The sequence below is a fragment of the Pomacea canaliculata genome, linkage group LG9, assembly GCF_003073045.1.
Source record: "Pomacea canaliculata isolate SZHN2017 linkage group LG9, ASM307304v1, whole genome shotgun sequence".
Lineage (NCBI taxonomy): Eukaryota > Metazoa > Mollusca > Gastropoda > Architaenioglossa > Ampullariidae > Pomacea > Pomacea canaliculata.
Window position 1 is genome coordinate 13,690,034 of NC_037598.1, and position 144,179 is coordinate 13,834,212.

At 39.4% G+C, this 144,179-nt stretch overlaps 8 protein-coding genes and 2 long non-coding RNA genes across 18 annotated transcripts in view; 4 read left to right on the forward strand and 6 right to left on the reverse strand.

The window, feature by feature from the left end:
- The first annotated feature begins 5,084 nt into the window (after positions 1 to 5,084).
- Positions 5,085 to 18,820, forward strand: LOC112572912 (histidine ammonia-lyase-like). Its single transcript, XM_025252902.1, is given in 25 exon segments — positions 5,085 to 7,593; positions 8,233 to 8,300; positions 8,701 to 8,731; positions 9,153 to 9,227; positions 9,842 to 9,914; positions 10,306 to 10,372; positions 10,815 to 10,839; positions 10,841 to 10,853; positions 11,200 to 11,325; positions 11,545 to 11,684; positions 12,001 to 12,048; positions 12,274 to 12,325; positions 13,753 to 13,848; positions 14,086 to 14,147; positions 14,149 to 14,182; positions 14,976 to 15,034; positions 15,410 to 15,490; positions 15,964 to 16,029; positions 16,404 to 16,482; positions 16,775 to 16,861; positions 17,221 to 17,355; positions 17,534 to 17,642; positions 18,075 to 18,144; positions 18,322 to 18,366; positions 18,368 to 18,820. Coding segments are annotated over 25 exon segments (1,815 nt in total). The 5' UTR covers positions 5,085 to 7,545; the 3' UTR covers positions 18,494 to 18,820.
- Positions 9,939 to 13,831, reverse strand: LOC112572914. The gene is made up of 3 exons (XR_003101102.1): positions 13,733 to 13,831; positions 12,242 to 12,362; positions 9,939 to 10,350 (listed from the first exon to the last, which is right to left on the reverse strand). It is a non-coding gene; the product is annotated as an uncharacterized LOC112572914 (long non-coding RNA).
- Positions 18,821 to 19,483: 663 nt separating the features above from the next.
- LOC112572911 (E3 ubiquitin-protein ligase HUWE1-like) lies at positions 19,484 to 28,542 on the reverse strand. Its single transcript, XM_025252901.1, is given in 15 exon segments — positions 19,484 to 20,617; positions 21,435 to 21,625; positions 21,987 to 22,286; positions 22,431 to 22,536; positions 22,852 to 23,122; positions 23,383 to 23,658; positions 23,791 to 23,997; positions 24,292 to 24,483; positions 24,882 to 25,193; positions 25,310 to 25,503; positions 26,371 to 26,449; positions 26,452 to 26,480; positions 26,785 to 26,942; positions 27,381 to 27,480; positions 28,524 to 28,542. Coding segments are annotated over 14 exon segments (2,430 nt in total). The 5' UTR covers positions 27,393 to 27,480; positions 28,524 to 28,542; the 3' UTR covers positions 19,484 to 20,514.
- A 2,084-nt stretch (positions 28,543 to 30,626) lies between these two features.
- LOC112572910 (E3 ubiquitin-protein ligase HUWE1-like) lies at positions 30,627 to 76,355 on the reverse strand. The gene is given in 68 exon segments (XM_025252900.1): positions 30,627 to 30,768; positions 30,958 to 31,161; positions 31,372 to 31,520; positions 31,872 to 31,962; positions 32,868 to 33,253; positions 33,868 to 34,330; positions 34,635 to 34,716; positions 35,349 to 35,521; positions 35,652 to 35,775; positions 40,511 to 40,664; positions 40,958 to 41,162; positions 41,338 to 41,436; positions 41,652 to 41,760; positions 42,019 to 42,140; positions 42,991 to 43,155; positions 43,410 to 43,509; positions 43,803 to 43,933; positions 44,434 to 44,725; positions 44,890 to 45,174; positions 45,306 to 45,506; positions 45,875 to 46,023; positions 47,205 to 47,363; positions 47,751 to 47,943; positions 48,208 to 48,448; positions 48,610 to 48,724; positions 48,891 to 48,996; positions 49,318 to 49,369; positions 49,606 to 49,721; positions 51,226 to 51,313; positions 51,613 to 51,731; positions 52,288 to 52,425; positions 52,632 to 52,756; positions 53,043 to 53,157; positions 53,343 to 53,438; positions 53,746 to 53,877; positions 54,176 to 54,301; positions 54,476 to 54,598; positions 56,119 to 56,279; positions 57,604 to 57,677; positions 57,987 to 58,109; positions 58,262 to 59,034; positions 59,798 to 60,043; positions 60,833 to 61,009; positions 61,896 to 61,953; positions 63,348 to 63,540; positions 63,543 to 63,573; positions 63,763 to 63,854; positions 64,298 to 64,475; positions 64,709 to 64,815; positions 65,995 to 66,075; positions 66,335 to 66,436; positions 66,974 to 67,193; positions 67,362 to 67,463; positions 67,999 to 68,084; positions 68,352 to 68,432; positions 68,689 to 68,777; positions 69,119 to 69,180; positions 69,758 to 69,858; positions 70,469 to 70,568; positions 70,783 to 70,899; positions 71,282 to 71,356; positions 71,480 to 71,542; positions 71,695 to 71,773; positions 72,214 to 72,374; positions 72,820 to 72,939; positions 73,590 to 73,688; positions 74,953 to 75,013; positions 76,227 to 76,355. Coding segments are annotated over 66 exon segments (9,687 nt in total). The 5' UTR covers positions 74,998 to 75,013; positions 76,227 to 76,355; the 3' UTR covers positions 30,627 to 30,768; positions 30,958 to 30,994.
- A 10-nt stretch (positions 76,356 to 76,365) lies between these two features.
- LOC112572913 (zinc finger protein 668-like) lies at positions 76,366 to 80,604 on the forward strand. The gene is made up of 2 exons (XM_025252903.1): positions 76,366 to 76,495; positions 77,828 to 80,604. The coding sequence occupies exon 2, from the start codon at positions 77,849 to 77,851 to the stop codon at positions 79,196 to 79,198; it is 1,350 nt and encodes a 449-aa protein (XP_025108688.1). The 5' UTR covers positions 76,366 to 76,495; positions 77,828 to 77,848; the 3' UTR covers positions 79,199 to 80,604.
- A 118-nt stretch (positions 80,605 to 80,722) lies between these two features.
- On the reverse strand, positions 80,723 to 82,752 carry LOC112572915. Its single transcript, XR_003101103.1, has 3 exons — positions 82,111 to 82,752; positions 81,516 to 81,614; positions 80,723 to 81,222 (listed from the first exon to the last, which is right to left on the reverse strand). It is a non-coding gene; the product is annotated as an uncharacterized LOC112572915 (long non-coding RNA).
- A 1,787-nt stretch (positions 82,753 to 84,539) lies between these two features.
- LOC112571915 (protein lin-37 homolog) lies at positions 84,540 to 89,150 on the forward strand. Its single transcript, XM_025251313.1, has 8 exons — positions 84,540 to 84,683; positions 85,066 to 85,135; positions 85,606 to 85,656; positions 85,911 to 86,008; positions 86,415 to 86,593; positions 87,097 to 87,225; positions 87,591 to 87,664; positions 87,915 to 89,150. The coding sequence occupies exons 1-8, from the start codon at positions 84,662 to 84,664 to the stop codon at positions 88,006 to 88,008; spliced, it is 717 nt and encodes a 238-aa protein (XP_025107098.1). The 5' UTR covers positions 84,540 to 84,661; the 3' UTR covers positions 88,009 to 89,150.
- A 569-nt stretch (positions 89,151 to 89,719) lies between these two features.
- LOC112572176 (pre-rRNA-processing protein TSR1 homolog) lies at positions 89,720 to 99,372 on the reverse strand. The gene is made up of 20 exons (XM_025251746.1): positions 98,480 to 99,372; positions 97,552 to 97,622; positions 97,307 to 97,393; positions 96,508 to 96,632; positions 96,049 to 96,283; positions 95,716 to 95,786; positions 95,395 to 95,551; positions 95,088 to 95,246; positions 94,752 to 94,899; positions 94,423 to 94,499; positions 94,138 to 94,251; positions 93,520 to 93,590; positions 93,218 to 93,310; positions 92,639 to 92,783; positions 92,187 to 92,238; positions 91,727 to 91,932; positions 91,427 to 91,529; positions 91,007 to 91,147; positions 90,757 to 90,831; positions 89,720 to 90,495 (listed from the first exon to the last, which is right to left on the reverse strand). The coding sequence occupies exons 1-20, from the start codon at positions 98,589 to 98,591 to the stop codon at positions 90,314 to 90,316; spliced, it is 2,424 nt and encodes an 807-aa protein (XP_025107531.1). The 5' UTR covers positions 98,592 to 99,372; the 3' UTR covers positions 89,720 to 90,313.
- A 376-nt stretch (positions 99,373 to 99,748) lies between these two features.
- On the forward strand, positions 99,749 to 116,506 carry LOC112571916. 6 transcript variants are annotated; one of them, XM_025251314.1, is made up of 5 exons: positions 99,749 to 99,930; positions 111,503 to 111,581; positions 112,954 to 113,011; positions 113,270 to 113,509; positions 113,807 to 116,506. In XM_025251314.1, exons 1-5 carry the CDS (start codon positions 99,806 to 99,808, stop codon positions 113,869 to 113,871), a joined length of 567 nt encoding a protein of 188 aa, XP_025107099.1. In that variant the 5' UTR covers positions 99,749 to 99,805; the 3' UTR covers positions 113,872 to 116,506. The 6 variants fall into 6 exon arrangements, with proteins under 6 accessions (XP_025107099.1, XP_025107100.1, XP_025107102.1 ...); XM_025251315.1 differs by lacking the exon at positions 99,749 to 99,930 and adding an exon at positions 102,657 to 102,931; XM_025251317.1 differs by lacking the exon at positions 99,749 to 99,930 and adding an exon at positions 102,903 to 102,983.
- A 17,033-nt stretch (positions 116,507 to 133,539) lies between these two features.
- The window catches only part of LOC112572287 (protein rolling stone-like), a 20,659-nt gene continuing 10,019 nt past the window's right edge, over positions 133,540 to 144,179 (reverse strand). For all 4 annotated transcript variants that reach the window (XM_025251894.1, XM_025251893.1, XM_025251892.1 and 1 more), the window contains 3 exons: positions 140,644 to 140,875; positions 140,102 to 140,212; positions 133,540 to 138,391 (listed from right to left, as the gene is read on the reverse strand). In XM_025251894.1, the coding sequence (XP_025107679.1) occupies positions 137,931 to 138,391; positions 140,102 to 140,212; positions 140,644 to 140,875 (804 nt within the window). In that variant the 3' untranslated portion in view covers positions 133,540 to 137,930. The remainder of the gene's footprint in view (positions 138,392 to 140,101; positions 140,213 to 140,643; positions 140,876 to 144,179) is intronic.

Here is a 144,179-nt window from a genome sequence, read left to right on the forward strand (position 1 = left end):
AAGTGCAGTGACCAATGGTAGTGACCGGTGTAGTATGTTGCCGTAGTTGGGACGGAAGAAAAATTACTTAGGCGTATGAGCCCACCGATTGTGTGTTCACTTATTGTTGATAGCGCAGCACCTACTCTATCATTCCTTCTTTTTAGGTGAAGGTATTGTCAGTTTATTCTATAATAATTATGTCTTGAGTAGACATGCTGAGGAATCATTAGCTGAATTCTCCCATCCTCGTTGCTGGTCAGTGTTAATGGCGAGTATTCGCAAGAGACCCTGGATAGTTCTGGTGGCGTAGGAGAAGAGTCGAGCTGAGTATCTTTTTCTTTGCTCTCTGAAGATAGGCGGCAAGGAAGGATGAAGTCTTGGACAAGCATCACGGTTAGCCAGTCTTTTTTATGGGGCTTCAGGCTTCAGTTTCAGCTAAGCTGCATGTTGATGTAGCAAAGTGAGGCAAAGATCTACCCAGCATAGAAGAAGAAAGTCAGGTTAAACGGATGCTATGCAGAAAGGCACATTGTTGAGGAAAATTTTCAGCTTTATCACAGTTGGTGGAAGCCAAACAGAACAGGAAGAGACTGAGAACTTAGTGTTTGCTATTCAGTGACCAGCCAGCCTAATCCACTGGAGAATTTTGCACAGATTTGCATGCCATAATATAGCTACAGTGTCTGACTCATTTAATGTGGTGATTACAGAAGATAAAGAACAGTCGTTCTGTGTTCTTGGGTTGGTGAGGAGTAGTCTACATTCCTTCCCCTTCTTTGCATGTGTGTTTTATGGCGGAATATTAAATAAAAGAAAAGCACCTTATTATTTTTAATGGGCTGCAATGAGTTGTTGTAGAAAAGAGGAGAAATATTGCTACACTTTATGAAATTAAATGTTTTATCAACCATTGATTAGAAGAATTACCTTTGAGTGCAGTTTTCAATTCTTCTTTCTTTTGACCTGCTGCAATAACATTTTGCTGAATATCATGTCTGCTTTATTGGTGTTGTCGACATTTAAATACCTTTAATGATGGAAGTCATAGTGGTGGTACATACAAATACTAAATTACTAAAGAGCTATCACGTACCAAGCTAGCCTAATAGGGTCTACTTAGGGCTAGATCTTAATATGAGAAATTGCCTTGCATTTGCTACCGGAGATCAATGACTGAATTAAGTGTGTTATAGCACATACAAAGACAAAGATTAATACTCCTCGTGTGCTATGTTTGCAAGGACCAGAGCAATACAATGAGCATTATTGGGGTTTTTTAACACCTCTTGGCGAAGCTGATGTCATGTTCCTGTGTAGTTTGAGATCCTATCAGAACATGAGCGACAGCCAATACATACACATGTATTCCAGTTTCTGGTGTGCTAGCAATGCGAGCATCTATAAATATCGAACGAATAGCACCAGACGGCAAAAATTGTTTCCAACAGTGGAGTTAATCTCTTACCTGCGCCAAAAATAGCTTGGTCACTCGTTCAGACCAAAGTCAGCTTTGGCAGTCTCATTTGACAAACTGATGTGAAAGATTAACGTGCTAAAAGGTCTTACTTTCCACCAGCATATCGAATACTTCAAAGCCTTTCAACCCTTTTATTGTGATAGAACACAGAGGTCGTTGGTGGTTCATTGATGTGATTATCCCTCTCGTTCATGGTAAGATGCTGAAGCAGCAGCTATGGATGCCATCAACAAGAAAGAATCCCTTAGCATCTTTTCTTTGCTGCTGGCAAGTTGGAGATTTGTAACAAATGGTGATGGTTTATTATTACCCAACCCCCACTACCTGGCGTAGCTTTGTTTCAGCAGTGTTAAATACAATGTGTATAGTTGATACAGAGGAGGCATTATAGATATCTTTTTTAAAAAAATGCTCTGTTCCATTTAGCTGTTTTTACAATACAATGGCCACATTGGTAACAGCATTTTTTGGGTGTTGTGAAGCGGGGGGTGTAGGTGTCCTGGATTGGGACTATTGGTTTGTCTTTTCCAGGATACGTACATATGAATATCGAGCCAGAACTTCCGATAAAGGACCAAATTTTGTGTGAACATTGCATTAGCTAAATAAGACATTGCACATCATCTTTTATCAGGTTTGGAGAAACATCAGAAGACGTATTAGGTCAAAATTCCACTTTCCTTACTTGGTGACTATCAAGATGGGATGTGGAAACGATCTCTTACATCAGCGAGACTATCATTCTCCTAATCAGTACCATAGTGCACATTAGTAGCTAAGAAATAGAAAGAAGGGCTGACGATTACTGGCAGGGTAGTAGTAATATAATCCAGGGGGAATTGTTTGAAAGTAAGATGTATAGCTTTTTTGTGGATGCGTATAAATTTTTCAACAAATATTAATTATGTAGTCCTAGCGTTGGGGCCATTTTCAAGCCTGCACTGCAATTTTCCATTATCTTGGCTGCAGATGGACAGTAGTGCACCTAGGTGGTCAAAGTCCTGACCTAAATGGTAGTCTCTTCTAAAGGGCTTAGATTTGCTTGTTTTTGTCTGTCAGATTTATTTGAACGTGTTTTAAAGCTGAATGTACTCCAAAGAAGAAGTGGGTTTGGACTGTGCCTAAAGAAACAAAAAAATGGTAGTTGAAGAAAGTAGTAAACTCAAGGTTGTCAGGTTTCGTGTATCGCAGACTACATACCACACTAAAAGCGGCACTCTGCCATGTCATCGCTCATGTCTTCATATAGGCAATATAGCATTGCTTTTTCTGTTTTGTGTTGCTTTTAGTTCATGTATCACTTTTGCGACAGATTGTGCTGGTGGTATAAAGAGCGAGTGTATGTGTGTTTAGAGGGTGGGCTGAGTGGATGCAACGTTTTGACTGCCCAGCTCTGAGCAAACAGGGATCTCTTATTCTCCTGAAATCTTCACAAAAAACAGCATCGTCACATGCACACCCGGCTACTCATACCTCTACTGTTCATGTTAAAAGGTCCCACGAGAATGTGATCTCAAAATGAATGTGAAATTTTGGCTTTTCTGCGCTGCTGTAATTTAGGATGTGTTTGAGTGCATCACTTTTTGCACTAGTCACAAAGCATCAGCAGATTTTGTTACCTAACTGGTAACCAAAACTCAGCTATCGGGGAAGTTTTTAACGTGCCATTTGTAAAAAAAATACATTGTGAGTCATTAAACCTTTGTAGGTCTTAGCGTTACTTTTCGTGTTGTGGGGAATAACTGTCTAAAATGCTTTGTATGTAAGCCGCGAGACACAACGGAGAAAAGTCTTTGAAACAGAAAATATGAGAGGCTGGGAGAGGCTTCTGTTGACAACAATGTTAATGTTATCGATTGAAATAGGTCAACTCTTTAAACAAAGATCGTTCTCAGATTTCATTTAATTATATCAAACTGGTACAATGCATTGTTATAGCATGATGAAATGGAGTACAAGATTTAAAATGAATATGGTCCATTTCATCTATAATCCTCTGCGACACTTGTCAGGAGTATACTTTGTAACCTCAGTAAATCCGTTTCTGTATTATGGACCAGTCCCATTGCATGGTTGAGAGAAATCAGTAGTGTGGGGCCAGTAATTATTCCATTATTTCTGAGCAAACATGCTAGGAATGAATTACCATTTGTTTACAGATGTTTATTCAATATTTTTTACAGGCTTTTAAAAGTGTTCTGAGTGTGAAAATGTGGAAATGGTCTTGACTGAAGTGATGCAAGTACAACAGTAGTTCTGTTTTATAAATTCTGTGCCAGCATATTTATAGTCATTATTTACCTGTGTTCCCACAGCATTGTCTTCCTCACTTCCTCACTCATCGTTTTTTTTCTTCAAAATCACCAACATGTTCAGATGCAAACTTTATAATTTTCTGTATTTAACAGCAGTACAACCCGATAGATACTTACAGATAGATGGAGCATTTTTATAGCATTTGAACATTTCTCCATTGTTTTTACGTGTGTGCATGCACGAGTGTGTGTTCACATCCATGGGTGATTTCTGCATGCTGCACTGCAGCTTAGCAATCAGTTTTATTGTGATTTTCCTCAAGTTTGGTTAAATATTTTAAAGCCTAGATATTAATGCCTAATGTAAAAGGGCTAATAAATGCTCTGTTCTAGAAGCGCTTTAGTCGATTTTGCCCTCTTGTGTTGAACGCTGTTCATGATTTTCAGCATAATTTTGTCTTTTGGTCACTTGTTTTATCGTAGAATCTTCTGCTGCATGTGTAGTCTCTTTTTTACAGGCTGCCTTTATAATATGGCTTTAAAGAATTTGTTCATTTCAGTACTACAGCATATTCATGTTGTCAGTACTGACATTGTTTTGTCTGGATCGTAGCCTTTACTAGGTTTCTTTAGCGGATCTCTTGTGAAATATGCAGCAAATTTTAGTTTTAGTCTATAGCATGCAGTAGTATTGCTATGTGTTTGGAAGGGTCTGGTAAGAAAAAGCCAGATAACCTATACATGCATTCTTTGTGCTTTCACAGGTTTGCAGTGATTTGTAACATTTCCAGACTGGCATGGAAACAAGGCAATATTTGTCTTAATGACAGCTTCAGACATTTCCTATACAAGTATGGTTTCAATATACAAATATTCGAAGAATGAGAGTATATACGGTATACATCTGAAAGTAAGCATGAATTTATCATGAGTGTTGTGAATGTAAATGGATAGGACATTATGTCTGTCCACGTCTTATTGTGGGAATTAATAAAAAGAAAATGTTTAAGATGTTCATCTCTACTTGTGTCTTCATATGCTTCGTATGGTTGCTAAAAATATTGGACAGTTTTGTTTTTATGTAACATCATTTTCCTTAATAGCTCTGTGAGGATTTTGAATTGGCTGTTTAGGTTTAATTTTGTCAGCTATCCAAGACAAACACTCTCCCCACACCTTACAGTTACAGGTTTTGGCACACCTTTAAACACCTTTAAGGCATGGTAATCTGCCAGTACTTGGGTTTCAAGCATTAAAGACAAGAAGCAGTTTTCTGAAAATGACGACAGTAAACTAGCACTTGCATAATCACACATTCAAAGACATATAAACTTCTTGTACACCCTGGCCTTCAGCGCAGTTATTGGCTGATAGCTGTGTACAGATGTGGAACTATTAGGGTAAAAAGAACTCAGTAATGATTGAGGACAGGGTTTGGGAGGTTGTCAAGATACAAAAAATAACTAAAATCTGATTTGCCATAGGAGCACCTCTTTCAATTGACCTGAGAGGGTTTCTACATCAGAGCTCGGCAGTTTGTGGGTCTTGCAACCCGTCGAGGTCAAAGCGAATGACTGAAGCAAGGACTGGATGTGCGACGCTGCATCTTCAGTTTCAAGTGAAGGCCTGCTACATTCATGCCATCATCTTCTGGAACATCGCCATAAACTCACTTTTTGTTTCGGGCTAGGTCTTATTTTCATGGAAGGACGGTAGCATAGACCACTATTAAGACGTGAAAAACTTCTAGCTTGGAAATTCCATCTACATTAAGAAATGGCAAAGAATAAGAAACATGAATTTCTGTTTAACACACAGCTGATGTGGTTTCAGATAAGATTGTTATATCGAATTCTTATTAATGTCTTTTTCAGTGTAAACTCTCCCTATCTCCATTTTGTGGTTTCTCTAGCAGGAAGATGCGTCTATTGAACATTGTTTTGTTGTTGTTGTTTACACGTCCAAGAATCTGGAATAAACTCGGCATAATTAAAATTATTGTAATCATCTCTAACTGTAAGCTAAAAGCTGCCCCACCTACCGCTCTTATTTTCTCTGGTGAGAATATCCACAGATTCAATAAAGGAGTGTGAAAACAGAGAAGGCAGCTATCTAGGCAAATCTTAGGCATAAACATGTTATCTACCCAAAAGTACTCGAAAACACTAAAATGTGTCAGATCACCTGTGTATATTCCAGAGTCCACGGAGATCAGAACAACCGATATTTGTGGCACGTGATACGTCATCGAGCCCTCGTGATATTTATTTGGTGACCCAGTTCTGACAGAACAGCTTCAGGTAATTTGCATACCCCGTATAGAAGATGCCAAGTTTCATCAGAAATTAAGGGTAGATTCCAATGCACTAATATTAGTAAAATTTCTTATATTTTACATTGATTTGTCAAAATGTCTAGAGCTGAATCTGATAAAGCGAGTGGCACCTGTCTGTATAAATGTCATCTGACGTTTCTGTGCCATAAATGTTGATTCCTCTTATTTATATGCGATAACGCTTTCTTCTATAATAGATGTCTATAGAGACTACATACTAGTTACATGTAGCCCATCAGAAAGGTAGTCTGACATATTTGTGTCTAATGTCGGTGTTTCCTTCAGAGTGTCTTCACGTATCACACGCGTGACTGAACCAAGTGAGCCTGGCGTTCGTCGTACGTCTTCACGTCTTCCGGAACCGATTAGCTCTGCGTTCATTTTCTTCACGTAGTACTGAACTCCTAACCCTGACATTGGTTGTCTTCACTTAGCCTAGTGATTGTCATCTTCACGTGTTGCTAACCCAGTCAGCTGCAAAGACAACACATTGCGATGACCAAATGTGGAACAGTATAGAGCTAGCCTCCCCCTCCCCTAAAAGAGAGCACCGGCCGGTCATGTGTACAAACAGCTGTCGATATATTTTTTTTCTGTTCACGAGACACTCCTGTAGTATAGAAAGGCGCCGAACTGTGTCTGATCGCAGGTGCAGTAGATGTTTGTCAGGTTGTTCTGCCAGAGGTAGCAGCGATTAAATAAACTATGAATAAACAATATTTTCTCTCATTAGGTTAAGCAGCACCTGTTGACAACCGTAAAGAAGCCGTCTGGTTGGCTGAAAACGGGGCATTTCTTACGACTGTTAATTACCCATGCTCTTGCCATTAACTTAACTAGATAAACTTCGGTACCGGACGGCGAGAAAGTAGTAAAGCGGCGAAAGAGAAATACTGGAGACAATTCAAGCTCTAAAGGAAAGGTTACTGACCTCGTAAGCTCCAAAATTGTATGAATCAGGTAAAAAGTCCGCTCAGGGGTTCCTTATCGTAGTTTATCATGACCATATGTTGTAGCCTGATGTCGTCTGGTTGTCCCATGTGACAGGCTCTCTTCCCCCCGCATTTGCGCAGAAAGTGTTTTATCCCTTAACATAAAAACTCCCGTCTTTTGTCGTTGATAACAACTTCTGTCACCCGGTGGACACCATTCTTGTACCCGTCTCTCGCATGTCTCAGTAAGGAGTGTACTGTCTTGTTTGTTGTCGAGGAACAACAATAGTTGAAGAATAAAACGAAGGGATCGGACTGTCGATGTTAGTTGGTCGTAAAGAAGTATATTTGCAGTTTTCAACAAGCTAATTGTCAAGAGAATGAAGCTGTCGGTTCGTGTGCGAGGGGATTGGTTCGCCGTGCCGTGCAAAGGCAACGAGCGGCTGCAGTGGTTGGGGGAGGAGACCTTGCGCAGGTACTACAAGTCCCGGGGAGGGTCCGGCTGCGCGGAAGAGAAAGTGTACGAGGTTCGTAAAGCCAAGGGTGGCGCCATTTTGGATCCTGATGACCTCATCAAAGACGTGCTGGACGACGATGATTTCGTCACCGTTGGTAAGGTTTGGTTTCATCTGTAAGAAATTTCATAACTTTGTTTGTTTGTTTGGTTGGTTGGTTTTTTTTTTGGTTTTTTTTTTACATGACATTCAAATAAAACTTTTAACAATGTTGGTCAAACGTTGGTCCCTGTTTGTCTTGTTGAGAAGAGCAAGAGTCCAGGCTTATAAACTATACGAGAATCGGTTGATGTTCGGGACAATGACCTGGATTGTATATAAGAGGTTGAAGGGTTGAATGTAATTCCAAGGTGGTTGGGTTGTAAACCATTTTTGTAATTTGACAAAAAAGGCGTTGTTTTTATCCACGCGTGCATCAGTTCTAGTCAATGGTATTTTATTTTTATCGTATTTTATTTCATTCCGTGGTGATGATCTATTTGACTATTTAACTATTATTAAAAAGTAGCCTAAAATCTGACAACAACCACACACTCGCAGACCTGTAGAGAGAGTTATTTATACTGCTTCGCGCATGCAGTCTGTAAACATTGGTTTATAAGGTGTAAACAGACGGTCTTCAGGCCGTGCAAAATGTTACTCATTTGGTTCGTGAAAATTTCGTGAAGTTCCATTCCTTGCTGTGAATGCAGCAAATATTGACAAAATGACACAAGCAATCTTTCCTTTGTTACAGTTCTTGACAGTGACATGTCCAGTCCCCATCACTGCTCCAGCTGAAATTGTCTATGTGGAAGAAAAAATGTATCTTTTTTTCTATTTATACGCTCCTTTGAAGGGAGACCCGTCGTTGGCAGAATCGTTAAGCGATGTGTACCTCCTGGTCGCAGATGGAAGCACTGATCACCAAGAAGAGTGATTTCGCTAAGTCTTTCTTACCTAGTGTGACAGTAGTCTTCAACAGGACTTGCAAACGAACCATTTTTTTTAATCTGTTGCACATAACAATAATCATGGTGGCGTTTCTCTGACAGTTGTCGCTGGCTGGTTCAGTGTGAGTGTTGAGGGTGGTGATTGAATGTGTTGCAGTTTATTACTTATGGAGCTCCCAACAAAGAAAAAAAATTTCTGTGTTGTAGATGTAGCTATATAATTTAGCGTCCTTTGAAGTATTACAGGATTGCATTCCTTAACAAATTTTCAGACCGAGCTCAAGTGTCAAGAAGCCTACAGAGGTAAGCTATTTAGCTATGTGCGTGCGTGCGTGCGCGCACGCGAGAGAGAGAGAGAATGTAGGTAGGGAAGAGGTCAGACGAGAAAGGAAGGTAAAGAGAGAATGTGAGAGAAAGTGGAACTTCATCTTCTGCGGTTTCTGATTTGACATTAGAGGTGAAGCTCTGGAGTGCCAGCTGCTTGAAGCTGTTACCCAACAAGCTTTCTTTAATGCTTGGTGCGATTGTGCAGTTATTTAAGAATTGTGTGGTTCATTTTATCTGGTAATCATGAATAGTGCGCAGAGATTTTCTATTTTCAGTACTTACCCTTCCCCCACTCCTGGTATGTAACATGAATTTTCAGGTAGTTAACTTAAATGTACTTGATAAAATCTTTCGTTTAATGTCGTTGATAAAAGATTTCATCATTGCCTTCTTGTAGTTTATTTCCCTGGATGGTAACAGTCTGTCCACTGATGACCTTATGCGTCTTGGCAAGGGAGAATACCTCATCAAGGTAAGTCCGTACTGATTGAGATGTCAAAATGTTAGCTAACTGTCCAATCAAAATGACATTTTAACTCTTCATTTTCAAGAAATGATTGATTTTAAAAAGAGGGAAAATATTGTTTCTGTTTTCATCCTTCAGCTATTGTGTACTCGAGGCTGGCCAAAGTTAAAGACCGATTCTGCTGAAGTCCTTTTGTACAGAGCAGCAACGATTTGCTGATAAAACATTCTAAATCCCCCAATATAACAAGATAAACTAATTTCCGTCCCATGATAAGACATCGACATTCTCGCTGTACACACGAAGGTCAAATCCGTGATCTCTTTGTTGGACATGCACTTGCCTACTGAATGTATGGTACCACGGCTTGTGGACAGATGCCATGTCCAAAAAAATACATCGACAATAATGTGTAACAGCATTTTGTGAGTGTGTAGCGACTGTTTAAACTGTGTAACTATTCATGTTCAATGTACTTCTTCATTAAAAATAAGTTTTATTTTTATTTATGTTGCTTTCTGTCGTCATCAGGAGCGAAAGAGGGAGTCGCTTACCCTCTCTGCACCACTGAAAAATTTGTTATGACAAATTTGTTATGACAGTCTTTACTTATTTTACAGCTGACAGTGGATGCAATACAAAAGGTGCAAAAGTCACGCGACCTAGTGGACGATATTCTGGATAGCAATCAAGGTATTATCTGACAAACAATAGATGTGACACATCAAGATTATTTATTATCTGTATCATCCGACACATCAAAACTTATCTAACCGATTAAACCAATATCTGATACATCAAAACTGTTGCCTGGCATCGATCAGAGTATCATCGATCACATTAAGGAGATTCACAAACTAGTCAGTAACTTTGCTTCTTGGAGGAGGAGATGGTTTCAGTAATTCAATAACTATTATTAAAATTATTAAATTTAGCTTTTAATTCAATAATAAGTGTCTACTACTTCTACTTAGTGAAGACATCATTCGGAGTTATAAATTCTTGACTTTGTGATGCAACAAACACTTCATCAGCTTCATCAGAAGGCTGTTGTCATGGTTACCGAGTGTCGTTTTCGTTTCAGTTGTCTATGGTATCACGACTGGCTTTGGGAAGTTTGCGCAGACGACTATTTCAAAGGAAAAGCTAGTGTGAGATATTACATTTATCTTGTTACCCATGAGAGCGATGCTTTACAAATATCACGAATCACAACAATCATCAGTGACAAGAACAATAACAGAAAAATATCAGCAGCAATAATAATCATGATCACCAATAATCATAGTCAATCGCTTCCATCCTCATTCGTTATTATCATCACTCACCCATCAGTCATCATCGGAGAAGACTGATTTTTAAATTCTATTGTTTTAAATGTGTTCTTCGCTGTTGCTGTTTTGAATAAATAGCTCTACCCCAAGAAATATAGCGTGTGAGATTCAAGGAAAGGTTCTATTCCTGCTTTCACCACTTTACAAGTGGTTATCTTTTATATCCATTGTAAATATATTTTAAAAGCCCTACACGATATTTACTGCAATACTAATATTTGTATGCATGTCTACAACTTCAGTGTTTCTTTTATTTTAGGGAACTGCAAGAAAACTTGATTCGCTTCCCATGCTGCAGGTAAAAACATTAGTATCATTACTTTTTTGAAGAGTTAAAAAGATTTTTTTTTTCGCGCAAGTACTAATTTTCATACAGTTTACAAACCGGCACATGTTGCAAAGAGATGCAGGTGTGACCTACAGGATGGTACAAGGTCTAAGAGACTAAGACACAATTTCAAGACGACTGGTACGACAGGAAAAGTGAACCTAACTATAGACGACCAGACGACAGCTAGCTTTTGAACTGTTGGAGGTATGTTGGCTGATCCAAACCTTTTTCAGCACTATTCGGTTTTCCTTAACCTTTCCAATGATCAGTCAGGTGACCACTCTTTGACGACGACACTTTCGTGTGTTCAAAGGCGTCGGGCCCGGCTTGTCCCCAGAAAGAACCCGGATGTTGCTGGCTCTGCGCATCAACGTGTTGGCCAAGGGGTATAGTGGCATTTCTTTGGAGACACTACAACAATACATCGCTGCCTTCAACTGTGAGCCCCCTGTGCTATTTTTAGTACTAACCTCTCCCACAAAATCTCTTTTTCCACTTTTTATTTCTTCTTCGTTCTCTTCTCCCTCCCTTGCGCGCCCACACGCACACAGCTCCATACTACACCACACAAATGCCTCCATAAATACATGCACTCTAGCACCACTAGAACTGCAATTTTCACTGGAACACTTTCGGTGGTTTGTTGTCCTTGTTTCAGCCTCGTGCCTACCCTGGGTACCAGAAAAGGGTACAGTGGGCGCTAGTGGCGACCTGGCTCCTTTGTCTCACCTGGCCCTGGGCATGATCGGAGAGGGCAAAATGTGGAGCCCCAAGAGTGGCTGGGCAGAGGCCAAATATGTAATTGTCTTCATTCCTGCCTTCCTGTCTTCCTCCCCATCCCCAGTGTCGTGTCTGTGGCCTTAGTAAGGCTTAGTTCACCAAAGACCAGTGAAGACGCCACTGTCCTGTCTGCTGTCTAATGTTTTTCTGCTGATCAGTTTCAACTCTTACACAAAAGGAAAGCAATGAGCAGTCTGTAGCAATTGCATTTTCTTCCATCCTCAACAATCAAATGTCTTATTAGTCACTGTGGTACAATGACCTCACGTGTTTGATGATATTAAGGGTGTTACTCCTGCTTTTTTAAAATAAACATCTTTAAAATCTTTTTCAGGTGCTGGAATCTCACAATCTGACTCCAATCAAGTTGAAGCCAAAAGAGGTCAGTTAGTTTTGGTGAAGCTTTGGTGAAGTTTTGGGGGAAGCTGCTGCGCCATTTCAATATCGCAAGCTATATTAAGACTTAAACAGTTCACCTTACTACAAGTAGTAAAAGTACTTTATGTGATCACAGATTATAAACACCTGTTCTAACCGACTTATGCTAAGTTCTGGAAACGTACGCACTTGCTTACCGTACATTTCAGCTGCTGGTCCCATGTTCCAGGGCCTTGCTTTGATAAACGGAACCCAACTGATTACCTCCCTTGGCGCCGAAGGTAAGGTACCGTGTGTACAGGTGAAGGTCAAGTTTACCTGGAACCATGTACGAGTATTAAGATAAGCGAAAAGCCTCTTTTACATAAATATTTTATACATAGGTATTTTCTGTGTGGTATTTCACAGTATTATTTATTTCAAACTTTTTTCTTTCCAATGGCTTTCCTGAGATCTTGAATACAATATTATCAAGCTTTATCAATACAGGCTTTCAAATACTGCATGTTTGTCTGGTATAAAATGAAATCGGTCACGAACCTACATCAATAATAAACAATCTGAATGCATTTTTTCATAAAGTTATTCACAAAGCTGCTGTGAAGTTAATATTTTAAATAGTGTGTACACTTACTGTGATTTAATTATTGGCCACACTCAGGTGCTGAAACTACTGATGATGATGACTATTATTTTTATTACATTAACGTAATCTCATTCCACAATCACAGAAAATTGTCCAGTAGGAAAAACAGATTTTGTTACTATACCTCCTCTCATAACTTTTTAATTCTAAATATATATTTTACAAACTCCAAACAAATGTTTTGCTATGCTTTTCACGGTGGTAAAGCATTATTTTTTCGCGTGGGAAAGAAGGCAGATTGTGTGACTCAGAGGACTGGAGCGCCAGGCATGATGGGACTGTATATGTTGCAAAAGTGTTAACGAACTGTGGCAAAACTACAGCTTGACCAAATAGAGAATGCTAATTTTTTTAAGTAAATAATGCTGTAAATAATGAGGCCTCCAATAATGTTATAAATATCAAAATGGCCATCAGAGAAAAAAGGTTCCCACCCCTGGTTTAACCGAACAGTTTTAGCACGAACTTGTATTAACTATACACGCGTCCGTTGTTTAACCAGAGAGAGTAGAGATATCTAGCCTCTCTGGTTTAACCATGGCTAACAGGACCTCTAGCTAAGGAGTACAAATTGTATGTGCATCAAAGACCAAACAATATAGGCGATAGTAATTGTAATTACAGTTTTAGGTAGGTAACGATAAATTTTACATTCTAATTCCCTCTGAACTCTTTCCTCTGTCTTGAGTTGTGGTAGGTCATAATGTTTTGTGGGTGAATGATGTCTTTAAAGGTCCATAGGATAAAACTGTTTCTGTCGTCCGATGAATGGACTGTATCGTCGTCTCATCCTTCATCTTATGTACTTTGGGAGGTGGATGTGAATAGCAAAGGTGTTCGAGCACATAAAACCTACCTTGATCTTCGGACAAGGTGTCCTCATAACAACTTACATTATCTGATGAAAAGACAGTAATTCCCTTCTTCGTCTGCGTGGGCTTGTCGAGTTTGTTTTGTGAGCGGGTGTGTGACATTACACTCGTGTCCATTGTTACTCAACGCTTTTTACTCGCCACTCGTCCTCGTTTATTTAACCACTCACCCTGTTTTATCCAACCACAGCCGTGGAGCGCTCCGAGGCCATTGCCCGCCAGGCCGACGTCATCGCCGCCATGTCGCTGGAGGTCCTCAAGGGGACGTCACGAGCCTTCGACAGCAGTGAGTGGCCTCCCCTGTCCATCAATTCTTGTTGCTGTTTGTAGCGGCGGTCGTTAGCGTGCTATATTTATTACTTATTAATTTAGTTTTATTTTTAATGTATTGTATAGAGTTATGATTCCGCATGAAGTGTTGAGGTCCGACCTCTTGGAGGTTTGTTTTAGTTTTTTTTTTGAACTTTCTATTTTCTATTGCGACCTCTCTATGTCACTGTGACCTTTGAACCTTTCGTTTCAGAGATTCAGGCAGTCCGGCCTCACAAGGGACAGATAAAGGTGGCGCGGCAACTGCGTGCCCTGCTTGCACTCGGACACCTTCCCGTCGGAGGTGGCAGGTACGTGCCTGTATTCATGCGCACCATAGTCTCTTCTCTACGCAGACACTAACTGAGACAACTTGAGCCTTTGACGAGGTCTCCAGACACTGGTGTAAACTTTATGAAGTAGACAAGTTGTCAGAGACCTAGAGGAGGTGAGACCTTGAAGTAAGACACTCTGACATAAACAGTTTATGAAATACTGAAAATACTTAAATTTTGGACGTTTCGTAGGATAAGCTTTTCTTTTTTTTAATGGAAAATGCTGAAGGGTCAAACCTATTTAGGGCCCAAAGTCCCAATCCTAGGCAGACCTCGGCCAAGCATGCCTGGACAGCGTGTTGACCACAGTTTCAAAGTTTGGCAACGATAGCCCTAAAAATCAGTAGTTTCCTGTGACTGTCAAAAGTCAAGCTGTGCTCAGAAGTTACTTTCTTGAGGAACATATATTTTGGAGTTCTTGGCGAGCTATTTCCTAGTATCAAGTTAAATATATTGCAAAGTTCCGAGTGTTCTACTCCTCATGCTTTCATAACCTTGATGATCTTACAGATTTGAATTCGGCTATTTTTCAGTGATTGTTTTTGAGAGCAGCATCCATTATTACTATGTTTGTGTTTTTCTTTTTAGTAAAGCGCTTTGAGCCCACCTTAAATGGTTGAGAAAAACATTCTTCTTATTATTATTTTTCTTATTATTATTATTATTATAAGAAGTTCATAATGACATTTCAAGATTCTCTAATGACTCTCTCCTTATTCCTATTATCACAATTTCATAAAAAATGTTTATGCTCCTTTCTTCTTGACAGAAAGTCACAGATTTTGCAACCGTGTGCAAGACGCTTACACACTCAGGTGCTGCCCCCAGGTACGTGAAATATGATATTTTTGTTATTTTTTACTTTGCAACTTACGTAGCGATATATGTTGGGCATACCACCGTTTCAGCACCTGATTAATATTTACAAATTTAGAAGAAAAAAAAAAGTTTATTAACTTCGTTTTTGACCCTATAAGCATCTTTCTCTAATTTTACAAAATTTTAAGAATTTTGTTTATCCAAGAAGATAAACATTGACTTAACCACGATTTTCTAAGATGAGTCTAGTCACAAAAGAACTTTTTATTTATTTATATTTTTATTTCATTTTATTTTTTTGCTTTCGTGTCTTATGAGAGGGATGTCTATCGTTTCCATGAACGCTCCGAGTGTTATTAGTGAATGACAACGACGATGTTGCAGGTGCATGGCATTGTAAATGACACCATTGACTTCGTTAAAGGCGTTTTGACAACCGAAATGAACAGCGCAACAGACAACCCTGTATCCCTTGTTACAGCCACCTAGACTGCAGTGTGCGCGTGCGTTTGTGAAAGACTAAGCCCTCCGCACCAGTTAAAGGTTCCTTAAAGGTCTAATGGAGTGCAGTTCTTGGGTACATTTCAGTACAAGACACTACTTCCCTAAATAAGTATAAATGTCTTTTCCCCTTCTGTTCTCGAGAAACAAACATCACATACACAAAAAAAAGGTTGACAACACTGACGTCAGGATTGTACGTAGATACGTTTACATTGTAAAGAATCCAGCCAATGAGAGAGGTGGACCAGTACATCACGTGTTTGACCTCTTTCTATGCACTTGATGTTTGCATGTGTGCATCTCGAGAACAGAATGTAGTCAAGGAGATTCTGGGCAATAGCCTCCTGTATTGAGCTTTACCTAGTCATTAGAAACAAAAAATATACCCCACTAAACTGGTATCTCCCTTCGTCATATCCTTAACCTGAGCCCAGATGGTCTTTGCTGATTCGAGTGAAATAATTTCAGGCGGCAACTTCCATGGGGAGTACCCAGCGAAGGTAAACTTGCAGAAAAATTGTCCTGTAGAAATAATCGTGTAGGTGAGAAAGTGCTAATTGTATCTACGGATACTTTTACACATCTGTCATTTAATTTCTCTAGACCTTTTACTTTTGTAAGGGTATGTGTGTGTGCGCGCCTCTTTATACGCATGCATCTCGAAAAAAAATGGATGAATTCATCCAGATTTGGGGAAATAGAAATCAGAAAATATATTACGTTGAATAAATCCCACTATTTTATTTGCATGATAAAATATCTTTAATCTTTTTAACATAACTGAAAAAAAGTGAAATTAAATATTACACGACACAACGCCCGATTCGTTTGTCGGGGTATATACACTTATCACTGACTGTGCTTGTACCTGCAGGTGCTGGATTACCTGGCAATAGCTGTACACGAGCTGTCCAACATGAGTGAGAGACGACTTGAGCGGCTGATCAACCCGGGTAGGTGTTAAATGTTTAGTAAAGGCTGTGACGGCGATGATAAGGCTGTGGTGTGCTGTGACGTCAGCGAGGGAGAGGAAGTGTCGGTCATTGTTAGGATTTAGGATTGACTAGTCAGTAGAAAAGTTTAATAGACTAATATTTTACGGTGCAATGCATAATACAGTGCGATATTCATGCTCAAAACATGGACCACGGACCTGCATGACATAGTTATCATCTAGCACAAAACAGAATTTCTGTGGTTTTCCAACAGTCATTCTGACTACTATGTGTGTGTCAACTGTTGCAGCCCTCAGCGAGCTGCCTGCATTTCTGACACCAGATGGCGGACTGAACTCTGGGTTCATGATAGCTCACTGCACAGCAGCAGCTTTGGGTTTGTATCACCTGGTGCGTTATCCAGGCATCAAATACTTGTCGTGGGCATTTAATTATAAAAAATAAACACCATCAATCATAATAAAAATCACAGATTTATGTTACAGGCCGTAATATCTCTGTGGAACTTGATGTATTAATTGACAGCCTTTGATATCGCTATTACCAACTAAATATTAATGCGATTTATAAAAACATCATGTAAACCAAAGTAGATATCTTTTTTTTTATGAAACTATCATTGTGTCCAGCGCCGCAGCAAATAGTAATTAATACAGATACCTTAAAATTCTTCTCAGTCCCTACACCTCGGAGAACATGAATTATTACGCTAACCTGAATATACACATCTTTCAGTGTCCGAGAACAAGGTGCTCTGCCACCCCGCCTCTGTGGACTCCTTGACGACCAGCGCAGGCACCGAAGATCACGTGTCTATGGGCGGATTTTCAGCCCGGAAGTGCCTACGAGTTGTCGAACATGTGGAGCAAGGTGAGCAGCGACATTATCACAGTTAGATTACCGCGTGCGTCCAGTAAAAGGACAGAGTCAGAACTCTCTACACTTTTATAAATTACACCTCCTCTCCCCACGCCTGATGTAAAATGTCTTTAATCAAACGTTGATTAGCTACAAGCCCAACTTTGTAGATGTGTGCTGTGTGTGCCAGTGCTGGCCATTGAGCTGCTCGCAGCATGCCAAGCCCTCGAGTTTCTGCGACCCTTGAAGACAACAGCGCCATTGGAAGAGGTGCACAGACTGGTGCGCACGCTTGTGAAGTAAGTGAGAAAGCGCGCACGCAGACAAACCATGATCAAACGCTTGCCGTTGAGACATGACGAATGTCAACTGTATGTACAGGTGATTTTTGAGAACGACCGCGCAAAACTAATTTTATGCTGCATACAAGTCTGTTTCCTTTGCGTTCCTCTCTGGAAAATGATAGGAGTAACATATACCCACACACTGCGAGTAGTATACGTCCTAATATATGTTTGTGTGTAGTCCTACAAGGACTAAAATGGGTCACCAGCCACAATAGTTTCTGTCCTGCCCAATTCTCAGGCTCCCACTTCTCTCTCTCCTACTTGCCTATCCACGCACCCAGTATGTAACCACTCTAGTCCGACTGCCACACAAACATATCAAACGACACGTACACACATAATATATGTAAATAATTATTTACACTGACACTATTTTTGTCACAGGCCGTGGGCAAAGGATCGCTTTATGGCCCCTGACATTGACGCCATCACCAAGCTCCTGCAGGAAGAGAAGGTACCTCTTCACACCATTCGGTCATTTCTTGTACTCTTTCCAAAATAGCATCATAGTTTGTACATAAAATCGTACCATATAGCATCAATCTTTGTATGTCATCTCCTTCCCATTGTTTGAGACAATTCTGATATTCGCAGTAGAATTTTATCTTCTTTTTTTTTTTTCTTTGGGCAGATCTGGCATAAGGTTAAGCCGATGATTGACCATTACCATTCAGTTCCAAAACATCGAGACACGTGTTTTCTCCCCAACCACGACCCGCATCAACAGTCCACCACAGAATGGACCGACCGCCGTCAAGCGTCGCCGTATGACTCGCACTTCCTCCTTCACCAAGAAGGACTAAGGAGGCAGAACCTTCTGTATGATGGACTAAAGGGCGGCAAGGCTGTCATCACTATGGTTAAAAAAAAGTCTATAAGCAGCAACTGAGGGTTGCTGACAGATCTTTACGAACTTAAAACACACACTAGCACTGGCTGTCAACTGCTGCTGTCACTGCGATCAGAGGCAGGCAGTAAATACTCCGGGCTTCGTGTGTTGAGGCATAGTAATGGGTTGTGGGTTTGGTTCTGGGTTTTGCACTGCTCGGTTAATTATACGCGCAACTGCGAGACCGAGCCAGTGAACTTTGTCCTCGATGTGTGTGGTCTTATAAAAGCTCAACACAAAATGCACATTTATCTGCGCTGTTTAATTTTGCTGCTTTGATGTTTAGGACATCAAATTTCTAGTGTGATAACAACTATTTTTGGGGGTCTAGTTCTTGCAAATTATATGCAATCATGTTCTGGGAGGAGGGGATTGCTTTTCATTGATTCCTTGTTAATCCAGCAGTTTGTAAAATGCTGATATAAATAAGACTTCAAAATTGTATAAACGTAAATGTGTGTTGCATGAAAAGCATTTTGAAAAATGTGGCTTGCCCTCTTCTAATCCCCTCCCTTCACTGCCGCGTGACCGATCGCCAATGTTGTTGGCCTTTTTAATGGCCTAAATAAGGACTGCAGACGAAGCTAGACCCACTGGAACCTACAATTTTCTGCTTGTTCTTTCAGACCTGCATGTTTTTCATGGTTTATTTTGAAGATTCAGGGAATACAATATTAATTTTATATTTAAAAAACAAAATATTGGCAATACTAACCTATGCTGTAATGGTAGATAACAGGCATGCACACGCACTAATTCTTTGAGATACTAAAGTTGATATTCCGCTGTGCTTAGATTTTCATGCTAGTTGTCAGCTTTTGCCACACATAAAATTTTTTTTATAAACCAAGCAAAGGAAATTTTGCCACTCACACAACCCTACACAAAAAAGCAAACTATATTCTGCTTGTTAAAGTTTAATTTTCCACAAATTTGACAACTTAAGTCTCAGCACATCTTTGCACATTTCTGCAGTCAAACATGACATTTTGATGTAATGATTACAAATAGTTGATGTTCTGAGGCAAACTTTACAGATTTATATCTAAAAACCTTTAAATTTGTACAGAACAGGTAAACCTATTTTATGATCAGAATCATAACAGGCTTACATAAGAATCACTTAAGAATGGCCTTGCTATGGACTAGAAAGCCCAGAAAGCTAAGGACTATCTTTTAGGGGCGTTTCATGCCTTTTCATTTTGTCAGACATTTTAAGCACAAATTTAACTTGAATGCATATATCGCTATCTAAATACTCTGCAAAAACTGAATAACCAGCAAAGGACCAAACCTCAAACAGAAACCCAGACAGTTCACACAGCCAGCTTAAACTCCTTGAGTATCTTTCATTAACATGTTAACAGAACCATGTTTTCAAGCATTCACACAAATTGCCTACAGCTCCCCACAATTACAACCCAACACAACCATAAATGCGCCCTAATGGACTACCGGCACCTGCTTGTAAAACTGCACAAACACCAACTAGGCCTCTTGGCATGTTTCTGTACATATGCTCTTTAATGTAAGCACACACCTCAACATATGAAACGCACATGGTGATGGAAAGGGGGAGAACACAAGATTACCAGATATACTACTATATTTTCTAACTTTGCAGGCTCATGGGTCCATGATGCTGACCAGAAGGTTAGCAAACTAATGAATTGCAAATGTGGCTATTGTCCATTTCAGGGTCAAACTATGGTTGCTTGTGATGCATTGACGAAAGAAAGATACTAATACCAGATGTGGCACTGCTGTAAATGTCAATTGTATGCCACGGTTATGAACCACCATGTGTTATGTCTTCGTATCTCAGTGCAAAACATGGACTACTGATGCATTGGTGAATTGTAAAAGTCAATAAAAACGTGAAGTCAGTCCAGTGCCCACACTCACGCTGTACCTAATGTCATGCTAATCACTAGGTTAGGCCAAGCCAAATCCTTCTGAGCATTCACTAACGGCCAGCAGCAACATTTTTCGCAGCTTGTCATATGTTTCGTAGGCAGGTAAGTCCAGCTGGTTGAAGCTGAAACACAGCAAGTGCTCACATTATTACACCTAGCAAGTAAACAAAAGTTCGTCAGATCCATGTATAAACTGATTCTGTGTTGCATGTATTATATTATTCATGACCTTGCAACACCTTCCAAAGAGGACAAGATTCTTTTATTATCTGTGACAAAACTGAACTATGTGGGTAGCTTGCTGTGTGGTCTTTGATACTGCTACTTAACACTAAGCTAAGCATAGAAGTGGGCAATGACTCAGTTGATAATTCACAATATTTGATATGGATATGCACTTCAACAACCAAAAATGGCAAAAGAAAAAAAACAAAAAAACAAAAAACAAAACATAACACAAAAAAACAGCGTAAATATTATTTTTGTTGATTTCTACTTTGTGACCTATTTCCGTACAGTTATCATCTTTCATTTGAGTTAAGTACAAGAAAACAAAAGGAAGTCAGAACCATATGAGCCCAACTGAAGGGGGCTGCCCAAAACCACGTCCACTGGCGAGGTGTTGTAGCAGCCCTATACTACTTGAGGAGTAACAAGAACTTAACTAAAACAAGAATACAAAAACCATATTTCTGAAAAGTCACACCAAGTAAATACTTTTTAAAATGCTCTTTAAAATGGGGTGTGACTGATGGTTATCTTTACTGTAGGTTAATAGATATAAATATTTAAACACTTCTGGCCAAATGATGAATTGTGGGGACTGAAGTGCCTGGAATAAGTTATGTCATTTATGTCATTACGATTGCACAAATACTTGCACTCTAGTAAACCTAGACTGGGTGAGACACTGCTACACATGTGAAGACACTGACATACCATGTGTGGGCAGAAGGCAGACGGTCAGTAGAACGATCGTCACGATGAATCTGGAACTTTTGGTTGCCATTCATTCCTTCAAGGTAAGCAAAGCCTTGCAGAGGGACTTTGGATGTTCCCGTTACAAACTGCAGGAAATTGGCTCTCTCTGCTTGGTCAAATGACCTCAGAGCCCGCCAGAACCACTGGATCTGAGAACGGTGAAAAAGATTCTATGATGCAACTAAGCTACATTTATAGTCACTTACCACTCTTCTTAAGTGTTACATGAAGCTAAACATTGCTACAGTTCTAGTAGAAGTGTGGTGGGTAAACCTCCTTAATACAAACTAATATGTACCATGAAGAGGCAATTAAAAAAAAACAAAACTGGACATGTTAAAAAAACCAAGAATTTCTAATAATAAACATGCATTTTGTGGGAATTTTTTTTTTATCAAAATAAAGTTCCCCCATCTCTCCAAAGTAAAATAATTAGTAATTAATTATCAGCATAAGCTGTTTTTTCATCTGGTTGCCATCAGTGCAAAAGCATACTTAGTCTTCACTTACCTGAAGCGATGTGGGCTGGTATTTGTGATACTCTGTATTGGCTTTGAGGTCATCAATATCGATAGTGGGCAACCCTGAGATGAGTAGCTCCAGTTCCTGCTCTGTGAAGATGGCCACCAGTTTTTTAGGGATGATGTCATAGAAACCCTCTAGGAAAGCGTTGAGCTGCTGTCGGATAGCACCAGTCATCTTCATCTGGCACACTAGCTTCACGTACTCTCGTTTGTTCTCCTCTGTCACAGCTATGTTGCTCCCATTGGGCATCAGCTCCCTTGTCTCTGTCACCCCAAACTCTTGGATCTGGCAAAACAAATAGCAAGTGATCCAAGTCCTTTGATGACTGCATACACAAGTTCAGACATCAATGCATACATTTCTATGCTCATGCCTGTGCCTTTAACTTGGAGCCAAGTCAAAAGAAAGTATGTTATGAGAGTTACTCACTTCTGTTGCGAATGTGAGGTCATACCCAAGGTCACTGATGTTGTTCTCCAACAGGAAGACCAGACCCTGGTAGAAACTGTAGTCTTCACTCTCCATATCTGTGTATCTGCAAAATTAATAGCAATCATCTCGACCTATTCGGCAATTCTACTTAACTACATTACCCTGCAATCAAGCTTGTGTGATACTAGATCTAAATTTCATCTAGGAATTGAAAAAACATTTTCAAAGCAATGAATACAATTTCTGCTTGATCATCCAAACTTTGGTGTGAGTGGTCTGAAGTGCAAACAGCAAAATACAGAAAATTCTGTCACAACATGCCCTGCCGTCAAAAACTGTTTAACATTCAGGATCATTTATAGCAGAGCAAAAGCACAAATAACATTGTTCACAAGGTACAGAGAAGTAAGCCACTTACTTCACTGCCAGGCCTAGAACATGCTTGTAGAAGGAGCGCGTGAAGTAACATTCTAGCAGTTTGTTGTCATAGATGGCCTTCGCAATAATGCGCCCAACAAACTTGAAGTAACTGAGATGGTTGGAGTTACAGTGAGAAGAGGGATTGATGGTGTATGTGACACGATCTCCAGGTGAAGTCAGGAAAAGTGCATAATTCGGATTGAAGATTTCCCGGGATATTATGAGATACCATTCTCGCAACAGTCCTCCTGCATCCTGGCCTTCTTCACCTGTACATGCAAAGCAACACCATAAATAATGCTCAAACCTCTCTGGCAAGCAATCAACAGTACAAATAGCAAGTTGATTTGTATGCATGAGACAATATATTATGTATGATTACATGGTCTTGGTTGAGCAGTACTTTGTGTGCAGCATGATGTAACGAGTTCAAGTTTCCTTTAGAAGCACCAAATTAACTGCCATTTTGTAGGAGGCAAATATCTTACAGCAATAAATTGTTATTGCCCCATCACAATCCTCATCTTACCTTCAAAGACGATATAAAATCTTTGCTTCCATTCTTCTGGTGTGCGGCGGAAAAGTTCTCGGAAGGAGTCCTCAAAGACATGTTCGCGGCGCACATGTACAGGCAAGTCTTCTCTGCGCAATCCTTCTTCTGCACGTTCTAGCTCCTGCCGAAAATAGCGGCGCTTTACATCAAAATCCAGCATCCGGGTGTGGTCAACAAGCACTGAAAATGGTCCCTCTGCCAATGGCAATGTTGACTGTCTCAAAATCTGATTCAGCACAGTTCGGTGTGTCTCTGAAAAATCAAAATGAAGTTATCTTCATGAGTAATTTTTCCATCCTTCAAAACGTATATTTTAAAATAAATCTCTACAAAATGCTTATGACTGAACTTTTTCTACAACACAATTCTTAACATGGAGCTCACCTGCAAACTTAAGAAACTTCTGTGTGTCTGGTGGTAAATGGGTGATAGATGCTGACGAGTTTTCTCTTGTTATACCAGAAACAGTGTGTTCTGGGGCAGATGATGGCCCAGGTGATGGAGAAGGTGGAGCCATCTCCATGTTAAGGTGGGCTAACTGGTCTTCTCTCTTGGGTGTGAAGACGTCATTTCTCTTCACATCTTTTTCACCTAAACATGCAACACTGAAATCTTCACAACAACTGACATGTTTTTTCTTTTAAAGAGCTTAATATGACAGAAAGAAAGCTACTTTTACAGGCACTGTAAAATAATGATTTTGTGCTAACATGACTAAACATTAAAAACCAGTCCATGTTTCTACACCAATTTTAACTCATTCATGACGTATGGAAAACTAAGCCATCTTTAAATAATGCATGCATGTTAATAGACTGTCATATCTCTGTCTTAAATGCTAGAGATTTCAGCAAGCATGTGAGCTGCAAAATGTCTGTCACTGACCTGCATGTACAATGAAGAAAGCCTCCACAGCTGGCTGAAGGATGAGAACAGCATGCTGGTCTGGAGTGCGGGCTAGCTCCTTCAGGCAGTCACTCAGCATAGCCCATAGCTCCTCCAACTTCAGTTGCTCACTCAAACGTGGCAGCTGTGGAACCTCCTCCTCCTTCTTAGTTTTCTGTTTACTGCCAGCACCTGTTAATGGCATTAGTTTGAGTCTGTATTTGTGACAAGAACGAAAATACATCTCACTAAGACTATATGAGCTTCTACCAGTCTTCAAGTCATTTTTACACTGGGCTACAATCTCATTTGAAGCCACTTAAAATTACTTATTAATGAAAATCTTCCGCTAGCACATTTCTGACTATACCACTTAGCTCTAAACAGTGCTGATAAGTCAGTTGTCTTCATTATGACAGATCCACTTAATAAGCCTGCCTGATTCAAAAATCAGTTAAAAAAGTGATGATACATAGCTTCAAACATATATTTATATAATAGATTGTGTAGCAAAAATCATTCTTTTGAATGCTCTCCTTACTCTCAGCAACTTGTATTAAAGCTAGTACCCTATGAAAACAGACACTTACCATCAACTTCCATTGGAGTGCCCCTGCTGGATCCACCCTGCCCTAAACGCTCTGAGCCACTGCCTGGACCCTCCTCCTCAGCATCCCTTGCACTCTCTGACTGCTGACTGCTAGCAAGCTGTATGGAGTCACTGACACCCAGAGCTGCACGCAATCCTGCTCTGGAGGAACTTGAAGTGCCTAGGTGAGTGTGGGCCTGCTGGAGAGAGCGATGCTGGGATGTAACCCGCTGGCGAACAAGGTCCATAAAAGGTTCTGCTTCATAATCCAAGTCCCCAACAAAGTCAACAATGGCAGAGAGGTCTGGAGAGCCTGCAGTCATAACAGATGATGGTAAACAAAAACCAGACTCAGAAAGAAACAGTAAGATTATCATCTTCAATTTTATGGAAAAATGTTTTATTATAAGACAAACACTATTTGCTGACCTCCACGTGGCAACTTCTTCTTGAATGCAGACCGTGCAGCTTCTCGCAGCTGGATGATAACCTTAAGGATGCGCAGAAAGAAATGTTGACTGGAGGTTTTGTTTGTCAGCTGTGACATTGATGGAAGTTGAAGCTCTCGACCTGATTTGAATTTTGTTGGGGCTGAGACAATAACATTGCTTCCTGTTTTGAACCTGTTGTCAAAAGCAAAAATCAAAAACAGCCTTTTTAACTTTCCAGAGAAAAGGCTGTACAAGATGTTCATCCTGATGGATTTACAATTTTAAAGAATAGCAGGGCTTCTGCTTGCGCAAAAAATTGCATACAGTACGCATTAAAAGTTTGGAGGACCCCTTCAATTTTCATCAATGGGGTCCCCTCCAAAGTTGGGCGAAGTACACAGGGACCGCTTAAAAATCTGAAGGGGTCTCTGGGACCCCAAAGAATTTAGCCTTAGCAGAAGCCCTGGAATAGTATTTCATTTTATGCCCATGGCTAAAGTCAAGTTGGCTGCGGGACATTACATGCTTACAGCATGTGTGTTATTGAACAAGACACCCTACGTTCCAAATGGCTACAAACACAAAGCCACCAATAACATGCTAGTCCATTTCTGTGCCACAGATGTTCACTAAATCACACGCCCTTTGAAGACTAAGTCTCTAACAGTTTTAACTATTGTCTTACTGAAACATTTGTCTCTATCATGGGCGGGTGGCACAGTGTGACAGTTTTGATGCAAACATTGTACGACTCCATCAGCACGTCGTGGACAGGTTGGGCTGTGTGTGCTGAGCAAGCAACTGTGAGACTTAACATATTACTTTCATGTATTTTTATTGTTCCCCATCTCCGGCTGTTTATTCCTGGGAAAAATCTCAGCACTAGTTTATGACTGAACCTGTTTTTTGGTTAGGATTTTAACTGCATTCAGTATAATGCAGGTGACACACTTTGTTATGGTCTGTGCTTTTCCTAGCAAACAAAGGAAATGCTGTCAATCCAGTGAGACATAGTAAAGCACTTGAACTCTTTATTAGCTTATCACGGTGAAAGGTTACCTGTCTGTAAGAATGCCCTTCACTTGTTGCATTGTACTTATCTCCACTTCTCTTGTCTCTTCATCATCCTGATGCTTGCATTCAGTTCCCTCAGCTCCTCTAGCAGCATGCTGTTCACAAACATTCAACATGTCTTTGTGTCAAAGTAAAATGCTATCTCTGATGCACGAATCTGTAACTACTATTCACATCAAGATAAAAAAAAAATATATAAGGTCAGTGGTGAAGACAGGAGCTAGAAACAGCATAAGTAATTTAATGCAAGGTCATATTGTTACTGGTTCAACAATGCTTTCAACTCTTGGTATGTAAAACTACCTGATAAAAAAGTTTCCAGAGCTCTACAAATACACAGACATTTCGTGCCTCAGTCACTGATTAGTAGGTCAGTTGCTCATGATCTGAGTCTCCTACCTGATGTGCTGGCACACAGTAAGACCCAGGGTGCGTGCTCCTTCTAACAACAGGCATAGAATTGCATGCCGTGTGGCATTATTGGCCCAAGACAATTGCAACAAGAGACTTGTTGCATCATCTAAACCTTCTTCTGAACAGGACTTGGATGTTAACACCTGAAAAGACAAATCAATGCTAAACAGTGATAAAATTTTTTATATATTTTGTTCTCTGCTGGAGGTGTTTATAGTTTTTCTTTATGTCTTAAAAAACACTTGTTTCCTTTTTTAAAACTATGCCTAACTTACCCAGAAGACAGCAAACTTTGAAAATGCTCTAATCATGGAAAAGAAGATGAATGCTTACGCTATTCAATCCAAAAAAATCCAAACGTATTTCTCATTCTCACATTCCTCTTTTGTCTTACTATCACGAGCGGTCCGGTGGCGCAACGGTTAGCGCTGTTAGAGCCTGTCACCAATACAGTGAAGGTTGACTGCCTTGAGTTCATTTCTCGTCTCGGGCACGCTGATCTTTCTAGCACGTGGCATCTGTTTATAATATAGACACGGCGTGGGTTACTTTGAACATTTACTATCATGACGATCACTTACCTGGACTGCCATTTTGAGCTCTTTAAGCAATATTGGTTCTCCTCAGTAGCTCCAGTCTCATCATTATCAGGAGTCCTTTCTTCCTTTGTATCTTCTTTACCTACTGTTGCAAGACACAAATAACAGACACAATCTTTACTTTTATTTTTCATGAACATAAGAAACTTAAAAAACTTTTATTTGCCTGTTATTCAGGAGCTATGTACTCCTAAAGCAAGCACACCATAGGCATCGTTTTGAGAGGGGTTAGTGAAGAACATGACTTTTGTTTTTACAAACACCTGCAGGTTGACTATTGTTTTCCATAGTTATGCTAGTGTTTTGACAAAAGAACTGGTAACTGCAACTATGTCACACGAGAATGTTTTTTGGTATATTTAGTTGTTTTATGCAAAATTGCATAAAAAGGAAACCTTATGTCGTATTTAAAAATATTTCCCCCGAGGTTTATAGTTGAAGAAAGTATTCAAGCAGCAGTAAAGAGAGACCAGACCAGTACATGTAGGATCTGACTATCCATAACAATATGGAAAGCAAACAACTTCAATAAGCACAAGCAGAGAGTACGCCCCAGAGCAAACAAAAGTAATGAAGTAGTCAATTAGCAGAATATTAAGCATTAACATTCTAATTATTCAACCCTCTAAAAAGTCACCTGAGCTCTTACAATATACTAAAGTGATTAGATACATACATAACACAATTAGCTTTTATCAAACAAATAAGCTCATTATCTTTTAATGCATATTACTATAAAAATGAAGTCCTTTGTACATTTCGCTGATTTAAACATGGAAAGGCAAAGCCAGCTTTATATCACTTCTGCAGCTCATTGATCTCTGCCACCTCAACCACATACAAAATTGAGATGTCAACGTACAAAATCACCCCAGATACAATATACTTAAAATTATGCATGGTATCTTAATTTCTCTAGTTGTATCATCTGCAGTTATTTATCAGAGTGCTTACAAAGCTGACAAAAATTCATCAGGTTATCTTCAAGGGCACCAATTCTGGTGAGTTAAAATAATGAGCATCAAGTAATGCATTATGCATGTGAAAACATGGATGTATCTGCACTTGCAGAAATGCAGCTATAAGAATTTAGTCATCTTGCATATAGAAGACCTTAGTTCTTACCTGCAGCTATCTTATCTTCTGGTGCTTCAGGCTGGGAACAGGGTTGTGCTGCTGCTGAGGCCGCTGATGAAAGCAAAGCAGCTGCTCCTGCGGCCAATGCTGCAGAGGTGATAGTTGATGCTGAGGACCCTGAAGCCTCTGGTCTTGTCAATGGCCCGTTGCTGGCTGCAGCTGAGGTGCCCATCACTGTCCCAATGTTGGCATTCTCCTGCAGACCCATGGAAATGAAGACCCAACAGGCGCAGAAGCCTGTCCGTCAAAAGCTGGCTGCGGCGAACCACAGGGTGGCTCAGCATGGTCATGAGCTGGCCTAATGCTGAAGTGTTGTAATCCACGCTGACCAACTCTGTTTCTGGGGGAACAGTTGCTGCTGCTCCATGCACTCGCTGCACCCCTTTCCCCTTGCGTCCACTGTTGGCACTATCCAGGCGAACTAGCAGGGACCAGAAATCAGAGTCCTGCCGGCTCACCTCGGGTGTGGATGATGCTGATGACCTGTCTGAACGGGAGATGCGTGGACTGGTCATTCCACTGGTGGCTGTTTGTGCCTTTGGCCTTACACCTGTTGTGGAGATTGAGGTAGCTGTGCTGACGCTGTCCGAGTCTTTAACATCTTTGGAATCGCAAGCAGCTACCTCCTTTGCTCGAGGCCCAGGCAAGAACTGGCTGGGAAATATTTTGGCCAGTGAGATAAGAGTATCTAGGACATGGCGGCTCACTACCGGTGCAGCTTGAGGATGGATGGTCACAGTAGCACCAGTTGGCACTGACGATGCATGCCTCTTGCCCCCAAGACTCCGGTGAACCTGGAAGACGTTGGCACGGCAACCTAAGGCTGCTTCTAAACTAATGGACAACCAAGAACCTGAACAACGAGACACATCTCCACGTGGCCACCCTACACCAACAATTCCAATTTCATGTGAAGATTGCAATAAGCATTGCTGCTGATTACCCTTCTTGCCTTTTCCACATTTATCAATGCTAACAAGTGGTAATGAAGTTGCACTGGTGATCCTAGTGCTACTGCTAGTTCCAGCTGTGGGCTCTTCAGCCTCTGCATGACCCTCTGCTGTGCGCTGCAGGATGGACAACAAAGCACTGATGATCCAAGCCCGTGTAGGACCATGGTAGCACAGGTTGCGCAGCACACGGTGAAGGCGGTTGGTGTTGAGCTTTGGCTCATCCATGAAAAGCAAAACCAGCAGGCATGTGAGTGCCTCATGATCCAACAGATAGCGACCTCGCATTCGTGCTACAGGCAGACCTCCACCAGCAACAGCACCACTTCTGCCACTGCCTCCAATTCCAAAAGTCCACTGAGATCTTGGCATGGCTGGTACTGCACGAGCTCTAATGGCGTATCTTGTGCCTAGTCGCCCATACAAACCTGCAATACATTATAGTTTGCTATGGTAGTAAATTGTACAGGGTATGTTTACTATCATAACAGTTTGTATGTGTGCATCAGACCATCCCTTGAAGCATTTTGAGATTTTCATATATATAAACAACCACAGAAATGTGACCTTATTTTGCCCATATACTTCTTGCTCTCTTTATAATTCTTACTGCTTTCCCAAAGACTTACTAGAAAGTGAAGAGTGTCCTCAGAAATAATGTGAAAATGGTTTTTTCTTTTAAGTTTTTAAAATCTACAAACTGCACCCTAGATACATAATACATGCTACTGAAGCACAGCAAACTGAAGATGGTCAAATTCTCAAAGGAAAACATACTGAACCTGAGACACAATTTTGGCCATAACATCAACAACCAGTGATCCAAGGGATGTACATACACTACAGTCCTTAAGCAAGCATCAACCTCAGATCCCCTCTTGAGGCAGTTTTTCACCCCCTTGCTCCCCACTTTAGTTGTTCTGTACAAAACTCATTTCAGCCAAAACCCAATGATCTGAAACCCTATCATGAGATGACCACACACCTGGATTTCTTAGGATGGCAGACAGAGAGGCTGCTCCACTCTGAGCAAAGAGCCGCTCTTGCATGAGGCGGCGCTGTCTGTACTCCAGCTCACGACGCAGCTCTCGAGCTTCTGCAGCAATGTCAGGGGGCAGCACTGCCATCATACTGTCATCCATGTCAGCCAGCACTTGCTGCCGAAGGTTTGGAGGCAAGGAGGCAAGAAAATTGGCTGGATCAACCGGGGTATCTGGGGCATTCTGCCCACCTTGCTGCATAGCCAAAAGCCGTGCCTGTTCAACTCGCTGCTGTGCCAGGACCTGTATGTTAAACTAAGATTTTGAATCTTCTAATCTGGAGGAAATTGCATAAGGTTGCGCAAGCAAAACAGCAAAAAAACAAAAAACAACATAAAAAAACCCTAAAAGTTTACACAAGAAAAATTCTCATGTTTATTTCTGACAGCTTACTAAAAAAAATCTAAGTGCTTCTGTACACCCTCAACTCACCTCCTCCTGTATATTGGGTGGCAGTGCTGCAAGAAACTCAGCACTCACTTCCATGGCACCAGGAGTCTCTGCCATCTGCTGTTGCTGCTGTTGAGCACGCTGCTGTATGCGCTTGCAATCGCAGCTGTTCTGCAATCACTTCTTGCCGGATGTTTTCTGGCAATGCTGCTAAGAATGATGGATCTACCCCTTCAGGCAGGTCACCTACACCAAATACACAACATATTTCACCTTTCACTTCCTGGGAAAAAATAAGAATTGTGAAAAATAAATAAAGATTGGGCTTGACACTGTTTCCTCAACCTGCATCTTTAACCCTTTACATCCAACATATTGGCTTAAAGTATGCAAAAACACTCAGAACAAAAGTACAAAAACTCAGTACACTCAGAAAAAAAAAAATCCTTAATGTACCAAAAGCTGATGTGTTAGGTGGACCACTGGTGGATGGCTCTCCCTGAACTACAGGAACAGTGCTTGAAGATGGGACATCTACAGGTGTTGAAGATGCAGCAGGCACATCTGCTCCTTGCACTTCATTACCACCAGCTGCTGATGCACCGCTGGTGCACAGAAAAGACACAAAAGGGTTACCTTTATAAAAAATTTACAAGTTAAATCCAACGAAGGGAAGCAGCTGCATAAGAAAAAGTTTAGGCTTTCAAAAGCACTTTGTAACAAATGCTTTTCCGTTGGCCTCTACTTTCTATGTTTATTACACCTCATGACTTTTAGACTGTATGAAGCACATTTGGGGGGGCATGGGGTAGGTAAGGCAATGACAGTATATAATGAATGTAATGATGATCATACTTTGACAATTACTTTAGTTTGTATGCTGAAAGCAGCACGTATTTTACTGAAGGCCAGGGGAACTTAAAAATAGTCAAGAAAGGAAAAATTGATTTATTAACCTTGAGCTCTGTGAGACAACAATTCCTGAGAAATCCATCCCAGAAAAGGCTAAGCTAGGTTGTGGTGCAAGTGAGAGTCCCTCTGAAGTACCTGCAACAGAGAAACAGCTCAACGATGAAGTTATAAAACAAAGGAACTAAATGATTCTGCTCCCATAACCCTACAAGAAAGGGTGTGTGCACAAATGCATGTGTGTATATAAATATATACAAATGATTTAAAAGATTTTTTCTTTTTTTTAAAAAGTATCATTTTAAAGTAATTTTTGCTTAGTTTTTTTTTTAAGACTTACCAGAAGACATGACCATAAGAGATACATAGCTACCTTCACTCTATAACCATGGGAAAATTTGTCCTCTGGTTGCAACCATTCAGCCTGCTGGCGGCATCACAACACATGGCGTTATCTCCCTTGACATTAGCCATACAGTCAAAAGGTATTTATGCAAGTGAATGATTCTGAGCTGAAATTCTTTAGTGCTTTCCCTTAACGTAAGGCAGAACTAATGCTAGCTGCACTTAAAAGTGTGATAATGCTTGCACTGCTGTCTGACTGACAGGCCAGTGCAGGGTGTAAAAGAGAGAGTGAGAGACAACTTTCCTGACTAGAGCTCCCCTCCAGTGTTGATGTCTGTACCTGAACATGCAGTCCCCTAAGTTGGTGGTTGCAACGGATGGAGGAGACAAATTTAACTCCAGAAGTTATACGTTTCTCATAGTTCACTAAGATGAAGGTGGGGATGAGGATGGCAGTTCACTGAGATAAAGGTGGGGACAGGATGGCAGTTGGAGTTCCCAAGACGTGGACGCAAAAAGCACCACCCGCTAGAAAACTTAGGGGTTACAACCAGGAGAAAATTTCCCATGGGTACATAACTACATATCTACCATGGTCATATCATCTAGTAAAGTCAAAGAAATGTGATAAACTGTGATTTAAAAAATATCATGCAAGTTTTCATTACACATTCTAATGTAATTTAAGGTATACACACCTGAATGCTGCTCAGATGTTGATGCAGCCAAGACTTGTGAGGCTGGTGGCTGACCAAGACTGGCTAAGTTCAGGAAAGAATCATCTGGGGAAGAACCTATTAAGGAAACTCCTTCGGTGCTTCCCAAAAATCCTGATGATGGACTATCAGAGGGCTGGAGCCCTAGAAGAAATTCTTGCAAGTGATTGAGGATTGGAGGCTGGCCGAAGGCAGGTGTTGAAGTCGTAGTGCTAGCAGGGGGCATATCTACTGTCTGATGGGACACACCTTGCTGTTGTTGCTGCTGTTGCAGAGGGTGGTGGTAGTGGTGATGATGATGAGAGGGAAAAGACATACTTGGAGTATGAAATGTTGATCCAGAGTCTTCAGCTGGCATGGCATACCAGCTAAATGGAAGCAAAACACACATAACACAGAGGTTTAAAAATGACAACAACTGATAATGCATCAAACTCAGGATTAGCAGGGATCAGGGATGGTGCCTGTGGCCCTATGCTCCACTGGGGGCGAATAGGAACAAGAAGAAAGGGATGGTGCCAAATAAAAACATAGTAGGGACCTAGGCGATCGTCCCCAATGCTTCAGTCTTTCTCATGTACGGCTAGAAAGGTGTATTATTTGAGAATGAATCTTTGATCTTCTCCAGTTAATTCTGATACCTATCTGCCAGTATAAAATATATTTAGTCTTGAAAAAAGAATGGGTTTCCTGTGAATGCGAAGAAGCAACTGGTTCCACAAAGAGAATTACCAGAGTTAATCCAAATGCTAAACCACAGATTTTTGTATTTTTAGTAATATTTTATCGACATATGAGCTTGGCACAGGGAAAATATAAAGACGTGTGTAATTGCAAGGACCAAAGGGCCAATATAAGACTTACAAAGTTTTACCTTGAAAAATCTAGATGTAAGGATTGCTCAGGCTCAGTAAGAACCCCACGAACTGTACATTTATCCATGCATAAAGAATCATGCTATTCTTAATACATGGAGACTTACCGAGGAGCTGCATGTGAAGGCATGGGCATGGTGACAATCTGGTGGGCCTGCGAGGCCTGAGGAGCCTGTGGATCAAGCAAAGAGGACATGATTGGTGGCCGAGTGGAGGCCGAGTGGCTTGGTCCAAGTGTCTGAGATGCCAGACTGCTAGCTGAAGAAGCTACAAGCTCATAGGCAGGAGGTAGCACAGCTGCAGTAGATGCGACTCCTGACACAGCAGAGGCAGATGTGACAGCCAGGACAGGTGCATCTGTCCGTGACACAGCTGGGTTGAGCTCTCTTCTGACAGTCAGCATAGCAGGTGGGCTGTACCTCATGATGGGAGTCACGTTGCTGTTGGCAGTGGAAAGAGCATTTACACTGGTGGTTGCAATGCTTGTTGATGGTGCTGTGGAAGGTGGTCTGGCTTGAAGAGCCTCCTGAACCAAACTCAGAGCTAGGCGCCGTGCTGCCAGGACAGTTTCTGTCCATATCAGTAACAGAGCAATTACAACCTTATCCATGGCTGTGTAAAGGTATTAAGCTTGAAACAAATAAATAGATTTACCTGTTATATACTGTGAACAAGTTTTTTTTTAAAAACTTGCTATTGTTCCAGAAATGTCTTACTTATACTGTCGCCAAAAGTTTAAAGTAAAAGGGATTTTTTTGGGGGTGGGGGGAGAGGATGTTAAAATGATATCAATAGTTGTCTTCACTCTCAAACATGTCCACATCTACTCTTTAAAAAATCCTTTCTAGTAAAATTGCATTTAACAAAATCCTACCACTTTCTCTTTCAGTTTCAGAAGGCACTGTATCTGAACGGTCCTCTGGCATCGCCTGTGATAAAATCACATCTGCTGTGGTCTGAAAAAGATTTGAAAACATAAACTTTAAAAATTTATTATGAAACCAGAATTACGGAAATCTGTTCATACTTGTTTAATCTGTAAGTAATGCATATAGGTCTTAATCATCATAGTTGTCATATATACAATCACAATTATTATACAAGCATACAGTCTATATAGAATCAAGCCTTCATGAAGCAATCCACCACGCAGAAGAACTAAAGGAGGATCTAGATCAGTGGTTCTTAACCTTGTTTGAGGTACCGAACCCACAAGTTTCATATGCACATTCACCGAACCCTTTTTTAGTGTCATCACGAATTTACATAATCAGTCTGGTGTGTCTTGATCTCCGTGACGGAGGCTCCGCCGAACCCCTGAGACCGACTCATCGAACCCTAGATAGAACACCGGTTAAGAACCACTGATCTAGATTCACAAGCTGATGATGACAAAATCAGAACAGATAGTGAACAAAACAAACAAACAATCCCCCACAGAATTGAACCATTTACAGCAGTCTAACCAATAAAAAAAAACTTAAAAAAAAAAAATTAGGCATAGCAATTAAAAACACACTATCCAATGTTACTGATGAACCAAATAATGTACACAACTCCATTTTTCAGGCCAACAAAAGCTACTTACTGTTGTGGTTTTAGCTGCACCACCAACATCAGAACTGATTTTGTCAGATTCTTTAGCTTTTTCTTCTGCTGCAGCAGAATTCTCTACACAGGCCTTTCGCCGTTTCTCTCGCCATTCTACCAATTCTGCATCTCTTTTCTTCACAAGGCACTCAATGATTTCTGGCTTTGCAACTGCAAAAACAATTTGTGTCAATAAAAGATTTGTGTTGATGGTAAACACTATTTTCCAAGATACTATATTACCCAAAAAGATCATCATAACAATAAACGTCAAATGTGAAAAAACGAAAAGAGTGTGCACCTGTAACACAGTCATGAATGCTATCACCATCCAGTACTCGAGCTTCTTCAGTCCAACGTGCCAGGGTAGATGGGACGCAAGCTAACACACCTGAGCCTGCAGACCCACTATCAGGGAATGGATCCTGCAAATGCAAGCATAATGACAATTTCCTCTCCATTATATTCGTTTTGAACATTTGTCAGCAAACACACTCGCTATTTAAAAAAAACAACCCTACAAACTATTCTGACTCTAGGTCCAAACTATTCAGACTCTAGAAAACTAATATACATATATAAGACTAAAAGTAGAACACAGACATAGTGGCAGCCGTTTATTAAAAGAGATTTATTTTGATGGATTCTTATGGCTATAAGCCACACATGAACATTCAATTTGAATTTCTCAGGTCAGGACAGCTGAACAAGTGGAGGAGTCCTTTCAGTCTAATGAACTCCCCTGTCTCAGACATGACACTGATGCTACTAAAAAGGTAGCATGCTGTTCATATAAAGTTACTGTTCAAATCCATCTTTCTTCTAGCTTGGTTAAATAAACTATGTGTATTTTTAATGTTTTCTAGACAGAAATATAGTATGTTTACTAGACTAGAGGTCATTCTAGTTTAATGCCTCCATGCCTTCAGTATTTCCAATGTCCAGAGCAAATGCTGTGAAGGCTTACTGTATAAAGTAAAACCCTAACCACCACCACTTTCACAAAAATTCCACCATTTACACAAAAAACTATTCATAAAGACAATGCAAAATGATACAAATTCTGAAGTTCTACTAAATAAACTAAGGGGAAGGGAGAGTAAAAATTTTAAATATTCTGCATAGTTAAAAAAAATTAGTTCACGCAATTAAAGATAATCCTACCATACAAACAAAAATGCAAGGCTATAGATGTGATAGGTAAGCCTAAATGGGAAAGTGTTAGAAGGCAATGACAATGAAGCATTCTGCTAACAAAATGCCATCTTTGTATGTCAAAAACAAAATTAGCAAGATTGACACAGCAGTTCAACCACCATGCAACACACAATGTAAAGCATGTGACATTCACTGCAGATATGTGGAAATCAATACAATGACCCCTCTTCAAAATTGAATTATTTTGTATCAGCAAATGTGATGTATACTTTACCATTTATACGCTCTTAGTTTCGCTGCTAAATTTCAGATACTTAAAAAAAAAAAAGGGTTACCAAAAGAATAGTGTTTTAATGCTTCAATGCGTTTATCTATTTTTAGTAAAATAAAAAAAGACAAATTTAGTCTTTAACATATATCTTTGAGTTTCAAATAATAAAAAAATTGTACCTTGATGAAATCTGATCATCTTAGAGACCCTTCTTCACAGACCATTAGACCATAAGATTTCCTGTGATAATGCTTTTTCAAATGAACTAGTATGCTCGGAAGTTCAATTTCTCTGAAGGCCACTTTAAATCCTAAGCAAGCATAAAGACATTCCCTGCAGTGTGATTTTGTTTGATAACTTTCTAGTAATGTTATGAATGTTAACTGCTACCTTCATTTCTGAGCTCTAGCGTAACAAAAAAACAAAAAAACAAAAAAAAAATCAGCAAACCCAAAGCTCCTTGAAAAAGAAATGTTTGGAGAAAGAAACTAAGAAAATGTGAGAAGTGAGAAGCCAGCACTAAAATCAATGCTAGATTGAGAAAATAAATGCAGGCAATAGTAAACACGTGCAATCTGCTCTCCCCATGTGCGACCTGAACACAGTGTAAAAGCTCAAGTACAATCAAGCACATAAGAGCCAAAAAGTTATGATCTTGCCACCATCTCTGATGAACCAACTTCACTAGCAAACGCTGTTTACTTCTGAAGCTTTCCCCGAAGACAGCAACTATATATATATATTTAATATAAATATTTATTTCACACGAACATACACAATTTATGACAAAATGGATTTCTCCCAAAATGCCACAAAAATAATCGTTCAAGAAATAATGACAAAAAGTAATTTGGAGTCTTTGTACCTTTTTCCTTTCTGATTATTAGTTGATATAAAGGATATCTTGTCAGCTAATTTTACAGCATGTTTAATTTTAGGCTCAGATGTAAATTACACATCCTACAGACATGTTGTACTCATATTCACAATAAGCTTGTACAAATTATCTTAATAGTGCATTTGCTGCCTAAAGCAATTAGAGTAATCCCCGAAACAATGGGCAAATTAGCAGATTATCATTAATTATAACTTTTAAATCTTTCACTATTTAGACATGCATCAGTACACTACTACTTAATATGTGAAATAAAAACTACACCTTCCATTTCTTAATAGCTATCTGTCAAAACAGCCCAGTGATTGCAATATTTAAAGCTAGTGAGCTGGATGTTTCCCAGTTTGAAAAATCTAATCAGAATTTTAGCTGAGAGTGAAGACTAGAGGCAAGTTTATGGGAACTAGAAACATCACTCATTATGTTATACGATAAAAATGAAATTGTCTTTCTTCGATACTTACAATACAACCTGATTTTTAGGAACTTGGGGGCTACAACTGTTCTTTAACCAAGTGAATTATTATCCCTGGTCAGTGGGTTTAGCCATGAACACATTACTGGACTACTTGCAGACAATTTTTTCCAGTTAACTACTAAAAAGAGGTTGACTTATACAAAGCTTCCGGTTTTGTCACATTCATTGTTTAGGCTCACCGAGACTAACAGTCGAGAACTTTCGCAAGAGGCTAAGCGTTGGTCTCGGTAGACAGACAGCAATCCATCTATACACATCTGTGGTTTAGCAACATGACTGACAGAGGAGAACCCACTTAACCTTGGTTCATTCACCTTAGACCACTATAAAGCTCAGTAGTTTTTTTCCGTCAACCCCACTCCCCACGCAGACACAGGGAAGGTTGGGAGGACATTTGCATTGGATTGTCTGACAAGCATTGAATAAAAACAATTTACATGGAAAACATCAAATTCTTCTGTAACTTTACCAGCTGACCCGACTATTAGGAGAATATCAGAAAATTAGCTCTGCTAAAGCACACCAGGAGTGGATTTGTTTGAAGACAGCTTCAACAAGTCTCTTCTTCTGCGGACACTTTTTACTCTTATAAATGAACAGCCCATATGAACATCCAAAAAGCACAAGCAGTCAAGCTGTAGGCAGGTAGGCTAAAGAGTGTGATGATAGTTGTGCGTGTAGTATAGCCCATGGACAAAATGAAAAGATTACTGAGCTCTCGTTTGCAGAGTGTTTTATAGTGGTCTAAGGCGAATACACCTGGTTCAGTGAGACATCTGGCGCCCAGGGGTGCTTAACTCAGTCTAGGCAGCTAGTTACGGTTCGCTACTGACTTTTGGTTGCGATTTACCATTTGACCAGAAGTGTTTAAATATTTACAACTATTTATCTACAATAAAGATAACCAATGATGATCCACCATTTTAAAAAGCACTTTTTTAAACATTAACATGGTGTGATTTTTAAGAAATATAGTTTTTGTTTTCTTGTACTAAATTCAATTAAAAGATGGTAACTGTACAGAATAGGATAGCTCATGTTCTGAAAGTATGCTACAGCAGTAGAAATTCCACACAAAAATTACTTTAAAAATATATAAAAAACACAAATTGCCAAACAAACATGTTTTCTTAAAATAAACATTAGAATTGAATTACTATTTCATGCCATTTTCGGTTGTTGAAGAAAAAAAATCCATGTTGAATTAAGAAAACTGCAAACTGACTCAAACATGGCCTTGATCAAATGAATATTTGCCCAATTTCAAATATGAAATACCTGATTGATTTTTTCTAGCTGTCTTAGGGATGTTTATTTGAATAATTCCTGAATGTATGAACAGTTTCTTCCCTTGCATAGTCATTAATTTACATTGGGTGTGATGTCTTTTTTGATGCTACCTTACAGGCCGAAAAAAAAAAAAAAGCCGTACGCAGCTGGGAGGCATGCCCATAAGCTAACCCAATGTGGTCTGCATGCATAAGTCAGGTGGTAAGTGGCTGACAGTCATCATATGTCAGCAAAGTGAAGTTTAAATCACCAGATACGCTAATTACTCCCATACTGATTTCAGATGAGTTTTAATTTTATCGATGCCCAACTGCTTGTTCACATAAATAAAAAGTTCGCTCACCGACCAAGTCTTTGTCACAGCACAAGCACTGTGTTGTTAAACTGCATCATCCGTTATATATAGTAATGCAGTGCACTTCCTTATTTTTAATTTTTATGTGTACTTTGCGAAGTATTTAATTTCAAAAGTACATTTAATTGTAAGGAAACATATGCGGCAAGTTAAACTTGAAATTTGCGGTACAGAGCGATTTTAGGCTTTGGTGGTCCACCCTATTTTTTACTTTAGTAAAGTGGTCAACGGTCCAAAATACTTTGAGAACCCCTGAGCTAACTCAATGAACAGGGGCAATAATTTGCTTGGTTAAAGAGCAGTTGTAGCCTCTAAACTTCTGATAGTTGGGTTTCAAATCCTGCTCCTCATCAATTAGCTGTTGCATTCAAGCCTGCTTCTTCTTTCCCTTTCCAATGAAAGTAGGAGATAAATGTTTGCTACTGAAAAGTGCAGTGTAACTGTCCCAGGTCGCAGACTGAAGATGTTAGAAAAAAGTCAATAGAACAAGCAGCCGTAGCAGGAGCTGTTATCATACCTTGGGACTGTACCTCATGCCACGTGCTTACTGGCACTCATTATTCACAGCTGAGACAGATACTGTACACGAGCCAGAACAGTGTTGTAGAGTCAAGAGGGCAAGCCAGATAATATATGCAGGGCTTGTTATGGAAGAAAATAATTCTTGGTGGGAATGGCAAGCATCAAACCGAGGAAGAAAATGAGGACACAACCTGAAATACTTCCTCAAAAAAGTCTTCGTCGGGGCGCGAAATGATGCGTAGATCGTCATTGGCATAGATGTGTGTGCGGAGGGGAACACTTGCCTGTGAAGTCAGTGTGTTGGTCAGCTGGAGTATATCGGCTGCTGTACTGGGACCCAGTAGTCTGCAACAAAAGTCAAGGAGTCTTATTTTTAAAATTTTACTACGATTAGTGTCATCTGCAACCAAAATCCACTTCTGAACATAACAATCTTGCATTGGCATCTCAACCACTTTTTTCCTACTGATTTTCAAGCTCCGAGGGACAGCTCTATGTAAACTCACATGTATTTGTGAGAATTGGTGAAACATTCAACTTCAAGCTGTCCTTAGGGCGAAGCTACATAAACACTAAAATAATGCAAAATATTACAACCATATTTCTCCATGTTCTTTTCAACATAATGAAAAACTTACCTCTGCAAAATGACAGGTGTATTGGTTTGGCGGCCTGCAGTCCCAGTTCCCTGCATGTTTACATGGAAAGTGTGTGTGCTTGGAGTGAAGCGGTACGACCCTCGCTGACGTGTGCGGATGCGCATATTTCCCATGTTTTCAGTTTGCCGGACTAACAGTGGGTGCGCTACAGGGACACTGCTTGGAGCTGGAGGCAAATTGGGGCCTATCAAAATTTAAAAAAAAAAAAAAAAAAAATTATTGGTCCTCTCCAGCCTGCTTGCATAAGAGTAGAAAATACAGCATACAGAATGTCTTTTGGGAAAAAAATCTTTGATTGTGATGTTTGCAAAAAGCAGTGCAATAACTCTGGCAAATTTCCCTGTCATCTTTATTCATACCTGAAGCCTCATTGGCATTATCTGCATCATGCACCGACACAGGAAGCTGATATGAGCATATCTGAGCATTTTCATTCAAGACAAAGTGCTGACCACCTCCTGTAACACAGTGAGGACTGGTTTGAAGACCACACATTACTCACTCATAAACATTTAAGGCAAAGAACTTTGAAGGTTTTAAAAAAATGTGCTAAGATAAATCATCATATTTATCTTACTTATCCTTAAAGATCTTCCCACTTTCCCAGAAACAAGAACCTGCAGATGCATAGGTGTCACCAAATGGTAGCTAAATCTATTGCAGGTAAAAGGACCTGTAGCATGTATGTCATCCATTTGGAAGAAGAATTCTTCGTCCTGATTTGGGACAAGTGAGCTGTCAATCTCCTGGTAGTCATCATCATCTGCTTCCATGTCTGAGCCCTATGACACAACAAATCCCGTTAAATATGACATCCCCATCAACGTAATATGTCCTCTGATTCTACTAGTGCATGTTAAAACAACACTCTTTTTTTCACGCAATACATAATCATCATGACGAATTCTCTTCAATATGCAAGAGAATGCAGTGCTCCTAAAACTGTAGTCTTCTCCCTTATGTGCCTCACACACACAAAGTAAAAAAAAAGACTCGACTATTGTACTTTACCTTTCAATAACAAAAAAAACAAAATCTACCTCCTCGTCATCTTCCTCCTCTTCTTCCTCCTCATCCTCTTCATCGTCCTGATCAAGTTCATGATAGTCTTCTTCGTCTTCTCCTTCTGAGGGACTATCAGGGGATTCCTCATGATCTCCATCTGACAAAGCAAACCACATCATTGTACATAAACCATTTGTTCAAGTTAAGTTTCTTAACATTTTAATAACCTGGTCAAACGCATATGACTTGTGTAATGAATGAATTGCAAAATGACTTTGATTGTGCTTCTACAAATATCTTGACATCAAATGTTGTCCCAGAGAGACAGTCCGTCCGTTGTCCCTTGACCGACACCTGTCGCTGGAGCACAAGGACAGAAGAAGCAGCTGACCAGGCCTGCTACTCTTGCCTACTTTTGGCGATGGTGTGCAGGTCCTGTACGTTTATAAGCCAGTTCTTTCTCTAGCCACCGTAGCGTTGGCTACCCTCCAAGGTGCCTTGAAAGATAGTTTTCGACAAGGTGATCGATGTCGTCTGCAAAGTGTAAGTTGCAGATTGGTTTTCAACCAATTGAGATGAAAGTATGATGGTTGCGGAGAGCTTCCAGCAAGATGTTCTCCAAAAGGATATTAAACAGCACCGGTGATGGGGGACTTCCCTGGTGTACGCCCACCGCGGTTCGAAAGTGAGCTCCTATTTGGCTGTTTAGCATTACTGTGGTTGTTGAGCTATTGTAGCTATTGTAGCCATTTGATGACTTGAATGAGGCCTTCTTCGATGTTGAATTTTCGCATCACATGCCATAGCCTCTCAAGCCAGACTCTGTCAAATGCCTTTTAAAAGTCAATGAAATGGTGGTAAAGGTTCCAGCAAGGCAGCCAGCCCTGTAAATGGCAGTGGGGGGGGAGTTCCTATATAAATGGTAAGTGTAAGTAGTAGTAGTGTTATTTGTCTGCAGAAACTGAAGCTCAACAAATTCATGTTCACAGTGCTGCCATGTTTCTTACCAGTGTGATGGGTGTGATGATGGTGATGATGCAAACCATCATCTTCACCGTCAGAGGTCTCCTGGGCAGCTATGCGTGCACTTTCATGATCCATGTCATCTGCTTCCACCTCCACATCAATCAGCACATCTTGAGATTCATCTTCAACTTGTCCCGTTCCTTGATCTTCCAAACATGAAAGTATCAATTACTTAAGACATCTTATAAGTATGCCATGCATGTTTTTCCTACATTTTTCTCAGATGCAACTTTGTTAAATAAGTGAAAAGGGTCAGGTGGAGGGCTAAAGACGTGAAAGGGACTGAAATATAATAAGAAAAATGTCAGCATCTATGGAAACTGCACTATTCATCTGAAACTTTTGAACCTGCCCCCTAATAATAGTTGTTCACCCCTTGCCAGAGCTTTGTAAAAGTTACCTGAAATCATGGATATGTCAGCAATGACTTGAGAGCTAGGATCATCCGGACCTCGCTGCAGCAACTGATCCATTATCTGGTCCAGCTCCACATCAGGTGTCTGTTTAAGAGCACAGAAATGAAGAGCCTCATTCTAATCACACGATAAAGTTAACATAAAAAATACAATTAGTTTTGTTCCAGAGGTTCCATAAGCACAAAGATGAACACAGGCCTTCTTGATGATATAAACGAAATTCCCAATCAACACTATTTCTTTTACATAAATTTTGTTCTAAACTACATCAATCTCACTCAATCTTCGATCTTATGATAACAAATATTATGGATTTTTTAATATTTAATAGGCATGTTGACCCTTTACACAAATCACATGTTTGCCTAAGTTTTTACCATAGCCTGACTGTCTGGATCTGGTTCCACAATGTCGTGATGGTGGGCATTTTCAAGGTCAGTATGAGCATCAAGGTTGTTAGTCACATCTTCAATGATCACACCACTGTCCCCTTGTTCAGCCTCGCTTTCTGCAGACAAATAATACGACTACTATTTACAAAAGGCCCATTTATATAGTGACTTTCCCAAGCACCATTTACAGGGCTGGCTGCCTTGCTGTGATATAGCTTTAGTTGCTAGCTTGGCGTAAAACAATTCCCCTCCCTCTTCCCAAACACCATTTACAGGCTTAAAACTATTTACATACAACATGCATGGAGCACACAAGTACACACCTGTCAAGGGTATGCATAAAATGTACTTTCATACACAAAATTACATACATAATACATAATAAACATGCATGCACACGCACACTGGGTGAATGAAACCGGAGTACCCAGAGAAAACTACCCAGTCAACTTTGTAAACATTCCGAGAGAGCTATGTCAAAGCATGACACCCAATTCTCAATCATAGTTAAATGCATTTAACCCACGTTGCTACCAAAGTGGAAGTCAGGATACCAGGATATCTATAACAGCCACTGTGACATTTTAAACATGCATAATGTAACCTGGAAACAGACCTGCATTGTTAACAGCAGCATGTGTGGTGCCTCCTTGGTCATCACTAACAACAGGTACTCCACTCTCCCCGTTAATTTTGCTCTTGCCCGTGGCTGCTGCAGATGGCTGGGCAGGTGCATTGACAGCACGCGAGAGAGTCTCCAAAGGCTTCAGTGTGGAATTGATGGTGGCAGCCATGTAAGGTGAGGAAAGATCAAGGTTGTGAGGGACACGGGCTAGGTCCGTCACCACCCCTTTTCGAATGAGCAGCTTTACAACAGTGTTCACCACATTCTGCTGTCCCTTGAACACCTGCAGTATATGTAATGAAAAGATTAGTGGGACAAATGTCAAGTCAACAAAAAGAACTATTTTCCTTTTCCTGTGAATCTAGAAGAAAAAGAAAGAGATTTTAAGTCATATAACCATATAAGGGAGCGATGCCAGCAGGCAGAAATGCTTGCTTCCCAACAGACCTGATTGCGGATGTGTCCTGGGGTTGGGCAGGCTTCTATGATGGTACTGATGATGGCCATCAGAGCCTGCACACGTGAATGTTTTTCTGCACTCTCGGGGAGAGCAAGGGCTCTCTGCAGTGCTGCTTTCACCTCGGAGACCAGTGTGGCTTGGGCTTCAGGACTGTGTAAGCAAGAGGCAATACTGGCCAGAAAGACACGGGCAAGGGCAGGGCAATCTTTGTCCCCAACAGTCTGGCAAACAGGCAGAAGCTGATCCAGCACGAATGCCAACAGTGAGCACCCCTGTCACAAAAGTTTAAGTGTTCAAGTGGGAAAGGCATAAATAAAAAAGCAACAGCAAGAACAGCAGAAGAATTGCATAGTCTACCAGAACAAACATGAATACTCACTCAGCCCGCCAGGCTCAAAATTACCTCAGGCACAAGATCGGACTGACCAGGCTCGTAACTGTACTGGGTGATCAGAAGTGTGCAGTTGCTGTAGGATTTTATAATTTCAGACAGAAGACGCAGAATAGCCGATTTGGAGATAAGAGGTCTGGCTTTCTTGTCATCAACAGGTTTGTTGTCCTTACTGTCTTTCTCACCAGGCTCTTGACCGGTCTCACACTGATTCTAAGTACACAACAAACAAAAACAGTAAAAACATGACGCTGATCAACAATTACTACAAATTGCCACATTCACCACACTCACCTGACCTTGCACCATCACTTTCCACATATTTCACTTTCTTCAATATTACTTGCGTGCTATAATGCTCAGTTCAGATAAGGCTGTAAATGAGCCTTTTGTTCAGTTTTCTTTTGTGAATAAATACAGGTCGTTCTATAATTATGAAGCTCACTGAAATATGGCAAAAGGTTATTGAGAAAAACAGGCAATTTATCATTGATTGGTCATTGTTCTTTATATCAGAAAACCTTTGAAAAACAGAAAAAAAATGTCATCACTTTTCCGACAACCCAGTAATAAAAACTTACTGGCAGCTCTTCCTCTGTCTGGAGTTCAGCAGAGCTACTTTGTCGGGAAATGACAGCACTGTGTCCCCCATAACTACGAGTGGCCTCATTGACTGCCTCATGAATCACTTCTGCCAAGGTACGAGCAGGTTGTACCTCAGATGTCTGGGCTGAAAATAATAATGAATTTTTTAGCACAGTTTTACATTTTAGCAGGTTCAATAGCCTTTACAAAAACAAAAGCAAGCAATAAACATTGTGGTTTGTCAGATCAATACAACAGTACCATCGAAGAAGGGGGGGGGAGGGGAATTGGTGTTTTACGCCTGTCAGCAGCTGAGGCTATATTACGGCCATGTAAACAGATGTCACGTGTAGAGAAAGAACAGCGTGCCCGAGACGAGAAATGAACTCTGGGCAGCCAACTTTCACTGTATTGGTGACAGGCGCTAACCGTTGCGCCACCGGACCGCTACCACCGAAGAAGAGGTGTTTTATAAATTGCTAGGAAAATGTTGCAATCCAACTATTCTATAATAAAGCAAAATGGTCCACACAATAAAATGGGCAGCGCAATGGTTAACTCATCCTCAGTGTGCTGCCCAGCTGTGGGCAGCATATTTCATCAGTAGGGTAGCGTCAAAAAACGTCTCAGAGTAAATGACTATGCAAGGGAAGAAACTGTTGGTGCATTCAAGAATTGTTGTCCTATGGATTACTTCCCTTAAAAGGCTGGAAAAAGTCAACCAATCAGATATTTTATGATGGAAAGAGGGCAAAGATTCAGTTGATCAAGCACCATGTTTGAGTCAGTTGTCGCTTCTTAAGTCGACTGGGATTTCTACTCCAACAGTCGAAAAAAGCAATACTTCAATTCTAATGTTTATTCTAATAAATTATGTTTGTATGGCACTTTATGTTTGTATATATTTTTAAAATAATTTTTGTGCAAATTTCTACTGCTGTGACCTACTTCCCAAACATGACTTATCCTATTCCATACAGTTACCATCTTTCATTTGAATTTAGTACGAGAAAACAAAAGTATATTTCTTCAATATATTTCTTACCACGTAAATGTTTAAAAAATAATCTTTAAAATGGCGTGTCAAATGAAAGATGGTAACTTAGCGAGTCTGACTGGGAGGTAGGTCATGAGGTAGAAATGAACCTCATGTATGATATCTTGAACTAGCACAGTCCATATGCTGAACTGATAGTAGACAAGAATTCATTTGATGTTGCAGTCATTTACCAGGCACCTGACACTGCAGTTCAGGAGAAGTTCTCTTGACTGCACCGCAACAAAATATAACTTTTATCAGCCTGTTATACATATTAGCAGACTTACCATCATCTTGCTTCCAGTTGTATTTTACAATCAGAGCATTTAGCAAGTCACAGATGAACTCATGAATGGCAGGATCCATGGTAAAGTCCATCAGCTTCAAGGTATTGCATTTTAAGATCTGTGGGGCATTTGGACCCGTGTAACGTGCTTCATCCTCATCTGAAATTACATTTTGGAGTAAGTTCTTGTCTTTAAAACACCCTAGATATCATATCATACTCATATGAGCAAGGTGCCTTCAACATGGTGCAAAGTTGTGCTCAATATAAGCATATCTCAATAGCATTTCATTACTATGCATAGTGCAGAATAATCACACAGTTCAGAAAAACCACTCAGAATTTTAAGGTCCCAATGTCAACTCAATTAACTGGTGCAAGCATCTCTTTCCAAAGATAACCCATTAAATTCTACAAACATGCTACTATGTATTGTTTGAAAACAAAAACAAAAAATCCCCTTGACTGATGAGTAGTCTTAAGGCTTCATGGAAATTATTGTCTGAGTTTTCAACAGCACCTGCAGTTTGTTAAAGTAGATTTATACCTCTAAGAATTTTGTTTTGAGGAGGCAGACCAATTTGCAAAGTGTCACAAGCGACACCCTTGAAGATCTCGAATGACCGACAGGCTGCAGGGCCCAGCACACGGAGCACATAATGCACCTCTTTTGAGCCAATGCTGCCATTGCTTACTCCATTGGCACTCGATCCCATCCCAGCACAGGCACTCCGCATCACCTGCAAGCATTTGTTCACATAATTCTCTTGCATTCTTTTGAACTGGTTTATATAAACAAAATTGTATGCAATCCAAATTGCAAGTGGAATGTAGTGTAGAAACAACAAAATGCAAAAACAGTCAAAGGTTGTCTTCTTTAAAAGACCACTAAAGATATGGCAGTGTAAGCAAAATGATGCATAATAGAGAGACACAGAAAAAGCACAATAAATAAAAACAGAAATACAAGACAAATGTATCATTTTAAAAATTGACTGCATTACCTTCTCCATGCACTGTCGCAGAGCAATAAATTCATCTAGGATATGTCTGAAGAGAAGAGTGATTAGCGAAAGAAAGCCTTGGAAGGCTACGTTCTGTGTAAGATTCAGCAGCAGACGTGGACCACCAAGACCCGCAAAGAGCTTAGCATGATTGTGGTCTCGAGTCAAGCGCAGAGCCAATCGCAAAAGTGCATGTAGTGTCTCAGACTCTACTGGTATGCTTATCAAAGACACCAGTGACCTGAAAGATAAGCAATTCTATGTTACATTACACGGTTAAAAGTTGACTCATTAACTCTTCTCATTAGATCTTCTGCTCCAAATCCTAATGAAACATGGATGGTGAGAGGGGATAAATACTTTTAAAATATATGCTTATGTATCAAGGTATAAAATGGCTACCTGATTATCTGAGTGACCTGATCATCATTCAAGCCAACCAAAGGAGGTGAAGAAACAGGTTTTTCAACTTTTCCTTCTGATGGTTCAGTTTCCATTATGTTTTCTTCTGATGAAGCTGCAGAGAAGTGGAACATGCCTTCATGTTTTGGAAATTAAGTACCACACACAAAGCTATATTTGTGCATTTATGCCAACATGTTGCAGTAATTTTGTGAGTTGAGGGGTGGGAGAGGGAAAGAGAGGAGGATAGCACTGAAGGACTTTTACAAAATTATACTCACATTTAGCCTGACCCAACTTTCCATCTTCTTTAGCAGCTGCTGTTCGTTCATCAGCAGTATTAATAGACAGCATAACTGGGCGCCGATTGCCTGTCTCTTCATTCAACTGACAGGAGAAAAGAAGCACTTAAGTTTAAGTGCTTAAGCTCTAATACAACACTTTTTTCTTTTCCAGTCTGAATGACATGATCTTGAATTTGCTTTTTGTCTGGTAAATTATTTCAGTATCAATGACCTAAGCCCATGGTAACGAGATGCTACAAACTCTAAATAGCCTAGTGACAACACATTTATCTCAAAAGTGTTTTTAAAAAAAAGGCCCTCTGCATCGCATATCTGGAAGAACTTGTGCAAAATAATCATTGCACTATAACATAAGGACTCAATCTATATCCAAAATAAAGCACTTTACCAGTTCATCTCTTACCTGAACCATGGTATTGAACTGCACACAATACTTGCGACGGCCTGCTTGAAACCTGTCATATATAAAATGAAAATAAAACCATATGATAAGAAAGTATTGAGGACTGTGATGTGACAAACCCAAGTCTATGATCATGACTGACATTCTTTCATTTACTAAATTTCATTTCATTTTGCATTTTAAAGCCACAGCTTTTGAGGAACTCTGCATTGCTACATTCTCTAACATTCTCTTGCTGCTCTTAAGAAAATCTATGAAGACCTTTTGCTCAATGACAAGCAAGCTTACCTGACTGCACTCTCCCCAGCTACATAGGCATCATGGATGGATTTGTTGTTGCCTATGCTGTACTTGCACCATCTGCCAGTACTGTCATCAAACCATTTCCAGGTGGTGCAACCCGCCTGAAGTATTTAATATGAAATTTCAGAACTCAACACAAACTTTACATGGTACAAAATCTGTCATCAGAATAGAATTCTAAGGGCAAAGGGGGGAAAAACCCTATAAAAACAAAATAGAAGAATTGGGGCTGCGAAAAAAAAGTTCAGGTGAAATACACAGAAAGGAGTTGATACCTGCATTCTAAATTTTAGTGAACGTCAAGTTATTTGCCATCTCAAATACTCTGTTAATAATCATAATGGTAACATGCAGCATCACGACCAAGATAGACTGCACTCTCTGCGCAGACCAATAATGATAAATGAAAGATAACAGTCAGTGGACAGTAAGTATGTGTAGGCACACTGAACAACATAAAGATAAGGTACAAAAAAGTAAAACGTAAAGCAATGAAGGTACGTAGATAGTGTAAACAGTCTAAGATGAAGTCATTACATGACAGACAGTATTGCCAGGGATTTAAGGATAGTATTTCAGGGATAGTACTTTGTGAACAGATATGTTTTCAGAGAGCGTTTGAATGTAGCCTTGGAGTCCGAGTGGTGAATGTGATGTGAAAGAGAGTTCCACTGCTTAGCAGTATAAGAGGGAAAACGTCCGGTGTCCGTATGTGACTGTCTTTGTGGGAGGGAGGGATAGAATGTGTGAGTCTGATGAAAAGCCAGGGTTTTAAGCAGGAGTGTGGACAGACAAGATTTCGGTAAAGTAGTAGGGGAGGAGCCTTCAAAGAATCCATAGCTTACAGCTGAGAGCTTTTAGTCGATTCTAGCTTTAACTGGTAGCCAATGAAGAGAGTGAAGAAGTCGACTGACATGTTCACATTAGCGAGTACAAAAAACGAGATGAGAAGCTGAGTTCTGCACTTTCTGAAGCTTATTAATGAGTATTGTGGACAGCCAACAAGAAGAGAGTTGCATTAACTTAGTTTCAACAGAACAAATGAGCAGATGAGAATTCTGGTGGTTGAGATGGACAGAGTATGGCAAGTGGAGCTGATCTTCCGGAGCTCATAATATGCAGAATGACAAATGTGAAAAATATGCTTATCAAGGGACATATCAGCAGACATTATGTAACCTAAGTTGTGTTGAAGTAACAAAAGGAACATTGGCATCGCCTACCTGAACAGAGACAGGCACTGAATGGTAAACTCGGGCTCTCCTCTTTGAAAAAATTAAAGTTTCTGTCTTTTTGCCATTCAGTTTTAACCTGTTGTGGGTCATCCACTGTCTAATATCAGAAATACAATCTTGGATGGTCTGGATAGCAATGTATGCCAGAGAAGGAGAACAGCTGGTATACAGCTAAGTGTTGTCAGCAAAGGATTGATCAGTTAAAGAGTGAGATTGTTAACTTGAAGCATTAACATAAATTTGTAATGACTGAATTCTTAGTGTTTTTTGTCCCTAGTTCCCATTTAGTTAACACATTCTTGACACACTGCCACATCAAGGATAACTCATCACTACAATGTCAGGAGATAAGCAACAGGCGCAAACTTACTTGCAGTGCACTGGCTTCAGCCTTTCTCTGTGATATCACTGTTATTTTCTCAAAAAGATCAAGGAGGAGAAGAAGTGGAGCCAGCCACCTGTGAAAAGCATGTTCCCAATTATTTGGCCCCGATGAATGTCATATTTAAAACAAACCAAAAACTTTTTCCCAAACTTGGCTTCTGGAATCTAATATAAAGCTTGGCTCTAGGTATATACTATGTATGATTACACATACATAAAAAAAAACTTATTCTATGTAGACCTTCATGCAAAAAATGCTCTTACCATTTGCAGATTGTCAAAATATTAAAGAAATTTGAGCAAGTTTAGAAAGTGAATGTACAAGCAGACGGCTGCCAATTAGAGATAAGACAAAATGAATACAGGATCTTACTTTGGAGTTGCAACGTCTTTGAAAGAGGCAAGCAGATCATGCGTTGCCATCAGTACTTCCACCAGTAGTTCCAGCAGGTGTCCCTTCTGAATGGCCTCTGCACAGGCTAGGCTCATTTCCTGCCCAAAACAGAGGAAAAGGTAAGGAATTGCTAGAGACTGTAGATAAGCAAGTACATGATGATGCAGATACATCAACCTATTCACCATAACTCAGCCAGCAGCAGCCATTGCTTTGACTTTCATGAGAGTAAGCTGTTTCTGAGATTTATAGTGCTACAGTTTTAAGTCACTAGGAAGGAAAAATATTACATATGGATAAGCAATTATGAGAACTGCATATGGCACACACAGATTTCACTGCAGGCTGTAATGTGAAAAAGATCAGCATGGAAGTTTTGTTCATTATCATGGTCACCATTAATCTTGGATGAACTTTTGCGTGGCTGTCTTTACTGAATGTAGCTGTAGAAGTATTTCCCATGTAGTCAGACATACCGAGATATTATAAGCTTGCTTTAAGAATAATTTTTTTACAGCAGCAGCATAGAACTAATGCACACTGTCAACATCCATGCTTATTTGTGAAAAGCCTGAAATGGCAGATTGGCATTTTTCCAAGTCTGACATTGCATAGAAAGAAACAAAATAATACATCACAGCCATACTGACTAACCTCCAGAAGCAGGCTCAGTAAGTGGAGACGTGTGCTAAACTTGAGAGCCTCTTCCGAAGAAGATAACTTCTCTACGGTTTCCTGGTTAGCAGTACTGCTGGATGCAACCTTCAGCACATACTGTGCTTGAGAATACACCTGCAAAAAATACCACTGACTTAGCATATAATATACTTGCCAACTAGTCTGCAAAAAAAAAAAAAAAAAAAAAAAACCTTACCTCTGAGCATCAGCATCTGCTAAAAATATTTTGAAACTGTACTGTAAGCAAAGATCGATTTATAAAACAGGAATGTTAACTACAAAAAAACTTGCAGCACGTAAAACTAGAACAGTGATCTCACCTCTGAAACAACAGTAGCAAGCATGGAACTGCGCCACTCTGCACCATTTCGTTGGGTAACCACACTCAGCAAGTCACACACACGATAAACAGTTTCAGGCAGCATATCCAGGAGGTTCAAACAACCTAAAAATAAAACTATACCTCAGTCTTTGCTCATACCCACCTGTTCATTTAGCACAATGCTAAATATAGCATTTAAAATTTTAAGTTATACAGGGCTTCTGCTAAGACAAAATTCTTTGGGGTCCCAGGGACTCCTTCAGATTTTTAAGGGGTCCCTGTTCTTTGCCCAAATTTGAAGGGGACCCCATTGACGAAAATTGAAGGGGTCCTCCGAACTTTTAATGAGTATTGTACGCAATTTTTTGCGTAAGCAGAAGCCCTGTTATATTTTTGTGTAAAGCCACACCTGGTAACATCCCTTTTGTGAAGTCATCCAACACAGACTTATCTAGAGGCTCTTCCTGCTCCTGCTTTTCTTGCTCATCTTCATCATCTTTGGCATCTGCTTTAGACACATCTACCTGCCAAACAAGACAAGACACATCATGTGCCAACCCATCTTTTGCACATAGGAAGGTCCTACCTGTGCTTTTAATAAATAATAATTAAAAATCCCACAGAAGCAGAATCAGCACTAACACACAGGATGACCACTATTAATATTCTATCACCCTTAGCTCTGTTGAATGTTAAGACATTGGCATACTTGGTCTGTAGACATCACAACACTTTCGCCGAGTGATAAAGCAATAGCCCTCATCATCTGCTCTTCGTCAGACAAGTCCACCTCCATTCCCAGTACCTGTGAAAATGTAACAGAGTTAGTTTACCTCGTTGTATTTCTCTCAGAGGAAAAATTCTTCAGGAAGTTAGATAAAACAGTACCTGCCTTTTGCTAGCTTTAATGATGCTTTACACATAAGTGAGCTCCCTTTGGGAAACGGGCATTAAAAGACAAATGAATAACCTACTATCTCCAAAATTATCTGCAAATATTTACAGGTACTCATCACAAGCATAACACACAAATAAACAGCAACTAAATAAAAATGGCTTTGTGAAAATCATAAATATAGTCTCTAAAGCAAGACTAAATCTCATGGACTCACTCGAGAAGCACCCCTGCCCAGGAAAGGCTGTGGTGGTGGGTGAGACAGAATGTAGTCTGTTGCCTGTTCCAGGGAGGTAGTGTTCATCAAAGCATCCAGTGCATGCTCCCGAGTGAATCCCATGTCCATCAGCTGTTCAAAATGAATCAAAAATGATGATGTCTGGAGTAAGCTAAACACCACCACCAACAAAATAAAAGGTACTTAAGGGAAAAAAATTATTGGTATTTGGGCTTTTAATGAAGCACAAATATTATAAGTGAAAAACATTTCTACACACCATGAACTCATTTCAGAACAAAGATGATGTCAACATTAAGTATGCAACATCTAACAATGCACACCAATCCATGCCATCCTTTTCTCAGGCTAAAACATGTTTCCAAAGAAAACTCTAACCACAGCCAAACTCTTTGCAAAACCAACTAACCTGCTGAAGATGCTGTGGGTTAACTGCTGCTGCACTTGTCCTCGTGCGCCTTTGCGATACTTCAGTCTCAGCATTTGAGGGAGCCCCATCTGCACTCTCCTCCTCTTTCTCTTTAGCTAGTTGCTCCTGAACAAACCAGTGGGCAAAATGGTATTATGATCATTAACAATAAACTACAGTAAAGATTGCAGATAAAGACAACTACAAACAAATGTCATGAACTGCATAGGCTAATGGTATAGTTTATTTCTAAGGAAAGAATTTTAAACATGAACTGCTGGCAACAAGAGTTATACCAACCTTGATAATGCTCTCTCCCCGAATGATATGGCAGAAGATAGCCAGCAAAGATTCACACATGTGGCTGCCATACATTTTCAAAGGTTTCTTGTTCCACAGATTCATCACAGCACTAAAGGCAGCCTAGATAGAAACATTTTTTTTCTTATGAGATGACAAAAGCACTGAGTTGCTTACATGGTAATGGGTTGCCATTCTAAATTAATTGTAAAAATTAAAAACTTAAGGCAAGAAGCAGCTCAAAAAATGGTAGTTCTGGGGGTGACCTGGATAAATCTGGATAATTGTTCACACCTACCAAAAAGAGGAAACTGAGAATGTGATTTTGAAAGTTAAGTAATTCTGTTAGGAAGACTCCTGATTCATGGAAAGTATAAATATTGTTTTCCTACATACAACTTCAACTTAATACATAACAATTGTCCCCCCTCCCCCACCCCAAGAAACATGAACACGGCTGCCATGTGTTCAAATTTTGACGCGACTGCACAATTTAAAAATGGTGCTTACAGCCATAATACATAATTAAAATTTTTTTTTCTAGAGGTTTAGTGTCCACAGGATTCATAAATATTGGTGTCCACCATACCCACCCAGCAATTGTTCCTGAAATACCAATTTTGGAATTAAAATTTTGACTACTAGTTACCTCAATTCTAGCTGTCTGCTGATTGGTCAGAAATGACCAATGAAACAGAAACACAAAACTCAAGCTAATAGTGCAATCTACACATAGTCATCTAGTATATTACTACACAAAGAAATATCTTTCCTTGAAAAGCAAAATGCTCTTTCTGCTGGTATGCAATATGACCCACTTATTCAAAAGACTGTTATGTTGCTATGACCAAACATATTTTATTAATTTTGAGCACAGTGATAACAAATATAAAGTCAGTCACTGTCTTTAGTGACACAATATACATAGTTCTACATGGTTTAATGAAAAAAATCACTTGAATAGTGGATAAAGGACATGTTGAACATTCATAATATTCTATTATCTCAACATGGTTAATAATCAAGATATTTGTTGAATTTTAGGGCTGTCGCTTATTTCTCCAACTGTTATTTTTGGCCTGAATGCAAACACAAAGGTCTCAAGACAGGATTGTGCTACAGCATTGAACTTTTGAAGTTTTATTTAGAAATTGATAAACTCAAGGATAAGAAATGATATCTGGTATAAACATTACTTTGGCTCAAATTAATATTTTCACACCAACAATTTTTTGGGGGGCAGAGTTCAAGGGGAAAAGTGGGTTGGCGGTTACCATGTTTGAATGCTTTTATCTTCTAGACTTCTTTGATAACAACTGTTCTTTAATCATTCTTTAGATTAGTCTCTAGTTCACAAAAATTGTAAAGGTTGACTTTTGATAGCTAATAATATTCCCCTGACTTTAATCAGACTTGCCATGTGAAAATGTCAGATGCCAACATTACTATTGAACAAAACAATGTAACAATATTTCTCTACCAGATGCATATAGCCACATCTGCAATTTTCTCCCACTTATAAGCCACCACCTGGAAACTCCAAAAAAAAAAAACAAAGCTATGGAAAAAGCATCATATGCAAAACTGCTTTTTCCTGTCTTGTTTATGACAGAAATACATAATAATCATCAAAGATGGGTTACCTTTTGAGTGCTGATAAGGTACTGAGTAGCATTAAAGGCAGGAGGCTGATTGGGGATCTTGGGTTTGCCAGGAATGGAGTGAGGTGTTTCAAGAACAGTCTTGGGATTCACCAATTTCTCCAAAAGGGTAAGCCAGGCATCCAGGAATTCTCCAGTCCCTTCTGTAAAGCACATAAAAGTCCATTTGATCTTTGTCACTTTTGCAAAAGTCAAATGAAAAAAAAAATATCATTAACAACAGTGTGATCAGCCTAATAAAAAATACTGAAACACTAGTACATGGGTTCTCACTGTACTCACTCTCTTACACGACAAGGACAACAGGTCATTTCCACTTCGTCATTATCACTTATTCGTCTCTCTTTTGTGCACTTTCATGCCCTCCATACCTATATACTATTCAGGGAACAATTCAGAAACAGCTATCAGTTACCTTCACGTGTGCACACAAGTAATATTACTCACATGCATGCAAGAATTCTACAGACATTAAGATGGCCTGTGCTTAGGCTGTTGAACCAGCAAGAAAGGAAGATAAACATTAAGGTAATTTTGATGGGCAATCTTCTGACAGGCTGCCATGCAGAAATGTAAAAAATACTTAAAGGGAATGACGTGGGTCCTTGCTAATGAAGGAAAGAAAAGAATGATGATGCCAGCCAGCATGTGAGTCTTGCTGAAGTGCTTCCTCCCTGCCACCATCTCTCTTGCTCTCAGTGGGTATCTCACAAACTTGCTAAAATGTGCTCAGTACTGGCTTAAATTTTCTTTACAGCTTATGTGTCATCTTCTCTATCTTACTGCAAATCTTATACATTCTTATCACTAAACCAATTCCCTTCATTTTAGATTCTGAATCTACAAGCGTCATTAGCAAAGACCGAAACCTTCAAATTGCTTGTGTACTGATCAGCACTGCTATTATGTTGATGCAACATTTCTACTAGCAATCTGTGTGCACACCAAATATGGACAACCATGTGTCTACTTGTCAGTTTGAAGACACGCATCAACACCTGCACTGGGCCTCTTGGGCGATGGGCACAATAATTACTCGTCTGGTTAAGACCGATGTTTCTCAAATAGTTTAACACACAACTGTAGACTGCAACTCATCATGACTGCCCAACCCTGCTGTTATCCTTTTGATGCAGTGTTGTGGACTGCCTCTGTGCAGCATTTTTTCTATCTTATATTCTGTTGTTAAGTCTTTGTATAATCTTCATTTTTACCTATGTTTCAACAAGTGCTTTTCATTCTGAATCTGTATTTTGATGATACTTGTTTGGTAATGTGCACTCTTTGCAGTTGAGAAATGTGCTGTATAAATGTGCTCATTATTATTAGTCATAAATAGGCTAGAACCTATTTGCAGACAAAAGAATTACTTCTGAAAGATTTGGTCAGGATCAGACAGGAAATCTGGATAGTATCAACCAGAACCACAAAAATTGTCATTGTTTAAGTATAAAATATTCAGCTTACCTGGTAAATCTGGGTGCTCTAAACCTTCTGCTAAAGGCACTTTTCCACCAATAGACAACGCCCAGGAAAAGGCTCTGTAATGTAATAAAGTCCAATCCTGATGGTACTCATGCCATTTAAACTTATTACAGCATCTTTTATCTGACCTATCCTCACAAGATTATGCAAATCTTCATTTCTCCTTAGCTATTCAAACATTTGGGACAGTTAATCTTTACTGACTCTGCTGTTAAGCTCCTTGACCACTTAAGGAGTAACAAATCAAGAAATGATAATATTAAAAGTACAATAACTGGTTTCATGCTGATCTTGTATACAATCAACAGTAAAATGTGGATAATGAAATAAGCAAATAAATAAATGAATGGTAAGAGAGTGCTTACTCGAACAAAGCTGCCTGGCCTCCACATGTTACAAACTTTTGCAGCATCAAATGATAAGGTTGCTTTTTCTCATCAAAAAGCATCGGATTTGTGAAGCCAACAGAGCAAACAAGGAATGTTAATCTGCAGAACAAATCACAAAAATATGAGCAAGATGCTTCCAGCAGCTGAATGCATAAAATTATTAACATGCACAAGCTATGCATCATGTCCAACACTCCTTCAAACATCCATCTGCAAACATGCTCCAAGAATGCAGCCGATTTGGCACATACCGGAGTTTTGGTACCGGTGCATAGCGAGGAGGCTCCCATGAAAGACCGCTGGTGAGAAGACGTGTTAATGCAGAAGCCACTGCTCGTGCAGCAGCTGATGGTGGAGAGTTCTGATTGGGAGACTGATGGTGGCTGCGACGCTGTCGAACAGGTGAGCCCACACACAGCTTGACTAGAAGTCCAAACAGTTCTGCCAGTGCACGCCCCAAACGAGAGGACACGGACAACAAAGGTTTGAGCTGCCTAATCTGTGCCTGCAGCTGCGTGGACATTTTGGGCTTTTTGTTTACTGCACCAGTGCTTCCTGTGGTGGACAACCCAGCAGTTGTCTCCTTGTCAGCACTTCCAGTGCTTGTGTCGCCACTGCCACCTTGAATGCTGCTACCACTAGTACCACACCCAATAAAGTTGTCTGTCAGTGTACTGGCCACCTCCATGGGGCTGCCAACATGCTCAGATGTAGTTAATGATTCCATGGCAGCACTCATGCCATTGCTGTGAGGGCTACCTTCCTCCTCCTCTCTTGGCTTTCCAGCAGCTTCTGGAACACTAATGCCATCTTTAGGAGCACTTTCCTGTATGTCTTTGGGAATAATGCGGTCCATGTCTGCACGGCCAAACTGACATCCAGGTGGAAGAATGTCTTCACTGCACAAGGCAAGCAACACAGTGCTTTCCCACACTAGAGATGTGTACAGCTGGCTCAGACTTTTAAGCACTGTCAACCCCAGTTCTGATCCCCAGTGGCTTACCGAGATGGTGCGGATGTCATTCTGCAAACACCCCCAAAAAAAGAAAACTACTTAGCATAAGCATCTCTATATTTAGATGACATTATTACCACACTCTGCTTAATGTCTTTTGCTTTTAAAAGCAAAGTGAAGGGGTAATACTAATAATTAAGAATCAGAGACAAGAAAGCTGAACACTTCAACAGGTGGACATACTACATCCACTACAGTGCAACATATCCACAAACAAAAAACACAAACACCTCAGCAAAGTCCTAAAACTTTTAGCCTGAGTCTTAACCTTTATGATCTCCAGATAGGTACAAATATGAATATGAAGCATTATTTAAAAAATTATAGGTAAACTAAATATAAATCAAACTGTAATTAAAATTCAAAGCGAAGATAACCACTCATACCTCATTCCACTGTCAAACTGCACTTTCTTGTAAATACAAATTAGGTATATCAAATCATATTCCCAAAATGAATGGTTTTGGGATGTGCCTAGATAAAGGACTGGAGTTCATGCCTTTTTGTTTACATAGTTTTGTAGTAAAATTATTGAATGACATGGGTGGGCAAGCCCAGTCTTGAAGCTGCTGAAGGACTCAATGAGCTAAGGGTGCTATAAAACAAATAACTTAAAAAGTCTACATTAAATCAGATAAAAACATATAAGAAATAAATAACAATGATCCCAACAATGTACACGATCAAGGACAATGACCAATAAAGGCAGAAAACCTATAACACACGATACTAAACACCAGATTAAAACCAAGAAGATTTAAAATGAACTCACCTGCCCCATTCTACACACATGCACAAACATGGTGATGTAAGCATGTGCTGCAGCGAGGGCATGCAGAAGAGGCGTGGCCTGTGGTGAGAGGGTTGCATCAGGCTGACAGGCAGTGGATGCTAGTTCCTGTAGAAGAACTGAGCCTCCTGGTTCAGGCAAGGGCCTGTGCAAGGGTTCCAGTTTCTGGAGCACATCGTTGAGATGCAACAATCCCTGCTTCATCACCTGAGGCTCGCGTGAGAGTGTCTGACCAAAGAAAAAAAAAAAGTGAATGGGGTGCTGACCTTAATATTTTTTTAAATCAACAAGGGCTTTTTCTCATTTACAACTTGATAAAGAATCTACTTTTGTTCATTCCCATGCAGATTTTCTGTGTCACTGGTCAAATGAGAAGGTATGAGCATTTAAAAAAAAAAAAAAAAAAAAAAAGAGAGTTCAAAAGTTAAGGATAAATGCAACTGTGCGCATACAAAATTCTGTCACTTAAAGATCAAAAGGATACTCCAAAAGTTTAAATCTGTGTTTTGAATATCTTTAAGAGTCCCCCCACCCTTATACAGGGATAAAATGTTACATAAACAGTGCACAAAAAAGTTTTTGAGCATCTACAATGTAACCTACAAATAAACAATTTCAATTAAAAAAATGTATTTTAAAAACAAAATTACATCATGTCTTTAGCCATAGACCAAAACCCTTGGGGTTTCTGTAAGCTAGAAACAATGATATAAAGGTGATCTAAGAACTTTGTAATATCTTAAGAGATTGGAGACATGAGTAATCAAATATGATACCGCTGAGGGAACTCGGCAAATAGAGATTCCCCCCAAGTACCAAGTTCAGCCAAAATAATGCTCATACTAGGTTATCCTTTTCATCATCGTTAAGATTATCCATTACTTAATATAACTGCAAAAATTGAATGCTGTAACATAAGCCTATATCCTGCAGAAATACCAATCAAGCAATAGACACCATCTTATGAAAACAACTTTGAAAATCCAAGAAGGAAAATCACACAGATTTATAACTCACCAGTATTGATTTGCAAACACTAGCTACAGCTTGGCATGCTGGTGAGGCTGGAAAATCGATAGGCAAGTTGGGAAGCCCAAGAATACCCATCAAAGGCAACAAGCCTTTTTGTGCCACAAATTCTCGGCAATGATCGTCTGTAGAGTTGTTACTCAAGATAGCCTCAACAAATTTCATCTAGAGAGGAGAAAAATCATGAGATCATTGACACAGGAGTTTGTAATAGGATGAACATACACTTAGCTTGCATAAGCATGACATATAACACACACTGCTCAACGAGCCCCCGTAAATAACAACGAGGAATGTTCAAAGGAATGTCACTGTGAGAGTTATAAAGCAGATGGTGGATGAAGACCATTGTTTTTTTCACTGCTCACTCAGCCATAGAGAAACTGCTTTTTTGTGCTTCAAGTAACGTGCAACAAATGAATTGCATAAGACATCAGACACCATTCATACACAAAACAATACGAGACCTACCACAACTCATTACGCTGTTAATGTATAAATATATGCATACACTACAAGTCCCTCTATGAAACTTGAATTCTAGTACTTACATAGGATCTATTGATCACATATTGATCACACTTCATAGATTGAGACAAGTCTTTGTTTAATTTTTAAACGCTAATTAAAGATAATCTATAAAAAAACTGGAAATTTGTTAGTTTTTTTTTTTTTGTCAGGCTTTCCACACAAAGTGACAGCCCAATGACAGTAACTTTTTATATAGCACTGATTTATCCCAGAATGCCAAAATGACAGCATGGGGTTCAAACAGTGCCCTCTCCTCACACAGTGACACCTTTATCTCCCTATCTCTCCATATTATTTAGAACAAGACAGCAAGGATTGGGGTTTTGGGGTTCAGATCTCCCTTCACCTACTGCATTTTCCCCTGTAAAGAAAGTTTTGCATATGTCTTTACTTGTTAAACCAACAACAAACCTTGAACCATGGCATATGTGTTAAAAACACAACTGAGAAGAAACTAATTTAAGTAAACAAGACCCTCCCATCAAAATAAACACCAAAGGTGCTTAGAGATGTAACTCACCACATTAAGAACATATTCCATTAAAGGAATAGCTTGCCTTTCTTGAGTTGTTTTGGTTCTGTAACAAATGCCAAATCATTTTCCATAAATCCAATGGAACAAGGAAATTAAGTTCAGGAAAATACAGAAAGTTGCAAAATAACAATATAGTTAATTTTAGGAAAACATTCAAAGTTGAAAAACCTAAGTGATGAATTAAAGAGCCATACAGCTGGTGCTTTTGCCAGAAATCTTTGGAAGAAATAGGAAATTACCTAACCATAAAGATTATCCTTCTTCATTCAGACTATGTAGGCAGTCTATAAAATGATCTTAGAACACAGAAGATGGCATATAAGCAGCTGCTCAGAAATGTGGTGCACTCATTGATGCCTGTCTAAATTCCATGACTATGTCATGAAACGCCAAGACCTCTTTCCTCAGGGTTCAGTTTCTTGAGCGTTTAAACAGATTTCCTTAATAAAAGAGTATTATGTTAATGTTTATGCGATTACCCTGCAACTTCTGGCTAAGAAAATGAGTACAGAATGTCTGCTGCTGAATCTGTTACTTCTGACAGAAATGATAATACTTATAAAGATGGTGGACAATAAATCTCCAGCTTATTGAACCCATTACTGCATTGTTTTTTTAATTACTGTGTGTTTCTGTGCAGCCTAGTCAAAATTTGGACACACAACAGCATCCATGTTTACATTTCTTGATGTTTCAAACAAGGGAAAAGTAAATGATATTGAAAAAGTAGCAATGTCATGTAAATCTTAGAATTGTTTACCTTAAAGCAATACAAACAGAAAATATGGGAGGGAAAAACACTGTTCTTAAATGCTCTTAACCCTTAAAGCATTATCGTGGCTTTGCCGGGAAAGCATGTGGAAGGCAATTTTCATTACTTTTAATGCAAAGTTCAAGCTTTCTCTTTGCCAAAAATGTATGTTTCTTGGTCTATTGTTTACCTGAAAGCAGCAATAATAAAAAACAAACTTCACCCACTGTCGTCTTCACAGTCTTCAGCTATTAGCCTCTGTAATACTTAAACTTTTATGCCATGCTAAGAGGGTTAAAGCTCTTACAGGCAGTTGCTCCTACTGTTGTATCAGCTTTGAAAATATTTTAAGTGTTAACACACATAAACATGAATAGTACAGAAGAGGCAAAATATCTTTTCTGCATGCAGTATCTACAAAACAAGTATGCAACTGCATTTCATGGCTTTTTTTCAAAATGACTCAAAGAAACATAATCTTGTCAATGGTCCTCTCAGTTTAAGTATTGTCTTTTCACTTTGTATCAGATACGTGCTTGTTCAGCCATCACAGAGAACCAGTTGAGGTGGAAGGATATGGCACCTTCTGTAGGTCAATGTTTAGGATTTATTTTATGATTTCTTGATCTTTTATCTCTCCTTTCACATTTTGTAATCAAGGCCAAAAAATGTTAATATCAACTCACTGCATAGTGTCTTGAGTGCTGCCCTTTGGACCTGTAACAGCAGAACTTGAGGGAATTTGCGATGCAGATGTGGAAGGAATATCCTCCTCCTCTTCATCTTCATCAGATGAACCTGCATCCACAGGCTGCGGAGACCGAGGGGAGGTGCCTGCCTGTTCTGTCTTGGGCTGCTGTTTCTGGCAGATGAACTTGGGTCCTGTCCCATTGAACAGATCTCTTCCAGCAGCTAAAATTCATAGAAAACAAATGTCATTAAACCAAACAATGTATAAAATGTAGGGCCTTACCAAAATTTCAGAATTGTTATTCATGTTTGCAAATCTTATTTTCATGAGGTTTAGATGTGTGCTTGCTAATGAATCATGAAGAAGTAATTTTTAAAAAAACCTTTAGTCTAAAAGCGTGGCGATTATACCTTTATTATGGCCTTAGTAGCATCAGCGCGCAATGAAGGCTGGTGCCGCATCAACTCGTCCATCGCATTTCCAAGGTTACTGGCTGTATCACCTAAACCAGGAGTTCAATAATTCATTTTTTTCAAATAATGGTCTCAGAAACATTTTTCTTGCTGTTAGCCATATTTTTTCCAGAAAACACAAAATGGAAGGGACATATAGATGGAAAAATATCAAATGGAAAGGAGGAGGGTGGGGGGGGGGGCAACAGTAAAAGCAATGGCTCTCTCAGTCTGATTTTTCCTTATTCACTCTGGATCAGATACGTGCTTGAAAAGGCATCATGGAGAGCCATGTTGACAAGAAAAAGTAATGGCATTCCCACACATTCATTAAGTCTGTGCTAGTTCCCCGATTCTGTGCTTTAACAGTGGGAAGGGGGCAAGTTTACACAAGGGAGATGGGCTATTGCTTTTCCCAAACTGCAGATCACAATGCTAATTATTTGGGATAACAAGACTTGCATCTTCATGAAGTTTCCAAATAGACACTAACCAAATGGATCTGCACTGCGTCGTCTCCTCATGGCAGGCAGGTAGTCTGATGACAGAAGAACCTTAAACAGGCGATCAAAGGGCTGGCAAGCCACGAAAGCTTCTAATCCTCTTGTATTTAGGCACAGTGCGCTGAACACATTGGGCAGGGAGGCCAATACTTCTCTAGTAGCTGGTACCTGAAAATTTTTTAAAATTATTTTTTGTCAGCTTTCTTTCTCTGCTTTGTAGTTGCCATTACAGTCCTTTTCTTGTGCTGGAAGTAGTCAGTTCATTCAAAACTTCTGTGCACAAATATAAGTCCTTAAGTCTACATCCATTCAGATTTAAAATAAAAGCTACACTGATGACAGTGAATAAATAATCAGCATCCAATCCATGTTCCAACATTTTATTGCTCACAGAACCTTACATCTTTGATCAGAAGTGCATGAAGCACTACATCTGTCAGTCCTTTGTCTTGAAGAGAAGATAACAATGAAGGTTCTTGAAAGACGTAAACAGTAACAACATCTGTGGCTGCAAAGACATACATGTAATAGTCACATGGATGCAAAAGAGGACAAAATGACAGAGAAAACATTCCTCCGACTTTCATCATTCTGACAGTCTACTTGAACAACTCCTTGACTGGCAACAAGAACTTTTTTAAAAATTTAACTTACAACGTACTTGCAAACTGAAAAAACAACCTTTTTGGATCACGAAATATTGTACTGCACCATGTCAAATAATATTAGGAGAATACTCCAAAAAATAAAATCTATGTTCTTAATTTCGTTATGGAATTTTTATTATAGAATGATAAAATATCATGTAAACAGCTCACAAAAATGTTTTTAAGTACATACGATGAAATTTTTTTTTCAAAAGCCTAGAAGTATTTTAAAAAGAAAGTTACAGAATATCATAGGTCATTTATCAAAACCCTTTACTGTGCATCAATCGCATCAAACTGTTGGAATAAACAAGCAATTTCAACTATTTTGATAATGACGGAAGTGCTCATTGCTAGGGATATGAGCCAATTGGTTCGCATTTTTACCTACCAAATAATCAAAGAGCCATGAACAATTAGGTGGCCCTATGCTCCTCGAGGGGTAACAAGGAATGAACTGAACCATGAACAATTTACAGAAAGGTGACCTAGGAAACTTGAAAATAGCTTGGAACTATTTAAAGCTTAGGTCTTTCACTCATTTAGTGAGTCAAGGGTAAGAATGCTGATTTTAATGATCCACAACATGTTGGGCTTTGCACGATCTCAAACAAGAGCCATTTTTTATATCAGCACGAAGCTATGAAAGTGAGGGTGGGTGTAAAAAAGTGAAACTATTTAGCAGCAAAACAAAGATTTTTTCCAAAAAAACCACAACTGAACCTTATTTATTACATAGATTGAGGTATAAAATGTTGATGTTATTTTGAATTTGACCAGGTCACCCTAAACTATTTTCTCTGCCTGCTCTTACCTTCAATTCTAAAAGAGAACATACTGGTAATGCAAGAATCTATACCCTTCAGGAGATCAAAGGTGAACAATCAAGACCATCTACATGAAAATGTAAAAACATTTTTTTCACATAAGCATCAAAATCTGCATTCTTCCTCCAAGAGGTAAGTAAACAATTTACATAGTAAATTTAAACAGTCCTCTCCCCACATTCTTTTGACCAACAAGATGAAGCTATCGCTTACCTAACAAAAACAAAGAAGGCCCATAATACTCTGCATTGCTGATGATGTGTTTCAGTGATTTGGGCAAGGATCCATCCATCACTGCAAAGCAGAAACAATGCAATAAAAGCAAAAATCTTCCTTGTCAATACTAATCACATATTTATGTATAGGAACTCAGGATTTGCCTGCTTAATTTTTCAGTAAAGCTGAATTTTCTTTCACAAATTCAGATTTTTAACATTTCAAAAAAATGAATTAGCATTTAACTTTGTTGCAAATGTACAATTTATTCAAAAAATGTTTTAGGGAAGTAAACAAAGCTGTAGCTTGTGTTGCAAGTAACTATTTTAATGCTTACAGTGTCTCATGCTCTCAGCAAAGGCATTGTCTGGGATGGCCTTTTTTAGAAAATTTAACATTGACTTGAGCAAAGCAGCTCGTTGTGGGAAACACTGCACACCTGTGAAAGCAAAAAAACACTAGTCATTCATTATTTCATCATAAGCTAATAAACAAGACATATAAAAGTGGCACAGTGTACCAACTTCTCCTTTTTCTAGTACTTACTATCATTTCTTTTTATTATGTCTGTTTATCAGAATGGAAGCAAAGCGTGAGATTTGGCAGTCTTCTTTAAGTTACGCTGGTCCAATATTGCCAACTTTTAAACTTTTTTTGCCCTTTATTAAGGAAGTGTGTCAAGGCAAAAGGCAAACTGTACCATGTCATCTTTTAGAAGGTTAGAGAAAAAGAATTTACTGCAAAGTTTTATTACTTTCCCCTTAAGTAATTTAACTATCATGCCCCCTTGAAAATAAAGAGGGTAGACGAAGGGTGGCTGTGTTTGCTCAATTCAAATTATTTGTTTGGTAAGAAATACACTGTCTTCATTTGTTACATTCAGATGTGGAGTACACACACCAGCTGTGGGAGAGAGAGAAATAGCTGAATTTGTGAAAATGTGGGATGCATGAGCTTTCAAAATCTGAGACTGAACCTGTTCTAGGCAAATCAATGGTTTCCACATAAGCATTCTCCTTCTCTTTAGCAGCTCCTGCTGATGTAGATGGGGATGATTCTGTGCAGGTTCCTTCACTATGTACCATGTCAGTATCCATTGGGGCAGGCGGGGACTCTGGCTGCGATTCAATGTTTTGCAAACGGTTTTGCAGCTTAATCACAAATGGCTGCTCCTTTCTACATATCCCCACCTCATGCTGCACATTTTAAAAAAAACACAACCTTCAATACATAAATATTTAATATGCAACTATTTCATTTACACTTTACAGAATAAATGAAAACTGACCAACGTGATTTAATCTCCAAGGTACCCACCACCACAAATACAAATGCAAACAAAATCCATAATTTTGCATGCTTACCTCCAAACGATTAATAAAAGTCTGAAGGCCTCCCTGTGCTTGAAATGCTGCCATGTCCAGATTTGTGATTAGATCGATCACTCGCACGGCTCTTGTCACAAACTAAACACAAAAAAATCATCAAGGTTTTAACCATTTGTTTTCACTTCAACTATAGAATTTACCTTAACCAAAAGTGAAGAATAATAATTGAATTTATAAAGTGCTTTTCCCCATGTGAAGGCGAGTTCAATGCACTGCACAAAGAAGACTATAAGACAAACCAATGGCTAACTATACAAGAAATATAAGCAGCAGCAAACAGCTGATGATAGAAAATGGGAACTAAGTGCACAGATAAAGAATAAAGAAATAAGCAAAATAGTACATGTGATTATGCAAGATATTTCTTAAAGAGATGAATTTTAGGCCATATTTGAAAGCTTTGAATGTAAACACAATTCGAAAAGGGCAGAAAATTTCAAACAGCAGGGCCTGAATAGAAAAATAGTGTCTGCTGAATTTTTCCTGTATGATGTACGGCACAGAAAGGAGAGCAATGTAAGCTGACTCATGAGACTGGCTTAGGTCAAAACAACAGTAACAAAGTGTTGTGACCCTATATTCGTTACTCATCATCAGAGATTGCTGTACTCACCGTAATATGTTCCTGACCATCAGAATACCAGTTAATAACTTTCAGCAGGGCTTCCATCATTCCACAGGCAACCAAAGCTTCCACCCCTTGAGAAATCACAGCAAAATTAATGACAGTTTACTCCGATAATCATATCCGTTTTGCCAATGCATTCTAATAACCAAACCAATTTCTAGCTCAATCTTTATGACAACTATAGATCCTATCAACCACTCAAGATTTTACTATTATTCATATATTTATATTCAACTTATGTAACATACTGAAATTTTAGGTAAAGCTAAAACATCTAAGAACACTTTTATTATAGAAACATCACTGCAACTAAAACATAAAAAAGAAATACTTCTTACCATTTTCATAGCTGGCAAGATGATACAGAAATGAGAAGAGTGCAGTAGCATATTGTTGAGGAAAAGGCTCCATTTCTGGATCTGGATGTACAACAGCAATAATGTTAAATACAGTGCACCCTAAAATGAAAATTCTTAAGATAAATCTGATGGCATATTCATAGGAATAGCTTATTTGAAAGGAGTGGTATAATTGTTCAAGATGAAAAAAGACTGCCATGTCTGGCTTGAAATTCATGAGTCGCCCAAACTTTTGGTACAGTAACTTAGTATAAGGATTGGAAAGCATAGTCACCAATTTAAGAATGAAACTAGCTTTACTTGACCATGTTCCTACCTATCATGTGCTGAATACATGTCCTGACCAGCACTGGAAGGAAACCATGATATGATGAGGCACCTGTAGAGTCAATGATGTTAACCAACCTGCAATAAATCAACATTAATGTATCAATATCATAATCCGCTTTTTTAACAGTAATCAAGTCCAATGGTCTTAGCAACCTTACCCTTACTTCAGACAGAAAATCTGTCGGACACAAGAATTTGAAACAAAATGACTCATTTTGGTTTCAATGTGTTACTGTTTTAAGTTAAAGTACTAAAATGAAGAAGCAAATTTACAAAAAAGTATGCAAGTACCTTCATTTTTGTTTGAGACTGCATTCAAAAATACACAAATACTGCTGAGATGGAATCAAATAATGTACTCTGAGATCTGATTAAGACTGCCGAGAGCAAATTTACAATAATAATCAGGGTATTACTTTGGGTTCCTTTCAATATGAATAATCGATGTCAATGTTCTCAGTGCAGCGGCCTTGATATCCTGCAGATATAAACCAAAACAGAATATTTTCACCAGCAACATTTGCGATAGAAATCTGTTTTTATGTATAAACATTTCTGCACTATTTGATACCAACATCTTGGAGTTCATGTAGATGCACTTAGGTACCTAATGAGTGCAAATTTTCTAATAAACTTTTCCACACTGTGCAAAAGAACAGCAAAACTGAAGCACTACAATCAAACTGAGCTAAAAATGTAAAACAAAACAAAAACTACACTTTTATTTGTACTATTTGTTGCCTTACTTTGTTAAAGGTTCCTTAAGGATTATGACCAAAGAAAACAATCTCCAATAGACATGACCCTATGAATCACAAGCAGGCTGCTCTCACTTTACCATGACCCCTGCTTTAAATGTTTTGACAGTCAAGTACAATGTACAATTAAAGCACACACATACTGAATGGTACTAGCATACACATAAACTACACTGTATACTATGTTTCAGAATAATTCACTTGTTGTGTATGTACAAGATCTTTCTTTATTTTGTGGACATCAAGTAAAATGTTTGCTGCAGGTTAATAAAAGTTAAGAACTAAGGTGCTACTTACCACTAAACCTGGATCTGCTATTTCCACTATGTCCACAAGCTCTTCTATAAGTCCAGGGTACAAAATCATGTTCATGTTTTCCTGTATGGCATTGGCATAAACTATGGGGGGGAAAAAAAACCAAAAACAGCCAAACTGCAATTATTTTTCATCCGCTGTACCAGACATTATGACCAAAATATTACTCGTACCATAATGGTTTAACACCAAACAAACCCTTTTCTCTAAAGGATGCCCATATCCCTCTTGATCAAGATGCGAGACTATATGATACATCCTACAAATTCAATTCTCTAATGTTATCTTTTTCAATTTACTTAATGTCTCTATTAGCTGCTTCTTGGGTTGAGGAGAATCTAGGGAGAAGACAACAGACTGCTAAGATGATACGATCCCTGCTTGCACAATAGAAACAATGACACATGGCAAAGGAAACATGTTGTCGGCTTAAATTTGAGAACACTTCTTCAAATTCTGATGCTAGTCTTCATGCCAGCTTATGACAGAGAACCTAACATGCTTGTCACAGAATTATAGATGCTATTCCTTTATAACACACTTCTTCCCATCACAAAAACCTGTTTCAAAGTGCATTATATACACACACATATGAATATACATATGAATATACACAAAGGCTTATAAGCACACAACTTTTTCAAGTAAAAATTAAATATACCTTTACAGACACACATACAAAAGCTGACCTACCCAGGATTGATATGGCTTGCAATCTGGCTTGCACACACTGCACTCTTGCTTCATAGTTGGGAAACATGTGTGCAAGTCTGATGTGTGTATAAAGGAGCACCTAAGACAAAAGTACACAGGATGTGGGTAAGTGCTACCTCAGATTTTAATAAACATTAACTTATTGGTAAGTACACCTATCTTGAAGCATAAAAACACTTTGTAGCAAGCGAGTAGTCACAACCATGATGGCACTGGATATTCTTAGCTCAAGCAGTCTTAATAAAAATGAGCCACTTTAAAAATCATAAAATAAATTTGTATTTAACAAGTACCTGCTTGTTGCGAGGAATTGAAAAAGACTCCATCAACTCCTCCATTATTTGTGTGGGCAACTTGTCTGATTTGTCTACATTTTCAATGTGTATACTCTGAACTGCATTTGCAGAGCCCTAAACAGAAAAAAAGTGTCAAATAGTATAATTCTTTAGACTTTAAGACATCAACATCACAAAAAGTAAAGCAGGACAAGAAGGAAATGAAATTTGGTGACTTTCTTCACACCCTCTCAAACTAAAAAAACTACTAAAGGCAGACAAGCAATTTCAAGTTTTAATGTGCTAAAAACTCTAGTACAGTTTATTGCTCTCACACAGCTAAATATATAAGCCACTGTTTAAAAAAAAAAAAAAAAAACAGGCAAGGGGGAAAAATGATAAAAAGACCTACACTATTTGTGTAGAAAACATACCTCAGCAAAGACTATGAAATAAATGTGCTAACCATGAAATTTTAATGACTCTAAATTTGATGGGACTGATTGATCCAGCTTACTTTCTTTCCAGTTTTTTCCTCTTTGTTTTCTGCATAAAATTCGAAGTGTAGGGTGGTTGCACTGGGTGGGAAACTCTGCACATCATACAAAAAAAAAAAAATATGAGAAAGCATGTTCCCTCCCCCAGAACCCATAGTCATTCCAAAAACAACAAAAAAAGTAATTAATAGCAAACATACATGTAACTAAAAACATACCGAAGCAGGAAGGTTCTTGCAACACTCAGCCAATCCAAAGCCATTTTCTCTTCCTCCCCAGCTCTGCATAAATAATATCATAACGCTTTTAAAGCAAAACATAAAATGCAAATCAGTTTATGGCATAAATCATGAGTCCAAACAAAAAGTAAACAAGAAATACTATAACTGGCTTTTCAAAACTATTACTTTATGGCCCACACACTACTGCTCACCTCGGCAAGATGAGTCAAGCGAACAACCAAGGCTTGCCTCTTCTCTGCATTCATACGGGTGATAAAGTTGGATCGTTTGCTGAAAACAAAACTCTCTTTTCTGTTTCTTGGTAAAAGGTTTGACATGCATTTTGATATGCTTTAAGTTAAATATATAACTAATTTCTCAGTGAGATATTTCAAGTTGAATTGAAGAGCCAAATAACAAAAATTTGCATGTAGTACAATTTACAAAAAAAAATATAAAACAAAAAAAAAAACAAACACGGAAATAATGCTGTTTTAAATGCCTCACAAATGCATGATGCACAATAGGGCACCTCTTACAGTCTCTCTTTAAAAGAAATGCATATATATTCTTCTTGTAAATTATCTTTCTTCTGAAAGAGAAATAGGAAAAGGCATAAAAATTTTACACAAACATAAGCCAGCTATCTTTTTATTTTAAAATGGAATGGCCACAAGGCAATGGAGCTGAAAGAGAATAGGAAGTTTGTTTTTTCTTATAATGGATACTACCTGAAGACATAGAGAAGATTCAATACCGCCAGGACCACAGCCATGTCACATGAGGCCAGGAGGGATGTCAGGTGGTCCATAGAGCTGTAGAGGTGCCTGGAGAAGCTGTGCTCTATCAATAGTGCTGTAAACCTCAACACTTCCAGAAGCAACTGCTTCAGCTGAAAAATTGGCAAAGGCAAAATTCTATAAAACCTGAACACACATAAACTTGTTTAGTACCTTCACTGTCATTCACTTTCTTAATGATCACTGCATTCTATTTTTCAGAGATTATAAATATTTGTTTGCTTAAAGAAAAAAGCTTATTTTTCCTTGCAAACATTATTTTAACATAAAACACTAACATATGACAGCACTGAAGCAAAGGAAAAAACACTCATTCCTAACTAGTCAGCCTTGATAAATGGACAGATTTTGGTAAGCGGAGCAATGGGTTTTGCTAAAATGATAGGATATAAACAGTTGGTACAGGCAGGATGAAATAAAACTATGAATACCACAACAGTGCAATAAATGAATTGCCACTCTACCTCTACAACTGTAACACTTATAGTCAAAATCCTATCATTACTTATGCAGCTAAAAAAACAAAAAAAATAGTACCTCTACATTTCCAGGCAAGTCGCATGCCATGGTCCAACTTTTTTCAGAGTCAAGAGTGCAAGCCTTCTCCAGCACTCCATCAAAAAGGTCAAGCACATCTGACCAGTGATATAGTTCACACTGAAAACATGCGATTTAGTCAAAATGTATCAACTGTGTTTACATTCACAAAGTGCTAGAGGGTTTCAGATACTTTGACTGTTTGGGGTTTCTAGACCATGTGCCCATCAAATGTGTACATACACAAAATTTTATCAACCAGTTCTACTAAAATTACACACGTGTACATGTGATATCTTATTCCCAATGTCAAGAAATTGCTTTGTTATGATCATGTGTTTTATGCATTTTCATGCATATCTTGTTACTAATAACTGATACCCTGTACTGATAAAATAACAGCTCAGCTCTCATATCCGACTTATGGATAAAAACGTCTTAGGACCATCTACCTTAACTCTTACATTTTCAGGCCATTGACACCATTTCTGATTCCCTTGGAAAAGTTTCTTACGTGATTTATACATTTGCACCCACTGGATAACCTGGTGCATCAACTTAATCAGCATTTTTATAAGCTATTCTATATTACAGAAAAGTCTATTTCTATTACTCTACAAAATCTTTCATCGTCATATACATCCCAATTATGTCTTCTTGAAGCTCCAGGGTTTATATTCCTATATATGCAAATTTATGAACATACAATTGTGCAAACACTTGCCTGTCCATTCACTCAAACCAACATATATCAACGAATAAATACAAACCTTTCCATATGTCCATGTTTTAATATCTTTCAGAGCCTGCAGTAGGTCAGAATGTGTGCAAGCCTTTAACTTGTCAATCAATAGCTTGCAATCAGCAGGCTGAATAACAAAAGATTAAGAAAACAGTTAGATAAAAGTTTATAACATAACAAAACTGACATTTTAACAAAAATAATCACAAATAACAGAAGTGAAGTTGCCTGGTAATATACAGTTGCTGTGATGCCTTCACCCTGCTTTCATAGGCATCTAAATTCTGCCACTGAGAAATTAATGGGATTTAAATTTGACAGGAAAATGGGTAGTTTTGTTACTGCAACAATTTGGACAAAGTAGTCTGCTACTCAACCTTGCATGCTAAAATTCGAGACCCAAAAAAAATCAAATGGAACTCTTAAATGTTCAAGACAGACTGCATGCATTTTGCACATGTATTTTTTTGCTGAGCTTTATTACATATAAACTTATTAATAATAAGATATTATCTTTATCTATGTTCTGTGTCAAATGCTGGTTGGCATGCCATGTGAAAAAAGTTTTATTAGTTAAATGTAAGATTTCAAATCAAAATAAAAAGTTTATATAACATGTATATTCAAGAAATGTAAATGAATGGTCAGTTTCACTATAAGAACTTGCCAAATATTTAAACTTTTAATAAAAGAAATAATCATTTGTCATATTTCAACTCTTCTCCCCTTTTTTAAAATAAAAAGAGGGTATAAAACACCACTTTAAGCATATTACAACATGACTTCTATATTATGCATTTGCAGCCATCACATTACTTATAATAATCTATATTATAATGCATTTCTTCTTCTAATCTTTTTTTTTTTTATTGTGGATAACAAGATTTTAATAAAAATGATAAATCAGAAGTTTGTTTCCTGCTTCTCCACATTTTTTAGCAGACATTTCTTAACATAAATAACTAATCACTTTAACATTATAAGAAACACTACGGGAAATATATTTCTAAAACATGGGCATTAAGGTTTTGTTGGTGGTAAGCAGCAACCTCACTTTTGCATCTTATTTTTCAAAAGTAATAAATGAAATTAATATTACCGTTTGAGAAAGGAAAACAAAGCCATGTGACACACTTCCAACCTTTCCAAAAGAGCTTATAGTTTAGACCTCTTATTCGCAATTGATTTAAATTGTTGCAGCCCTATGCTCCTCAAGGAGTAACAAGGACTAAACTAAATCCAAAATCAATCCAGAAATCAGCTTACAGTTATATGACAAAAACCATGAATTCTTTAATATTTTCTACTATTACCTACTTTCAAAACAAAATTAATATGTTTAGCTATTTCCAATAGTGCTGTTTCAGTAAGTACTTTTAAAGGGTACTTACCACCTCTGATGAGGATTTCTTTACTTTTGTTCTGTCAACCTTCATTTTGTTTTATTACTATCTGCAATACATAACAATTTTAAAACTTTCACATCATTAATTCCAAACACAGAAATCTCAAAATGACTATTTTCAACAAAAAAAAAGTTTAGAGACCAAATAAAATCCAACACCAACATATATGAATGCTTGCACTCTCTCTCTCACACACACACACAGAGAAGAAAAGGTGTGCACTATAAAATGAAATGTAAAAACAGAGCTGTGTCATGGAATTGTTTGTTTTATGAAAGCTTAATATGTGATCCTCATAAGCAATATTTTTTAAATTTTATTTTATGAGCCAATAATGTACATATTCAAGAAGACGTTTCGGGGGCGATTGATGATGTCGTCACCGTCAAAGAACTCCGAAAAAAGTGATTTTTAAAGACAGAGCAGGCGGAGCAAGAGGTCAATAAAGACATAAAGCTTTTTAACGTCTTACACAAATGCTGTTCTATGCCATTTTATAATAAAGAGAAATGTCCACATCTTCTAAGTATCTTTCTGGATCTGATCTTATTTATACCCAAGATTTAACTTGACAATAAAAATTATACGGCTTAGTTGCAGAATGGACAAAGTCCTTAAAAATATTCATCAGTGTTATCGGTTACACAATAAACTTAAAGGTGTACTTCATGAACCAAACAAACCCTTGGTTTTAAGTACACTAAAACTTGCGCCAAGTGTGACGACTAATAAACTTCGGATGTTGGTCATAATATTTAAGAATGCTACGGAGTTAGCTGGTCGTATGATATGAATAATACATAATATTTTAAATGTGTAATCTACAACTAATAAAGTTTATTTCATATATACTAATTATATACATAATTATATACATATATATAATTACTAACTATATCCTAATTAATCCATGTGTCAACTAACAACTGTTGTGCATTTCGTCGTTGTGAGTACTTTTATATCGACTGCGTGGTGTTCAGTGTGATGGAATGGCAGCTCTTCGGCCTAATCGCAGTTCTTTTCTTTAGCTTTTCTGAGCAGAAACTGTGATGCCAATATTACTCTTTTACCAGACGTTATTTTTTGCCGAAGAAATTATGAAAAATCTTCCCTGAGTAGAAATGGCGTGCACACAAAGACGACTCCAGCAACATGGTGGCTTCACCATTCCGTTTTTCAGTATTGTTCCAAGCGAAGCACCTATTACGTCTTTACCATTGGTGAAAAATCGAAATAAATCATTTTGTTTTCAAAGTTACCTTATTACTGCATATCATTTTCTAACATCATTTATCCGCACAGGCTGCTTAGTCTACGGCTGTTTTCATTACTGGATTTCGCCTTCAGACGGCTGCCATGTTTCTAAATGATGTGCGAAAAACCCGGATGAGGAAAAAAAAAAAAAAAATTCTAGGTGTATGGGAGGTGACTCTAAATGCTTGGCCTCACGCATGTTCCTATCCAAGATGGAGGTTTGACAACCCCCAGGAAGCCAAGAGAATAGAACTCGACTTGTTTTTCTTTACAGGTTTGTATCTGTGCTTGGCGTTCTAAAATATGGATAACGGTTTTTTTCTGCAGTTGGTTTTCTACATTATATAATTCTGAGTGTAGTATAAGTTCTGATCATTTCTTCTACCGATTATGGTATCAGAAGATGTTCTTTTACGCTTAAAAAGAATCAGACTCGGGTGAAAGGAATCAGAAAGCCAGTTTGGAGACTGAATGCATTTCACGCGAAGAAACTGATCAAATTATCTGTGGTTGTCATGTCAACGTGTTCCAGTGTGTTTGAGGATGACGCTGGGTCTTTCATCCGTTTTTCTTTTCTTTCATTTAAAAAAATTATTTCATGCTTTATTTAAGGAAGACTATTGGGAGTGCTGCCTATTTGATTGTTAGGCCGATAACATTACCTGAAGCAGTATTAAAAAGCGAAGATAAGATTTAAGAGACGGGTTAAGACCTGTAGTTTATAAAAGTGATGCAAAGTGCATTTTTTCCCCTGAAAAACCTTAGGAAAAAGACTACTGTATCATAAAAATAGCATGTTATGCCACACACATTATTCAGGGGTATACTTATATTTTAAGAGAGATGGGTCATAAAAAAATTGGTTTTGACTTGAGATTCGTTTATGTATCTTATTGCATTGTATTTTTCATGTAAACAATAGAACAGCCTTGCTTTATTTTTTTTTTTTAATCGTCTGATTGAAATCTCTTCACACAAAAAAGAAAAATCACCAAGGATAAAGATTTATCAAATACTCTGACTTTTTGAAACCGTTATTTGTTTTATAAAAAGCAAGAAGATTGAAAATTTTCAGGGTTACCTAACCCTAATCCTAATCAACTATTACTAAGTAAATATTTTAAAAACCTTTAATCTGTCCTGAATAAGCATTAAAAATCTTTTAATATAGTTTTCTTTTTCTTTTAATTTTTTTGCTTTTGCCATTCATGGTGGTAGAGACATTTGTTTGTAGCAATTTGCTGTTCATCATTAACTTCATGATCAAGGTAGTTGCCAGTTAATTCATGATATTTTCAAGTCTACTCTGTTTTCTTGGTTTGAATCAGTAAACAAAATATAGATTAAAAATAAGAATAGTGTGCTCACAGTTAGGAAGTCCACTGGTTAATTAGCAACAATACTGGATGACTAAGTTTTACATAAAATAAAAAGTTCACAGTATTTCACTTTTATGGTATAATGAAAAATTTAATGACACTTGTGAGTTTAGTATCCCAAATACTTCTGTTCTCCACCATAATATCATGTCCAAAACTGTAAATGTGGTTGACATTTGAGTCTTGGAAAATGTAATTTTACAATGCAGATATTGATATTGTTTCAGTAAAAATACTGGAAAGAAGGCATGGAAGAACGGGATGATGGTGGCCTCGTTTTAGGTGCAGATATCAACCACGAACTGGTGGCAAGTATTTGTGTTGAGGAACCACTGATATCACCAACCCCATCATCACTCTTTGAGGAGCTGACTTCCAACTTAATAGACCAATCCGACATTGATCTATACCTCGAATGTGATGATGACAAGTCATATGCTGTTCCCCAGCTTCAGGATGATGCTCCATCACATTCACTGCTGGGAAGCAATGTGAGCATGAGAATATCATTCCCCACTCCTCCCTCTGACACAGGAACTGATGAAGGATTCTCATGCAAATACTGCAAGTGCAATTTTCTAAGTCAAAAGCATTTATCTCTGCACACACGGACCGCCCATGGAGAAGGCAGCATCAGCAATGGAAAAATTAAGAAGAATGCTGGTGTTGATGTGGAAGGCGAAGTTAACCAAACCAATGGAAGAAAATTCCTGCTGTCATCCCCAGGGTCAGCAGCTGCCCTGGTGCCTTCACTTTTTTCACCGGGCATTCCTAGGAAAATCAAATCAAACTATGTTAAACGAAAACATTTGAAGAAGAAAACTGTAGGGCATTTGTCAATAACTAAGAGGTCTAAGTCAGACTCAGAGGTAGTGCCATCAAAGTTAGTGGATTCACCATCAGGAAGTGGGAAAAAGAAACTTCAGATGCAGCAAGAATCTTCAAATGAGACAATAGATGTAGAGTCGTACTCTTCTGATAGCTCGCCAGGTAGTCAAAAAGCTCAAGAGAGCTTAGACAAGCAGCAGATTTCTGGAGTGTCGTACACATGTGCCATCTGCATGAAAACATATGTTTCAAAATATGCACTTAAACGCCATGTTGCTACACATAGTGATGAACGCCCATTTGTTTGCTCATTCCCTGGCTGCAAGGGAGCGTTCAAGCTGAAGTCAAGACTAACTGATCATGTCCGTTATGTACACAAGCGGAAAACTGCTAGAGCAGTCAGCAGAAGTAAACCACTTCTAACATCTGCTTCAACACCAGCAGAGCAGCCATCTCATGCAGCTGAACAACAACTACAAGCAAAAACCAACACAACTGCAAAAGATGCCAGTGCTGTGCCCAATCCAGGAAACAGTAATCTTAGCAATGGCAGCTCTGCTAGTAATATCCCTGCTTCTGGGAAAGCAAGCTCGTCAATGAAATTTAAATGTCCTGAACCAAACTGTAGCCGAGAGTTTAGGGACAGCCATAATCTCCGAAACCACATGTGTCTCCACACAGGTTGTCTCCCACTTAAATGCACACAGTGTGACTATCGCTGTGTTCAAGAATCATCACTAAGGTGGCATCACAATAAAATGCATGTTTGATGTTTGTGTGTGTGTGTGGGTGAGAGAGAGAGAGACAGAGAGAGAGACAGAGAGAGGGAGAAAACTGATGGACAGAATATTGTTTATAAACAAGACATTTAATATCTTCATCATGACAATTTTTTATTTCTTTGAGGTCTCTTATTTGACCTCATTTTTCTGCTTACCATATCTAGAAAGTTCAGGGTGCATGACATTTGTGTTTTATTGTTTCTGAGGCTGTTTTATATGCAGTCACAGAAATAAGATATACAAAAAACATGCATACGCATACAAACTGCACACTCTTGCATGCATTCATAGTCTCTCTCTTACACACATGCATTTCTGCATTCACAAACTTATTTCAAATCTTCCTAGTCTGTCTCTTTCTCTTTCCATTTGTCATTTTTCTTTACAGTCCATTGATTTACATCAACATTTCACTTTTATTTATTTTTTATCATACACATTGAAGAATGCACAGAACTACTTAACTGTATACTGTACACATGGATTCACTAACCTAGGTCTGTAAACATTCAACTTTCAGAGTACTTATTACAATGCCTGCACGCATGGGCATGTTCACCTACTCTCTCTTTTACATGCACACACACATGTGCAAACCTGTTGACTAAAATCTCATTTACAGAGCTTTTAAAATGTATTTTTAAATGTCATTAATTTATTGTGCAGGTTTCATGCTGCTGTGATCTGTTAATAGTAGTAATACAAACATTGTTTTCAAGTTTGCGTTATCATTGCCATGGTTTCTAAGGAGAGAAGAGGTAAGGAAACCTTGCAACAAATATGTCTAAAGAGACAAATTTTTCAGAACAATTAATGTTATTTGTTGAGATAGATATTTAATATCTATGATGCATGAATTTCAGTGATAAAAGACTGCAGCAGTATGGCGGCTTTTAGCTAATTCTAAAATGATGCATATGGCAGAGGAACGACTGCAAGATGTTTAGCTGTCACTTATTGTATAAAGCTTTAGTAAGATTTGTCTTTAGGTGTGCAAATCTGCTGTACATGAAAGGCTTGGGTTTCTAAATGTCAGTTTTAAAAAATAACTTTATCATATGTACTTAAATGTAAATAGTTTGGAAATGCTGTAGCGTGTCATCCTTACTAATGATGGATTAGTCAATAATTAAACACAGATCTGCTTGACTTTGGTGTGTATGTGTGTGCATGTGTGTTCGCGTAATATTAGTATAATGAAGTTTTATTTCTTTATGAGACTATGTTCATATAGTTAGTAATTTTCATGTTTTCTAATTGTGGCTTATATGTAAAAGTCTTCATTGATACACCTTTTCCTGTCCTGTTATGTGTCAGCGAAATAATGTACCAAATCAGAACAAAGTTTTTTATATGTCCCGCTTTCTTACTCTGAATAAATGTTGTGTACTCTACTGATTTGTGTTTCTCATTACTGATAGCTTTGAGAAATAAAGATGCTAATAATTAAAAATCATTTGCTATGATTTAAGAACAATAGTGTTCTTTCTTTCCGGAGCTCTTTGCTTCCTTCTAGCTAAAACTTGCAGCTGTGGTGTTGCACCTTAGGCCCTCCTCATAATAATCTGTTGATTTAAATAACCAAGAGAAATATGGAATTGTACATTTTGCTCACATATACATGTATTAGCAAGGACCCATAAGGATGATCAGAAGTTGTTCATATTTATACTCTACAAAACAGAATTCTGTTTCCAGTTGTGCCAGAAGATGTCATTTTAAACAGACTTTTATTGTTTCACTTAGCTTAATACTAAACTGTGGGTACGTAGTCTACCTTGTCATCTGTTAGCTTATTCTTTTCTATGTCCCATAGAGGTTAGGCACATAGCCTGCTAAGGGAGTAGGATATTTCTTGCTTTACAATTCAAATTTTATGAGAATGAGTTGACATATGCAGCATCCAGGTGTTAAACAGAAGATTCAGCAAGAGTGTATATCCATCCAGGAAACCGCAGCTACTGCATCTTTAATGATTTGCAAGAAGTTTCTTTTTTTGTAGTTGATGTCCTCTGTTGGTGAAGAGGGAGAAAAAGTAGAAATATATACTGATTATATACACAGAGCATGTCTGATATGTTTCTTACATGTACATATAAAAAGACCTCGTGCCCCTCTGACATCAGACAAACGCATTCACTCAAACTTTCCCTTTTTTCTGTACTACCCCCTTTCCCTTATCCTTCCTTTCTCTCTCCATATGAACAATGACCAAACACTGAAATTTGTGCTGTCATGCACCTGCTTTTTTTTGTTGTTGTTGTTTGATTTGTATTATACAAGGTGAAGATAGTTGTATACTTACAGATGCCTTTGCACTGGGTTGTGCATGGATGACTTTGCCAGGCATGAGCATTTTATTGCGGTAAACATCATTCATCACAGCATTTAATGGCCACCCCACCTGTAAAATCAGAACAAATGCAATTTGATGTCTGGGTCTGTCTGTCCGTCTATGCACTGATTCTCTTTCCCTCTCTCCTTAGGAATGTATGTGGGGGTAGTAATAAGGGGCAAAACAAAAAGCAATAAATATCTTCTTAACATTCTTCAGAGGAGCTGCACAGATTTAGTTTGTTTCACCACGAAGGCTTTTGTTTTGTGACATTGGTAGAATTTCTAAATCCCTTTTGTATTCACCTCTCTCTCTCGCTCTGTGTTGGGGGAGGGGGTGCGGGGTGTATATGCTTGCAAAGTGAGAACGTCGAGGTATGCAATATCAAACGTGTTTATGTGAGCGTACGCACGTGCGTTTCAGATGTAGGTGCATATGCACGCGCGCTTTTTGATCATTATTAATAATAAGTCGATCGATCTACCTCTGACCGTGCATGCGATTTGCAGCACGATTTAAAAAAAGAACACATGTGATACTTCAAAGATCGCAGTGAGGGTCTCACCTGGGAGCGGCGGCGAGCCCAGCCGCGGGGTTGGTGCAGTGATCACCATGCACGTACATACGTTTGTACGTTTTCTCTCTAGCGTAAATGACGAATCGCTGCAGCCCTGCACCACACTTTTCTGCAGCGGTTCTTGGCTAGTCTTGTCAGCGCAGAAAGCCTGTTAAATGACGTGTTACAATAAGTAAAGCCCCCCCCCCAAAAAATAAATAAAAAAATACTACCGATAAATCATAAAACTGTCAGGAAGATTATGTATCTTTTATGCCGCGAAACAATGGAACTCTCTCCCTTTCCATGTCCGCCACCTACCCGCTATTGAATCTTTTAAACGTGCACTGAAAACGCATTTCTTCCGTAAACATTACTCATAACAACCTTTCCCATAAAGCTAATAATCCTTTTTCACGCTGCCTTTTTTGCAACATTTTGTTACTCTCAGCTCATGTTATTTGGTTCCTCTTTGCGTTTTCTGTATTTGGTTTTATTCGTCGTTCTGGTTGAATCCTCTCTCTACATATTTTGTTCATTAGCGATTTTATTTTTTCAATAATATGTCAGACGGTGAAGGGGATCGAGAGTCTTAATTTGAACTCCAAGTACTGTTGTTTTGAACCGCTCACCTACACTGCCTCTGAAGACGACTGAACTGGTAGTCTTGCAAATATTCTATAATTCTATGACTTTTAACAGCTAGGTTGGCCGATACTGCATGTATACTTCATATAGTTGCCCATTGCGTTGTATGTCACATTTCCCCCAAAGCCTAATTCAAGTCTATGAAGAGAGACTGTAGTATACCAGGTAGATCGAGATCATATGTTGGGGTTAAATTTAATTTTCAGTAATTATATTTAGGTTGAAGATCTGGCCGGTAGTCATGCTGTCTGTTCAGAAACTTTCCCATTCTTCTGAAAAGACTTGTGCTGATTTTATATTCCATTTTTCGAATTTAACCCATGTGTCCGCCCGGCATAGACGTCTTAGGTTGGTGGCGGGTTTCTTTGGAAGTGATTCTACATATATATATATAAGTGATTATAACATGACGCTGTACGTGAGAGGAAGGAATGATGAGTGTGAGGGAGGGAATCGGACAATCCGAAGAAACCGCAGCGGGCATGCCTGTGGAGAGGTGCCGCATCCAAGTCAAAATGCATCTATTACATGAACCCACACGATCCCCATTGGATTTGGTTGATTGAGAAGGAAATTAAGTGATTTGAGGTGATTTTGCACTATTTGGTAAATCGAGGGGTGACGAACGATCAAGTGTTTGTACCGCTACATTACTCATCTATATAGGTCTTATACAGTTGTCATGTCGGGAACACGCACTGCAAGTACGCGCAAGACAGTGCATGTCATGGGCTGCATGGTGTAGTGTTATATATAAACTTCATGCCGTGGCGTAGGAACGGGGTGAGGGATGGGGAAGGCGAGGCAAGTGGGGCAGCCGCTGCCCTCGAAAAAGATACTGAGGAGAGAGGATCGATGTGAACGTTGTTCACTATAATCAGCATGGAGTACACCCCCACCCCACGCGCCCCTTTCCCAAAGCGATCGATCGAACTGTATATATATATAAAATATCTTAATTCCTACGTCATTGAGCGATTGGCTCAGGTCGTTATTTATATGTATCAAATATGACCTTATACAGACAGCAAATCTTGCACGAATCCAGTTAATTTTTACATTTATGTCTAATTTAAATTAATGTCATATTATATATAACTCACAGATATAAAATACAAATATATAAAGAGTGACCCGATCGACACTTTTAGCTGCGTGTCGTACCGTGAACATGCACATTAATTGCTTGGTGAACTGACAACCCGCCACCGTCAACGGCTTTCCGTACAATCCCTGATTACAGGTAGGTTATATAACTGATGTCAAAGTTTGGGTACAAACTGGATTACGTCACATGGGCTTACCCGGACCTCGACTGGTATCCCTTTAATTCCCCGCCCACTCGATCCCAACCGGCCTTTATAATATATAAGGTGACCAGACGTTTCGGGAGCGAAAGCGGGACACGTGCCGAAGATGGTGTCGTCAACGACAAAAAACGCCGTATCAGCGTACGGTATTCAGATTTTTAAAGACAAGTGGGACATTTGATGGACTTCCAGAAAGCCAGAAAGCGGGACATTGGGCGTCCCGCCCGATATTCAGGCGGGACACGAGGTCAAAAGCGGGACTGTCCCGCCTAATGCGGGACGTCTGGTCACCTTATAATATAGTACTAGTGCAGTACGTCGTAAGTCCATAAAGCAAATTATTTATATTTTAAAATATATTTAAAATAAGTATTCAAAATTTAACTTTTTATGAAATATAATTTCTTAATTTACAACAATATATAATACACTGAATAAAAAAACGGTGTTATCAACATAGGGGAAAATCCATTCCAATTGTCCTATCCTCATTTTTGCGAATGAGCACCAATCAAAAGTGTTCGACAATGAATTAGTAATGGCGGCCTACACGAATGGTGAAGACGATTTTTTTTACCTCGCTGTTCTCATAGTCGTCAAAGATGTCCGGAAAGACAAAACATGGTTTGTTTTATTTGAAGCTATGTTTTATAACATCAGTGATAACTGCTTATTTTGAAGGGTTTCTTACTCACAAACTAATGTCTAGATGCTCGTCATCCGTCGGCAAGATTGTTTACGTTTCATATTTCTTCAGTCAACAATACAACGAAAAAGTAAACATTTTGTGCTAGTGAACTCGCAAGCCTTACAATGTAGGTCCAGCAAATAAACATGTAATGTGGAAAATGTCTGAAATTAAACGTTTATTATGACATTGATAATCTTTAACTGTATTTAAGACCAAAAAAATAAAAATAAATAAAAGCCTTAGTACTGTATAACACTTAGATTGAGGATATCAGTATTCATTTTCAAACTATCCTTCTAAAAAAATTATTTGCAGCCGAAGTTGCAACTGCCAGAAGCCGATTAGGTGCGACTCTTCAACATCTTGTTGAGAAAAAAGATGATGGGTAAGAGGTCCTATAACAGAGGACATTTTCATCAGTCTCCTCCTACTTAATATCCTTAACGTATTCATGCATGCGAAATTAAGCACAGCGCACCGCATTACAGGTCTGAGAAGCACTAGAAGAGGATTAAGAATGGAGAACTATATGACAGTAACGGTAATCGCAAATATCTGTAACATTAGCAAAATCTTATATGTTGCAATGCTTAGTTGTTATGAAAGAGAAATCCTTGAATGTAATACTTTGCCAAAGAGAAAAAAAAAGTAATGAGATGTATAACATTTTAAAATATTCTGCTAGGCTAGACTTTTTTTTCCCCATATCTAACAACAGTAAGTTGATGTTAGAGAATGTCATTTTGTGTTGTGGCATTTTTATGTTGTGAAACATTAAATGAACATATTTTGATAGATGTATTCTGCTGTAATTTTCTTTAGATATAAATTCTGTTGCTTTTATTTTACGTTTAGTGTGACAGCAAGTGATGGAGAAGACAACAGTTTGCTGGCAGACATTGGCAGGTAAGGAATCATTTGTGCCTGCATATTTGTTCTCTCACAGTTGGCTCAGAATGCAGATGAGTATAGAGCCAAAAGATGGCATATTTTTGAATAGATATAATTTTTATTGTGTTACCATTTTTATTTTATTCGAAGGATTCTGTCACATTGCTTCTTGGTTACTCACCATGACGTCTAGCTACTGAAAGACTGCCAAAGATCTTTCTAATCTATATTCAAATCTGGCTTATAGTTTTGGTCTCTTGCATTCACAGTTCCCTATCTCCAGTGCAGTCTCCAAGAAAACTAGCTAAAAGCAGGAAAAGAAAACGAAAAGATGAAGCCACAGAATACAACCCTGGTTCTCAGCATCGTAAGTAAATTTTTTTTCTGGTCAGCATCATGTATTAAAAACCCCCTACCCTCCAGCAAAGTTAATGGTACAAAAAATAAATCTTAGTTTTGTGATCATAGTTATCTATTAATTGATCTAATCATTCATGGTTTAGAAAAGTTGTTGCTGTTCTAATAAACCTATCTGCATTTTTTAGTGAGATGGGATCTAATGAGTTTATTTTCCACACAGCGGTAATGTAACACATATGTACAAATAGAATTTCTTTATTGTTCTTTTTTTTTGAAGGTTTTTTTTTGTTTTGTTTACTTGTTAGTGTGTTACAATCATCAAAACACAAATAGCCATCATGCTCAGGTGCATTTTCTAAACTTGCTATGGATGTATAGTAATATATTTGTAAATTCTCTAAATATAATTACAGAGACATATATTATGAAGCTGTTTGACAGAAGTGTAGACCTTGCACAATTTGATGAAGACTCACCACTTTATCCTATCTGCCGGGCCTGGATTCGTAACCAGCCTGGCACTCAAGGCCTCACGATGGGACAGCGCACACCTTCTCCTGACCCCGAGGTGTCTTCCTCTCAAGACGATGAAGTCAGTATTTTAGCTTTACTGACTCTTGAAATACTAATTTCCAGCATTTGCTGCTGGTAACATCTTGACTTGCAGTTATTTTGATTTTTTTTCTCAATAACTACCTATACTGTTCTAGGCAAGGGGCTGCTGCATTCAAAAGGGAAATAAGTTGCATACAATTTATTTCTTAGCATCTTTATAACTATTCTATATCTAGTATCTATGGTACCATGATGGATTTTAAGCAACAACTAAAATAATTGGATTCCTGTATCACCTAAAGAGCAGTTAGATGAAAGAAGAATATTAGAGAGGAATACATTATTAACATGCTTTCTTAGGGCATAGCATAGATATATATATTGTGGTTTGGAAGGGTTTTTTGTTGACCAATATTAAAACAATACCAGGTCTGTATTCCTGATTTGTGGAGAAAGATAAGTGTATTAGTTTCAGATGTTCAGTTTTATGTTAACACACTCTGTGGAAGACTATGCTGAGTGTAATTCACTTTTTTGCAGGTTATGGACAACTTTCCAAACGTTTATCAGATGCCCCCACCCATCAAACAGGAGTTTACAGGACAACACACAAGCTTGAGAATACCTGCATCACTTCCAAAACCTTCAGAAATTTTAGACATTCATAGAGTTGGTGTTTCATTTATTTATTTGTTATGAAGAAAGGCTGCAATAGCAAAGAAAGAAAAAAGACTAAGATTTTTCTCAAATGAAGCTTATTTTTCTATTTTCAGCTGAAAAAAACATTTATTTAAAAAAATGTAGTCAATTCCCTAACCTTATTATGTATATATACTTTTGTGATTTTTGTTTAGCAATTTTTAAAAAGTCTGGATGAAATATTTCAGGTAAAGGTATTTCAGGTAAAGTATAAAGTAGGATTACACCAACCTGGATATGCAAGCAACAGTAAGTGAAATCTCTCCAAGTTGTAATGAATATTTATTTGAGACAATAAAGTCAAGGTTTCGTTTAGATTTTGCATGTCTTTCTAGGACCCAGAATGTGCACCTCCTCCGGAACAGCTGCTTCTTGATCACATGTCGCGTTGGAAACAGATTAGGAATACGTAAGACAGTGCTTTGCTTTGCTTTTCTTTGATTTTTGTAGTGCCCATATTGAGCAATCTTTGTACTCCATGACATGAAGGCTATGAATGAAATCAGGGACTAATTTGATTAGTCTTGGTTCACAAATTAAAAAAAAAAATTTCTTAAATCTGCTTGGTTGATTTGAGCATTTTCTCTTTATGATACAAATTTTATATTTATTGCTATTTATCACTGGCTTTAAATAATTACAATCTTGGCATTTTTCAGGTGGCGTGAAGCTAGTATGCAGAATGAAATGCGGTATACAGAAAGCATGGCTGTCCTTAAAGTCATGTATGAGAGGAATATGAAGGATGGCTAGGAAAATCATTTGCAATCTACTCTTCAAAAACCTTCCTTCTTGTTCTATGGGGCTGTTTAGCCACACCACTCTATAGTTCTTTTGGAGGTATGTGGGGCTGTTATTAGTTGAAAGCAAACCCTTTATGACCACACTGCCTTTGTTATTCCTTGTGGTTTTGCATGGTACAGCTGAGAGTGGTCTTGAACTTACTGTGCATCTGTAGAAGACAGGCATGATTTGGAAGTTCATTTAATGTCATGCAAGAGAGCTTTGTGATAGAGCTGTCACCCAAAAAGTAAAATTTTTACTGTAAATTCTTCTTACCAGATGACCTGACCATAGGACTTCAAAGGGCTACAACTGCTCTTTAACCAAATGAAGTATTTACCCCAGGGCAGTAGGGGAGAGCAGTTCTGTATGCTCTTCCCCAAACCTCAGAATTAAAAAAAAACCCCAACCTTCCATGTAGGTCCAGCAGTTTTTTTTTGTCAAACCCCATGGTGAAAGTAGGGAAGGCTGGTAGAGGGCATTCACGTCAGGTCATCTGGTATCAAAGAAAGACAATTTACAATTAAAAAAGGTTTCTTTTCTGCTGTCAGAAGAATAGTTCCTACACTGTAATCCTTGAAAGTATCTGTATAAGAGGGAGACAGCTGTGGTTCATGTAAGTGTACCCTCAAAAACAAAGTGAAAAGACTGCTGAACCCATGTGGGAAGGTATACATAAATATATATTTTTAGTAGTCCCAAGCAGCAATGGGATTAGTGGGGAGAGCACTCTAGCTAGAGGGACTGCTACAACCCCCCTCCCCCAAACACTGCCCAGGGGGAAATCATTTATTTCCAGTTTTAGCCCTTAAGGTCCTATGGTCAAGTTGTAAAGTTAAAGAAATGATGTATATCATTGTATCCATACAAATGTAAAAATATGGCCATAGTCACTTTGTTCTATTGTTTGGCAAGCTTTTAGCACAGATCAGGTCATTCAGAACAGTAGATTAAATTATTCCTAGAGATTATGAGTTTGGAATGGACTGCACAAGGATCATATATTAACTATTTCGATGGCTTTTTTTCTGTGGAACACATTAACATGGATAGGATTTCTTACAAGAATAAATTCTGTAAAAAAAATCAACTACTGAACAAAAATGAAAGAATTTGACTTCAATAGAAATAGATGTATGATGGTGTACGTGGAAGTCAGCATGCCTCCTGTTTGCAATGGGATTTATACTTTGAAAAATACCATGGAACTACACAAAATGAGGCTCATATTCATGGCCAGCAATGGGTAAAAATTGCCTTGAATGTGGAATGAACAACTTCATGTCTAAACTAGCAGTTCATGAAACAATAAGGAGATGAAGTTAAATAACTGTGGGACATAAGAGAAAAGGGGGAAAGTGGCACTTTATTGTTTGGTCAACATGGGACATTAAGAAAACAAGGGCAAAAGCTGCAGAAATGTCAAATTCATACGTTAACCATGTTCCCTAACACCAACAATTCAACATTTTGTTCACTTGTATTGATTTCTTCTATATGTACCCTACACTGGGAAAATATTATTGGAAGGATCCTCATCTAATACATTACTGGCTGTCAAAATGATCTGGTAATGCCTACACCAATGTCATAAATGGTGTGCTATTTTCAGGCAGCAGATTTACTCAGCTCAGATAAACTAACAGGTTGGATAAACATGCTTCATGAATACAAGCCCAGAAGGCAACTTTTTTTTAACTGTAAACGAAAAACAAAAAATGATCAGAATTACAAGGGATTGTACAGTGAAATAACAAAAATATACAGTACTAAGAGCACAAGGAAACCAGTCCAATGCAGCGTGGAAGTGAATGTTATAAAAGATGTAGAAATAAGCAAACATTACACAAAGATTTGCAAACAATTAGAAACTCAGTTACTTTTAGCTATATGTCACAATGAATACTGATACCATTTAAAAAAGAATATTCCGATGCCAAAAAACCCCATTTCATACAATTTTAATATCAGAAAACTTTGTAACCTGTACAGAAGTTCATTAAATATGCACATAAAACATCTCAAAATCACATCATGCTTAAGCCAAAATACATGCGATGGCTGTTGAAGCTATAAATGGCTGAACCAAGACACTAGGGACTTACAAATGCTTTTCCCCCCACTTCTCTCCCATGAATGCAGAGGGAAAAAGGTGCCTTCTTCCATGGTCATATAATTTTTACATGATCGTATTCTTTCACGTTGGAATTTATGTTGGCCAATCTATTCAAAAGTGTACATGGAACTAACAATGCCACATTTTTCAACATCAGATCTAATCAAACATATGGAAAGCTTGTCCCTCTTCTTCCTCTTCCATGTTGCTGGGTGCAGATGGACAAGGTACACGAGGATTGTAAGTCCACTTGCAGTACATCCGTTTGTACAGGTTCATTAAAACTGTGTCTTGGGACTTCAGCTGACCGTTGAAGACACATTTCATGTGCCCATGTGTTCCTGTCAACACAGACAAATCATTAAAACCAAAACCAAAATATGATTCAATAATGAAGCATGCATGATTATCAGAGGGAAAGAGGAAATTACACACTTGCTTAAAGAAAATAAAAGGGAAAGTGATGAATCTCTTCTAAAGATTACGGCATGATGTTAGCTACACAAATTTTGAAGTTTTTTTTTTGTCTGAACAAGCAAATGCAGTCGCTTTTCCTCATAAAAAATAGCCTTTACGCAAAGATACACAATGAAAAAAAGTACCTAATGGCTCCAAAATATGACCACGACGACCCCATTTTGTCCTCAGTTCAATCTTCTTGAACCACAAAATATCCTCTGCAAACAGAAAAGTGAAATGCTTTTTCCTTAACTTTCTCTGAGTGCATTAATGATGTCATTCTTTACAAAGTTTGTTACATGACTTGCCAAAGTTATACCAGTAATGTTATGATGAAGCTGGAAAAAGCTTTATTTTTATTTATTTTACTTTGAATAGAATTATAAAACTGACCTCTGTTGAAAAACATTAAGCGAATAACTGCTGAGCGCTTGTTGATCTTGAAGGGATGACCACTTAGAACTATCCGCTTAACAATGATTCGATCAGGCGAGGCAGATAAAACAGAGCCGGATGCCACAAGTTGATGGTGACCTATCAATAAAAAAAATTAAAGGAAAATCGTGTTGATCAATACACCAGCTGATTTCAATGTCATGAAAATACCCAGGCATTCAAAATTATTTTCTAGTTAACATTATTTTTGCTTGAAAGTCACTGTTAAGACTTAAGTCAATCTTACACTGATTGTCTTGACAGATGTTTTGCATCACAGTGCTTAACCAAAGCTTTAGGTGGACTTTTTTAATGTCAACAATATGTTCACAAATTTACACCTTCTTCAATCATACTAACAACAGAACATGAACTTACCATCATTGGCCTGTTGAAAGACTAGGACAGGGGCAGGGGCAAAAGTAAGTGGTGCATATACGCTGGCCACACATGCATCATTCTGGGGCAGGAATCTCTCGAACTACAAAATACAACAAATTGCAGGATGGTTTATGCGTTAACGCATTCAAATACAGCTGGATTAAAAAATATAATGTGAATGTGACTTTCCAGAAATGAAGTAGTTCAGACAGCAAACCAAAAAACCCCCCAAAACCCCAAACCCTGCATTATTGCATAATCCACACAAAATGTATTGAACAAGGTGAGGAAACATACCTTGTGCTTATCACCTGTTGCATGCTGTGAAAAAATGGGACAAGCAGAAAAGCGCCTGTATCCAACTTGAAAGACTAACTCTTCCTTTGAACGAACAGGATCAGTAAAATCAAGAGGTCTCTTGATCACAAAATGCATCACTGTCATCTTCTGTTCATGGGGCAGCATCCCAAAAAGAACTACTGGAGTATTTGGAGAGTGGCTCTCTGAAAACATTTAAATTCAAGCAATAAAACTCTTTTGGTAGATTACTGGGCACCCTAAAACAGAAAAAGTCAAATATTTGATTCCTGCATTGATGCCATTAAACAGCATAAAATAACTGAGAAAGTAAATGACAGACAGAAAAAGTATCACACAGACTGCATGAGGGGATGGAAAGAAGCAGGGAAGAGAAGGAAACCAATACAAAGAAAGTGGATCAACTAGATTAAAGTTTGGCAAAGTTTCATTAACTCACCCATAAATGTCCGTGGAACATTGGAAATGTGGATTGTGATGTACTGCCCAGGCTTATTGAAACAAAGAATACAAATGAGTAAATGTTTATATCTCCTTACTTTGTTCCACTACAAGGCAATTCTACACTTATTATTATTTTATCATGAAAGGCAATGCCTAAAAAAATATCAAGTATATCTTTAGCTGAGCAAGAAAAAAAAAAAAGACATAAAACTAGTGAATAAGGTCAAGTAGGTGTCCAGTTTTAGACTGGGTGGGAAATGTTTTCTTTCAGTTTTTGCTTGCTTTTAACATGCTCAATTTTGCTAACTGAAAACACGCATTAAGAAAAAACAGGCAAGAATGCATATGTGCACATCACAGCTAAAAAATCTACAGACCCATTATGCCATGCATAAAGACATATGACCACAGTTTCTGTCCATATAAATGATGAAGCCAAATGCTCACCTGTACTGCATCAGAAACTTCTTGCTTGCGGACAGACTTTTTCAAAAGTTTTATATTATCAAATCTAAAAATACGCCCATACTCAATAGGCAAGTTCTCATTCTGGCACCAAGGCGAAGTTCGAAAACTCTGTAAACCTTGGTATCTGTGGAGCAACATAAAAGTCATGAGATAGGTGCCACTTCTTGTAAGGAAATAAAATCATCTACAATTACAATGATAGCATTTAACTTTTCTACAGCTTACAGTGGTCTTGCATAAGTTTTAATATAATAGTTACAGCTGGTCACTTATCAGTCATTAGCCAGGTTTGATTCATCTTTGTTCTTCCTACTTGTGATACAGCGTTAGTTGCTGGCATGACATAAAACATAACCAACCAGCCATCCTCAACACTTCCTTACACCCAACACAAACATTTAAGATACCAGCTCCGAAAATCTGAGCTTAAATCACAGTGCTAATGAAAAACATATCAAGCTCACTTAAAAAAAAACTTCCCCACAAAATATGACAAATATTGTACAAGTTTAAAAAGAAAAGATTTTTCAACACAGAGGGTTCATTGAAAAAAGGTACCTTGCAAAGCGCACTCTAGCTGGAACATCTACAGGCGTGTCCACTTCATCTGGAAACATGACATGCTGACGTTCTTCTTTGACCTTTTCCAGGCTGAAGATCGTTAACATTTTTTCAGCATACTTATAAAACCAAATAAATAAAATTTTAAATCTTTATGATTCCATTTCCTCTATAAATCTAGTAGAGTAGAAAAGATATCAGTATCAGTTAAATTTTAGCAGTCTTATGCCAGTGACACAGATTTGTTAAAATCAAATGAATGATAAAAATGAAAAAAAAAAAGAAAATACTCTGCTCACAATTTCTGTTCTGCATCAAGGTCCATTGCAGCATCATATTTTTCTGCATCTCCGCCTTCTGTCACAGTCATCTTTCCCAAAAAAAATGAAGGAAAAAAACTCAACAGTGGGCAAACATTGCCATGAGAATTTATTCTAAAACTTCACATGTTAAACAGATTGTACTCTAGCTTGGCTGTATAAATGAGCAGTGAAGTAACCCCCCCCAAAACTTATCATTTCAGTTTGTGGCAACAGTAGTCAGGAGATGGAAAGTTAATAAACTGCAAGCGCTGCACAGTAGGAACTGTGGGTAGTCATCATGTACCAAACAAGCCACTGCTTTCTCTCATTTTCACTTTTTCCTGTTATTATCATACACAATAATGTAGCTCGTACTCAATAGGCCCACAAGCTAACTCTCACAATTGCTAGATGAAAGTCTTTTGAAAATAATTAAGAGGTTGCTGTGAAGAATGTATGCAGGACATTACAAAATCATCACCATCATCATCCATTTGGAATTAAAAAAAAGTGGGATGCTTGATATCCAAAAGTATGAAAAAATACTGACAGTCTACTCTCTTTTGTGTTAAAATGTACTTGTGCAATACACAAGAGAGTCAAAAAGACTTTTACCGTTTCAAGGGCTTCTGAATCTTCTTCCTCTTCTTTGCTGTCATCATCCGACTCTACATCCACTGGTGCCATATCCTCATCGCTATTATCATCATCATCATCATCACTATCATCCTAAAAAAAAAAAAAATAAACAAAAAGAAAACTTCCCTTATAACCCAACATATAATGTACTTACGTGCTACAAAATCATCATCACTAAAGGCAAAAAATGATTCTTGCAACATTTTTTGACAAAAATTAGAAGGAAAAAAATAGTTCAGTTCCTCTTAACACAAATCTCACCTCATCACTCTCATTTATCCACATCTGTTGGTACTCTGAAACACCCGATGGAAGTTTCTTGCGTTGCAATGCAGAAGCTGAGGTTAAAAAAAAAAAAAAAGCAAAATAAATAAAAATTAAAATTAGACTGAAAGGTACCCTCTCCCAACCAAGACCAGATCTGGTAGACCTCACAAAAAATACACACTTAAAACTCTTGAAGTATAATATAGTACAGGTGTGCACTTCTCCAGATGTCAAACCTATCAAATTAAATGAGGAAACATGCCCAGATATGACTGACTTTAATAAGATCTGAAACCAAAAACTACTGGAAATTGAAATGTTACCTTCTGCTGCTAGTATTTCACTTTCTGTAGGCCATGTCTGCTCATTCTGCATAACATCAGGCTCTGCTTCACTCTGCAAGCTTTCCTGTTTGTCAGGTTCTGCATGTGCCAACACCTTAGTGCCATCATCAACATTCATGGATGAACCCTGATGTGACAACAAACTTTTGTATAAAGAAGGAAAACAAGTAAAGGAAATATAAGTGGGATAAACAGATAAACACAGCTATGAAAAGTTCACTTGAAAATTACATGTATTAATATAATCCAATGCAAGAACTGTATATTTATTATCACAGTTATTTTACAAACATTTTGCACTCTTGCTTACCTTCAATTTTGTTTTTCACTATGGATGACAAGTGGATATGGGTCAGGGATGGAGTCAATCTGTGATATTTGGTAATTGTCCCAGCCACTGATGTATATCAGCCTGTTGACTGAAAGTTTCTCACCTCGCAGATAGCCAGATACCTTTAAGGTGCCCACCACACTCTGCAAGATCACAGATTACTGCTTAAACACTTCCTTGAATAGCATTTTTCGACTCAAAGGTTGAATTACAGTTGAAGAACAAGCTTAACAGGAAACTTTATGCAAGAGCCATAAAGTAAAATAGGAGTCAAAAGGCCCAAATCATTACCTCATCTGTTTCAGCTTCAAAAGCTATAGATTCAGCAAACAGGTATGGACGCATTTCACGGTAATAGACAGGCTTCACTTTAGCATCTATCAGCTGCCTCAAGATGAGCAAAGCATCTTGTCTGGTGTCTAGAGTTCGCAGTTTTTCACAAGGAAAACTGAAACAAAACAAAAAAGAATTACCAAGAAACATTCAAATAAGGCATCCCTTTTCATTTAAAATCATGTGGCATCACCAAAAAACCAAGTAAGGCAATTGCACCAACTTGGCTGAAAATTGAACACTTTAGCTACAATGCTGACGTAGACCCAGAAGTTTCACCTTTTTTCCAACACTTTTTGTGCAGCTTTTCTTGCTTCGGCTGCTTTCTTTTGAGGAAGCTGAGAAAGACCCTGAAACAAACATAAATGCCAAATTTTGATGTGTTGATACCATTAAAAGCCTGGTGAACATTGATCTAGGTCCTCTGAATGATCAAACAGTGTGTTACTAGTTCTCAAAACACTGATTTGGTAGACCCAAAACATGCAAAATTCCATATATACATGAGTTGAGAGATCACTATTACAACCATTCAAATCCAGGAGCTAGTAGGTGCAGCAAGGCAAGGGATAAACCAACAAAGTATAAAGATGCAGTGTCTGCATGTCTTACATGGCATGTAAACAATGATGAGGAAAGTCCCTGTCCCATGAGGCACTTGAGACAAGAGTTACCATAATTGTCAATTACTGCTTCTGGAGACACTACAAATAGAACAGAGTCTGCTATCTTTGCAGAATCAAGCAGTGCATGCAGATTGCCGTACTGTGGAATGAAGAAGGACATCCTCTGCTTTAAAGCGAGGAACACTGGAGAGGAAGAAAAAAAAAAGTTACAAAGTTTCCTCCTGATGGAAAGAGAAAATTGTTATCAGAGGCAGATTTTCTGAATACTTAATGACAAATTATGCTTTAACAAAATGTAAAAACCTTCAATATTTACATGAGCTAATGAGACTTTTCTCAAATACAAAACATCTTTATTCCCTTGAGGAAATTGTTGTGTATGCTGACATTAATATTATTACATCGCTTTATATAAAACATCAAACATAAAATAGGACACACACACCTGATGTGCAGAGCTCCTTGTTCATTTTTTAGAACGGTGGGCGTTTGATCCTCATCAACAGCACCTTCTTGAAGTAACTCCATCACAGTGTCGGTGTTCACCGATGAACAGAGCTTCACAATCACCTGAAAAATGTTAACAATTTGTGCAGGTTCAACATCTGATTTGGGAACACTATTGACAACCCCTCCACTACACATATACAATACCTGGAACACAGCACCAGAAACACCAAAGGAATACCTTTCCCCCAAGAAAACAAAACGAATTACAGCTGCAAAAAACAATAATATGACAATACAAAATTTTATTGATATAAATGAACTTTTCTCAGTAGTGAGAGAGAATTAAAATTCATTGCATAAAATGTTTATGAATGTATGCTACTTGTTCTAATCTGACATAACTAGATATCAAAATATAGACAGGCTTTACATTTGACACAGTATTGGTTATTAACTCTTTCTATAGTTTGGGAATGCAAACATCTTCATAGCTAAAGGTTAGTTGCGTTAATACACCCTAATTAGTTAAAAATGAAAATAAATCCCCATAACCTTCATGAATCTGGTCTGCTTTTTATGAAATGGTTAGACAGGAAAGCCATAGTGCTGAAGTTCTTCAATAATGTAACTACAAGTTACATTTTTGTTGGTACAGTAATAAGCCAAAGATATACACACAATATATATATTTTTCAAGCTACAAATATCTCCATATAAAACAGTTTAAGCATTTTATAAGAAAACGCATTTCTACCAAACTCAGCCATTGTGGCTGAATCCTGCAACACACTCACTGTAAAATGAGGGGGTGTGTACTGTCCTCCTCGTCTTCGTTTCATCTCAATAACTTCCCCTCTTTTCAGCTTTCTGAGTTGCTTTGCCTGTCAAGTACAAAAACTATATTAGTAAACAAAAGTCAACAAAAACACTCTACATGGCCAGAACACCAAGCTATAGCTGAATTAATATTAAGCTAAGGTAGTCAGCATTTATTACAAAAGTTTGTAAATATTTAATACTGATTAAAAAGTAAGCCTACTTGAATTCTCCTTTCATTCTTTCGTTGAACTTGCTTAGCTTTCTTAGTGACAGTTTTGATGTTGACCCGACCTGAAAGAAATTATTTTAAAATGTTAGATAATTTAAATATGAAGCAAAAGAATGTGTTGCTATAAATAAACTATAAACAAAGAGACACACAGACACAAAATCTTAAGAGATTGGTTAAAAACACTTTCCAATGATTCAATTCACACCCAAATCTGAAATAAAAAGATAATCTAGATGTCTTATACACCCACATTTATGTAGTGGTACTGACAACAGGCTAGTTCAGGCCCTTGTTGTGGTACTGCTGCGGTTTCTGTAACAATTTTTTTTCTAACATGAATGGGTTAGCCCAAAGCAAAACCCCAGCCTGGAGGGCCTGGGTGCAACATTTTAGTCTGACCTCTCCCCTGATAGACCTGTTCGGCTTGGTTATTCCTGCCAGGAGCACAAGGCTCCCGCCGACATTGCTCTGTCGATCGACAAGGCGCAAAAGCCACCAAACCACTACAAGCTAAGATGCACCAACTAGTGGTGGCTGATAACAGGTAGCGATATAATATTCTACAATGAGATTTTCCATGTGTAAAATGTTCCTTTATTAAAATGCTTAAAAAATCGCTGTCCATTCATGCCTGATCATAGGAAAATCAAAGGACAGGACACATGATTATATAATTTTATATCTAGAGAGAGTGCGATTCAACATCACAATTGCACTTTTGTTCCACTGCAATTTTGTTCATTACCTTTTTAATCGAGATAATTGTAAATACGCCACTCAAATCATTAGAACAAAGTAGAAGGGATGTTCGGCTTCGTCAGTTTGTTTTATTCCATATCACAACAGATCAGAAATATCAATACCATCGTCATTTACGATGCGTAAAAAATTAAATTAATAAGCTAAAAATACAAACCATGAGATTCACGAGATAGTTCTCCTTTACTTCTATGTTTTCCATGTTTGTGACTCTTATTTTGTTGCTTTAGAACTCCAGGGCGATGACTATGAGCTTCGTCGGCTGCCATGTTTATGTTTTACCACGTGGATGGAATTACCTTCAGAGTTCTTTCCCATGTAAGCCAAGGGACGTGACTGTGCTCGCTGAGGCTTGCAGAAGGTGGAATATCCTCTCATATAGTATATCTATCGTATGTGAGAGAGCTGATGAGGTTTTAGGGGCGTCCGGTAGTATTGTGGTTAAAACATTTGTTTGTCACCCCTGCAGGGTTCAGATCTCATCTCGGGACACTCTGTATGTGACACCTGTTCGCAGAGCTGGGCGTCTGGAGTTTTCTCCCTGTACTCCGGTTTTTCCCCTCTCTGATAGAGTGAAGTCGCCGCGAGTAGGAAGCATTTTTCTTCTAAATACACCAACTAACGAAGAGTTCATTCGACTGGCTAATCAATCTTATCAAATTAGGGTGAACCCGGGCGGTTGGTGGTATAGAAACTCAAGTGTCTGTCACCACGACAGCGAGAATCGTCTGTCCAGGGTTCGAATCTTGGCAGCGAGGTATACTTTTTTTGACAGTAACACCTACAGGATTGATACCCGCTGGTTTTCTCCGGGTGCTACAGGGTTTTATGTTGGTGTATGAAGATGCATTTGATGCCAGCACTAAAAAGGATTTGTGCTTCTTTAGGCAAATTATAGCGCTTCGAGTCTCGGTTTGGTGCTGAGGAAAGGCGCGCTATATAATAATAATACGTAGTTATCACACAAATCATCAATTGCAGTCAAGACGTAAATAGATGCTAAACAGGTTTAGGAGGAATGTATGCCCAGGCACAATTGTCTTTATCGAGACGATAGTATCTATTTCTTCAAGTTCTGAAGCTTACAACATATGTGCAGAAGCAAAAACGATATGGCAGGTCTAAAACAACTGTTCACTGCAGTTTTTTTTTCCAAAATGAAAGAGAAAAGTGAATCGATATCATTCATGAGAAAGTCTGACACGTTATTGACGCAAGTAGTTCTTCCAGGTGTCACTATGAAGACCCGCAATGACGTCACGTCTGGCGCGGAGGGAGTTCAGGTGAGCTTTTTCCATCAGGGCGTCTTCGTGAACGAGTATTGACAGAAGAAAAAAAATTTATTCTACTTCGTGTGGGTCTGTGGTAAATCTTTAAAATGCATGTATGCATTTTTTTTCACCCACGATATCCCCCACGGGCTCAGTGACGTTGCCTGGACGACAAAAGTGGCGGAGGAGACGCGCGTCTGTGGGTAGAATTTATGTGCACGTGCTGTCTCGGCTCTTTGTCGAGGAGGGGTTGTGCACGGGTCAGCAGTCGACTGAAGCACTTGCCAACTCAACCACCACTGTTACTCGTCTTACACATCGCCAAGTGGATTACAAGGTATGGTACGCGAGCACGAAGAATACCTTATCCTGAAAGTTCATTTTAATTTACTCGCAACAAAATAATTAGGACAAACAATTAGCACGATGCAATTCCAAGAATGCTCATGTATGCTCCACCATGTTAAAAGAATATTTTGGTTTAGAGAATTACTTAATAAATTTTTTCCCTGCTTTTAGATCCTACTTAATAAAATATGTTATGATGCCATAAATTCCCTGTTCTGGAATTAAGATGCAGTGATATACCAAAATATTTAAGAACATGTCCACAGAGTAATCTAGACGAGGTAAATTATGAATTTCATTATATTTTGGTGTGCTTACTCTTTGTTAACTGTTTCTCGGAAAGCTCAGCTTCCTGTATATTTTGGGTGTCATAAAAATGTATTTCAATTTCACCAGCTGATGAATATTAAATTTCAAATGATATACTTATTATTTTAAGCTAATTTATTTGAATTGCATTATCACTGTTTAAGTAAATTCTCTCTCTCTCTTTATATATAGCATCATGTATTCATTTACATATTTTGCCATAGTTACCATTTGTTGTAGTTTACTCCTCGAAGAGCATATGACCGCTTTGTTGTACATATGAGATTGTCATTGTGGGATGTATGTGTTATTTTATATGGCTAAAATGGCCCTTGGCATACAGCCAATAAAAAGGAAAATAAATAAATAATAATCGCTATTCAGTTGTCTTTACATTCCTTCCTGTTAAGACGATCTTTATGTATTTTTCTAATAAATTATTGGTAACGATGCTACATATTGGTGGTTTTGACATTCAGTCATAAACTTTTTGACGCTTTGTGACTTTGATGTTGTAGAAAGAAAAGGGGATATCTAGACAAAGGGTTTGTTGATCGGTTTTCTCTGAATGTGTTCATCTCGTTATGGAACAGATTCCATCGCACACTACCGCCAGAATGCCATGCACCATTGTCTAGCATTTTTTGTAACTGATATTTTGATAATGAAAGCGTGTTGTTCCTCGTCATCCTATGTGAGAAATCATTCTGCTTGAATGACTCGACAACAACAACTAAGAATCAACGGTAGACTGGTAGCTTTGTTGTACAACTTTCACAAAGCTTTGATGTAAGCCGCGAAACGAGTGGCAGTGCAGACTTGTATTACTGCCTGCAACGGTGGAAAGGTGAAAAACCCGCGAATTACTTTGGCTCTCAAATGCGTTTTCGCACAATACATGCGTGTTTTTTCCTTTAGTGTAAACAGTGTGCATGGAATCTGCTCCCACGCCAGAAGAAGTGTGCACCCCAGGGCTGAAATCCCGCACAGACATGCCTCCGGAAATTTAAGACTAATCCCGTTGCCTGCATAAAGCGCCTTTCACTTCTCTCTCAAGTCTCTTTGCGTCATCGTCGCACTGGGGTCGCGTGCAGAACTCATTGCTGGCACTGCTTTATATTAAATTTTAAGGTCCCTCGCCTGCTCTTTGTCTGTGTTGAGGTATTCATTCTTCCAAATCTAATCACTGTTGTAATTATAAGGTAATATTTTAGATTAACCACGTGCTTTTCTGAAAAATTAGTCAGCAATTATCTACAATTCTCGACAAGAGAAGGAAATAGATAAAGTGATTGTGTGTACGTGAGGTTAGGACGATTTGGTTGATAACATATCTGATAATATATGTTTATGTGATAATTTGAATGATAATGTAGTTGATGATATCAGTTGGCTACCCCGCGAAGGTCTCAAAGTGGTGTTGGGGTTGGGGGAAGGTTCGTGCCGATACGTGTCCTGCAGTTATCACGTCGCTGCATTAATTAAGCAGGTAGCCAAGGTGTGAATTTAAGCGATTAGATCATATCAAAATGACTTCTTTAGCTCTAAATTTATTTCTTAAGTCGTCTGCACTGCTCTCTCTACAACCTGCATGCATACGTACACACGTACAAGCAGACAGACGCATGCCAGTACGTACGCTGAGTACTCATTCTCTTAGGTACATTCACTCGTGAGCATTTTCACGATTTGTGGGTTCAAACATCTAGCTTGTGATGCCACAAAACAAACAATTTGTGACACCTGCATGCTGTGAGATCACAGCAAGGGAATTATACTATTGTCAAGACCTACAGCAATCAAGTTTATAAGCATACCCACACAAACTCAATTTCTTTGTTTCTTTTTTCTTCTTTTTTCCTTTTGTTTCCTACACTGTAACCATTCCTTTCCGTTCTCTTATGAAAGCACGCGATTCCTATGTCTCGCTTACTCGTTCTTTTATCTACCCTCACCCACCCCTAGTCATGAATACAGGCATAGAAAGTGTTAGCAATAGAGCTCCGGGCGACTGAAAACAGGTTTGAAAGTCCTGTCTGCTGAAGTGCATTTCTTTACTCGTTTTTCCCCCGCAGGTTTTTCACTTATTAATAGTGTTGTGCATACGTATGAGCGTACTTCTTTGTCCCCATCCACACTTTCCAGTTGGAAATGAATAGGACTTGGAAAATAAATATGAAAGCATGTTCTTGATAATAAAAACATAATGCAATGATTATTCCCGCTCTCCACGAACTACGAACTCTGCTTACGTAGCATGTTAAAACGGGGTACCCGAAAGTTAAAAATTCTTTTCCGAAGCTCAAATCGACTTTCTTACAGGCAACGACAGGTTGAGGTTGAACTACGAGGACCTGTTTAGTCGAGCGCGGGGTGTGGGGTAGTGTGTGTGTGTGGTGGTGGGCGGGTGAAGTGTTGGAGGAGGTGAACACATAATCAAACGAAGGCGAGAAAGTTAATCATTTGTTTAGTCCCTGCCGCACTATGGCGGAGTTCCGTTGGGTGGACGCGCGACACAACTTTATCACACGCGCGTGGTGGTGGCAGGAGGAGGTAGTCGGGTGGTAGGTGTCGCTCGTGGTTTCGAGGACTGACGCAGCAGGGAAGGCTTCCGCTCCCCGCAGTTGGTGTCACCTTGGTGGGACGATGCCTCACTTTCCTCCTACTCCACGCCAGTCAGAGTAAGTATCAGACGAAAATGAGATGCACGATGTTACAGCGATGACATGTAAGGTAAGATCTCTTTGGAACCGTTCTTTGGCAAACTGGAGGAAGGGGCTGTAACTCTTACTCTGTGGTGGGGGAAATGGGAGTTGAGCTCGTCGGTATCTTTCGTCTACCGTAAATTTTATCAAGGAAGATGGTAAGGAAAATGGCTTAATTACCCCATCACTTCGGGAAGGTTTATGAAGAGGTGCGGAGAGAGCTACTTAGAACAGATGACCGAGATATCAAGTTCTGAATATAAAAATGTCAGATAAAGATATAGAATAAATGTCATGTTGAAGGGGCAGTCAGTATAAAAGTAGTGGTGGTGGTGATGACGACGACGACGACGATGATCCGTTGAGATCGAGAGATCAGCTTAAACGCAGGACGCGAATGTTTGGGTTTCAACGTGTCGGCTCAGCAAGTTTTCCATCTTTCTTCACCCATTCAAGACTATTTACTCGCTTGTCTGTCTCTTCTGATCCGATGAAGAAGACTGGAATTAGTTCGATAACGTGCAATGAAAATTTATATCCGATTTCTTTCGCGTTCACCTCAATGCGGTGGGAAAATAATAGACAAATATTAATCTTCACACAAGGGTCTGCCCAGTTCTGATCAGGTCAAATCTGAAGTCGATTGCTGGGTAGACAGCACAACAGTTAAGAAAAGGAGAGAAACTTTTCGTGTTAAAATATTCATAACCCTTTTGGTAAGCAATACGTGCAATGCTGGGTATGCATTTGTAGGACCTGATTAATTACACAAACTACATACAGTCCTATATAACACAAGCAGGAAGAAGACTTTTGTAACAAACACAATCATAATTAATTTAAAAAGCAACATAGTCATATTTCAACATTTCATCGAGCTAAATTATTTTAATTAAGGGCAATGAAAAAGGGTTTCCATGCTTAATTAATGCGGGAAAGATTTAAGCTCTTGGCTAAAGGATTTCGGATATAGAGTTGCATGCCAAGAATGGCGAGTAGCAAGGTGTCAGCAGGTGAAAAATCACCCACGAATGGAGAACAGCGTGCTAACTAGGGGAGAGTCAATGCTACCCGGCAGAGGGCGGGTACAGTGTGACAACGACAGGGTCAAACAATCATCGAGTGGGACAAGTTGATCCTGTCACATAGGTGAAAATGTACTTATACGATGGAAAGGAGCGTGAATGTGTGCGTGTGCGTGCGTACACGTGCGCGCGCGCTTGTTTGTTTGGTCGCAGGTTTAGATATCTATTTTTTGTTGACAGAAATAATTTACCCTCAGGCAATAAGCAGTGAAAATACAAACATTTGAGAAGAAATTGTTTAACTATGCATGAATTAAATCCCTGCTCACACACACACTGTATTTTTTTTTTCGTTTATCCTTGTCTCCCCTTTACTCTCTCTCTCACTCTATCTTCACACACATACATATCTCTTTTTTTTCCTCAACATACAGCACTACAGTAACAACGGCTGTAGACTTAAAAAAAAAAAAAAAAAAAAAAAAAAAAAAGCCAACCGCGGTGCCCCACTAACTGAAAGATTTAACGAATAAAAGTACGTCACGGAGAACTGTCCTCGGTGAACTTGCTGATAACACTGATTGCTTTTAAAAGGAACGAGGCCAGATCAGGTCTCTATCAGAACACTGAGAAATTAATATCTTAATCTGGTTAGCCAGGCACAAGGCAGGCCCTTGAGACACGCCTGCGTTTTTCAGCCCGCAACTGAGGTAGTAGGGATCAAAAAGAATTATTACAGGAGGAACTATTTTTTCAAACAGGCAAGCGAGCAACTGCACACTGGCATTCGAAAAACTCGCATTTACATAAGATCAAACAACTGGGAATAGTAAATAAGGTCTAGGTTAAGCTTGGTGGATATTAACAGTCGTAGTTCTGTCCCACACTCCCTCTCTGTCTCTCTCTCTGTCTCTCTCTTCTGTCAAAACACTGTATGTAATGTTAGCAACAGTTTTGTTGTCAGCAGAAATTTAAAGACAACAATTTGAATTTTATTTGAAAGAAAGTATAAGTATTGAATAGCAAGAATGCCAACATTGTTCGCCACTCATGGACATTGACAATATTCCCACTGGTAAAGTTTCCCAACCTCGGGTAGGCAAAACCTACAACTTAAACACAATATATTTAATAAATCAAAAAACCAGTGTTATCAAACAGTTCTGTTGACCTCGGGTTGGTTAACAGGTTGGGTAAACATGCTCCATGGATACGAGCTCTGTATGCAATACTGGGCAATATGGCCCCAAAGCAAGTGCACACGAAAAAAACAGACGTGGTCGCTCTCTCCCGACAGCTCTGGGCCTTGCTGGATCACGTGATCTTGAGTCAGCAGTCCATGAGAAATTTGTGTCTGTGAGGTTAAGAGGTTGAGATGAGCTTCTGTTACCTCGCTTTATTTGCTAGTATGTCCCGATTTATTTTTACTGGCACCAGCAGACGATGCTGTCTTTTTCCCACGAACCTAACATATCAGTAAGTCAAATTTCGGTTTTTGTTTGGTATTTCACAAGTCTCAGCTGTCCCCTATGTGGTGTGCTCACTGACGTATATCTCTGGACTGCTGTCTGTTTGCCAAGACCAACTCTTGCAAAGTTGTAGACTGTCAGGTCTCGGAGAACTATTAATCAGCTTGACATCGGGAACCGCGATAAAATTATTTGTCAACAATAGATTTTGCAATGATGTTAGTTATTTTTTATTCCTTTCTTTTTTTTAGACAATGTCCTCTATCTCCACTTCCCAAGACTTAGAGCAAATAAACTGAAAATACAAACAGAACATACAAGGTAAGCTTTTGTACCTCCGTCAACACAAAAGTTCACATCGTCTGCTTTTTTTCTTGATGCTGATAATTCAACCGGAAGCGACTTCGTACTTTCGCCTCGTTTTGGAAGTTAACACGGGGAAGATTCGCCTGCAAGCGCTCCAGAGATATTCGTTCGTGGTGCGCTGGATTAAGAAACCATGACAGTTTTAGGCATGATTAATCGCTGGCAATTACGGAGTGTCGGTAACAGGAAAACGGTCCTACTGTCATCAAGTAGTGCTTGACAGGCGTATCAATCGTTAACAGTCCAGACGACGGTGTCAAGAACAGAACGACTTCAGGCTGCCTGCTGTACAGAGTTGATTTATTGAGTGAACTCATGCTCCAGTCATAGGTGTAGGGTACCAATTATTCCTTGAGTATGCCAACTACAACATGTCAAGTGACGAATATCGGAATATTCTAATAGTTTTTTGATCCGCATTCTAATGGAATGGCTGCCGACGACTATGCGAGCACGACTTAACATTAATGGAGTCCCTATTGTTTGGTTGAGTTTGAAACCGCTAAAAACGCTTTCTAGGCTTAACCAGTGTTAGGAAACGCACCCCAGATCGTTGATGAAAAATTTGTCGTCGTAGTAAGACTTACAGTGAATACTAAAAAAACTAACGTATTGTTTGTGTCCGTGCGCGCGCTTTATCCACGCGTCGTTAGCTTCAATAAAACCTCGCCCCTTCTCTACTCTAGGATAACCGAAAAATAAGAAATGCTTGTGTGTGTGTGTTGTGAGTAATGTAGAGTAACGGGTGGAAACAAGGTGAACAATGTACCTGGATAGACGTACAAGTAATCAATACCACCACTTCGCCGCCCACGGGGGAAGAAATTGTGTCACGTGATCGAGATAAGGATGACCCCGCCACCCGGGTCGAGCAGACGACTCATCCAACAAAGCGTTTAGGCTGACACCGGATACCCCACTGCACAAACATAATGCACGACATTCCAGGCGGCCTGGTCAGTCAACAACAGAGATTTAATTTTTGTCGATATTCAGCAATCAGTTAGTGGGCGCCATGACACCGTCTCTCAGTACAAGGACCGTCCTTGCCTACCCCTCCTGCCCCAGCCAGCTAAGAGGTAAAATCTGCAAATGAATCGACCAGAAGTGGGTAAAGATCTTCAATGTTTGTGCGAAGTTCTCAAAAAGAAATTTAAGATAGTCCGTCAGAGGCAATGCACTTAATGTGAAAGAGAGAAATATGGTGGTTATATATTAAAGTCAGGAGTAGGACGGTCAGCAAAAATATAACGAGAAAGATAGACAAGGGGTAAGTTGCCGGAGCTATATTTCACGGCCTTAATCAAATTATCTACCTAGATATTTACAATTAGACTTCATTGAGTTTTCTCTCTTCTGCGTCCATGTGTGTGTGTGTTCATTCATGCGAAACTTTGAATAACCCCGAACAATCTGAGGCTAAAAATCAAGGAAACATATTTTCGAACTAGGTGAGCAGAAAAACATGGAAGCAAACCCAGGTAAAGGTGCAGATTACACCCCTATATTGTCAGCCCACCCAGCCAGTTGATATACATTTATATATATCATGGACATCGCGTTTGCGTGACTGTACGACAGGGGCCCACTGGAGTGACGACCACTTTTTTTTTTCTTTTGATAATTAAATACATTTCTAGCCACGCAACTTCGGGTGCCTCTTATCGTTCAACACGCTTGAGAACCAAGCTCGCTTCGTTGATCTCGGGCAGGTATTGTCATGTAATGTCCCCCCTTTAATCCACACCTTGTGTGAGTGTGTGTGAGGGGGACAAATAAATAGCGAGCCGACTGTCAGAGCCAGACACTTGCTTTTCCCACTGCAAGGTGAGGGTTTCGCAATGTCTGTCTGTCAGAAAACTTTAGACCCAAGGTGAGTCGGTTATTTTTTTTTTTTAATTTTCTTGGTCGCTTCTGACTTTCTTACAGATCTTTAGTCAGTTCTTTGTTAAATGACTGGGCGGAGTTTAACACAAGATATTATTTCCCCATACATGTTAAAATGTCTTCCTTTGTACTCGAAATTCAAGCATGCAAACATCACCATGCACAGAAAGAGGCATCAACATTTAGAGAAATATTACCTCGTACTGAATTCGATGATTTGATTTTTTTTTGAATATTACTAGAACTTTAAGCTTAGCTTTTTTTTTAAGGCATGACTCTACCACCTGGACTATTTTCCCAATTATTCTCACTCTTCCAAAGAACCGCTGGTCTTTAACCGCACACACAAGAGAGTTTTCCGTCAAACTCTACACTTTTTGTCGATCTTTAGAAGGAAAAATCAAATGGTTGTTCATTGACAGCATATTTCCGTGTGACGGGCACTTTAAATAGTTAATACCTGATGTCCCCCTCCTCCCGCTCTCACCTTTCACAGTTTGCTAGACGATCCTCTCCCTCCCCACTTTCACACACCAACTGACACCAACACTTGTCAGTGGATCACAATAATAAAACTGTCCACACCTTAACCTGTGACACATTTTATAAAACTGCTTAATGATGCGAGGCAGGTATTTGGCGATATCATTTGTGGTGTTGTTGGGACGAATGACTTCTACAACTAGTTATGTTGCTATTATTACTATTAACAGACACAATAATATTAAAATGTTTCACAACTTTTTAGAAGCTCTTCAGTTTGCCTATAAAAGTGAACTTAGCGTAGAAGACGCTGTTTTAAATGTTTTAAATAGAATTTGTGCAGACATGGAAAAACTGAACACCTGTCTTCCATTAATTTTTTGAAATTTCTCCAGTGCTCTTAATACTATGCGATGCCACTTGCTTATTCATAAGCTGATTCATATGGATATTGATGCCAAAACTTCTTTGGGGTTCTAGACTTCAATTTATTTGTATCTCTAGTGATGTTATTTCTGATGTTTTGTTCATAAATATCGGCGCTCCCCAAGTATTTTGTTTTGCATACGGGTGAATATAGACCTACAAGTAGTCTTTCCTAAGTTAAACTTGCAGACAACACAATACTTACATGATTTACAAGAGGTTGATCACTTTATTGCATTGGGATAATAATTATGTAGAGTTGAGTGTAAAGAAAACGAAAGAAAAGATTGCTGATTTTGGAAAAGACATGGGGTTTTCTTTTTTGGTTAAATGGTAATTAGAGGGGAAGTATAAGAAGAGTGGGGTTGTTGCAAGTATTTAGGTGTAATAAGGTATAATATTTAGATGATCAACTTACTTGGAAAAGCTCATGCAGATAACATTGGTAAGAAAGTGCACAACCACATGTGCTGTCAGAAAAACTCAAGCCTTTTATCGTGCGTTTAAAAATCAAAATATTTTACACTTCTGTTATATGCACCACAACTTTCGGTCTGGTGTATTGGGGTGGAAATATTGCAAAGTAAGACAGGCACAAATTGAACAAGAGCATTAAAAAAAAATTGCAGAAGGCAGTGGGGGTTGGGATTGGGGTTGGGGTTGGGAGGGAACAGTTTTAGCCGAAGACTCGAACCCACTCCGACAGGAACTTGACATCAGACACACAGACATGAAGTGGTAGGGTTAGAGTTCCTAGAGATAGAACCACACGTTCTTTGCACTCATTCCGGGTGCAGTCCAAATATTTAATGGACTCATGGAGAGGACACGTACATGAATGCAGGTGGCCATACTCCTTGCTCCCATTCAGACTGTCCTGTTTGTAGACTTTGTACTTCATGTCACACTCATCGCCATGTTGTTATAGATTGAGTGACAATATGAAGGCACACAGACTTTTAATACTTGTGAGAGTGAATATAACTGCCAGGCATAAATGATTGCAAATGGAAGAACTAGAATGTAAACATTTTTGTGTTTTTTTTTTCAGCCTGTTTGAGGTATTTTTAAAAATAATTTTGTTATGCTATTGTTGACAGACATAGCAATTTGCTGGAAAGGATTCAGAAAGATGCTTTGCATTTGTATTGTAACTATTACTGCTGAAAGGCGTAGCAGTGATACAATTATTTAATGATTCAATTCCTTATTATTTTCATATACATATATAAATAAAAACTCAAAGCATGAATCATGAAAAGCGATTTGCGTGGCGAAGAAATTGTGGTGGTGGTGGTGGTGATGATGATGATGCATGGCACATTAAACCATTCCGACAGAGTCCTGCTCTGTATGACCTCTTCGCGAAGTGCTTTTTGAAAAACACACAGGCAAGCGTTTTGCTGATTGCAATGAAAAAATTGAAAAACATCCACGGTTGGTTGGCTCAGGCCGTCAGGTTCGTGTCAGCCGAAAAGATCAATTGCTCTTGAAAAGCTGGTAGACGGGTATTGACATCGGATATCGAAGGGTACTTCAGAAGGATTGGCGCTCGGCAATGAGAACGGCGGATCCCGCTATCATGATGAGACTCAAGCTGTACTCGTATGTAAGGCGAACAAAGTCTGTCACAGCCCGGATGAAGCCAACGATGCGTGAAACAATGCAAAGCAGACACAACATAGCATTGAAGGCGAGTAGTTCAGGAATAGTTTCAGTCGAGTGGAAACAAGTCTGTGAACAGCATGTCAGAAAGATGAGACCGCTGCTGGAGTGAAGAATGTTGGAAACACGATGCCAGACCCGTTTGCGAATGACTGCCCTGACATTTATCACTGGTTACAGCTATACAAAGGTTAGGTGAGGCCTCTTGGGTCTCTGTCAGCTAGACGATGAACATTGAGATCACAGACTTTCAGCCCTGACTACTTAAGATATTGTGAAAAAAAAATTATTTATTGCGCAGCTGGTATCGATCCTTGTCTCTCCCATTCGAGAGGTGTAATCAGCCAAGTGGAACTGTTTGTATGTGACAGTAAGTGCAAAAAAACAGACAGCATGTCAGACAACAAACTTTTAAAAAAGGAGAAAAAAATGAAAAGAGAAGAAAAAGAGGATAAAGACAAAAGGAATAAAAAAAAAGCATAAATAGAAAGAAAATTAAAGAAAGCATTTTAACTGCTTTATTTAATTGTTTAATTGCCTCGATTTGATTTTGGAGAACACTACAAATTACTAACGACTGAAACTAGAAAGAAACGCTGAAAACACGGAGAGTTGGACGAAAACATCGATCGTTCGAAAGGAGAAAAGCTTTCTGCAAAGAACCTTCACCATTCTTTCTGGCCATTATTTCTACTCGCAGGGTGGAACAAATCAGATTATACGGGTAGGGCGACAGACATGGCTGAAGCCTCGTTTGCACAAACATGTTTTATGAAATCATGAATAAATAAGACTAAGTGTGGTGTGGGAGAATCTGAAAGGAGCGAACAAAAAAGGGGATTGGCGAGAAGACTGAGGTTATTCTTTTTGCCGCCGTAAGCAGTCAGTCAATATTTTATCCTCGGGAAAAGTTCGGAAAGCAGGCACACGCAAAGAGAATTCATTGTTAGAGAAATAAAGAGAATGTTATGGAGTGCATATGTTGTTAGACATTTAAGTGCAATTTTCATGCACGGGGTGTCTTTTTGTAAGGTAGTCCGATTGTTCAACTTTTTGTTCTCAGTTCATCCTCAGTTTGTGCGTACTTTGCTTTATCCACGCTTCATTAGCTTCACCCATCCTCTCCTTCCAGATAGATGATGAATAGCATGGATATAGGACATTTTTGTCTGGTACTCCTACATGTCATGTGATCTCGCAGTAACTAATTTTATTTTCGGTTTCAGGATGACATTCTGGTCTCGGTACGATCCTGTTCGCATGAGCGCAGGAAACACAGACTACTGGAACAAGATGAGAGTACAGGTGAGCAAGTTCTGGGACCGTAGTTATGAAGCAGATGTAATGTTACTTCAGGATTAGGGATGGTTCGAAATTTTATAATTGGAAACCAAGGTGCAGACCGAGAATTTCGACTGATAAACGAAAAGCCACCATCGTGCATGCGGCCCCAAGAAATAGGTACTGAGCGGAGGTAAAGAAACCTGAGAGTCTGGGATGCTCCTTCTAGGTAACAGATACTTCACCTAGAGTTGAATGGTATAAAACTTTATCTTCTTATCTTCTTAAGAAATTTGTCTTTCTGTACGTGCTGTTATCCCAAAACTTGCTTGTCTCTCTCTCTCGCCCACACTCACACCCACACTCTCACCCACACTCACACCCACACTCACACCCACACTCACACCCACACTCTCACCCACACAGAAATCGCAAGATACCTACATTAAAAGCACACTTCAACAAGGGTTTCTTGCACAAAGACTCTTTTGTCACACCATCCAACGGCTCCAGCATCAATAAACTCATTAGTAACGAAACAAACGATGCAAAACTTCAAACTTTTGTCTGTGCTCGCACGCGCACACCGTGACAGGTAAGTTGTCGCGCGCGCTCACTTGGCGCCGTTCACACGAACAAAAGAACAACAGAACAATAGGATGTAAAAGGGAAATTATTGAAGGACATACCATAGACTGGTGGTGTAAAATCTTTGATAAACTTGGTAAATGCTCGACCCTATTTTTCCTAGTTTGTTTATTAAGGTGTCATTAAGAGAAGTCCGTAGTCCCACCCGCGTACGACAAGGACCTACAGCAGGGACGACGGCCGCAATAAACTGGGGCTGTAAAGATTTTAGGCGACAAACAAAGTTGATCACGGTTACTGCATGATCGTACAGGGATTGCATGTCACGGTGGGTAGCTACCCGAGTGTCTTGTAGTGCAAGTTTCCGCGAAGCGCAAGCACAAGAGTTGTCGAGCCTGGGACGCGCGCCACCACGCGGTGGCCAATGGGGTGGGTATGCCTCGTGGGGTGGGTATGCCTCGTGGGGAGGGCATGGCTTGTGGAGTGGGTGTGCCTCGTATTGTGCCTGGTGATTGTATTATAGTGTCTACATATATAGATAATAAATATTGACAGACAGCGTTGACCATCGCATTCCTACCATACCTTAGACCTGACTGATACCAGACTCTACTCACTACAGCAAACACTACTCAGCATGACGAGAGAACCAGAATAAGCCTGCCTCACCCCAGACACCGTTAGTCCTCCCGGCACAAAGCATCAGTCATCGATCTCTCACTTCACCACAGAGCCTTCAGGTGCTAAACGAGCGGTCCTCGAGGTCTTTACCCACAAAGAGAATCTAAATTTAGATATTATCTTGCAGAGAGAAGACCAGAGTGCCAGGCTAAAGTATGGGGTAAACTCGCCCATGTTTCCTGCAGGTAAGTCCTGCCAGGTACTTACTTCTTCTGCATTTGCACCTAATATTGCAAGATTTTTTGTGTGCTGAAAGACTGTTATAAACAAAATATATGAATGGTACAAGAACTACTTAAAAAAAACTAAAATTTTTAAGCAAATTTAAATGAACCCGTTGGATTTTAAAGGGAGATTATTTTTCTAGTACCTATAGGTTCTTGAATTTGACATCAAACAATGTCGTCATCGGAAACATTGTGGTCATCTTGTTTTCTATCCAGGTATTGCCACATTCGGTCCTACTTCAAAGCTCCATAGGTCTGCTGGCGGTATCCCACGTCTACCCGACCTAGCGTTCCCCAACATGGGGGTGGAAAGTTCCCGGGGGCAGCTGCCAGGGGCCGTGGCTAGGAGTCATCCATCTCCCAGACTTCGTCGCTATTTGATGGACAACGAGTTCAACCGCCGTGCTCGTGAGGGCTTCCGGTACTGGCTGATAGAGAAGCCCAAGCCTACGAAGTGTGAGTTCGACTGCTGTCACCTCTCTACCTTAACTTTGTGTCACTGTTGTATCGTCACAGTGGTTCACTGTCATTTGTCTCGCCATTTTGTATCACTGCCATCTACGGTTCCCCCTTCTCTCATGTAACACTAGTATCATGTCACATGATCATTCTTGAAATACACAATCTTCATATTCACCTGTCTTCCATCAGTGCCATCTCTTCATTGTCATTGCTTTGTGTCACTGCTTTGTGTCACTGCTCCGAAATGCTGCTGGAAGCAACGAAAGCATCACAGCGTGCTGTCTGTTACAGTTGGCAGGTATGGCATCGGTTCGTACAAGACAGCGCTGGGAGTAGGCAACGCCCCAAGAACGTAGGCCAATATACGTGAAGTCACGTGGTGACTTAGTAGACTTCTGGGGTCATAGTTATGAAGCAAAAGTAAGTCGTTTCCCCAGGGCAAAATGGAGAGCTGAAGAAAAATCAGCGTCGAGAACCCGCGAACTCCATAGGACACTCTTGCCATCTCTTTATCACTGTGGATCCAGGAGTAAAATAACATCTGAGAGGTCTGGACACCTGGACATTACAACTTCGGAAACAAGACCCTTGCCCTCGGGTTCTCCAACAACTTACCCTCGCTTCATAGCTACCGCTCCTGAAGGTGCTTGACCTGGCCACCAGTCCAAATAAGTTGATTCTTGATAAACGCTACACCTGGACAAGTCAACTATCATGTCATCAGAAAGGACGCTGATAATTAATTTTTTTTGTTAGTTTGGTTTGTATATTTAAGGAGTGAAGTAGGAAGAATTCATGCAGAAGAGAACGTGGGTGAGAGAGTGTGAGAGAGTGTGGACGTGATGGTCGCGCTCATGATAGGGTCACAAAAAATGTGTACATAAACAATTTACCTGTAACCGTGTGTGCATGCATGCGTGTAGAACACAGCAACAAACAATGTCGGGTGTTTGAAAACTGTATAAATGCTAATTTACAGTAATGTGTTGCTTAGCTACTCAGATAAGTTCTGAGAAATGAGCCATTGGCCCATGTGTGTCTGTGTGTGAACATTTTGACCTGTTCGTGTCTGCAGTTAGTCGTTGGACGAAGTGATAGGTAAGGATTTAAATATTTAAATACAGGTTAAAAAATGTCCGTCCATTTCAACGAGATTTTGTCCAGAGATTATACAACCCCTTTAATGAGGCCGTTGGACCAATGTATTGTGCATACGAATGGGTCCTTCTTTTTTTTGGAAATGTTATTCTAAATGTTATTTTGTACAATCATAACGGTCCTGGCCTGGACTGGGCTGCTTGTACGAGCGGTTCATCGTTTTATTGACACATCAAAGAGAAGGGAACTACCTTTCACTCTCTGTAAGTTATAAATATTTACTTTCACTCTATGTAAGATATAGATATTTATTTGCGTACAGAGAAACTCTCATGCAGTCCAACCGTGACACAACCAGGGTGACAATCTAAAAGGAAATGCGTTTGTGTGAATATTTCTGTAATGGAATGAAATACTGTTTCGATGTTTATTAATATTTTAACATATTTAGAAAGGTCTTGAAAAGGCAAGTGATGTAGTGTGTAATGAATGCTGAGAGAAAATATTTATGTGTAAATGGTGGTGTTGGACGTCTCATCCATTTCAGCACGCTGTCGTAGTAAAAGAGGGAAGAGAGAGAGAGAAGACGATATCAACGAATTTTGAGGCTCTGGCTTGTTCTACTACTGCTTGCACCAAAAAAAAAAAAAAAAAAAAAAAAGAAGAAAAAAAAAACCCAGGTGCAGTGCCGAGGCTGTTTTCAAACTCAAGTAAAAAGTATTTTTCCAAGCACCGAAATTCGATATTACCTAAATATCCACCTTTTTCGTCGGTCACAAAAATACTTGATTTTCGTCTAGTCTGTAACTGTAGTAGAGGGACTGGGTTTCAGCTGTGAATATTTCACCGACTTGAAATTCAGGATTTCGTTCCAAAAGAAAATGAGCCAACGAATTGAAGCTCTCAAACTTGTCCACTTTTAAATAAAATAATGATTTCACCTTTCAACGTGCCCGCGCTGCTTTATTTTTTTGTCACAACATCAGTGCCAGAATAAAAACTATGGGCAAGCATTGAAACCTATATTGTTTGCTTGCAATCCTGTTTTATTTATCCTAGACCCTACCCATTCATTTTTCACCCTACAGCATGCTGACATTTTCATTTCTAAAAACAATTTTAAAAAATACTGGAATATAAGTGTGAATCTCAAAACTAGTTTTCTTGAAATGAATTCATGTGTATTATATTTTTTGGACAAAAATTGTATTTTTGCTGTAATTTTAAAGAATAGAAAGATCACTTATTGAAAAGGTTAGACTTTAATAAGCGAGCTTGTAAAGATGGTTTAGTGAGAAACTTGAAGGAACCGCTGCATAGTACAGTTTGTTTTACAAAGCGTTTGATTAGTTGATTGTCCCAGGACTAAACATGGGGGCGCCATCTTACCGCATCAGTATTACGGTTTGTACATAGGTTTTCTTTGGCGTGGAGTGGCTTTGTTTTATTATCTCCCCCCTTGACGCTAGTTTGCTTCCCTTTCTTGAACAGCGCGCGGACAGCAACATTTTGCCGAGTAAACAAATTCAAGAAGAAAAGAGAAAAAAGACAAACAAAAGAAATTGATTTTAGAAAACGCTTGTTTATTGAAAGCGAGAGAAAGCTGCGGTGTCAGTAGTTTTGTCACAAAGGTCCATGTCACCATCAGCAGCTGTTGGTGGCAGAATGATTTTTCTCCCACTGATGTCTGTTAGCAACACCGGCGCAATCGAAGGTGGGTAAAAAAGGAGGAATTAATTGTTTAAGGTCATGCTTTCCAGGCTTAATCGAACAGTTCATGCACGGGAGGGTAGAAACGATCGGCTTTTGTTTTGAGAGTTTTGTTTCTTGTCGTGACTAGATCATTTATGAGTGTAAGTGTGCAGCGTGGAATAAATGGTGTTTGGAAACATTTTTTGTCTTTCAGAATTGTGAAGATTATATGATTGTGAGTGTTCTTGTCGGGAAACCTTTTGTTGCTATCATCGACGGGTTTGATTGTGTCCATCATTGTTACACTGAGGTAGTCTTCGTGCTGAAATTGCAACATCACACTCATGTGCACAGAGTTTGTCATCGTCGGTGTCTGATCCACTAGCCCTGAGGTGTAGAATGGTGGTGGCAGTAGTGGATGCGTTGTTGTTGCTTTTGTTGTTGTTATTGTTGTTGTTGTTGATGGTGATTGTGTGTGAGAGAGAGAGAGAGAAAGAGAGAGAAATTGATTTATTCAATGTTACTACAACACCTAAGTTCCAGCAAAGGTGGGAATACCTGATAAAAGTGAAGTCATTAAGCAACGTCATAGATATAATCCAACTATAAAGAATATTTCTGTATACATAGCAACAAAGACTCTACACACCACAAAAATATTCACACACCACATATATAAGACAGTATCTGAAAATAAAGTACATGTGCACTCTCACCTACTAGCACATACAAAACATTCATACATCATCACTAACCCTCTCTCTCTCTATCTCAAAACCATATTATACCTTGAAACTTCCGGGCCCATTGTTCAGCGATTCACACCTAACCTCATCATTTTCCAGCATAAAAATTAAAATAGCTGAAGTGCAAAGTTTCCGTTTCATTCGTGCAGCAAAATGTCTTTAGAGCATGTTGTCCTTCACTCAGTAATTACCATCTTTACATATCTACTTCATTCTTCAAATTATACAGGCAAAATGGACAACAGCGAGGCACCTCAGGCTGTGCAGTCAAGTTTCTTGACAATTTATTTCTGAAACATCAATTCGAAAACGAGGAAAGGTTTTCTTATATAATTCTTGCTTATACACATACACGAGAGAGATGGTACTAGAGTTCTTTATTAATTTGTCTTTTCATTTACACGTGTCAGTGAGTATGAGTGTATGATTGTATGAACCGGATTATTAAGATACGCGTGCTTGCTTACTTGCTTGTGTGTGTGTGTGTGTGTGAGTGCGCGTCCACTCACACACACACACGTATGTGCGCGTGCAAGAATGAGACAGATAACGTATGACAATTACAGCATCGATCCCTTATAACAAGTCCTCCAGACCTCATGCCTCTCAGATTTCTGTCAAACCTCCCCTACCCCCTTAGTCACCCTTCTCATTTAACCAGTTCCAACCAGACCGGTAGCCCAAGAATTAAATTTACACAGACACCGATATTAGCACCCCGCGGTCCTTAACGGTGGTCCAAAGACCGAAATGAGCCTATTATCGACTGCTCCCAGCTAATTAACATAAGACAGAGACATCAGGCGTCGGCGGGTTCGCGAGGGGTCACTGACCTTTTGACCATAATTGACCCTGTGGCTCCAGGGACGAGTTGAAGGGTGAGTCGTGTCGAAACAACACACCACGCAAACTACTTTTCTGCTGCTGATTTTTGTGGGCGTCTTACTTGTGTTCGAACCTCCACGTCAATGGATTCCATTATAACAGAAAGACGAAACTTCATACATGCTAAGAAAATACATTCAGCACAAGGACATTGCTAGGTAAACAGATTGAAAGTTGGTGCCTATGGTTCTTTGTCGCGATTCACCTTTGCGTTTAGCGTTGCCGTGTGTTTCTCCACCTCGTGAATGTGTAGATGTAAGGGACGTAATCCATGTAGGCAAGCGTGAGAAAAAAAGTGAGTGGTCTCCCTTAGAAATTTCAGTCTTTAATTACTGATGTCTGCCGGCTCTGACTAGAAAGATTTCCCCATCATTTAATTACAATGACTGCTCATTATCTTCTTCACAAGCATCATTACAGTCAGATGGGCGTCAATGATTTGTATTCTGGTTTCGCTGGCATGACCGTGAGCTACCCCAAGGGGCAGCCACTGAGGCTCAGCTCAGCAATGACAGAAGGTGGTCTCATTAAAAATTTGATTGTCAGGGTCTTTATGTCCACAAAAGGCCGGTCTACAAGTTCCATGGACTTTCTGACTGACATTCAAACATCTTACACACAAGGGGCTTCACAGTACAACTCAATACGATACGATTTTTTAAATGATTCTGGCTTCTGCTCCCATTTCATAGGAGGTACAACAGCAAGCTGATGTTCACTCGCATCATATAAATTCTTCCAGGTCTTCCAATAAATGTCATCGTAGTTCTGTGTATCTGGAAGACCATCGGATAAAGCTTAGTTCAAGTTGCTGGGCGAATATTCCGTTTTGGAGATGCACTCTGCATCACCATGCAAATAAAGATTAAACTCATAACATCAGTTGTGTCCGAAGCACATTAGTTATTTACCTGCAGAATAAAAATTTATTTATTTAAAAACAAGACAACTTTTCGCCATTATTTATAACTTTTCCAGACATCATCGAAATATGGACGCACAGAAAAGTATCAACAGTTTTAAAATAAGCGCTCGCTATGCATGCCTGCGTTTGTGTGCGTGCGCGCGTGATTGTGTGCATTGCATGACATCTTGTGAGGCTGAGTGTGAGTTGAACTGACTGACCCTGCTGTACTCGACTGGTTCTCCTGGAAGGTCTTCCGCTGTGCGGGTGACAAACGGTCGAGGCGGGGGGTGCAAGGGCGGGGCGACTAATGTATCTTTAATGTACTCCGCCTGTTCCACGCCAGCGAGCATCTGCTCCTTATCCCGCCTGACCTGGAAGGCGTTTTGCTTGTGCACACAAAAGGATGGATTGAGGAGTAGAGGGCGATGCATATTCAAGCAATAAAGACTTGGAAACACTTAGTCAAAATATATCCATAAATAATTTTGACACACAACAAGATTCTTCGCTTGAGTGCATCTTTGACTTATTTGGAATAAATGTCTTTCTAAAGACTCGATCTACATGATCTAGAGTCATTCTAGAGGCTGAGACAACAAAAAATCTTTTCCCCACTCTCTGTCTCTCACACACAGTGGGATATACAGAGACAGGAGAGAGAAGGAATGAGAAGAGAGAGTAGAGGAGGGATGGAGAGGAGAGGATATGAATATCATTTAAAAAGAGGCATGTTATCATATACAAATAAATACCCCTGATATACACATGTATATAAAATTAACATCAGAATAAAAGTATGCATAATGTGTGTGTAAAGACAGACAGCTAAGGAAAACATCTGTATGTGAGAGATAGAGAGAGGGAGTGAAAGTGTGAGAGGCGGAACACAGGGAGTGAGAAAAAAAAAAAAAAAGATGGAATGGGAGACAAATTAAATATGACAGACTAATGAAAGATTTTCCCTCTAATCCGCCTCCCTGAAGGCAGACAAGGGGTAGGACACGGTGTGCTGGCATTTCTCGTGTTTCACAACTCGCCCGCCTGGAGGATCATCAGTGGGAGATCGCACGACGCACTCATGCACCTCCTCCTCATATCCTCCCCAGCTCGTCATGTTTTTGAAAGTGTCAACAACCTACTGAACTTGTTTATGCAGCTTACTGGATGCACAAGGGAAGTTTACAGTCTGTAAAAGCAATTTGTCAGCACTTATTTTGTTGCGTGGGTCAGGAGAGCTTATCTCCATAGCGCCGAAAGGATAATGACTTGAGCCGCCACCTTATCCCGCTTCTACTTGTCTTTCTTGTAGCGCCACCGGAAGCAACAAACCAGGAGAGGTTGGAAGAGTTCAAAGCAAAGGTTAAGGTGATTTACAGAAAAAAAAAAAAAAAACGATAGAGTGAGCGAGCAAGAAGAGAAAATTTCGAGCGAGGAAAAGATTCCTCAGCAACAGAACCGGAACACCTGAAAAATAACATCGTTTCAGCAGAACCTCAGACTAACCTGAAATAAATTGGTGGTGAAGGTCTATAATAATAAAAAAAGTTTGATATAAATTGGCGATGAAAGCTAAGGAGAAAGAGTGTACATATGTGTGACAGGCTCGTCTAGACCATGAGCCCCTGAAGATCTTTGTCAGATTAGGGACGTCGCCATGTTTTGTCTTGGCATCTGACAGCTGCAAGACTGTTTCATGCAGGCCTGCTTCACCTGTGATCTGCATTCAGGAGGACGAGCCTTTAATTAACTCGGATGTATTCTGACCTTTAGTGGATGGCACAGCTGAGCGAGTTGAAAACATTCCTGTTTGACAGGTTACGGGATCATGTATACAACGAGTGGCCCTCCCATTCCGACACTGCTTTCATCCCACCTTTGACCGGACAAAAAGAGGAAGGAACTACAAATAAGTAAATAAATGAATAAATAACTATTTTCGCCACACAGCTGAGAGGAACTTGCGGAGGATGCTAGAAATAAATAGGTAAATAAATCATATGAAAGGGATTACTGTTGGTTAACCATGGACGATCAAAAGACATCAAAAGTTTTGCAGTTCTGAGGTCTTCAAAGAATAAGAAGTCATAATAAACCGTTTACTTACTCTCATCATTTAATATCGAAAATGAACGATTGGATCAGTCTACATCCCTTAATGCCAAATTTTAATGAGTGAGATATACTCGTTAGCAAAATCAGGTGATGCTCAGACTTTGGCGTGTGGGACCCATGAACTTAGGACAGCAGTTTACAAAATCGTATCCGTCATTCGGAAAAGATTATTTCCTGTTCACATTTCTAATAATCTGGACACCATCTGGTGACGAAGAAGGTTCAGGGCAGGGTGGAAGTACAGATGCGTTCGTATTTCCGTGCCAGACACACGCGTGTCCATAAATTTGATTCGTCAGTCGATCACATTCGTTTCCGAGTCGTGAACCGTCTGACTTTCTCCGGATTCTTTCGAATCGCAATCGCGAAGAATGTTACGGGTCTCTGGGAATTCACTAATGTTTTGCGGACTGTACAGCTGTTGGTTGAGTGATTTGTACTAATTAGTCCGACTTCCACTTCCGCCATATCTGATCTCTCGCGGCGCTGACGATGTTCCTATCCTCAACATCAGAGGGTGGTCTGCGACAGTTAGAATGGTGAGGGCAGCGTTGCTAAGAACGGCAACACCGTAAGTTACGGGTCCTGCTCAGTATTTGATAAGGGAAGGTAATTTGTTGAACAAAAAGTGAGTTCTTTCCCTTGTTAACAACCCGTTTCTGTGGGATGTTTCGACTTATATATAAATAACTCTCCAACCTAACTTTGGAGTCTCTAACCTTAACATTCAAAGCTCTAACCTATAATTTTCAAATGACATAATATAAGCAGGATAGATATATCGTACACAAAAAATACCGTTAAAAAAAATTGGAGCACAAAGTGCATTTTATTTCTGGCTTCTTTTTTGCGGATCGAGGAGAGAAAAATTCATTCACATGTTCACATTCATTACGGTCTCTATGTCAGATTTTAAACTGTTCCTGGTTGACGGGCTTGTGAGGATGAACTCGTGAAGTGTCATAGTTGATTGCCTTGTCTCGAGTGGTGTCTGTTCTGCAAGCGACAGAAGGCTGATAAAGATGAAGAACTGCTCGCTGCTGTTCTGCTCATTGATCACCCTCCCCCTCCATCTCCTTTCCACCTTTCTCCTATTCTCCTCTCCCCCCGGATTTGTTTATCGACTTATAACTTGTCCGACTTAGGGCTGTCACGAAGCCTTCCTATCGGTGAGACTCAGACTGTATCACACAACCTGTTACAAGTATTAACCGACATTCAGACAGTTTCAATTGTTGCATTGCCACTCTTAGCCGCCTTTTGATGACCGGTAACAGCACGAGCGTCATCACAACAGAACCTGATGTTGATACCGAACGAAGGTAGAGGGCTTCTTGTAAAGAAAAGGTTAAAGATAATCCCGCAACCTTTCGGTCGTTTGCGAAAGAGATGTCAGAGATGTCACTTATCGTAGGATAGTGTCCATCTTTTCTCCATCACTCCATCAAGCCTCACGGAGTCAGGCATCCATCAAACAGCTTGGTCCGCCATAGTTGTCGGACATGTGTGCGCATGCGTGGCTAAATCATGACATCATTAAAAGACAAAAATACAAGGATATGCTAATGAAGAGTTGAGCAACTCACCAAGACCCGACCAGTAAGCTTTTTATTTTTGATTTTATTTCTGTGAAGTTGCAGGAAATAATGTCTTAAGCTCTTTCCAAAATCCAGGTGAAAATTGCAATGCACTTCACAGCTGAGATTTTTGCTCACACTTTCAGGGGAACCTGAATTTTATGATTAACGAAAAAGCAATTTACTGGCTCGGTGCACGAACAGCGAGGACGGATGTGGATCGAAGAAGGTCTGAAATTGGCTATTACTTGCCGTGCAGGACTTGTTTATGTAATTTTTGTTTACCTGGCAGGATGCAAACACACCGGACTCTGCAGCTTGTCTGGGTTTGAAGCCAAGAACATGTCACCAGCCATCATGGAACAGTGATACGAAGGCAGGTGTAGCGTTTAATGACATGGGAGCCTTGAATGTTGCATTGCCAGACGATATCTGAAGAAGGAGAGAAGGACCTTTTGATAATACTGACGATAACGATGACGATAATGACGACGATGATAAAAATACTATAATGACGATAACACTGACGATAACGATAATAATTACCAGGATGAAGACGATAATGACAATGGCAAGCGACGACGGCTATGATGAAGAGGACGACGACGGCGATGACTTCAACACTGATGATGGTGGTGATGATGATGATGATGATGATGATGGAAAACATTACGCGGTGGCAAAAAACGTGTGGGTGGCTGTGGTAGTGGTGGTGGCGACGGAGTGTGAGCAGGAAGTTCCCGTCATGCGCCACCCAACACCTGCCAAGCGCACACCCGCCTTGCATCCCCCGGCCGAGGCGCTGTGCACATATCAGCCCGACGCCTATCAGACACCCGAGGGCTTAATCTTGAGGTTCCGTCATCAATAGTTCCAGAAATAAACCCAGAGACTTGAACCCTTCTCTGCTCCGGCGGCGGCGATGAAAACGCGAGGACGGCCCTTGCGACGTAGGGGCTTCTCCTCAGGCGGTGATGCGTGAATGTCAGGCGGGTACCGCGATAAGCAGCCACCCCATCCACCCACTCACGGGGGCTGCAGCAGGGAGAACCGCTCAGAGACAAATGTTTTTCTAATGTAGACTTGACACGTGATTAGATATGTGACAGTAGCCGGAGTGCACAACACGGTCCTAATGGCTGGGCTGTGACCTATATCCTGTCATAACGGACTGACCCGAGGGAGTTTGAGTGTGGGGAAAGTTGTTCGAGAAAGGTCGACTTTCGGAGGGGAACATCTGGTGGTAGTGACTGATGTGGCCGCGAGAGCACGTCGAGAGACTCAACCCTTTTCTCGTTTTGTTTATACTAAGAGATGTATAACTATTATCCAAATGGTGTGCGACATGGTCACCAAAATATTTCAGTACCTTTGGTTCAGCTGTTCTTTATTTAATACAACTGAGCAACCATTTTTCTCAAGATGAATCATTTTACAAAGTATTTGTAAACAAAGTTTCTCTTGCAGGAAGTCTTTTCACAAGAACGCAAGTTTATGGTGGATGTATAGACGACGTTTATTTACACATTCTAATGTAATGTTTTTCTCTACTTTGATAAAAAAAAATATCGTTAGAGGGAACGAGAATGGTTTTGCTTATATTAATGCCACATACAAATAATATATAACAGATTATCATTGAGTAATCTTTCTTTATAATCCAAAGACCACTCTAAATCAAAGGACTTGTTCGAGGTTATCAGATACAACCAGGTAACTTTCTTTTTCACTTGACAGGCCGACCATTGCAGAAGACATAGTGCTTTCGTTTTTATTCCCAGACACCCTCTTCACCTTGTCCGTGGTATCTATTCCTTTAGACAGGGTGCCATCTTTAGTTTGTTCTTCTTCCGTGGACAAGTTGCGGCAAGCCGAGGACATCATGGTTCTTATCAAAGCGACGCCGAACCCGTCTCATACCTGAAACAGTTTTCTAAACTCAACTCTCGCCCTTCAAGGATTCTTACGAGATATCTCGAGAGATATGGTCCCGGATCGTTAATATACAAACGACCTGGACGACAGCTGTGACTGCGGCTCTCACCAAATGGAACCGTTCGCTCTCACTCGACGAGGGCGGTTGGAGACGTGGTTTCATCAACCATGAGTTCTTGAAATGAAGAGGAGCCACTTAGGGACGGCGTCCGTGTATAATGCCAATCTGCAAAAAAGTCCTTCAGTTCACGCTATTTCCAAACAGGAAACTAGTATTTCACAGCTCCATCACCTTGTTTATCTGGCTGCTTCTCACTGAGTTGTCGTAAGTGTAACCCATCAAAAATACCGCTTAAGTTCTCATTGAACATCGTCTTCGCTGTTTATCAGCCATGTAGACAAGGACGGTTGTAATCCATCTTTTTCAGACAATTCTTCTAGATAAAAAAAACCCAACGCCAAAACAAATAGCCCCCCCCCCTCGGAAAAAAAACAACAGCAAAAAACCAACAACAAAAAACCAAATAACCACCCCCCAAAAAACAACAAAACAACAACAACAACAACAACAACAACAACAACAACAAAACAACAACAAAAAAACAAAACAAACAAAACAAAACAAACCAAACTCAAAAAAAACAAAACAAAAGTCGCCATCGAGAGGTTCGCCATCAGCAGGTAGACGGTTTGCTGCATGCAGCAGTCGTCTGGAGCATCTGAAAGATGAATGCAATAGAGAAAGGGAAGACAGCACCCTCCGGTAACCGTTAGGAGCAAGATTACAAAAGGCCATATACCGTGTAAAAAGCTTTTCCCACTGTCTACACGATTCTCCGGTTTCCACTAAACCTGCAGTGAAGAAGATAAGTGGTAAGTCCCAGCAGGATCAACAGGTGATAGGCAGATGTAAGCTGTCATTAAGTATGACAAACGAGCTATTTAAGAAAATATGAGTAGTTTTCGTTCTGGATAGATTAAAAAAAGATTTAAAATTTAAAGTTTAAAAAAAGACAAGCGGAAAAGCATGTAAACGAGGAAAGGGGGGTTTTCAGAAAATTCAAACTTCCGGATATGGTTTCTGTGTTCAGGTAAAAACTCACAAAACATTCTTAATATATTATATTTAAATCATTTTAGAGAAGATCTCCGACGGGTTAATGGCGACTCAAAAAGAGAACTGTAAGTGGTTCAGCGTGTGTATGATAATAAAAACGATTTAAATGATCAGTTCATCAAGTGCTCACGTTCGTCAAGTACTTACTGTGCTGCAACAAATTGTGAAACAGCTGCTTTATGCTCACAAACCCTCCGACTAAAGAATAATAAAAGTAATAAAAATGAGTGATTTATATCGTCCATAATTAAGTTTGGGAAGGAGCATGCTCTCAGCGCTTAAGAGACAGGAACAGAACATAAACAGAACAGAAACTATAGAAACTATAGTCAAGAACTGTACATCTCGTAAAATTTCAAAATATTTGTTCAACCATGTTTTAAAATATTTCCAGATAAAAGATATACAGGCATTGGTAAGGGACTAACATCTGATAAGAATTAAAAAAAATATCCAGAGACATATATCACGACTAAAAATACATACATCTACGATAAATTCACAAATTTCTTTAATAATGGAGACCGACAGTCAGACTAATGTACACGAATAAAATGACAAGCACAAACACAAACACATGCACGCATACTCGCACGCGCGCTCTGTCTTTCCCTGCAACTTTCCCATCCCAACCTCACACAACTAAAATTAATTCTACACGCCCTCAGAGTTTCACATCAAAATGAACTCCCAAGGGTCCAGAAAGCCGTTAGTAAATTTAAAAGTACTTCTCGGCTCAGTCTCGCTGAGAATGTGAAGAGTTTGTGAAGTTCCAGGACAAGAGAAAGGCACGCTCGCAGCCTCCACATACAAACACAAGGGGCGGAAGAGGTCGGCTCACCGCTTCAGGTCAAGCAATCTGAGCGAAGAACGAGTTTTTAAGTAACCGAGGGTTTGATGAAGATGCAGAACGGAGTACAAACTGTCGTTTAAAACAAACGACCTGTACATCAAAGAGAGAGGGAAAGAAAAATGGATTGTGAGCGAGAACGAGAGAAAGAGAGAGTTGTAGAGTGAGTTGCGGGCGGGAAGAGGTTAATACGTATATATGCACTTGAGAGATAGAGAGAAAGAGAAATAAATAAAGAAGGGTTCAGAGAGAGGTGTAGAAAGAGAGAGACAGAGTTTAGGAGAACATAAGAGTGATTAAAACAGTGTGAAAAAGCGAGAAAGAGACATGTTTGTGTGCATGCAGGAGAGAGGACGGGAAGGTGAGTGAGGATGAGAGAGAGGTTTATAGACGACGAAAAAGTGAGATGGGGGTCAGAGGTGATTGCAGTCTTGTGAAAAAAACAAAGAGGGAGTGAGTGAAGGGGAGATAATCGAGAAGGACTGCAAGGAGGAGATGAAAAATAATTCAACATTCTAATCAGGTATTTTTGTATAATCACAGCTATACAAACGATTTCATTACTTTTATAAATTCATACTCCACTCTCTTCTCAAACTCACATCTTCTGACCAGTCAGAAACATCATCAACGAACCTTCATCTGCATCCATTGACTTCTATCATAGGACTTTGACCTATGACAATTTTGCTGGTTGAAAGGTACGAAACACCTACATCTGTGTTCATCACAAGAGGCGTAAAACTCACTTCCACTGCTTTGATACAGTTCTTCGTGGAAGTGTATCTGCCCGCCATGCACCCTGAAACCCAGGACAGGGTGAGATCAAACCCCCGATTAGCACGTGCGGCCTCTCGGGCTTGTTTTTGAAATCACTGCACGTGAGCACTTAGGTTGGATCACATCACTGATGGTAAAATCATAAGGACGGACAAGAGCGATAGCCCATGTCTCCATGTTAACCTATCTTTTTATGAGTTCAAGTCAATCGAAAAACAGTCTATGGTTCTGAAGTATTCCGATGTATATGTTTTTTTGCAATTATTTTATATTTGACAGTCAATTCTTTTCTTCATTCTCAAAATGTACTATTTATTTTGTATCCATTTTACATTCAGCAAAAGTATCCTAGAAAACAAGAAATTCCTATTATTAGTAATCCACAATTAGCTTAAGTTTGTAACTCTCATTTTGTGTTAAATTTCGAATTAAAGTAATAAACATATTAATATTGTAATTAACTACCTTATATTACTTTCATTGAGTCCTTGACATTGAGCAATATTCTAGAAGTCGAGATTATAGAAATGGAAGAAATATGAATATAAAAATCTTGAAGATAAGGAAAAAAAAAAAAAACCAATGTTAGTCTTTCACTAAACAAGTCTTCAAAGAAAGAAGCAAAAAATACAAAGAAACAAACACAAATACAAAGAAACAAACACAAATACAAAGAAACAAACAAAAGTACAAAGAAACAAACAAAAATACAATGAAACAAACACAAATACAATGAAACAAACAAAAATGCAAAGAAACAAACAAAAATACAAAGAAACAAACAAAAATACAAAGAAACAAACAAAAATAGAAAGAAAAAACCAAAAACTATAAAGAAACAAACAAAAATACAAAGAAGCAAACTCATATTTTAACACTCAAACAGGCCACCAAACAACTTAGCTAACACAAAATCACTCTTTGACCTCTAAGAGATATGTAATGAGGGTTAGAGAAACTAGAAACAAAAAATATTTCTCCACTTAAGTTTTCCGGAGATGTTTAATTTTCGTGCCCAATCATTTCCCAGTAGGTTTGTGCGCATTTCAGTGGGGAAGATATCTAGTGTATATCTTGTGGAAACAAAATGAGGTCTAGGAAAGGTCTAGGAAAAAAAAAGTTTCATATTGAGTTTCTTCTATAGAGTTTGAGGGCAAAGTTCCAGGGCTTGTATTCACGAACATCGGTAACATGAAAGGGTAAAATTGCCGTAACTTTGGGTAAAGAACCAGCTAGTTAATTTAACGAGACACGCAAACTAATTTACGATTGATGGGAGAATTAGAAATTAAATTATCAAGCCGATAATCGCAGCGAGAATTCCCGGAAAAGAGTTATTTACTCAAAGAGATAGACGGGAAACCTACAACTAAAACGAGAAACAAAAAATATTAAATGGGAGCAAGAAGTGGCAGAAAGTCGAATATATGCCTTCTGACAAAAATAAGCTTCTCGAGCAAGAGTTAGCAGACAAAAATATAAAATTACTTGTTGCACATGTAACAGCTTCACTCAAGGAAGGTCTGGTAAACAGTCAGTGGCAGATACTGTCGTTCTGAATTCTTTTAAAGCTGGAAACAAAGTTCAAATTTAGAAACACAAACACTGTACTAAAATGAGGACAACATTAGGCATCAAAGAAAGATAAAAAAAAACAAAACAAAACAAAACAAATGCTGAAAAAGACATCATCTGAAAGGAAACGACTGTGATAATGGTAAAAAAAAAAAAAAAAAAACAAAAAACAACAAACAAAGAAGTGTATTAGAAATAAAATATGAATGAAAAGAATAAAAAAAAGAACAAAAGGAAAAAATTAAAGAACACAAACAAAAACAGCACATGACCAAAACAAAATAAAACAAAAAGAACAGAAAAAATAAAATAAAAAACAACTAAAGATATTAAAAAACGACAAAATAAAAAAAGAAAGAAAGAAGAAAGAAATCAAGAAAGAAGGATGCAATGATGCAATCAAACAAGAACAGGAAAAAAAACACGAAAAGAAGCGAATAAACGAGTACGGCAACCCCCTCACCCGGGTAGCGAAGGGAGAAAACACAACGACCCGATGACCTTATGTGACATGTTGGTCTAACCCCGACGGGTAAAGGTCAACTTTTATATTACTTTGAAAGGATTTGTTATTTGTTATGCCACTTCTGCCTCGTGACACTTCTCGACCTTTGACCGCTAATTGTAATGTCACCAGTTTCAAGTGCAAACATCGTGCACTAAAACACGAACACAAAAGACGAGGAAACGTGGATCACAAGGGAGAGCACTGCTCTGCCAGGTATGAAAGAAATTTCAAGGATTCCAAGCATTATCATCTGATATTTTCTATAAGATCCTTATCTGGATCGTTTCGTTGCTATAAACAACCAACTTCAAACGTCGATTAACGACGAGTGGCGAGTTTTGCCGAAAAGGTCGTCTTGCAGTCCCCACCACTTCCTCCCCCCATCTCACCCACCCGTAATCCTTTGGAGAGCGCAAACAGTTCAGGGGAGCGTTTTGATTCATGTTCTCGTGTGTCGGCTCTCGCCCTCGCACGACAAGAATGCGAAGCACGTCCAGATGGCACGATGGAGGGTGGGACTGGGATGGCATGAACATCAGCAGTTGTTGAGGAAAGTTCTCGAGATCCTCCACTCCTCGCCCTCTTCCAGTCCTTTTTATTCAACCCTTCCCTTCCCACCCATCCACCCACACTTCCTTAAGTTCATTTCCACTAACAGGACTTGTTTTGATTTCAGCTCACCTACAATTCATCATGCCTTTAAAAAGATTTTCGTTTCGTTGCTTCCGTTTAATATGTATGAACGCACTTAAAACATTAGATTCACCAGTTAAAAATACTTTGCACTTTAAATTTTATACTGTCGGCTTCTGTAATTAAATAACAGTAAAAATAGCATGTATATAACTTTTTTTTCTTTTCGATCTCTTCATTTCAGATAATTAACTGAAAGATACTCACAGCTAAGGGAAGGTTCACACGACATGTCGTGCACTCAGATTTACTGACCCCCACCTCACTTGTTGAACCTAGGTTCACCATGCTCAAAATTATTCGGAGATCGAGGAGATCGTCGATCCTCACTATCTCGGTTCGACATTAAAAAAGTTTATCGAATCATGAACTTGTATTACTGGACTTACTGCCTTATGATGCCTGATGAATATGATGGGAGAGGTAGAGAGGAGGGAGAGAAGGTAAGCTTCTTCATCCTCTACACGGATGATGAAGTTTGGAAGTCCCGGTGATGTATCTGTTAGTACAGAGCTGAGATGATCATCCTGAAGTGTTTTGACAAAAATAACGAGTTTGCAAACCAGAAGAAAGCCTGCATATGTCAACATTTCAAGTCGACCCAGAATGCACTTTATTCCCCCCCAGCAAATCGTCTGGCAGTTTTTGTCCAGAAAATCTCATTTGACTATGTCAGAGCCTAGCACCGGGTAGGTGCTAAAATCCGTGTTTGATAATCTTGCACTGAATATACTTTCTACAGCTTGCAATTGTCATAGCAGCCTTGGCAGAACACATTAACCTTAGCTACAGGGGATGGAAAATTGTCAGTCGTAGACATCCAACTACAGGACTGGATATTGAAACCCAAGCTTGAGGAACTGTGTTAATCAGCGCATGAATGGCTTTGAATAGACACCCTGTATTTCACCCGTCATATGATAGGTTCTCATGTTCTCAGACATTACAGCGCATGGGACTTTCTTTCTGCGATTTGTCTTGCGTGTGATGTTTTTAATTCACATTTTATATCATTTATAAGACATCTAGCATTATAGAAAATTTGTTTTCGATCTCAGTTTGCGATGGTAAGTATCAGATTTTAATTGTCAGATGGGGGGAGCAGTTTTAATTGGAATTGTCTACCCGTTTACTTGTGTATCATAAATGTTAGCCTTGTATAACAAAACTCTAATGAATTTAGTAAAAGGACTGGGGTAACAATGCAAAACTACATCACCGTTGGTTGGCGCCATGTCTTCGTACATTTGACAGTTACTCAATGTTTTTCAACGGTCCTACGCTCATGCCCAGAGCTCATCACATTCACTGACTCCTCAGCAACCTCCTGCGCACGGAAGCAACAAACCAGTCGTAAACCAATCTTCGCCTAATGACATTTGCAGGATCGAGCAAACATCCATCCAGCAATAAATATTTTCCATCACAAGACCTTGTCATTGGACTCTTGTCTTCCCGCCTCATGGCCAACTCACGCTTGCCTTATGTTATCGTCAACATGTCAAGTGGCGACTTAACGACAAACCTCTCTTTTGAAATCTCATAAATAAAACCACTTCCTTCGCGACCGTGTGTGCTTTGTCAGAATGATGGGTGTGGTCTTCAGCTGTACTTACAGAGAGGTTCACCAGGCTCATCCTTAACCCAGGTGTTCCATTCCTGCAAACGTTTATGTTCCCCAAACACCATTTTACATTCTCTGCATTTGTTCTAGGGTGTTGAAAAATGTTGTGATCGAAACAAATATTGATATAAATTTAAATTTTAAGACGTGAATCTATTTTTATCTGTACCATGTGTCCTTAATTTCATCCAAAAGACAGTTCATTATTGTAAAACACGTATGTAAAAGGTGGCATGTGATTCGCCACTAGCAAACGATGCTTATTCAGAGGTGCAATTAAAAACAGATGTTCAAAGAAATTTATCAAGATTTAGGTTACAAATTTCAATCTGGTTGTTGTTACATCTTTCAATATACTCATTTGTTGTGCAATATTGTTTGTGTAATTTATTAGTGTTCAGAACAAAACCCTGCTCTTGCTGTCAAGCGATGTATAAGTTAAAACATTTATTATTAAACATGTTCAAAGTGGAACACTGGTTTATAGCACAGTCCGCGAAGAATTGGTTTTCCTTTGAAACCTTATCCGCAATGAATGTAAACAGAGGCGCTAGTGTTCCCAACCTTCACCTCACATGGCGGAAACAAACGAGATCATTCTCGTCGCGTTCTCAAAGACATAGTTCAGAGGTCTTGCGACGTCATCAGCGTAGGGGCAGTTGACCTCCGTTGCCTCCAGGCAGGTCCGATGACCCGGACATAAACTCTGGCACCTACAGGCCATTTCACGGCCACTCCAGATAACCGGAAGTATCAGTTTCTGCGGAGCGGGGAAGAATAATGCAATAACCGACAGCTGTGTGCGAAAGGACATTAGTCTTACTGTCAGAGTCCCCTTGACGATACCAGGTGCCGCCACTGCGAGTTTTCACACGTCACTCACAAAACTCATCATTTGTTCGGTCCTCTGCGTGCTTTGCTAACCACCCGAAGACATTGAGGGTTGTCTACCTTCTCCTTATCCAGACACCAGACGAAGCAAACCGCTAAATCTTCCCAAGAAAAACCAAACTGGAAAATGTAGAAAACGTTTGAAAAAAATAGAAGTGTGGTGGTGGTGGTGTGGGGGAAACAGGAGAAAGAAAAATAGAAATAGAAGAATGAGGAGCAAAGACAAAAATGACTGATTGTGAGCCACAAAAATATCTAAACCAATTTCGTTCCCTCTCAGACCTCAAAGCTCCAAGCGCCGTTAGCAGCAAATAGAAAAAAAAAAATTAAACACACATGAAAAGGAGAGGGGCTCTTGTAAGATTAAATGCTGTTTGCCGTTTGCAGTGCACAAAAAAAGAAGATTCTGTTATTAATTCATCCTGAAGGAATTTGGGTCTGTTAGGTTTTTGAATATGGGCAGAATGTGAACCTCTCCGTGTCCTACTTGGGTGCATGATCTTTTAAAAAATCTGCTTCTTCTTCTGCTGACCTACCCCGGTCCCCAAACATCTGCATATCTTGAAGATGGATCATTCTGCACCTGCTATCACCTGCTGCCTCCAGGTGTCTAGTGTCTCTCCCTCGACACTTTCCGGGGTCTCCTCACCTCTTCCATCCTCATCCCTCTCGCTTTCTGTTTCGAACACACACACACATGTACACAAACTCACATATAAACAGATACACTCAAACTCTCATATACACAGACACACAATCACATCCAAATACGTGCACTCGTGAATGCTCAAGCACAAACTCATATAGTCTCAAAGACAAAAAAAAAACCCAACAAAAAACACACACAAAAACGACAAAAAAACATAACAACAACAAAACCACACACCAAAAAGAAAACAAACCAATAACAAAAACAAGCAAACAAACAACAACAACAACAACAAAAAAAACAAAAACCGAACAACATACAGACACTGAATTACACAAGCACGTGCACCTTTCTCTCTCTCATACACAAAAACGACTTCTGCAAGTTATTTTTAGGTTTTTAATTAACAAAATGCACAGCGCTATTAGTTACAACCTTAAAAACTGAAACACAGAACATAATTAATATACATCTGTTTCTCTGATACTGTACCCAATATTCAAGGTGGCAATCATGTATTATGACATTGCCAAAAACAAATATTAAAAAATAATAAACAACGAAAGCCATAATCAGTACTTGCAGCTGCATCCGGATATCTTTACTCCGCCATTTTCAGTACATCATCCTCATCCTCATCATCGTCATCATCATCATCATCGTCGTCGTCGTCCGCAATCACTTCTCATCATCTCAACCAACACAGTATAATTTACAACCGTACGCCGGCAACCAAATAGTTTCTTTGTAAAGAATCTGCGTTTCAAAGCAAGTGATAGAGAGTACAGAAAACAGGAGATACATTGTGCAACAACACACATACTGTCGCTTGTAAAAGTCTGCTGCCGACAAATATTGTTTCACTGGTGTACCTGCCCGGCTTTTTGAAAATGTAACAACAGACATACCTATCATGATTAAAAGAAGCCGAGGTAGATCATATTTGATGGTGCAACCCGTTTTTTTTTTTCTTGTTGGGGTATGCGGCATCTTTGTGCGATGAATACAGTATTCACTGTTGATCCCTAAAATGATTAAGGACAAGTGTAAAGGTTTGATATCTCGCCTGTAGTCAGAAGCTTTAATGGGCGCAATAACAACTTCAGATCTTCAAACAGACCGGAGTAAATATTTAGATACCACATTAGAACTGAGGCGGTGAAGATGTTGGACCTCATGCATCGAAATTTCTCTAGCAAAGGGGGCTGAGAGTATCAGAAAGCAAAGAGGTTAGAGCTACAAAGACAATTTTCTTATATTACCAGAGAGATATCCGTTGACGTAACACTAATGTCTGTCGGCGCCAGGTAGCCGCAAAACCAAAAATCATTTAATTTTTTTCTCTTGGACCCAGATATAAAAACAACCAAGATAAAATACATAAAAGAACATTCATAGCACTTACGTCTTTGTGATAAAAAATGAATGAAATTAACTGATCAAATTAATGTCTCATTTTATGTTTGGTTTTATGTTACAAGAAACAAGAAACTTCCAAAACACAACCAATCTCCGACCATCGGCTTCGAGAATTAAATATTTGAGGGAGAAAAACACAAATTTGGGTGTGAAATAAATACTTCAATGATTCTGCTAAATAAACAGTAACATTCCTGGAGGATTCTTGCGCATGCCTAGAGAACCACACACGAACTTCCGCTTTTCGGCGTTCAAGGGGCGCAAACTCTCTGACTTAGTTTCCTAGGTTCAGATAAGGGAGACCATTCTGTCGTCAAATAAGAAAGGCTTGACGTTTTGATTTACACCGGAAAAAATACTCATGTGACACAGTGCAGGTGACTTGTAAACCATACTCACCTCGAAAAATAAAAGCTTTTCACTTGTCAAAGGAAAAACGCAAGAGGATAAAAAAGAAAATTAGTGTTGAATGCTCTCCCCTTCCCTAACCTCCTCGGGCCCATCAATGGCGCGTTGCGATAAGATGGCTCCGATGTGCTTTGTCCCAAGTTTGCAGTGTCTGACTGGGTTTCATCTTGACAGGAGGCAGCGTGCCTGTGTGTACCCGACTGCGCAGGTATGGCGTGAAGGAGGGAGACGGCTTTTATGCGTTCATTTTCTCAGAGAAAACAAATACGCGCTTTCCTTGCATCTCGCTTTTTGTTGTTTCGCAGTAACCTTTGGCATCTCACGACTCCTCGCAGATCGCTTTTTTTTGCATAACAAGCTTTCTGCGCCCCTCACCTCTCTCATACAATGGGACCACCCGTAGGCAGGTGAGATCCTGCTGTTGTGGCAGCAAAACGGATCACTCCAAGGCGAATGTAGCGACTATAGTCACCCCACCCCTACCTCCAACTTCCCCACCCCTTCTAGTATCAGATGTCCGGTTCTTGAATGAGACAGTAGGCGAGAAATTTCTTTCAGCCGAACAGAGGATGTTACCAGGATAATAGCTCATATTAATTGACCAACAGGGTGTCCGATATCGTTTCTCACATTATCATCACCGCAAAGAAAATATGTAGGGTCCTGACAATGCCGGAATACCTGATATCCTTCACAAGATGCTGGGTGGGCATTGTTTGCTCTCTTACCGGCGAACCGGCTGAAAGGGGCCACCCGTCACACGTCACCCGAGAGCAGACGATCGCTGTCAGCAGGTTACTCATCTACGCTCCTCCGTGGGTTAAGGGGTTCATTGGCTTCGCATACCAACCCGTCTGGTTGCGGTCCTCCGGAGATTATTTTGTGTCGACGCCTAAGACTTTTTTTTTCACCCGTTCCCTAGCCACCCCCAGGTCTGGATGCGGCGATAGTTTACGTGGCTGCGGAAGAAACAAACAGCTGTTTAAAAGGCAGACCGCGACACCACACCCACTGCAAGCTGCGTGTATTGTAGTCGTACACCCCGGAGATAGACACTTTGTTTATTATGCCACGATGGCCGATATGGTATCAGGCGGATGTCGCGGGGGTTGACCTTTGACAGGGGAGATCATTCGATCTCCTCCAGGGGAGACCAGCGCAACGTTAAATCTTGGGTCTGCTGTCAGACGATCATTCACCTCCCTGTGTGTGTGAAAGAGAGAGAGAGCTACTTCACTACTATTTAGATGATATTTCTCCGCGAGACATTGGAGTCCTTTTATCCACACCTCCCCTCCATATTTTTTTTTCAAAAAAATCCACTTCACATTCCTACACTTTGGGGCGGTGGAAGAAACGTGAACCAATATTTAAAAAAATGAATCAGAACTATGTGGTCTCCCTTTATAATAAAAAATTTCAGCTACGCAGGATGCGAAAAACAGCCGGAAAAGGTTGACAGGGTCTTTTACCCTGAACATAAACAGCCAGGGAGGTTTTCAGGGTCGGAGACTAAGCTTATCAGCGCGAGGTAACAGTTTTTTCAGCATGTGTCTCAAAAACTTTGTTCACTGATCGCGGGGCGTCAAAAGCAACGCCTCCTGTCACGTGGCCTGACCTGACCTACTTGTGCAGGATTAGCAAAGTGTGAGTCTTTAGAAGATTCCGACATTATGACCGTTATTTAAGAGGTCTACCCCCTCCTCCTCTCTCCCAAACCGCACCCTCCGCATCTCCCGTCGTGCGTCACGACAGCTATAAATAACTTCACTGAGATTTGAACTCGACAAACACCGCTGTTAAGTGGGTTGAGGTTGGGAAGGAGGGAGTGGAAGATATCAAACACGAATTTGTTTGATGTTGAATTCGTCGCATTCATTTTAGATAGTTGTGTCGTCTGACCATGGCTTCAGGAAATCATATTCATGAAATGCTGAGCACAGTCGTTACTTAAATTTGTCTAAAAAGACTTTTCTGGACAAGATTTAAATGTCGGTTATAAACAATGAATAACGAATAAATCATTCTATTGTGTGCTTAAAATTATAGACACCATATTCTGTCTGTGCAGATAAGGTGGAGAAACAATTAAAGTAAAATAAACATCAGTTGAAAAAAAGTTTAGTCGAACATATCTTTCAGGAAATTCCTCAGAACTGTCCAAAAACACATGGTCTGGTGTAGAAGTGTCGATCACCCAGTGTTAATTAATATCTCGTCTGGTTCCATACTCAAACACGGAAGGTCGACACGTGATGATGTTATTTGTTAGTGAAGATGTTAGTCTTGATGTGTAAAACTTGTTCTCTTATCCACCCAAAGATGTTTGAAAGGAAGTATGAATGGGGAAAAAAATGAGTTTTTTGAGACCTCATACACAGCTTCATATACATCGTGTTACGACGGATCTTTATATCGAGAGGATGTAGACAGAGTTGTTTCAGTTTTGTCTGGAAGGCACAGACAACTCATCTAGTGAGTACATTATGCTGCAGATGTAATTTCTCAAGGAACTAGCACTTACACACACACACTTTCTTTTTCACTCCATCTCTTCTTTTTTTCTGGCTAGAATGAACTGTTGGCAAATATGGACATCAGGTGCAATGGGAAGACCTTGACATCGCAAGTTTCTTCCTTTCAAACCACATTGAGGGACAGTAACCTTGCCAGCAGCGGTCTCTGGCAAGGATGACAAAAACCTGCTGGGAATATGACAGGTTGTGGTCAATTAGTTCTTTTTTAAGTTTTAAGCAGTGATTGCTTTTCAGCTGATTATAACTCCACACTAAATAAATCAGGCGATGGACGATGGTCATCAGTTGCAGACCACCTTCCTCTGCAGGATTTGACAGGTACAAATCCTTCAAAGATCCCGCCATTATCCATCTTTCCCCTGCTGAGCCATGGATCTCAGCTGGTCTTGTCCACTGTCTCCCTGTCCTTCAGTCACTCGTCTTCCTCTAGCAGTTCTCCCTGCACACTGCTGCTTTCCATTCCAGGCTCATCCAAGTCCAAGCACGTGGTCCCAGACGCCGGCCTTCCACCCTCCCCGGGCTCCTCCCCTCTAGCCCTCCTGCACGTGCCCAACCGCTCCGCCAACACGTGCAGCAGGAAGAGCAGCAAGTGCACGACGGGAATGGCCAGGAAGTTGCTGATGGAGGACATGAGCAGAGTGCGGCCTGGCCTGGACCAGTCCAGCACCGAGTAGATGTACGGCTGTCCGCGGACGTTGGTGCCGTCGGCCAGGTGGTAGACGACGGAGAATGCAGTGTACACCACCCCGAACAAGACCGGGTAGATAAAGTGCAGGAGGCGGGAAGGCGTCGCCGTCAAGACGAGGTTGAGGACGACGTAGATGGAATTCATGGCGTGGAGGGAAAAGTTTACGGGGCCGACTGCTTTGTCACCTGCACACACACACAAAAAACATACAAAACTTTATGTGGAGGAAGGATTCAGAGAAAAAGGGGATTGACAGGACGAGGCTCATTGTCTTCTTGCTTTACTGACGGATTGCTAAGTGCTTGGGTGGGCCGTTAAAATTATTGGGTGTATTTCTGGGGTAGTTGCCCCCGCTGCATGAAGTACAACCCTAGCGATGTCAAAACCGGGTAAATCCGACGCAAATGTCACTCACTTCACCTACCCAGACACCTTATAAATAGATCCCCTGAACTATTTTTCCCTCCCGCCTGCTGAGCAAGAAGTGCGTGATGAGAGTGGGAGCGTGCAGAGCACATACTTCCGAGGCAACGTGCGATTCATTGTTCACTCCTTCCCGGCTCGTGCTCTGGCAGACGTTTCATCGCCGTTGCATCTCTTGCAATGTGCACTTACTCAGCCAGGCATTCAAATATCTTTTTTTTTTTTAAGAAAAAATTCTAGCTTGCTCGTCAGGCCAGGTCCTTCGAGAGTTACGATCACCATAGCATCGGTTTGGATCCGTCATAAGTTGGTGAGATTTGTTCCTCTTTTTAAACAGAAGTAGCTGAGTTTTTTTTAACATGGACAGGTGAATCAAGGAGAAAGATTCGTAAAAATATTTTTTCTTTTTTTTTTCCATCAAGTAATCATAGGAAAAATGCAGGCTTTTTCCCCATTAACATCTCTTTCCTTTTTATGCCGGAAGAATGTTTAGCAACGTTCCGACACTGAAAGGTTGTTTATTCATTCTTGTGTCTCGTGGGATAAATAAATAACAAACCGTATACTTACTGCCGAGTACACTTGTCTCGATCATTCACTTCAATCATTTGTAACTGCAACGGACGGCAGGATTTATGCTATAAATTTAGAGAGGAGACAGACATCGCCGGCGAATGTTCATCCTCTTCGCGAACATGTGAACCACGAGGAACACGATGTAGGATGTTGGGTTTTTTAAAAATTATTTTTGTCGAGGACGACGGCAGCAGATGGGGCGGACGAGAGGGAGAAGGAAGTGTGGCATCCCAGGCCAGCCAAACATAACACAAATGCACTCATGCACGCACGCGCACAAACTCAGCTCGCCCGGCTGCGCGCGCATCCTGAGCACGCATGAAGGCCCACTCAACATGTCAAAACAACTCCAAGCAGCATTAGCAGCCGCAAAGAAAGTAAATACTAGAAATAAATGAATCGTTTGGTTTTAAGAATAAACAGAGATGGCTACTTCCAGGGGAGTCTGGGAAGGTGCTTGGAGAGAAAACGAGTGACGGATATTTTTTTCAGGTCGTTGGTGACGTCACTCGGAGTCTGGCCACACCTGCGGCAGATGAGTGCTTCAACAGTCGATGTCTGGGTCCGAGTGTTTGCTGGTCGCTTTTCCAGCATTCGGTGTTTTTTTCAAAAATAAGGCTGTTTCACTTGCGATGTCAGGTCTGGATTTCCAGACTTTCCCCCCAGGTGCCTGTTGTCATGACAGTTGGGAATTTGGTCAAGCGGTTGCTCAGTGGGGTCTTCATAGCGTTTTTTTTTGTGGGTCCCACAACAAAGCTTTATCTTTTAACCCTTGTCCTGATATTTGAAGGCATTTTCCGAAGAGGAAACGTTTCTACACATCTGCCCACGTTCACACGAGTTTTAATAATATGTCACAGGTAACTTGCAAGTATACAGCTTTCTACATAGCGTACCTTTGTACACAGCTCCCCAGTACCAAGCAGTGACCATCAGGGACCCTGTTGATACGATTTCATACAGCAGCCATTGCATCTTGAGGTACCATGGCATCTGACACTTCTTACCTGCACAAGAAGAAGACAATTGCTGACAAATGTATGTTACGATGTAAGATAAACTCTTTCACCCACTCACCCCCCGTTCAGATGTCTCTTATCTTCTATGACTCTTCATTAAAAAAAATGTGGTCAAACCTATTTTCTCTCACTCTCACACACAGAAAAAATATCCCTTGGTAACTTTACTCATTATGTCTCTCTCTCTCTATATATAAATTTATATCTTTAACTTATGAATATTGAACATGTATTTTCATAACAGGCCGATCAGCCCATGATGCCTTTGCTGCATACCCGTACATGTGGGTCCATCATAAACTCGATAGCCTTTCTAGCAGGGACACGCAATTTCTACAAGGAGGACAGAAATCACCAACTGGACGGGTTTGTTTATGGTTTACAGGTCAACGTGAATGATACGACCCAGCGGGACTCACCCTTGACAATGTCGTATCTGAGAAGGTGGACATACAGGAAATTGATGGCTTCAATGACAGTCTCCAGTGCCAAAAGCAGGTACATCCAGTTGGTCAGGTACACAAACCACTTGAGGCGGTCGATGGCCGGGTAGGCGACCCAGGGCTCGAGCACCCAGCTGAGGAGCACCCAGGTCATGTGGTACACAGCCCAGAACACCCGCCAGCACGCGTATAGGGCTTTGACATTGAACTGAAACAGAACCCCAACAATGTTGTAGGTACTTGGTTTTACTTCCATCGCTGCTGTGCCCATTAACAGAAATACTGTACTGCTGTGTCTTAGGTTTAAAAGAAACATCGAAACAGGAGGGAAGTTTTATATTATTGGCAGCATATATTATGATACTACCAAAAATGTCATAATAAATAAATATAAAGAAAGCAGAATCAAGAAATGCAATGATAGCAAAACAAAAACAAAAACAAAACAAAAACAAAAAAACAACAAAAAAAACAAAACCAAAAAAAAACCAACCAAAAAAACAAACAAACAAAAACAACAAACACAAACAAGCAAAAACAAAAAACAAAAACAAAACAAACAAACAAACAAAAAAAACCAACAACACACACACATGTAAACACAAAGAAGGAGAAACAGATACAAAGCACTTGGGGGTCTGACTGCATACACAGTCACGTGACTAGGCAAAGCATCCAGTCAGCCTGCTGTCAAAGTCCGGACCATGCTGTGATGGAGAATGTGGTCAGGAAATATCTAGAAGCTCTGACACACCTTTTGATATTTTGATGTGCTATAGGGTTCCGCGTGAACACCTGGTCACCTGTCTCAGTGACATCGAGAACCTGTGGCAGCTTGATTGGAAGCACGACTCGCCAACCCGTTTAAAAACACTACTGTCGCCTTCGCCAGTCTGGCAGCAAGACTTTCCAAGAGGCCTTTTGTTTTCATATCCTCTGTCAAGAAATGTTTGCCCAAGAAATGTTTGCGAGACCACAGGCTTCACATGGAATCCACCGCACGAAGGAGGATGCTATGGCAAGCGGATGGCGGAATGCGAAAATTTCAAGCCATCCAGTTAGACTAATACAGGTGTTACGGGAATCCAAGGTTGCCTCAAAGTTTCGAAAGAACAATGACAAAACTTATGAATAAAATTTAATGAAAATCTCTATATTTACAGGAAGCTTGTAAAACGAGATTAGATGGTGCCAAAAGCACCACAATCGGTGAAATGTTATTTGAATTCTTGGATTCCAAGCAAGGCCTGATTAGACAAGCTGGACAAATTCTTCGACTGATATAAAAGCGATAAACGCACATTGTGGAACACTTTATGTTGTACCGGAATATCCGCAAAAAGATTTTATTCCAAACATTTACGCCCCAATTACCAAAAGATAATTACAGCGAGGACGACAAGGCTCGTCTGACATACGCCACACTAAAGCAATTAATTAATGAGAGCATATCGGGAAAGCTGCCTTATCCCCACAGACCAGAAATGGGTTGTTACGTGCCCCTTGCTCATTAGCATCTTGGCAGATGAACCCTTGATAATACGACCTCCATAATTGAACTTTATGGCACCCTCATCGGCGTCCATGACCACGTGAACATGCGTTGAGGAAGAGGAAGCGATGGCGAGAAGACCCGAGATATTTATGTTTCTGCGGAGTTTACTTTCGGTTGGAAATAAAAGTTTGGTCTGATAGTGACTGCAGCGTTGATAAGAGCCGGTGCTTCGCTGCGTGGTAGGACTTAAAGGGCCCTCCTACCTCCGCCAGCATCTTAGTCAGGCCCAAGCCATGAAGGGATGTGCGAGCAGCAACTCTGGACACAACTATACAGATATGAACAAAAAGCTCAAGGCAACAGGAAACACCAAAGTCGAGTAGGTCCTGAGACAAGACATAAAAAAGGATAGACCAGTCCCCTCGAGCCAATTATGCGAAGGGACATCACTCTCATTCAAGGAGGCGGTAATAAATTTTGATGAATGGGAGACAAAAGAAGAAAAATGAATGGATCAACGCATGATCCAGCAAAAAAAAAAAAAAAAACCAAAAAAAAACAACAAAAAAAAAACAACCAACCAAACAAAAAAAACAAAACAAACAAAAACAACAACCAAAAAAACAAAACAAAAACAAAACAAAAAACAAAACAAGAAGGCGGAAAAAAGGAAGAAAAGAAAGAATAAAATTGTCGAATAGTTTATCTCGTTCGTCATTTATCCCGTAGCCACGAAAGGTCTTCCGAGATGCAAGAGGATCGTGTGCAAAGGACAGACAGGTGTATCACGACACGTCAGTCGCCGCGCATCTCACGTGCTGCGGTGAGAGCAAGACTAAGTGAGGTTTCATCCATTCTTATCTTCTACCTTTCACTTGGCACTCTACTCTCTGTAGCAAACCACTCTGACTGGTCTGAGCCTATACTCACTCCAATTAACCTTTTGCCGACAAGTTGCTAAAAATAACCTCCAGCAGGCTGTTCCTATGATTGGGAATAATTGAACAGTATAGAGGTGACAGGTAAATGATGGGAATAACATTTACAGGTAAGATTCTCTCTCTACGTTTACATATAACAAATGCACATGTAAACTTGCATACCATATAAAAATATGTAATCAGTCACTGATGGACTGACCGACTGATTAATTAACCAAGATGTTTGGTGTTTGAGGACAGACAGCAACAAGAATCATTGTTGGGGCTAGTCTTAGGTTTATGATTTGAAGTTAGGGTTAGGACTTGAGATGCAGGATGACTGCTGGAGGCAAGCTGAATGATTTAATCTATAACAGTCAGCTAACTCGATAACATGTACTGTTAGGTGTTAACCATCCAGTTGACATCAATGTACTGTAAATCCTGCCCAGGTCTCTCTAGCCAACAGAGTGGAGGGCAAAGTGTCTGTAGAAAGAGGTTTCCCACCTGACCTGTCATCAGACCGCGCAGAAAGCTAAAGAGCGCAAGGCAACGGCCGCACTCGTGCATAGACGAACTTTCTACACATGCATTTTTTTTTTTTTTGGAAACTGATGATGTGAGGCTGCAATAGCGATACAGCATCCCCCTCAACTTGGTGGTATGGTGTCATCTTGGCAATACCTCGACAAGGTGCAGGACGCTACCCAAGGCTCTCAATGTCGATGAGGACGTAGGCGATGATAATGACCAAAAAGAAGAGGAGAAGAAGCAGAAGAAAAGACGAAAGAAACAGACAACATCTTTATAATAAAAACAAACAAACAAACAAAAAAACAATAACAAAAATAACAAAACAATAGCTTAGACATTTTTTTTCGCAGCTTGTTTTTCTTCCCTTACCGGAATCAGAACTACAGGATAAACTCTCGTAGAAAATATAATGCTGGCTATCGTTCAAAAAATGTTGTCCTTATATCTTTTTCCAAATAAAGCAATTAGTAACAGGTATCACGATCTACAGCCTCCTGCATGAAAATAAGAAAGAGGAATGTCTTCCCCAGGACAACACTACAGCACTCTGATGCCCCCGCGGT

What these genes read in the sequence shown, in the direction of transcription:
- LOC112572913 (XM_025252903.1), top strand. Translation starts at nt 77,849, where the DNA reads ATGGAAGAACGGGATGATGGTGGCCTCGTTTTAGGTGCAGATATCAAC.
- LOC112571915 (XM_025251313.1), top strand. Translation starts at nt 84,662, where the DNA reads ATGTCCGGAAAGACAAAACATG. An exon ending in GTCCGGAAAGACAAAACATG is followed by an intron (nt 84,684 to 85,065) that starts GTTTGTTTTATT and finishes AATTATTTGCAG; the next exon opens with CCGAAGTTGCAACTGCCAGA. An exon ending in TGGAAACAGATTAGGAATAC is followed by an intron (nt 87,665 to 87,914) that starts GTAAGACAGTGC and finishes GGCATTTTTCAG; the next exon opens with GTGGCGTGAAGCTAGTATGC.
- LOC112572176 (XM_025251746.1), bottom strand. Translation starts at nt 98,591, where the DNA reads ATGGCAGCCGACGAAGCTCATAGTCATCGCCCTGGAGTTCTAAAGCAA. An exon ending in AAGTTTCTGATGCAGTACAG is followed by an intron (nt 92,239 to 92,638) that starts GTGAGCATTTGG and finishes TGTTTCAATAAG; the next exon opens with CCTGGGCAGTACATCACAAT. An exon ending in TCATATTTTGGAGCCATTAG is followed by an intron (nt 90,496 to 90,756) that starts GTACTTTTTTTC and finishes CTGTGTTGACAG; the next exon opens with GAACACATGGGCACATGAAA.
- LOC112571916 (XM_025251314.1), top strand. Translation starts at nt 99,806, where the DNA reads ATGTGCACGTGCTGTCTCGGCTCTTTGTCGAGGAGGGGTTGTGCACGG. An exon ending in GGAACAAGATGAGAGTACAG is followed by an intron (nt 111,582 to 112,953) that starts GTGAGCAAGTTC and finishes ATTATCTTGCAG; the next exon opens with AGAGAAGACCAGAGTGCCAG. An exon ending in CTCGCCCATGTTTCCTGCAG is followed by an intron (nt 113,012 to 113,269) that starts GTAAGTCCTGCC and finishes TTTTCTATCCAG; the next exon opens with GTATTGCCACATTCGGTCCT.